Here is a 123,498-nt window from a genome sequence, read left to right on the forward strand (position 1 = left end):
GCTTCTTACATATAAGGTCCCAGGTTCATTCCCTGGCCCCTGGTACCTCAAACACACACAAATACACATTATATATAATAAATCATATATATATATATAGTACGTTACACACACACACATAAACACACATTTACCTTTGACTCTAATGTCAGCAAGATAAAAAAAAGGTACTTTTTAAAAGGGTTTTAGGAAGCAGCTGGGTGCCTGCTTCCCACTTGGGAGGTCCCGGGTTTGACCCCTGGTGCCTCTTTAAAAACAAAAATGAAAAAACCAACTCAGGGGAGCTGATGTGGCTCAGTGGTTGAGCGCCAGCTTTCCACATACTAGGTCCTGGGCTCAATCCTGGACGCTGGTACCCCCAAAAAAGGCTTTTAGAATTTACCTTAATCCAAAATTAATATACATAACCTGGCCATGATGATGTGATACTGCCTTTCCTACTAAAAATCTTTAGTAAGAATGAATATATCTTTGGGTGATAACCAAAATTTATCAGATGGAAAGTTTAAGACTTGAAGACAAGTAAGTCATTTAGAGAGTCAAGATATCTGAAAATAGAACAATCATTTCCCACTCAGTTCAACCCTTAATATCAGATTTTCCATTTCTAAATTAGGGCAGAAAAATGGAGTTAACTTGAACTCTTTCATCCAAGCTTTTCCTTTATTTTTCTTTATTAAGTGGCATGACATTCATTCCCAAGCTCAAAATCTTGGCCATTTTTTCTCTCCCCATCAAGTCTTACGCCATGTCAATTCTAGCTTTATAATGTGTTTTCATAGCTCTCCCTTCATTTTTCAATTCCCATAACATTACTTAGTTCAAGTTCTCCACGCCTTCGGGCTTTATTAAACTTTATCACTATTTTTTTAGTTTTGCTTCAAGGTACAGTGGTAGGTAATGTGGGAAGGGCTAGGAAAAAGGAAGCAAACATTTATAGAGTGCCAACTATGTGCCAAACAAGATAATATATTATTATTCTTTAAGTCTTTTACTCTGCAAGGAATTTGAAGAAATTAAAAGAACTTGCTACATGTGTTGAGAAAGTCAGACCTTAAGCTTTGGTTTATCTTGACTCTCCATTTTATATATATAGCTATTCTATATATTGGGGATGACAAAACAGGTAAATCAGACAATTCTGGATATTAAGGAATTTACAATTTTGTCAAAATGTATGCAAAGAACTATGATGCAAGGCAAAAAAGTGTTAGAAGGCACAGGAACGTATAATGTCTTTCTGCTGAGGTCCTGGGAAAGCTTTGTGGGGAACTGAGCTTGAATTGACTCTTCAAAGACAGGAAAGTTTAAAGAAAAAGAGGTTGAAGAGGTATTTGAGAAAAGAAAGACCATGAGAAAAGGTATCACTGCTTTATATAAAACACAATGTGCAGGAGGGCAGTGAAAAACAGTTCTAGAAAGGTGGAATGGTGCCAAATCATAATGGGCTTTTTAGGGTATTTGGATTTAATTGTGCAGACACTAGGGAAGAAAAGACTCAAAATAGAGACAGCAGTTAGAAGGCTGTTGCAGGCAAGTGATTACAGGGCTGCACTGGAAGAGCTGCAGTGGTTACAAAAGGAAGGGAAAATTTTGAGAGAAAATGTAAAGGTAGAATCAAAGGAATTGTGGTGGGTGGGGAGATAACAGGCAGAGGGAAGGAAGGACGAGCACAGATAATTCTAAGGCTTTGACCCTGAGTGAGCTGCTACCAATGTTCTTATTCTCCAGGAGGGAAGTGGAAAGTGGAGAAGCACAGCACTAGAAAAGATGCTGACTTATTCTGGAGTAAAACCAGATTCTGTCAAATTCATAATCTTTCCTATCTGTCCGTTTATCCCTCATACCTCCTTGTGTGCAACTTCTGAGAAACTGGATTGAAATAACTTGCAAATGTTCTATGTACCTTAAAATTTCTTAAAAATTAAAATAGTTGGGCATTTGAATTAACTGCATTTGTATCCAACTTCAGTGAACATGGTGGGCAACAGGTACCAGGGGAGATAAGCGAGAGGGTCTGGTAGGGACTTCTAGGTGTTTGTGGAAATCTTCCTCCACTGACGCTCTATTCCATCTGCATAACGGACACGATTCGCTCTTTACAGAGGCTGTAGCATTCTACAGTATGAAGAACACAGATTGTGATTACTGTGAAATTCTTACTTCCCTGACCCACACACTATTTCTGTTCTTAGCATTTTATTTAGCATTAACTTTTGTTGTTGTTGGCGTTATGGTATTGATTTCTATTACCTTTTATTTTAATTGTTAAGTAAAAATCCTGGAGGTAGCATTTCTTTCCCCATGCTAGTTATCTTCTCCCATCTAGTATTTAGGTAACTGATTTCATTTTCTATGTGCCAGAAACTTTATACTTCATCTTGTTACAGCTTTAGGTCACCATTTGGATACATGAGGATCTTTTAAAATTCATACTTTAAATCTTAACATTTGCTACTGCTCCCACACATATTTTTTATATGCATTAAGTCTATGTCTTCATCTGTGTCACTGGTGAAAACTTAGAGCAGGACATGGGCATGATAATAAGTACCTGTGACATGCTAGCAGAACCCACCCTTTCCCTGTATCTGGGACTGATCTCTTCATTAGCGTTCTGTGGCTGCGATTATCCTTCTGGGTCAGATTATCCAAATTTATTTGTACCACATCCAAGTCACATTTTTCCATTTTGTTGCTATTTGAAAGACTAAGATCCTCCCCCCGACTGTAGCCATCTTTTCTACAGAACTGCTTCTTGGTCTCAATGGCTTTGGCTGAAGTGTTCTACAGGCAAAGACAAGTGAACTTCTGTACCCACGAGGTCTAACCTAAAGGCCAATCACAAAAAATGACTTTCAGATTTCAGGGTTTATCTTAAAAACTCACCAACTTCTTGAACTCTCGTCTAAAAACATCCATCTTATATAAAAATGCCTTAATGTTTGAATAAAACTGTCCCAGAAAGATGTGCCATTTAAGCTTCAAGTACATCCTGGCACACTGCTTAATACCTCAAAATCTCCTGGGAACCAGACACGAATTAGAGAAGTGTCCACAACACTTGTCTCATCTGTCGGCAGACTTTTCGTCAGAGAAAATGAGGCACAGCATGACTTCTGCTTTTAGGAAGTCCATACTTTTATAAATGTTCATTCCAAAGTATCACATTCACAATCCACCCATGAACTATCTGTTCTGTAACAAACATCATTCTCTTTACTATGTACCAGGTATTGTTTTAAGCACTTAAAAATGGTAGCGCACTTTATCCTCCTAACACTTTGAGGTCCTATTATTATCCATGTTTTATAGAAAATGAAGGCATCCAAGTTAAAAAACATATCCATGGTTGCACTTTGTAATTGGTAGAGGCCATCTGACTCCAAAAACAGTGTCATTAACCATTATGCCAGGCTGCCTTTCTAACTGACGTAGAACTTTTTGGTCTACATTCTGGAATCTATTTTTCCTCTTTTTGAAAACTGAAACTTTTCTTACCTCTAGGCTTTATGTATCTCTCCATTAAGAAAATGAAAAGCAAACCACAGACTGGGAAAAAATATTGGCATCTTACTTATCTGACAAAGGGCTTATATCTAGGACATAATAAGAACTCTTATGTCTTATGACTCAGTAATAAGCTATCCAATTTTAAATGACCTTAAGATGTGAACAGACACTTCAGAAAAATATATGCAGGGCCAAAAAGCACATGAAAAGATGCTTGACATCATTAGCCATTAAGCCAGCAGGAATTAAAACTACAATAAGATACCTCCACACCCTCATTAGAATGGCTGAAAGGAAAAGGGCTGAAAAGTCAAGTGTTGATGAGGATGTGGGGCAACTGGAATTCCCATACAACCATTTACAAAAGTTTGACAATATCTTAAAAGTTGACATACCATATGACCTAACCATTGTATGCCTATGTATTTGCCCAAGAGAAATGAAAATGTATGTCCACACAAAGATTTACTCATGAATTTTCATGGCTTTATTTGTAATAGCCCAAAACGGAAACAACCCAAATATGGTTATTATCCATACAATGGAATTACTTAAGGAAAAAAAAAAGATGGACAGGTGAACCTCAAAATCATCATGCTGAGATAAAGAAGCCAGATATAAGATTACTATATGATTATTCATTTAAAAAATCTAGAAATGCAAACTAATTGATGGTGGCAAAATGCAGATCAGTGTTTGCTTAGGGATGGGGTAGAGGGAGGAATGGATTTTAAAGAGGGCATGAGGAAACTTTTGGGGCTGATTGAAATATCTGGCATTTTCCTTGTGATGGGTGGTTTCATGGGAATATATATGCATCAAAAACTCATACTGTATACTTTATTGCAGTTTACCATAAGCATCAAGTTTCATGGTTTATCTTAAAAGCTCATGAACTTCTTGAACTCTCTCTAGTCAAGTGTACTAGAGGAGCTTAAAGACCTATAATGAATTTTTTGTTAAACCAGTATTTCTATCTTCATTTGCCAAACTGGATTTTTTAATGTTTGCTTTGTTTCCAGAAAGATCATCCACCTAACAAGGTCAAGAAGACATCTCTGCAGAACTACCAATTGTCATGTTATTTACCTCACTGTTCCTTGGAGGCAGACAGAACTAGGAACTTTTGGGTCAATTTTACCATGCATTAGTTCTTTAACCCTGACCAAGTTTCCCAACCTGTGCTTTAGTACCTGCATCTCTAAAATAGGGATACAGATAACATACACCCTGAAGAGTTGTTGAGGGGTTTAAAGAAATTCATATATAAAAAGTGCTTAAGAGTACTAGCATCCTAGCGGGTGAGCTGTTTTCATTGTCATTCAGGATCTCATCTATTTAACTGTCACAGTGAGATGTTCTCCCAACTATTACATTAGTAACTAGAGAAAGTAAAAAAAATAAAGGTTATATGTAAACAGGACAGGAATGCCTGCCAGGAATACCTAATTATTTGTATTTCAAGCTAATTCATGTTTTAGAAGGACTGTTTTCATTAAAGTTGAACTTGATCCATGTCTCTTCTGATCTAGTTTTGAACCAACTTTTTGAAGATTTCAGTTTATATCCTGTGTTAATGTCAGATTTGATATACTTTAATACCCTCAAAGAATATGGGGTACCAAGCAGGAACACCCTAGGAACACCTATTTTAAGGCTGGTATTAGGTTGCAAGCAGGAAATGTAATTTATTTTGTGACTGAAACTCACTTGGAGTATTTATTTTAGATGAACCTAAATTTTTTGAAAAATATTTGGCAAAATTATGAAAACTTGATATTCCAATTTGTACTTCACATACACTACGAGGCTAATTATAGTTGAACACCAAAAAATGCCATTTACTTGCTCATTTACTTCTAGGAAAGTTAAGAGATCCTGGTGGAAAGAGAATACAGAATCTTTCATTTTGGAAAACTGAAACTATGCAGGTAAAGCTATTTAATAGCTGTACAAGCTTTGGCCTTCTTCACCCAGTAAGTAAAAATATGTAAAGCCATGGTGAAAAGCCATTGTGTTAATGTAATAAAAACACTGCAAATAAACTATTGTGTTACAATATTAAAGTGTCTGAAGAGCTTACTAATCATAATAAAATACTAAGAACTGTGCTACTCTTCATAATTTTAGATGTTCGAGATCCTTTTAGAAACTGCAAAACCAGAATTTAGCTTTTGTTGTACGAAATGTATTTGAGAAGTCTCAGGTTTGATGAATAAATCAAATGAATTTAAGTGAAAAATTTAATAGGCTTTATTAAATGTTTGCTAAAGGTCTTTAATCTTTGAAGAAAAATCATTTGAGCAAAATCAAAATGTTAATTTGGTTATGCTTTAGTGTATGTAGTTCAGTTTTCTTTCCCCCCAATTAATACTAGAACCATACAAATTAAGGAGATGGTCCTAATAATTTTTCTCCAATTTTTTTCTAATATTTTTCAACCTAATTTGCTAAGAAGTGCTGAGACATTTGCATTTTAATTACTCTAAACATGCTCTTTAGTTTTCAGTGTATTTTGTTAAAGTTATCCACAGGTATTTTACACGATTGTATATTGACCTTATATTTTGTGATCTTGCTAAATTCACTAATTATTACAGTAGCCTTTTTCTAGATTCCTTGAGAGTTTTATAAATATAGTTGATCATATCACCTACAAATAAAAACTGTTTTATTTCTTCCTTTTTAATTTGTAAACCTTTTATTTATTTTTCATGCCTAACAGTGTTAGTAATGATCTTCAGTTCAATGTGGAAAAGAAGGAGTGAGAACAGACATCCTTGGTTTGGTCCTGTTCTTAATATGTTTTGTAATCTTTTAATATCATAATCTTAGTAAAGATTATGAAGGGCCCAGCACTAAATTATAGGAGACCAGGTAACTGATTATGCCCTTTGCCAAAGCATCTTGTTTTTACTTTTTACTCCTGAAGGTCAAACCTTATTTAATGTCTTTTCAGAGATTTTAATTGTGCTAGAAAATGCAGCCTAGATACTGTCAGCATCATGGATACACTTAGCTATAAATGCTAGTTATTAACCTTGCCTTTTCAGGAAAAGAGATTCGTATCTGACTTATGAATTTGGTATTCTACCTATTTTGCACTAATACAACAAACACAAAAATGACTAACATGGGGAGCAGATGCTCAAGATGTTGGGTGCCTGACTCCCACATGGGCGATCCTAGGTTTGAGTCCCAGTGTCTCCCACAGACAACCAGACAGTAAGTGGACACAACAAGCAGAGATAATGAGCAGCCACAACAAGCAGAGAGATGAGGGAGCCCATCTGGGGCAGGGGCATTTAAAAAAATGACTAATGGTTAACCAGGTCATATTTCCAATGACAAAATACGAATAAGTCAACAAATCCTTAATTGTAAATATTAGTTACATGATTAATATTAAATTTTTGTCTTTATTTAACTGTCTTTGAATGTCAATAATCCTAAGTACTTCATGGGAAAGCAGTTCAGGATCATGCTTATGAAGTTAGGTAATAGATTCCTGTGTAAATCGATTAATTTTACTTGGACCCAAGGCATACATCTTGCATCAGAAAGCCATCAAATGCATACCACTCCTTCCCACGGGTTAGTAAATGTGTATGTGTCTGTAAGAAAAAAAATCAAGTGCTTATGCCCTGACATGTGATGAATACAGTACAGGCAAGTTTAAGTTAGTCATCGGAACAGGCTTAGTATTTTCACATGCTGACACCTAGTAAAGGTAGCAGACCTGAAACTATCACTCATGTCTCTCCAGGCACCCTTCTCCTCCCCAACCAGTCTTCCCAGCCGCAGTGTGCTTAGCTGTGCTCGAACAAATAAAATGTCATGGGCAGGGGACAGATTCCCATACTTAAAATCGCATTTCTCCCCAACCAATCTTTTTTATTCTTCTTCTAATTTCACTACCAAGTACTGGGGGACTTTAAAAAGGGCCTGTGCCTAATTCATCTATCTATCCTCAGTACTGTACCTGGTACATAGCAGGTGCTCACTAAATTTAAGAGGGCTACTAGCTAGGTTTTCTCACTGTCCATTTAACTTGAATCTCTGCTTAATATCATGGAAACAAAGGGAGGCATTTTTAGGCAATTATTATGTAAATGGATTAATGATTCAATAAGCCAGAAAGGTCCTTTACTCTAAAACTTGAGTCCATTTCATTTTTTTTTCCCTTAAAGGAGGTAAACAAGTTTTAGTTTGTTGCTGTTTTATTTTTACTATGATTACTCAAGAGTGTCATTATTTGGTGAAAATTCATTGACAGGAAAGCCAAATATGTGAGAAACTCCACTGGATGAATTACTATGTGTCCTGGAAAATCTTAAAACATCCTGACCATAAATTTTAAGCATGCAGATTTCTTTTTGTATGCTTAGAAATTTAGCATTTCTTTGGGTTTATGTGACTGAGTTTAATTCTTCAGTTTCCTATTTGTAATCTTTCAATTTCTATTTCTTCCCTGCTTGCGAATTTCCAATCTGTACCAACATTTGTTCATTACCAAACCCTATAGAGATCCTCCTGTTACTGCTTACAGGTAAAAATGGATCAGCAGATGCCCTTCAAATCACTTTTAATGGAGCTATCAGGATCTTCAAATTGTGAGTAGAATTGTAGTAACTGGAACCATGATAACTTTCTGATAACTTCTGGGTAACTCTAACAAGGTCTTAAAGGAAAAGATACTGGCAAAATATCAAGAAACATTCTTCTCTTCATGTTTATCCACTTTATTTAGGGCTCTAATAAATATCTCAACTAAAAATATACTGAGTCTTAAGTGTGTTAAGCATTGTAATATATGAAATATTTGTTAGGTGAGTAGTTAAATGAACAGTTAACGAAGGATCTGAAAGTGACAAGAGGTAATTTTTTAGGTAACTATTCCCATTTTGTTTTTCAAATCCTAGTGAAGTCTCAACCTTAACACAGATTTCATTACTCTTGGAAAGCCATCTGATGGCCTTATAGGTCAAAGTTTCTCATGTTTTATGAACTGCTGTTCTAATACACACCCACGCCGTGGAAAGAACATGAATTATGAACTGTGAAGTCACAGTTCAATTTTATAGCTGTAAGGGATCTCAGAATTTGGACAGTTCTGGGCTTCTCAACCTACTGTTGACATTGTGGGGTGGATAATTCTCTGCTGTAGCTGTCTTATGCACTGTAGGATCTTTGTAGCACCTGTGCCCTCTACCAGCTTGATGCCAGTACCAACTCCCAACCCCAGTGGTGACAGCCAAAAATGTCTCCAGACATTGCCAAATTTCCCGGGAGGAGGAGGACAAAAATCACCCCTCTCCCCATGGGCTAGTCCATTTCTCCCAGCCCACAGACAAAACCCAAGTTCACAAAGTTTGGAGAAACCAGCACCAGAAACTCTACTGGCCAGACTCCTTTCTCCAGTATTCTTCACTTGACCACTCTGAAGAGGCATAGAAAGGTTACTGCTAACACTGTGTGAACTAAAATCTTTTAGTCTTTAATAACTGACATATTCAAAGACCCTGCAAAAACAAAACAAAAACAAAACCCCAGTTTGGCATAAAGCGGTTTTCCATGAGAAGCTGTTTCCAAATCTTCCTGTGATCTGGCCATGGGAGCCAAACTGAATTGAAGTCTTGTGCTGGTGACAGGCAGGAAGTTTGGTATAAAACAAAAAATACAGAAGATTTTATTTTTTATTTCAAAATCACGATAGGTTCCCGTCACCTTGAGACTTAATAGAACACCTTGTTGCCTTGAATTTTTAACTTTCATTTTCAGTGAGTGGCATTTATAGAAAGTGCTTATAAAAATATTTCTAAGAGATTTCTAATTGCTTTGCTTTTCCTCCAAAGTGAAAGGTGTAAAAGTTTATGGACTAGCACACAAGAATACAACATACCCTACAATAGGGTGGGAACGAAATTATTTTATGGGGCTACTCTATTTCTGGGTGTTCCTCCAGGAAAAAAGAACCTAAAGTTTTCTACAGTATTCTGGCTTCCGACATCTTTCACTCTGGCAACAAGCAACGAAAGGCACAGAGCAAATACTAAGATCTGCCATGGGATCAAGAGCCAACATCCCGCCCTTCCCTAGACCGCTTTAATGCCTCACGCAGCCAGGGGACGGTTGGCAGGGATTCTGGGAGAGCTCCACTCGCTCTCGGGTTGAGATGGTCAAGAAACAGGCTGTGTCGGGGGCAATGTGTTGTTGGTGGACATACATGAAAACTCAGGCGCCATCAGGATGCGCCCGTACCGAGCTTGTCTTTCCCGGGCCGTATCCTCAAAAGGCCACGGGAAACTCTCCCAAGTGATTTCCCCAAGCCTCCGGCCCTTCCCTCTCCCCGGGGGTCCCTGCGACTTTCGAGCGCTCGGGCCGCTGCTGGCACCCCCCGAACTCCGCCTCTGCTGAAGCGGCCTTCCGTGACGTCTCCGCTTTCCTGGATGTCCCGCGGCCCTTCGCTCCCCTTACCTCTGCGCCCCCCATCTTGAGTTCCTCCAGCGACCACCCTCCCCTGCCTCGACAGGCAGACGCGCAGCCTGCTCCGGCCGCTCCGCCCGGCCCCGCAAACCCCAGCTTCCCTGCTGCGCCGGGGCGCCCCCGGGCCCTCCACTCTCCCGGACCGGGCCGGGCAGGGGAGCCGAGGCCTGCCGCCACGTCCGGGTCGGCCGTGGCGCACGCTCGGGCTCGGGGCGCGGCCGGTGGGCCGCGGGGTCGAGGGGCTCAAGGCCGGGCCGCCCCCGCCGCTGGGGCGGGAACTCACCTTCTCCGAGGCAGGGGCGGGCGTCTACAAACTACCGTCCCCCCTCCCCGCCAACACCGCCGGCCGGGACACGAGCCGGGGTGGAGGTGGCGGAGAGGCAGAGACAACTGCTGCCGCCGCCGCCGCCTCCGCCGCCGAGCAGGCGGGGCGGGACGAGGAGGCGGAGACCCGGCTTCCTGAGGGGAAGTCGCCGCCGCCGCCGCCCGCGGGTGACTGGACGGCGCCGGCACCATGGCGGCAAAGCGCGCCAGTGCGCGTGCGCGGGCCGCCGCTCGGCCGTGGCGCCCGCTGGCCCCGCCCTCCCTATCGCCCCGCCCCTCACTCGGTCGCCCCGCCCCTCGCCGCGTCCCCCCGGACGCCGCGTCGCCCCGCCTCCCGCTGGAGCGTTGCACGTGGGGTCGCGCGCGGGACCCGCTCAGGAAAGCGGAGTCCGGAAGTCGCCGGAGCCCACCTCGGAAACACGCTCAGGGAGGCGCATCCTCGGCCTTGTCTGCCTGTCCTTACGTTAGGGGCTTTAATACACAGGGTAGATTAAGCATAAATTGTTGGTCGTGATGTCATCACTGATGCATAAATGATCGATTTATCTCACAAACACCCCTTCTCCCCACACACATAACTATGTATGTTTAAATATCCTTACCTTCCATCTACCTCCTCTCCCAAAGAAGCCACTTGGGCTCAGCATCTCCTTCGTCTTTTTTTTGCTTAACTGTACCACATACATGCACGGCTAAAGATGCCATCGTCTAGGGCTTGTTTGCCTCACTCATTCTGAGATCACCTACGCTGTTGTATTTAGCCTTTTATTCATTTTAGATGATCTACGGTGTTGTATTTAGCCATTTATTCATTTTCACTGCTGTACTGCGTTCTGCCCATCTTCCTGTTGATGGGCATGTCTTCTGGTGGACTGTGTGTGAGTTTCTCGTGGGTATCCTTTCCTGTCTCACTGCCTCCGCTTTATTTCAGGTCCTCGTCATCTTTTGCTAGGGCTGTGGCAATAGCTGCCTGACTGATCTGCCTTCCTCCGCCTTCAGCTGCTCCAGTCCACTGCTGCAAGCCGGTGCTATCCTGTTCCTGACTCACCCTTGCTGGGAAGAGTGAGCCCATGTGTGACCTGGCTTCTGCCCACCTCCCTGATTCCATCATCTCCCATTGTTCTCACCTTCTCACGTGGATTTCACCTTACGTTTCAGCAGCGTTAAATCTTCAGTGATTCCTGGAAATACCAAGATATCGCGTCACTCACCTGATTGTCCGCGCTGTTCCCTGTTCTTGGGAAGCTCTCTCCCTTAATTTTCGAATGAACTCCTCTTCCCCTCAGAGCTAAATACCATCCTGAATTCAGCATTCCTCCCATGCATTTCTTTATACTTTTACTACGTATCCTCTGTAAAATGAAATATTTCTTTGCATGATTTAAAACTTCACATAAATTTTATACATACTATTTTCCTCCACAATTTGCTTTTTTCACTCACAATTATTTTTTTAGATTAACCTATGCTGTGAGATTCTAATTCATTCACTTTCACAGCTCTACAGTATTCCATTGTACAAATAAACCATGAGCTTCTGTTCTCCATAGACCTTGAACTTATTTTCCATTTTTGCCCTTACAGTGATGCTTTAGTGTTCTTGCACAGTCTCCTGACACACACATAGGAGAGTTATTCCAGGGTTTACACTTAGGAGATGCTGCTGCAATTTTTTTTTTTTTTAAGTTTTATTGAAAGGAAGTGGATGTGGCTCCAGCAGTTAGGCACCTGCCTACCACATGGGAGGTCTTGGGTTCGGTTTTGGTACCTCCTAAAGAAGATGAGCAAGACAGCGAGCTGATGCAATGGGCTGGAGTGGCAAGGTGATGCAACCAGATGACACAATGAGGAGACACGACAAGCAGGGAGCAGATGTGGCTCGAGTGACTGGGCACCTCCCTCTCCCATGCAAGGTCCTGTGTTCGGTTCCCTGTGCCTCCTAAAAAAAGATGAGCTGACAGCTAGTGCAAACAGTGATGGGGGATGGGAGAAATAATCTTTTTAAAAAAGTTTTATTGAAGTATAGCATTCATACATGAACATATATAAACAAGCATTTAGTAAAAGTTGTGAACTTACAAAACAAACGTGCGTAACATACAGGGCTCCCCTACATCACCCACCATCACCACCTTGAATTGCTGCGGAAAATTTGTTACAAATGAAGCATCATCAAAATATTAGTAACTATAGCCCATATCTTATATTTGGAGTATTTTCCCCCAATCCACCTGATTACTAGCACCCTGTGTTAGTCCTATATATTTGTTAGGATTCATGAGACAGTGTTCTCATATTTGTTCTGTTGACCACAGTCCTTTACCTGGGAGATTATGACTTGAAGAATTAGTGAAACAACCAGGAAAATCAGAAATAAGCAGAAAGCTAAGCACAGTCTGGAGTGCTGATGCATAACTTAGTGGTAAAAACTGAACGCAGATGAGTGTGAAAGAAGATGCAGGAGGAAGCCAATCTCAGAACCAACTTCGAGTGCGCTTTTCCAAGAGGAGGCCGGCATCCTGAATTGCACAGTAGCTGAATTGCAGCTACTTCCCTAAAAGTGTGGCCACAGGTGGCACAGCCCGGAGATGGAGAGTTTTGGACTACACTGCCATTCCCCGTCTCCACTCAGCACAGATGCTGCTGCTTTTTAACAAGGAGGCCTTGGGCCAAGTTCTTCGTCTTTGACATGGCGGCGACACCCACCTGAAAGGGTGTTGTGAACACATGGGGGGTAGGGTAGGCAAAGCACAAGCTCAAGCATTCAGACGGTTGCTGCTCTCAGAGTCGCATTCAAATGTACGCGAAGCATGGGGACATAAAAGGCGGTGGCCTGGCGCCAGGCTGGCAAAGAGTGTAATACACGCGCCGTGGCCGTGCCTGCAGGGCCCGGGGCCCCGCGGTCACCTGCATGACCACGCAATTCCTCGTCCTTCACTCGCGCCGCGTCCTTGGGCCTGAAATGGTCTCTCCAGGTGTCTCTCTTCCTTCCTACCTGCCCTTGCCTGCCACTTCTCTGAAGCCTCCCCCTGATTCCTCAGGCCACCCTCGTGCCCTTTCCTTTCTGACTCCTGTATCTCTCTCACCAGGCTTCCCCCTTTCCTCCATAATCCCCTTCCCATGCCCTTCTCTGGAAGACATGACCCGTATTTATTCGTCTTTGCCTCTGGGGCACTGAGCCTCGTAACTGAAGCACACACGCAGGCGACTGAGTGAACGTAGGGATTCTTGGGAGGAAAGCAGTTTGCAGCTAAGGATTTCTTGGGGCGAGAGGGAGAAAAGGGAAGCAAGCACTCCACTTTGGTAAGAACATAAGAACCAGAGAACGTGAAGTTTTGGCACTGATGTAATTGTGCGAGATATAATGGGCTGTTAAGGGGAGACACTGCTGGGTGGGAATGTGAGTCCTGGGTTAAGGCACGTGGACTTGCCCTTCGATTGGCCTCCCTCCCAGTGCTTACGAAATGCAGGAACGAACCCGTAAGTGAATGCACTTGAAAAAACTTACTTAACATTAAGTCACTATTTATCTAAAGCAGAACTTGGCAAACTGTAAAAGGCCAAATAGGGAATATTTTCGTTCTGCGGACCATATGGTCTCTGTCACAAAATTGAGCTCGACTGCTGTTTTGTGAAGGCAGCTCTAGGAAATATCTAAGCAAATGAGCATGGCTGTTTTCTTGTAAAATATTTTTTATCGTCACTGAAATTTGAATTTCATAAATTTTCACAAGCCACATAATGTTATTCTTCTTTTGATTTTTTCCCCCCAGTCATTAAAAAAGGTAAAAACCATTTGTAATTAATGGGCCTGGAGGAAACTTGCTGCTCCCCTGGGTTAAAGGAACGTTAGCTCCACATACAAAGGAGGTCTAAACCCGGGATAAAGAGTTGTTCTTTCACTGAAGGAGCCTGAGACAAGATCGAAAACGCTGCAGCTCCCCGATTTGCCACTAGATGGTGGCTCAGGAAGGGACCACTCCACAGCGACGCTGACTGATGCTTTTCCAGGCGCGGTTGCATTAAGCAGGTGCGTAAACTTGCCCATTGATCCCAAACTTACCGAAGCATTACTGTGGCTTGATGTACGTCTCCACCCTCACACTTCCTTGTGTGTGCATTCCCTGCCTTGCAAAGTCACACCCAAGCGAGGTGAACGCAGTCACGCTCTCAGGGACCTGAGGTCCCTTGGGCAAAGGCTCAGGACGGTCACGTGAATTTGGGCTATGGTTAAAAGGTTTGGGGCTGCCGCATGGCATCTGGGAACACGTTCTACCCAAGATTACGGTTAACAAGTGGTGCTCTTCCTTATGGGAAGAGAGCTGGTGAGGTCCACGTCTCCTCTTGGGCTGTACAGCGCACTAATAACTCTCCCCAACAGCCCTCTCTCCTGGTCTCTGCTCAGATTCTTCTACTTCTAGGCTGGGACCGGGGACCCAGGATGACGCTGTTGTCGTATGTCCTGCCCAGGTGACTCGCACCTTCTATCGGGTGTGGGAGTGTAGTGGTTGGCGCTCTTGGCACGCGTGTACGTGAGAGTGTGGTGGGCACTCGGCTGAGTGCAGGTAGATGGAGCGGTAGCCTGCGCGTCTTGTTCCATGGTGGTCATTCCTGTATCCCCTTGTGGGGAGTCTCCCAGCTCAGGCCTCTCTCCTGGATCCAGGATCTTTTTTTTTTTTTTGAGCTGTCTCGTTTCTCTCTCTTTCTCACCACCTTCTTTTATCCAGACATGGAAAAGAAGGGGCCTGAAGCCTATTAAAATCTTTAAAAATGGAAAAAACTCCCATCTTCTTGAAGGGAAAGAGGGCTCACGTACAGAACATGATTCTGAGGGTCTCTAGAGCACACCTGTGATTTTTAGCTCTGCACCACACTGTCACACACCGAGGTCCATCCCGGCCCCTAGAATGAGCTCTCAGGGGACACGGAAAGTATCTGCTCCCCCTTCCATACTTCAGCTATTTGAAGAAAGCTCTCATGTTCTTCCTGAATCTTCTCTGGGCTAAACGTCTCCAGCAGGTCAGTAAGAAATCCTTTTGGAACTCTAGATGTACTTTTCCAGATGACCAACATCAGTAGTTCTCGCTGGAGGCAGTTCTGACACACAGAGGGCATTTTAGAAATGTGGGGAAGGGAACTTTCAGTTGTCACCATGATTGTGGGGTGCTACTGGCATATTGAAGGCAAACCCAGGGCCACAGGGAAAGGGTTTGGGTGCCAGTGAAAAAAACCAGGGGTATCTAGCAAGGACAGATGGGCAAAAATCCTTCATACAGGATTCATATTGATACGTCACACAGTAGGGACCTGTGCCCCCTGTCCCACCGCAAGCCAGGTAACCTGACCCCCTGTCTCACTGGCCCCCCGGAGACACTAGATGTCCTGGGAGGCAAGGGAGAGTCTTATACGATGAAGACTCTGTCCATTCCACACGGCCTTGAATATCCAGATGCACATTTCATAGGTGAAAAATCCATTTATCATTATTTGAATCTACAACTATTTTACATGTGCTGGTAGAGTCACTTTTTTTTTTAAAGGAGCTTGAACCAGGGACCTTGTACATGGGAAGCAGGTACTCAACCACTGAGCTACACCTGCTCGCCATAAAACTTCTGAAAAGTTTTAATATACCCTGAATTTTCCAGGAATGGAACTTGTTAATTGAAGGAAGATTATACTCCCTCTTGTTCAGAACTCAGCTAGGAGTTGTTCTTAGTCTCAGAAAATCATGTCACTGAAAACAGTGCCCCTTGTAGTGTTTGTGTTCCCCAAATCATGTTTTAGAATTTTTAGCTCTCATTATCACAGTGATTCTAATTAGACATGCACACATCCAACTACTTTATCATGTCTTGTAGTGCATATGCATATTGAGTAATTCACTTATTTAATTTATAATGAATATGTATTATTTTATTATAAGTTAACTTTCATTTTATTTCTCCCTTATTAGGTTAGACTGATGTTTTATTTTCCTGGTTTGCTCAAGCAAATATGCCAGCCCATTGTTTATGCCAGCAAGAGGCTGGCGTAAACAAGGAAATTTAATGATTCAAAGTTTGGGGGCTGAAGGAAAGTTCAAATCAAGGTGCCCTCGAAGCGATGCTTTCTTCCTGAAGACTGGCCTTGCGGGCTGGCTGCTGGCCACCCTTATCCTTGACTCCCTGTCACAGGAGGATGCACATGGCGACTTCTCCATTCTCTCTGGTCTCTGTTGAACTTCAGCTTTCTACTTCCTGTGGCCTTTTCTCTCTGTCTTTCTGAATTGCATTCCACTTGTAAGGGAATTAAGACCCATTCTGATTAAGGTGGGTCACACCTTTACTGAAGTAGCCCCACCCAAAGGTCCAGCTTACAGTGGGTTCACACCCACAGGAAGGGCGTGAGTTTAAGAGCAGGTCTTTCTGGAGTACATAGAGTTCCAAACCCACCACCACTAGCAATCGATTCTTTTTAGTTATGTGAACTCGTAAGTTATATTATATATGGATTTCTTTTTTATTTTTATGTATGGATTTCATTTCATAGTGGCTAAAGGAATGTTATATAATATTTGCTGTAATGAGGGACTAAGTACAGTATTTTACGTGTCAGTCTCATATTGTTGCTGTAATAAATTACCATAAACTTAAGGGCTTAAGACAACATAAACTTATTATCTTGCAATTCTGGAGGCCTGAGTCTGAACTGAGTTTCGCTGGTGTTGGCAGGACCGCGCTCCTCTGGAGGCTGTAAGGGAGAAGCCATTCCCTTGCTTTTCCAGCTTCCGGGAGCCACCTGCGTCTCTTGGCTCATGGCCACTTCCTCCATCTTCAAAACCAGTGATGGAGCATTTTCAGTTCTGTCTGACTCTGGCCCTTAGCTTCCATCCTCCCCTCTCCAGCCCTGATCCTCCTACCTTCCTCTTCTAAGGCCCCTTGTGGTTACCTTGGGCCCACCCGGGGTCGTCGGCTGTGGTCTCACCATCTTGAGACCCTCAGTGCAATCCCAGCGGCAGATTTCCACGTAAGTCTCAGGTTCCAGGGACCCGGACGTGGGCATCTTTGGGGGGCGTCATTCAGCCGACCACACTTGAATAATGTAATAACCATTGTTCTGATAAGCTTGAGACCCACAGATATACCTGAAGCGTCGGGCTTGACGCTCCCTGCCTCTTTCTGGTCTCAGGGCAGAGATCTCCTCCTTGACCACGGCTTGGGCGTAACCTGTTCCAGGGGCAGAGAACAACCTGCTCCCTGCGCGGCTGAGCCGCTGGCACCCGAGAGAAGCTTTTGGATGTTAAAAAGGCCACGAGTTGCTGTGCAAAGTGCTTTCATTTTGATGCTAACCTGGATTTAAGAACTCCTTTTTAATCTTTCTTGTTTTCCTAGGAAACGTATGATTTCGAGAGCACCCAAATTTAAATATCTTTTTAAATTTTGTTACACTCTTCGAGATACATCGGAGGCCACTGGATGATTCCCCAGCTCTGGTGGCTAAGCAGTTGGACCTAAAAATTGGGGAATAAATTCTGATGAGGGATTTTTGATATGTGTCTAAGAGTAAAAGGAGTTATTGGAAATGCAATTTGGTTGAAATAACATTAGAACCTCTGGTACATCTTGATAGGGTGTGTGGGAATAAAGTGGCAGAATAAAATAAAATAAAGTATCTATTTAATGAGCTCTATGTTAAATGCCAACCCCTGAACTATGTCTTACTCAGCTTATATCACTTAATACAGTCCAGTGGGGTTGAAATTATTGTCCTTGTTTTTTCAAGGTCATGTTAGCAGGCTCAGAATTCCATCCAGATCTTTCTAATCCAGAAGTCAGTGTTTGTAAACTACTTACACCAACAGAGATTCAGGACACCGAAGTCCTCCCTAAATCAATGTATCCCAGAAACTAAAAATATTATGTAGTTGGAAGATAAGGCACGGCTCCAGACCTGCAAGTATCTTTCCACCTCAGTGAGAGCTGCTTGGTGGTCGAAAGAGTGGTGGTTAGTTCAATGGGAATTTTATAATCATCCCTCCATTGTCCTTAGCCCTGGGAAAGGAGGACAGAGCTCATTGGTGTTTTCCTAGTAGCCGAGACTCGTGTAAGGGACGTTTTATAGATGGGAAGAGGGGTTTTATTTTCCATGTCTGCCGCTTTCTGTCCGCTACCTGAGTTATCAGAGATGTGGGGAATAGGGAACTCCCAGACCTCCCTGCCCTATGGTTGCCCAGGTGGGGTAGAAGCACGATGCCCCTCGGAGCCTAAGGAGTACTGTCACACATATGCCAAAGGAGTCAGTTCAGCATCTGCTGCTTCCTGCAAATAGTCCATCCACAGGGGAGGACGTGGGGAGACAAAGGACCCAGGATCCCTTGAGATAGTCCAAGCCTGACAGCTGAAGCGTGCCAGAGCAGCCAGTATCACCTTGCCTCTTCTCAAGAGCCATTTCAACTGTCTGCTTTTGATCGACACCAGCATCTGGCAGCTAAAAATACCCTGGTGACCATGTGTTCCCTGTCCGCTGCAGCAGGGCAGGGCTGAAGCCCAAGGCTGAGCTATATCCAGATGGCTTCTTCTTGCAAAGGAACGATTCCGACGTTTTCAGGTCCAATCCCAGACCCTTCCAGACCATGCCCTTTTCTGCTCTGAGAGCTCGGCTGGGCGATAACCCAAGACCCTTCCCAGATGACGGTCCTCTTGCCTGTCCCATCCCGCCGCTAGGGAAAGTGGCGGGGAGGGGGAGATGAGAGCCCCGGCCAGAGGGGGGCAGGGGAGGGGAGGTGGCCTGTCCATTTATAGTCTTGCTCTTTGGGAGGCCGAAGGTGCTGAAATAGCAGTGGTGACAGGAGCCCGGGCTCAGTGTTGAATATCTGCCGAGCTGACCCGAAAGGCTCTGAGATGACGGTCGGGAGAATGGAGAACGTGCAGGTTTTCACCGCGGAGGGCAAAGGCCGGGGGCTGAAGGCGGCCAAGGAGTTCTGGGCTGCGGACGGCATCTTTGCCGAAAGGGCCTACTCCGCAGTGGTTTTCGACAGGTAAGGAACGCCGTCGCCTCTCCCGTGGGGGTGGCTGGTGCCAAACTCTAGAACACCCGCTTTCAAAATCAAGGAAGGGACTGATGGATTTAGACCAAATGGGACTTCTGACGGCCAGCTCTTCCCTCAGGGGCACCGCCAGCGTGGGTCTCCGTGGCTCCCAGGCGGCCGGGTGGAAAGGTCAGCGGCTTTCGGTGCCATTCTCACACCACGGTGGACTGGGCTGGGTGGCATGCCGTGTGGTGAGGGCAGAGAGGGGGTGGGAAGGCGGGCGTGAGGCTGGGAAATGTCCTCTTCCCGAAGGCCCACGTTTTGGCCTCTTGGATGTAATACATATATTAGAGGATCATGTAATTGCTGAGACCTTAAACAATTAATTGTAGTTACACAAATAAACCAGCAATCTATTTGCCTTTGAAAAATTGGAATATCATTTCTTTACCTCCTCCTTTCCTCTTCCCCAATTCCAGTTCTCTCCTGTCTTTCCTCAGAGGCAACTCTTGTTATGATTGTAATGTTTCCTTCTAGAATGTTCTTAGACTGGTATCCATACAGCTGCACTTATCAAAACGTACAGCTGTAGTGTGTGGGTGTGTTTTACAGAGATGGTATCATACTTCTGGTGTCGCCCTACAACTTGCGCTTTGCTTGTAAAATGTGTTTGGTATCTATCCTCACGGGAACTTTCAACTACACCTCGGTCTTTCCATGCTGATCCATATACTACATGGATTGCCAATTTTAACTTCTGCAAATATTTCATTCTATGAATACATGAAATTTTATGTATCAGTGTCCCTATGGAGAGACATTTGGTGGTTTCCAAGTTTTCTTAAAACAAGCAATATTACAATGAAAATCTTTGACTGTGTCTCCTCAGTTGTCCTCCAGCATACGTGGCTAGAAGAGGAATTGCTAGGCCATTGGTGTGATCGACTCTCCAGTATGGCTCCGTTAAATTGACATTCCCACCAGGAACGTAGGAGAGTTCCCCTTTCCCTGCAATCCAGTCCCCACTTGATGGCCCAACTTTTAGATCTGCGCTAAATCATTGTTGTTGCTTTTTAAACTTACGTGATGATTCAATTACAATGACAATGTTTTCTGAGCCCCAATTTGGGGTGACTTGGGTGACATTTATGAGGGCTGAATCTAGGGTGAGCCCTTGGTTCCCTGCACTGACTCTTCTGCAAATGGGCCCTGCTTTGTAGACTACTTGATTAGCACCACATCCTCTTTTCTCCCTGCCTGCTGGGAGACCCTTCAAGGCATTGAACTGGGGTATGAGGCTCACCACCTGAGGATTCAGGTCAGCTGTGGAGACAGTAGAGCTCTTTGCAGGGGCCATGGAGGAGGCTTGCTTCATTTTATTCATTTACTTGTGTGTGTGCTGGGGTGAGTGTGGTTAGGGAATCAGGTGGCTGAGACCTCAGACATAAAAGCTAGCAACACGGCGTCCGTGGTCACAGCTCCTGCTGCTGTCACCGAGTGGCAGCCTGGCCTTGGAAAGAGCAACTCTGTTGAGAGTCTCCAATTCTCCCTAAGCCAATTTATCAAACCAGTTTCACTTTCAAGAATGTTTGGTGTTCGAAAAGTTTTCCTTCCATTAGAAGAGTACAAAGTTCTTGTATTAGAAAATGTACCAAGAAAATCATGGAAAGAGAGCTACTCTTAATGTTGTGTGCTTCTGTATTAGTCAGGGTTCTCTCTAGGGAAACAGAATCAACAGGGGATATCTGTAAATAGTATGAGATTGTATAAAATTCTCTCACGTGACCATGGGATGCTCAAGTCCAGACTCCACAGGCGGGCTGCCAACCAGGGCTCCCATGAAAGTCCAGTGAAGGTCCTGGATGAGTTTCCGGGAGAAGTTGGCTGTCCGAAGACGAGCTGGGAAATTCTCTCTGAATGCTGAAATCACTTCCCCTTTTAAGGAATTCAACTGACTGGCTAAAATGTCACTCATTGCTGATGGCAATCTCCCTGGTTGATTGTAGATGCAATCAGTCATCTATGCAGTAAACTCACTGGTGACTAAAGTCCATAAACGTCCTTGTATTGCGATTAGTCCAGTGCTTGCTTGAGCAAACAACTGGGCACAATGACCTGGCTGAGTAGACACATTAACCTAACCATCACAGTTTCCTTCCAGCCTGTTTTAAAACGTAGGTTTCAATTGTTTGTACTACACAGTTGGGATCTTATTACACGAACTTACCATGTTTTTTCATGTAATAATTTAGGTATCTTCTTTGCCACCATATACTCTTCATGACACAGTGTTTAATGGCTGTATGCTCTTCTATCATTCCCTATGATGGACATTAAGACTGTTGACATGTTCTTGTTATTATAAAAAATTCATATTCATTTGAAATAACAACTACAAAAATAACTTTAGTGTCCATTGCAGATTCCTATGCTATTGAAAATATTATATTACTATTATAATAGTAATAAAAATGAGGATGGTTTGGGTAAATGATCTTTAAAATGACTGAAAAAAATCCCAGAGATACTTTTTATTTTTATTTTATTTTATTCCTCCCCCCAGCCCCCATTGTCTGTTGTTTGTTCTCACTGTCTGCTCTCTGGTCTGTTCGTTGTGTGCTCTCTGTTTCTGCTCATCATCTTTTTTAGGAGAAACCGGGAACTGAACCTGGGACCTCCCACGTGATTTAACCCCACTTGCCACTGCCCAGATGGGGCGGCTGCTGGTATTTGGGCACACCTGAAACAGCCCGGGGGGCATTGGACAAAGCTTTGTCCCTCCTGTCCTTGCCCCCATTTTAGGCTCCTGATGAGGCTCAGCTCCTGTAGATGAGAAACCGGACCGGCTGCTCGGGCTGAGTTACTCACAAAAGTTTATTCAGTCACTTGATAAAAATGGTACCTTCTGGCAGAACAGGTGTAGCTCGGTGGTTAAGCACCTGATTTGCATGTACAAGATCCTGGGTTCAATACCAGGAAGTTTCTCCAAAAAAAAAGAGGTGGTACCTCCTGATCCGGCTTATTCCAAGCCAGGCCTTCTACCCTACCTCTCCAAGCATGAAGAAAGAGTTTTTATTTTATTTTTAAAATTTTAATTGAGCACAGCATTAACTGAGAATTAATTCTTTCAAACAATATGTTATATATAAAAATTAGGAAGCAGTACAATAAATGAAACCACATCCAACTTAACGAGAACATTCTGATAGGCTGTGTCTTCCCTAACTTTCCTTAACCTGTCCCTTGCCTGCACCAAAGGAAACCATTATCCTGAGTTTTGTGGGCTTAATTCTCCTGCCTTTTTAATAATAATTTTTATCACATATGCATATATTCTTAAACAATATATAATTTTAGGTTTCATTTTTTGTTTTTTGAGCTTTTAAGCAAAGGTGTAGTAGTACATGTGATTTTATGACCCTTGTTTCTTTCACTCAAGTGTTTTATTCATCCTAATGGTTTTTAAAAAAAATGTTTTCCCTTTTTTTAACTTTATTTTGCACAATTTAATAACTGAAAATATAAATAATAATTAAAAAATAAAAAGCAAATACAGTTAAATAAAAAACATTTCTCAATTAAATGTACTGGATACGTATAATTTTTTTTCTGAATCATACAATATGTTACTCAATATATTTGGTTCCTAGTAACACAATCATACAGTATTTGTCCTTTCGTGTCGGACTTGCTTCACTCAACATAACGTCCTCCAGGTTCATCCATGTTGTCATATGCTTTACGACTTCATTTCTTCTTACCACTGTGTAATATTCCACTGTGTGTATATACACCACAATTTGCTTATCCATTCTTCGGTTGATGGACACTTGGGTTGTTTCCAACTTTTGGCAATCGTGAATAACACTACGATGAACATTGGTATACAGATGTCTGTTTGTATCACTCTCAGTTCTTCTGAGTATATACCCAGTAGCAGTATTGCAGAGTCACATGGCAAGTCTATATTCAACTTCTTTAGGAACTGCCAAACAGTCTTCCACAGTGGTTGTGCCATTCTGCATTCCCACCAACAGTGAATTAGTGTTCCTATCTCTCCACATCCTCTCCAACACTTGTAGTTCCGTCTTTTTAATAGTGGCCATTCTGATAGGTGTGAAATGATCTCTCAATGTAGTTTTGATTTGCATTTCCCTAATCATTAGTGATGTTGAGCATTTTTTTCATGTGTTTTTTTGCCATTGGTATTCCTTCTTTGGACAAATGTCTATTCAAGTTTTTTGCCCATTTTTAAATTGGGTTGTTTGTGTTTTTATTGTTGAGTTGTAACATCTCTTTGTATATCCTGGATATTAAACCCTTATCAGACATGTGATTTCCAAATATTTTTTCATGTAGATTTGGCCAATTTTTCACCCTTTTGACAAAGTCCTGTGAGGTGCAAAAGTGTTTAATTTTGAGGAGGTCCCACTTATCTATTTTCTCTTTTGTTGCATGTGCTTTGGGTATTAAGGTCCAAGAAACCACCATCTACCACAAGGTCTTTAAGATGTTTCCCTACATTTTCTTCTTGTAATTTTATGGTCCTGGCTTTTATATTTAGGTCTTTGATCCGTTTTGAGTTGATTCTTGTATAGGGAGTGAAATATGGGTCCCTCTTTCATTCTTTTAGTTACAGATATCCAGTTGTCCCAGCACCATTTGTTGAAGAGACTGTTAAGTTCTATTAACATAGACTTGGTAGGTTTGTAAAAAACTAGCTGACTGTAGACTGTATAGGTGAGGGTTTATTTCTTGACTCTCAATTCATTCCACTGATCAATATGTCTGTCTTTATGCCAGTACCATGCTGTTTTGACCACTGTAGCTTTGTAATATGTTTCAAGTTCAGGGAGTGAAAATCTTCCCATGCTGCTCTACGTTTTTAGAATGCTTTTGGCTATTTGAGTGCACTTTCCCTTCCAGATGAATTTAGTAATTGCCTTTTCTAATTCTGTTGAAAATTTTTTTTCACTTCAAAAATTTTTTTGGAAATATATCACTCATACTTAAACATACATAAACAATAAATGTATAATAGTTGTGAACTTACAAAACAAACATACACAATATCAAATAAACATATATAACTTCTCACCCTACCACCAACAGCCTGTATTGTTTTTAAACCTTTTTAACAAATGATTAAAGAGCATTGTCAAAATATTACTACTAACCAAAGTATTTTCCCCCAACCAACCTTATTATTATTATCTTTGTATCATTTATATACGAACATACATAAACAATTAAGTGTATAGTAGAAGTTGTGAACTTACAAAGCAAACATGCATGACATCATAATTCTGTTGTAATTTTGATTGGTATTGCATTGAATCTATAAATCAGTTTGGGGAGGACATCCCACTGGTTTTATGTAACTAGTAAAATGCAGAAGTTCTGTGTGTGTTTGTACCACAATTTATTTTTCCACTATCCATCTAATGGCTGCTATGAACATTTTTGTTCCTATCTCTGGTTCTAGAATGTATGTTAGGGGTGGAATTACTGGGTCATAGTGCATATGATATTCAGTTTTAAAACGTAATACCCAATGATACCTTTGCTAAAACAGGCTTAGTTTAGTACACACAGCAAAGTCTAGGCCTTTACATTATAGTCATTAGTTTGGTTAGCATTTTTTTAACTGGTTGAAAAAACAAATGGTCTGCATAAAATAAAAAAGCAAGACTGAACCTGGGAAAATCCTTTCAGGCCTAGCAAACACAGTCCTCCTTCCTCCTAAACTCCAACTTGCCTCCGCATCCTTTCTGGCAGTGGGCTCCAGCAACGGCTCCCCAGCAGGCAGAAGAGGCTTTTGAAATGAAATACTTTTGCCATCCCTCTTAGATTTCCTGGTTGGGTGCTGGAAGGGGTGAAGTGAAGCAGGTGGGGTGAGATCAGTTGATTTTGAAAGCGGACGAGACACCGGGGGGACGGTGAATTGTCAGAAGTTGTCCTCTGTCCCTCTTCCTGTCCACTCTGTGGGCTTCTGCCCCCGTTTCTTGGGGGATAGTGAATGGGAGTTCTGCCATAGCTTTGCCTGGGTGATCCTGCTTGCTTCTGATTAAGGTGGAACTAATTTGGGAATTCATGATTCTGTTTTGTTCAGGTTTTGTTTTTCTTTTTACACTAATTTTACAAAAACAAAGTGCGAGGGCTTTGTAGGTACCAATTTGAGGCTGGGTCCCAGCTCTGCCACCTACTGGCCAGTTGATCAATCCGCGACGTTTAAATTCTTCGTCTATAAAATCTCTTTTTCTAAGGTCTCCAGTAGTAAGGATCAAGACCCACCCTGATTCAGTTTGGCCACACCTAAACCAATAGTGTAGTAGTCAGGCAAAGTGGTGCTGATGCAAATACCAGAAATCAGTTGGTTTTTATAAAGGGTATTTATTTGGGATAGATGCTTACAGTTAGCAGGCCGTTAAGCATAAATTACTTTCTTCACCAAAGTCGATTACCACGTGTTGGAGCAAGATGGCTGCCGACGCCTGCCAGGCTTCCTTGGTTCCTCTTTTCTGGGCTCATTTCTCTCTGGACTCAGCTCCTCTGTTTTTTCTACAAGCCCAGCTGTAGACTACTAGACAAACAGCTTGTTTCTCTTCCTGGGGCCTTCTCTCTTTCCTCACAACCAAGCTCCTCTGTGTGCTTACTTCCCAGGGCTCCAGCTCAAAACTCTAGCATCAAAACTCCAACTCTGTCCTTTGCCATGTCTTTTATCTGGGAGTCCCCACCCACCAAGGGGTGGCAGCTCAGTGCTTTACTGATGTGACCCAATCAAAGCCCTAATCATAATTTAATCATGACCAGGTACAGAGCAGTTTGTAAATATAATCCATTATCTATTTTTGGAATTCATGAACCATAACAAACTGCTACAAATAGGACAATCTTTAGCAGCTCCTATTTACAAAGGGGTTCACGCCCATAGGAATATGGATTAAGATGAAGAACATGTCATTTATTGGGGTGCAGGATTCCATCTACCACAATTGGTCATGAATATTTCTTCTTTTGTGACTTGTCTATTTTCTACTCATGCCCTCATTTTATAAGTATACAGATAGCTTATTTATTATCATTCCTTACTGTCCATTAGTGTGGTATCTTTTATCTTATTTTTAAAACTATTCATTTTTCTTATCTTCTGGGTAACTTTTTAAATGATGACTAAACTTTACTTTAAGCTTCTTTTTTTAGTTCCTTTTTATTCTAATTGCTAATTGTCATTGTTGTTTCCCATTTTCCGTTTGTGGCTGTTTTAGTTCATTTTATGTTAAACAGAATGAATAGATAAATAGTTTATCCTTAAGAGTGACTCATTCCTTCAGCAAGGAGATTTGATCTTTATTGTTTTTTTTTTTAAACTCTCAGGAAGAACCTTAATTTTTTAATTTATTTTTAAAAAAGATTTATTTATTTATTTATTTATTTATTTATTTCTCTCCCCTTCCCCCCCACCCCCCTGCCCTGGTGTCTGTTCTCTGTGTCTATTTGTTGTGTCCTCCTCTTTGTCCACCTCTGTTGTCAGTGGCACGGGAATCTGTGTTTCTTTTTCTGTTGCATCATCTTGTTGTGTCAGCTCTCCGTGTGAGTGGTGCCATTCTTGGGCAGGCTGCACTTTCGCACTGGGCGGCTCTCCTTATGGGGCGCACTCCTTGTGCGTGGGGCTCCCCTACGCGGGGGACACCCCTGCATGGCACGGCACTCCTTGCACGCATCAGCACTGCACATGGGCCAGCTCCGCACGGGTCAAGGAGGCCCGGGGTTTGAACCGTGCACCTTCCATGTGGTAGACGGACGCCCTAACCACTGGGCCAAGTCCATTTCCCTCTTTATCTTTTTGATAGTTGGTCTTAGAAGGGCTCTTCCAGCCCCCTGAAGTAGAACCTCAATCTCTTTTACACGCTGAATCTATCAGTTGGATAACCCAGTTGAACCACAGACTAAAATTCATGGAACACAATATGAATACAATTGCATCATCACCATCATCACTGACATCCTCATCTTCTTAAAACAATCTCCACATCTAATGGAATGGATCCAGAAGAATTGACTGGATGAAGGATTTGAACCATGTAATACAGAAATGTTGGAGAACCTCTTCTAAGAGCCAGCTACAAAAAATGAACTGTGACTTGGTAGAAAGTGGGTTCTGATTTTTTTTTTTTAGAAAGGTTAGAACCAGTTACCTTGAACAGAAGTTAGAGTTATATTTCAGGTCAAAATAGGGAGAAAAAAGTCCTTCAAGTCAGAGCTCAAGCCACTTAAAATTCCCAAAGAACATGGAACCCTTATGTTGAGAGTTATCACCTCACAATATGTCAACAAATATTTTCTACTTGCCACATTTGAATGGACTTTCATAATTTTGCTTCTGAAATTGTTACTGATTTCGATTTTGCAGTTTTAAAAAAAAATTTTCTGGGACCATCAGGCCCCCAACTTTTTCTTGAGCCACCTAGAAGCTTCTAAGTCCTCAACACTGAGCCTCTGCCTGTCTGAACTATCGGAAATGGAAAGGGCTACTGCCAAGACTGGGCATTTCCTGGTGACAGCCCACAAGGGATGCTGGTCATGAGTTGGGCAACGGAAGGGGAACCAGGTCCTGTGAACCAGAAGCTTTCCTCCAGTCTGAGATTCCATGTGTTACATGATTTCTTCAGTACATGCAAAGGACTCCAGTGCAGTGAGGGGGGAGTGCAGGGCTCATGCTAGGACGGAGTTTGTTCTGACTGTTATTTTATTTTTGCATCAAATACAAGAAAAGGCACAAGAATGCCGGTTATGGAAAGTTCTAGAAACCAAAAGACTATTCAAATCATTCCATGTTACCAGTCTCAGATGTCATGAATTTCAGGTTTATTTTCTAGGATTTCCTAACCTACATCCATGGACCCTTAGCCAAAGACACTTAAAGTCTGAGTGTCAAAGTTATGTAGATGTGCCTGCATCCCTTCTATTTCTGGGGAGAAGATGCACAGCTTTCATCACTTTCAAAAAGGTTCCCAGCTAAGAAGAAGGCTGAGGCCCATTCAGTTTATTCATCCTTCTCTTACAGATGGGGAAACCAAGGCTTAGTCAGGTGACAAGGGCCCTCCCCGGATCATACAGGAATGAGTCAAGAACAGGACTGGTGCCTTGTTCAGTCATCAGCTCTCACTGCTCCTACACACCAGTTCTTATCAGCCAATTAATAATATTTATTCTTAATAAGAGAAACGACACCCAGCCACCAATTTCAGAAGAATCAAAGGCTGCTTTTGGGCTCTGAAAATGATTAAATCTAGAAACTCACTGGTAAGAAACAGATGTATGCAGGTAATTAAAAAGGAAAAAAGAGTACGTATCATAATAAACCAACGTATTAGTTTGCTATTGCTGCTGTAACAAATTACCACAAATCTGGTGAGTTAACACTATGCAAATTTATTCTTGCAGTTCTGGAGGTTGGTGTCTAAAATGGGTCCCCATGGCTGCATTTCCTTCCTTTTCTAGAGGCTGAGTGCATTTCTTGGCTCGCAGCCATCTTCAAAGGTGGCAGTGTGGCATCTTCTCCCCCTCTGACCTCTTGCCTCTGTTTTATAAGGACCCTGGATTACATCAGCTCCACCCAGGCAACCCAGGGTAATCTCCCCATCTCAGGGTCCTTCCTTATATCTGCAAAGTCCCTTTGCCATGTAAGGTAATATATTCACAGGTTCCAGGATTAGAACGTGGACATTTCTGTAGGGCCATTATTCAGCCTACCACAAACAAGCAGATGAATTTGCTAGATTAATCCAATTCATCACAAAAGATTTTTAAGAATCATAAAGGATATTGATTTTTTAAAAATGATTAAATAATACTTTAACCACTTCTTGAATGGTTCTGTTTTAAGGAGTTAGAAGTGCCTAGGAGATTATGTAAATGTGTATGTGCCTAGGGAAAAAGAGAGGAGCATGAGAAAAAGTTGAGTACTTTTAAATAAATTACTGTCAGCTAGTTTTTTTTTGGTAATCAATCCAGTTACGAGCTTCTTCCTGGCCAGCAGAGACAGCTGGGTTTAGCCTCCGTAATTCTATGTGGGCCCTTGGGAGTGCCAGGATTAGCCATGGCGTTCACACAAGCACACATGTGGCCTTTTATCTGACAACAGTTGGTGGGTGCCAGGTGGGGACAGACGATGCTATAAATGGAAGCCCGGTAAGAAAGAGATTAGAGAAATTCCTGAACCATCAGTTCTCAAAATGAATAAGTAAGGGTGGTGAAAGGATTCAAGTTACAGGCTTAAACACTGATGCTTGGTGTTGAGGGTAACCACTGAAGGTGTGGAATTATGTTTTTAATTTGGCACTTTCAGCTGCAGAGTCAAAACATGTTGATATTTCATGTGGCCAGCTATGAGCTGTATTGCTAATTTTTACTTAATAATCCTTAAATTCAGAAGCTGGGAATAATTGTCTTTACACACAGGTTCAGACATTGTAGACGTAGATCAGATGAAAAGCCAAGTTGTCCCTGTAAGGGCGCCATCTCCACTCGTCTGCTTCTTTGGGTGTGTTTTGGGCGTGAAAGGAGGAGTGGGGTCATAGCTAGAGCTTGGGGAATGTGAACAAATCCGAGTGGGGTGTGTGAAACTCACTCGCCTTGACAGCTGTGGTAGAGAAAAGCTTGCAGCTTTAATACAAGGGATGTTAGAAATAAAGAAGCAACCTACTGCCCCAGCACCATCTAACTTCATATACCAACGTTTATACGTGGGGACCGTGGACACTGCCATACTCGTGGATGCTAGGGTCCATTTAAAAGTGATATTAAGTAGACGCCATGGAAAAACAAAATGAGTGACCAGCTCCGATCAAGTCACTCCTCTCTGCAAAAGTCTTTGTGACTCCCCTTTTCCTGCAGAATAAGGACTGCCTGCTGCTGTGGTTGTCTTTCCAACATTGTTTCCAATACGGTACATCCCGTTTCCTGTACATGCCTGCACGCGGCCACATGGAAGCCTCTGGCCTATGCCAGCGAGGCTGCCGGGAGACGCTGCCTGCTGTGGGAAACGCACCCGCCCATCTGCGGAGGATCAGAACGATGCCTCCGAGCCTCCTAGGGAACTCCACACATTTCCCCCTCACCTGGGGGGAAGTAAGGTCTCCCTTCCGTCAACCCTACAGCAGGTTCTCATCTGTGCCATATATGTGTTTATATCCCAGGCCAATCTGGGTACTGTTTGAAGCCAAGATCTGCCTCTTGATTACCTTCAAAGTCCTCTTTTACTTAGGTCCATGCCTGGTGTATAAAAGATGCCCAATCAATGCTTGTAAAAGAAAGGAGGGAAGGAAGGATGGAAGGAGAGAAGGAATTTAAAATATTGTGAGGTTCTCCAGGTATGTGAAGGTGGGTGTATTCGTCAGGGCTCTCTAGGGAAACAGGATCAAGAGGGGATATCTGTCAATAGTGTGAGATTTTATAAGCCTCTCACGTGACTGTGGGGATGCACAAGTCCAGGTTCCGCAGGCAGGCTGCAAAGCAGGGCTCTGATGAAAGTCCAGTGAAGGTCCTGGATGAGTTTCCAAGGGATGTTGGGTGTCCAAGGATGGGCTGGGAAATTCTCTCTGAATGCTGGAATCACTTCCCCTTTTAAGGCATTCAGCTGGTTAGATAAAATGTCACTCCTTGCTGATGGCCATCTCCCAGGTTGATGTAGACTGTAATCAGCCATCTATGCAGTAAACTCACTGATGACTAAAGCCCATAAATGTCCTTGCATTACAGTTAGCCCAGTGCTTGCTTGATAAAAAACTGGGCACAATTACCTGGCCGAGTTGACACATTAGCCTAACCATCACAGTGGGGATGTGATTTAAGACACCCCTCAACTTTTTAGGGGTGACCACCTGGCAGACTAAGTTTTTAAAGCAGCCTGACAAGCCAGCCCTGTCAGCTCAGGCCTCCCTGCCTGTGTGTTTGGAGGGCTCGTCCACCATGCAGCCACATTCTCTCTGCGTTGATCTGTCCAGTCACTGATCATTTCCATAAAAGGAGCTGAGCAGCAGGTGCCATTCCAGAGTCCTCTTGACGCTGACAGGTGACATAACCCAGGGCAGGGTGGTAGAGCAGAGGGAACGGGGCACCCTCACGTCTGCGGGTGCACTTGTGGCTGCATCTGTCCTCTGCTAGATATTGTTCTAGGAATAATACCCCTGTGTGGATAATAATAACCACTGCTCTAAAGGGTTGATGTGAAGACTTAAAAAATTTCTAAACCCCTCTCTGGACATGATGAGGGACTGTGTAAGTGCAAGTTGATATCCTCTTGTCTGGACGGAAAAACTGCCACTCAGGAGAAATGAGACTTGCTGAGGGTCCCAGCTTAAGCCCGGCTGGGACGAGCACTCTTTCCTCTGGAATGCAAAAAATGGCTTTAGAAAGTCATGACTTTCGGTCACTCTTCCCTCCTGGAGGAAGTAAGGGGACATATTTCTGGGTGGCTTCCTCTCTGGCACCTGCCTGAGGATTAGTGACCGCTGGAGGAGAGCAGAACCCACAGAGTGCCCGCCCAGGCTCCTCGGGTGTGGACGGGCTGGGTGCGCCCTGCTGGCATCTCCTGAGCACCCAGCCTCTGCCAGGCTCCACGCCCCTGCACTGCAGAAGCTCATTTCGCCCTCGGAGGCACTCCAAGAGTGGTGGGATGGCATTCTTCTTCTGGCTTGAAGGTTTGTTGTTGTTGTTTTTTCATAGTAGGTTTAGTTTTATTGTAATAAGACTGGTATGTTAGGGGAAAACTATAATCAGTTTCCATGAGACGTGTTATAGAGACAGCAGATGAAATACAGCAAGATTTCAAATACACCCTGGCTTGAAGTTTTTTAAATAATAAGTATGTTTCACTAAAATATCTAGGTGCTAGATTTCAAATACACCCTGGCTTGAAGTTTTTAAAATAATAAGTATGTTTCACTAAAATATCTAGGAAACCAAAAACTCAGAGAGGTTAGGGGCTTGCTGCAAGGACGCACCTAGTGGATGCTGGAGTCAGGAGTTTAACCCTGCTCTGTCCGTCTGCAAGAATGAAAGTTGATAATGCCCAGCCTGCCACCCGTGAGGGAGCTGGAGGCCCAGAGCCACAGGTGGTTGTTTTTTTTACCTTCCTCATCCTACCTGCCTGAGACTTCCCTAGCATACCCCAAGATGGAGCAGGAGGCAGGTTTTCTCTCATTTCTAGATTCTTGCAACTCAGTGTTGCAATATCAGCCTCACTTGAGCGCTTGTTAGAAATGCAGCGTCTCCGGCCCCGCACCAGGCCTCCTGAATCGGTCCGTGCATTTTGACAAGGTCTCCAGAGGTACCTCTGTACACTCTAACATGAGAAGCCCTTCTCTGCATCATCATACCCACCCACCCCCTTCCTCCCAGGGTCAGCCTCGTGGCGAAACTTAAAAGGTGGGTGAGGAGATGCAGAGGAGGGTCAACCTCACCCCAGGACACCTAAATTAGAAGACGTCCCGGGGAGCAGATGTGGCTTGATACCCAGGGCCTCCTGGCCCATGTGGCGAGCTGGCCCACGCGCACTGCTGCCGTGTGCAAGGGGTGCTGCCCCGCACAGGGGTGCACCCATGTAGGAGAGCCCCTCGTGCAAGCAGTGGCCCCCCATGCAGGGAGAACCACCCTGCGCAGGAGTGCAGCCCACTCAGGAGTGGTGCTGCCCACACGGAGAGCTGCCACAACAAGATGACGCAACAACCACGAAAAAGAGACACAGAGAAGAGACAATATGAGAGGCAATGAACTAGGGAGCTGAGGTGATGCAAGAGAACGAACACCTCTCTCCCACTCCAGAAAGTCCCAGGATGGGTTCCCGGAGCCGCCGAATGAGAATGCAGGCAGACAGAGAAGAACAACACACAGCGAATGGACACAGAGAGCAGACAACTGCGGGGGGAGGTTGGGGTAGGAGGAGGAGAAATTTTAAAAAAGAACAACACATCTCACAGTGCTCCCAGGGTTTTAAAGCTTGACTCTAGTCTCTAGCAAAATTGTAGAGTGGAATATGAACAAGCTTGGGAAACTGGAGAAAATAGTTTGGTGGTTAAACATTTGGAACCCACCATGAGCTTACTATGGGGAAAAAGTCATCCCACACTGAACACGGTTTCTCGTTATGAAGAGTCACTGACATCTTATTGTTGCAAAGCGATTGCAAAGAACCTGAAGAGGTAGTGAGACAGCGAGACCTTGGTGGAAGGAGAGTTGAACTGGTGCAAGGCCTGGCTAGAGATCATTCAGCTTGGGGCGAAGCCTGTGTTGCTACACCGGGGACTCTGTCTCCAGCCTTTTCCTGGTCAGTGGTTACCCGTGAAGATGGGGCGTTCCCGCCGGACTTCATGCTTAGGGCTGTAGCGCAGCTACAGTTCACGGCAGATAGATTACTACACAGGCGGGCCCTGGTGGAGATTATTAAGTCGCTTGATTGGTGCTTGGAGGGGAGCACCAGGGCAGATATATTCTTTCCCTGTGAGCCAGGCCAGGAAAGCTCTCCCGGTGAGAATCCCAGGCAGGGGTGTGCCAAGAGCAGGGCAAGCCATCCAACACGGGTACAAGCAATAAGGGGGTAGGAGAACATTGCCTATGCTGAATTTAAAAACAGGAACAAAGTCTACTAAAAGCCCATTTGTTTTTATTATCACCAGCCATTCTAAACAATGTCAGGGATAAAATATTGTCCCCAGGAAAAAAAAAAAAGACCTATGTCCATCCAAGTTATAAACAATGGCTGTTGAGTAAACTTCAAATCAGCACACCTAAAAAATACTCATCCTTAAATGCTGTATTCTGTGAGCAAGTTAATTCGGACTCTCTCCCTTGCGCAGTCAGTGCCTAATAAATGTGGATACAGCTACACAGGTTTTGGTTTTTTTCAGGTACCGGGGCCAGGGATTGAATCCAGAACCTTGCATGTGGGAAGCCAGTGCTCAACCACTGAGCCACACTGGCTCTCTACATGTTTGTCCTGAGAGAGAGTTCTTAAGGGCCAGAATTGTTGAGGCTCTGTTGGCCTCAGTTCATTTCTCCATTCCCAGGGACTCTCCATATTGCTGCATTTTAAATACATTAGAAACACCTAGTGCTTCTAAGATGAAGAAGCAGAGCTGCGGTGCGCCAAGTGACCATTCAGAGTGTAATTTGTATTTAACAACTGAAGCCATGAATACAGAGGACTGTGAGCATTTTTTGTCTGGTGGACACACATTTCAGTATGAGGATATGAATAACATGTGAAGCTATAGTAGAATAGTCTGAAAATAGAAATTTAGGTGTAAAATATTAGAGCAGTCCCTGGGTGGAGTTTGTTCCCTGATGAGTGTCCTGGTGAAGTTAAAATGACCACACGCTGGTGCATGCTCCCAACTCTCTCCAGACCATTTTTCTGGCCCCCTCCCTTTCTTTCCTGCCCTGGCTGGTGTTTTGATGTGGGTTCTGTACTCCACAGGCAGGTGTCCTTTTCTCCTTTTCCTATACAACTGCAGACAGGAGCTCAGATTTGCAGGTGAGTCGAAGCTTAGATATAAACAATGGCAGACGACAATTCAAAAACAATGTATCCTGATGATTTGGAATGCCGCCTTGAAAGTCACAAGAAAGGACAAAGGTGAAGGACCCATTCATGTTAAAAAATTCAGCCAGGAGGACGCTTTTGGGGGTGATGGATATTTTCCTGTTTACATTATGGTGATTGTTTTGTGGGCATACACATAATGGCAGAACTTATCAAGCTGTACACTTTAAGTATTGCGGTTTACTTCATGTCGATTATGCCTCAGTGAAGCTGTTTAAAAATTCAATGCCATGTGGACAAACTGAGGGACTTTCTGACTTGGCTGCAGTGTCTTTGAGAAAGATGAAGAGGTTTTAGAGAACATATTTGCAACTGAGCTTCAATTTAATGAGAGTTTTTCACTAAAGAAACTGGTGTATACGCCATGTCCAGGTTAGGAAGTCTGGACTATTATCCTCCATTCTGAGCACTGTAATTTCAAAGTGCCGCCACCCAAAGCCCCTCCCTGGAGTCGCCTGGAGACAGATGGGAGCCTCCTCGGGCTCTAGTTGACTTGGCTTCTTCAGCAACTCATTCCCTGCTAATGAGCTTCAAATTCCTGCCAGAGAACTGGGATGCTGCCTTAAGACCCGTGTGAGACATACGTAGCTCACTGTGTCCAGGGGTCTGGATTCCACTCCAAGGTTGGGGCTCCTGTGAGCCCCCCTGTGTTCTCTCCTGCAAGGACACCCATGACGAATGCCCTTCTCAAGCAGGGTCCAGGAAAGATGGGCTGCGTGGCCTGTGCAGCTCAAAGTATGCTGGCTGCACCCCCTCCTCCCACTAAAAGCCTAAGGGGATGCAGGGGAGTGAGAGGGACTTCATTGTGGGGGTACCCTGACTCTGCTGCATTTATAAATGAACATCAGCCTTGCCCACCCTCGAGCCCTTTTTGATTATAAGCACGTTACCAGCGACACACCTCACAGAGGATGGGGGTCACAGCAGTTGCCGTGACACGGAGGCTGAGCCCAGGCCTGAGCTCAGAGCAGCGGTGTCCCCCACGTGGCTCTGCACGGGTCTCTCTCTTTTTGGGGGCGAAGGCTCCAGAGATTGAACCCAGGGCCTTGTACCTGGGAAGCAGGTGCTCAACCACTGAGCTGCGCCCCTGCCCTGCAGCTCGTCTCTCTTCATGTCGTCCTGGGCCCGCCAGGCCTGGCCTTGGGCTGCTCCTGGAGCCAGATGCTCTGGCGCTGGCGCCGGCTCTCGCTTGGTTGTCCTCTGATGCCCACTTTCATTTGGCTGCAGGGTCCTGCCGTAGGCCCACCAGAGGGCCACCAAAGGGTGTGAGCGCTCTGGAAACCACGTGGTACGAGGAAGTGTTGAAGGCGCAGCAAGTGTGCAACTTGGAGAAGGCAGATGAAGGGCAAGTGTGGCAGGGGTCTTCAGATTCTCAGAGTCCTGCCCTGACAGGCTCGTCCCATTGGGCAAGGAGGAAGAGGGCCAAGTTAGGATGAAAAGGTGTGTTTCCATGGAGGTAAATTCAAGTTCAACTCAAGGAGATACTTTTTCAATAATTAGGGCTGGCCAGCATGAAATAACTGTTCTTAGAAGCAGTGAATTCCTTTTTTGCTGCAGGAATAAGAAAATTCATGGCCAGGGATTATAGAAATAGAGACACACAAGGGGTTTCTGTAGTTGGCGTTCTATCGAAGGTTCTTCCTTCAGGCTTTAGAATTCTGTGATTCTGAAAGCCCCTGTTTTCTTATGCTTTGGAGATCCCTGTTCAGTTTGAACTTCCCTGCACATCCCTGCACTTATTTCCATCATTTCTTTGCCTCAGGGGCCAGGACAGTTCCTTCCCTGCAGGGTAGGGATATGCCCTTGGGGTCTGGAGATAATGAGCATCGCACCAAGTTTTCACTCCCTCCGGGTGTCAAGTTCTGTCTTGAAATCAACTTCCTGCACACTGGCTTATATCCTTTCTTGTCTGAACGGCAGGTTTAAAGGGGGGGCACTCAGCTTTCTAATGGAGACCAGAAGCATGGCTTTGTCTAGCTGGGCTAAGGTAGCTCATCACCCTACGTCTCTCTCCATCACTCATTTAATGGGCATGGGGATTTTCACCCTCTTTAGAGTTGGAAAACTGTGCCATATAACATCAACAACAGTAGTCAGGTGCAAAGCACACAGAGCTGTGCCGTTCGTGATGTGTAGACCTCATTTAGTGGGCAATATTATCGCATCTCATTTCCCATCATATTTCAGAGTTGTGATCTTTAAAATTTTTTCAGAAAAGAGACATTCTGTTTCAACAAAGAGAAGAACAACTCACCTGAAACGCCCCCTCCCACAACACAGTGCCAATGACCTGTGCCTTTGGGAACCGTTCCTTTGGCCTAGAAGACATTCTGAGTCTTCTCCAATAAATTCCGGGGAGAGCTTGTGTGCCTCTATCAAGTCGTTCATCACACTCATTGGGACTGCAAACGTAATTGTTTTCCTGGTTACTTGTGGTATCTCCAGTGCCTAAAAAACACTAGGGAATGAGTTAACACTTGTTGAATTAACTAGAAGGGCACACATGCAGAGCTCAAAAGTGTTTCCCACACTGAGGTCACTTAAAAGTGTCTCCTAAAAGAATAGTTACTATTGGAGGGGACCTTTGGACGCCCAAGCACCTTGATTTGCAAAGGCGGGGATCTGAAGCTTAGAAAGACAAGCGCCGCCCCCCCAAGTTCGTACTTGAACCCGACGGCCAGCGCAGCGCCCTTCGCCCCGCGACCTCCCCACCCCATCCTGTTCTCTCCCTCCACCTGCAGCCTCGTCAACTTCGTGTGCCACACCTGCTTCAAGAGGCAGGAGAAGCTCCATCGCTGCGGGCAGTGCAAGTTTGCCCATTACTGTGACCGCACCTGCCAGAAGGACGCCTGGCTCAACCACAAGCACGAGTGCTCGGCCATCAAGAGACACGGGAAGGTGCCCAATGAGAACGTCAGGTCAGCATGGGGCCCTCGGGGGTGCTGCTGTGGAATCCCAGGTGCTGGGGTGGGGAAGGCAGCAGTGGAGGCCTGCCCGGGGCCAAGGAAGCTGGGCCGTGGGCTGAGAGCAAATCAGGACGCCTCAGCGAACGAGCTCACCTAAGCGGGAGAACAAACTGCAGTCCCTGGCCTGGACCTGGCCGACAGTGGCTGCCCCAGGTCTGGCTGCCCAATGTTTAATTTTTTAAAAAATGGAGCCAATGTTTAAAATGGAGGGAAATCTCACAGTTTAAAAAATCAAGGTTCGTGGCTTCCCTGAAAAAGAATTCAGAAGATTTGTCAAAAGGGGCCAGCACTCTAGAGCATCTGCCTCTTCGGTGTGACCCCCTGGACATGCTTTGTACCTGGAAGGCATTTGATTTTGCAACAACTAGTGGCCCCTCTGGCACCATGGCAGAAACCTCAGGGCCAACGACCTGGGGAGCCCCATTTTAAGAGTTCCCAAGTTCTGAAAGTTCTGCCTGCACAGGGACTGGGTGGGGACTCACCGGCTTTGCTTCTTACGCCAGCGAGGGAGATGGGGCTGGTGGCGCTGGGAGCATCCGCACTGTGTGTCATATGTGTGACATTGAAACGCAGGATGGAATCGTCAGTTCGGGCTGTGAAATGAAACGGCTCGGTCAGCCTCCCCGGCCTCCTTCCTTCCACCATTGATATCCCACCTATTCTTCAAGGTCCACGGTCATGGGCACGTCCTGTGCCAGGGAGCTAACCATCTCGATCCGGACCGTGTCTTCTGGTCCTGCAGTGGAATCCGCCACCCAGGAGCCTCTGCTCTGCCCGTCCCAGCCGTTTCCCAAGTAGCTGGAGACAGCAGATCTGCTCTCCACCCCGCACCGGGTCTCTTCCCATCGCTGCCCTGCATTTCCTTGGTTCCAGGCACCCAGAAGAACTCTCGGGCCCAAAGGAGGGCCCGTGCTTGCCAAGGGCAGGGGTCTCTCCCCAGGACTGCCCGCTGCCCAAGGCTGACAGCAAGCTGCCCTCCTGCCGTCAGGGTGGAGCACACCCCTCGGCCGCAGGTTCAAATCCCTCCACTCACCGGGGCCCCTACCAGCCCCTGCCCCGCCCCCCAGCTTCGGTCAGGCAGGCCCCTCTCTGCCTCCTGCACACGTCACGCCCGCGCCTGCCCCGGGGCCTCTGCTCGCGCTGGTTCCCCCACGATTTCCTTCTCCACCCTCTCTCTCCCAATCATAAAGAACACGAGTCACGCCACGCTTTAAGTGGGCAGCCATCCCTCACGTTGTCTGGAGGAAAGCACGGCAGGGGGGATTGTCCCCACTCTACTGGCCACCACGTAGGTTCAGGAGGGTTGAGTGATGTGCCCGGGGTCAGCCAGTAATTACTGGAAACAGACTCCTCAGGTCCTCAGACTCCTTCCGCAGTGCTCGTCCTGTGAATCACCCTCTCAGGAGAGCCCCAGCCTGCTGCACTGCACCTCACCCCAGACCCGTCCACATCTCCGAGACCCCAGCCAACCCGCTGTCGTCATTTGCTCCCCGCCCTGGCTCCCTGGGCGCCAGCCGCCCTGGCCGTCTTGCCGTTTCTCCACTGTGCCGAGCTCAGTCCTCTTCCAGGCCCTGTGCACGGGCTGCTCTCCTCTGAAGGGCTCTTAGCCGTCCTCACAGAGCCTGCGCCTTCTGTTTGCTCCAGTTTCAGTTCAAAGCTTCCTCCTCCGAGAAGCCTTCCCTGACCAGCCTCACTTCCCCTCTCTGGCCTTCATTGTACTCTCTAATCTCTGGATTTGTTTGTTTTATTTTATTTTTATTTGGATTTAAAGGGTCGTCTTAGAAGCCTACTACCCTACTTTATTTTCCGCCCAGCGCCTCACAGTTCACATCTTTCGGTTATGGTTTACGAGGTCTGTCTCCCCAGCAGCCTGGTTGGAAACGCTCCTGGGTGGGCCTGGCACGAGCCCGCTGCTCGGGGGAGCCTGCCTCGTGGACGGGTGACGTGAGGCCTGCCCTGCTGCCCTCCGCAGGCTGGCCGCCCGCATCCTGTGGCGGGTGGAGAGAGAGGGCACCGGGCTGACGGAGGGCTGCCTGGTCTCCGTGGACGACCTGCAGAACCACGTGGACCACTTCGGGGAGGAGGAGCGCAAGGAGCTGCGGCTGGACGTGGACGCGCTCCTGGCCTTCTGGCCGCCCGACAGCCAGCAGTTCAGCGTGCAGTACATCTCGCACATCTTCGGAGTGGTACGGCCCCCGCTGCCTCCCCGCCCGTCTCCCTCGCCATCTGCCTCCTGTCCTCATCCTCTGAGAAGGGAGGACGGCGGGAGGAAGCCCCATCTGCCCTGGTCGGTGCCTTCTTTTTCCGTAAAGAGCCCAGGCAGCTAGGAACTCCGAAGTCTGCCCTGTATTTTCCAGATGTAAAAGAAATACCTGCTAGCTCCAGCCTCTAAAATAAATCCAGAAATTAGAGAGTATGAGTGCTCATAAAGGGGCCGGCAGAGGGGGCTGGAGGGGAGGGGAGACGGTTGGGATTGCTCATCTGAGTTTCCAGATGCTGCCAGCGAGAGCGGGGAGGGGGCCAGAGAAGGCTGGAGGCCAACAGGGGAGCACGCTGACCCCATTCCCTGTCCTTCTGGACTTTCTTACCTCGAGGTCACTCCTGCCTTAGCTAACATTGGCACCTCACACACAAACTTTTTTTTTAAATAGAGATATAGACCAATGGAATCGAAGCAGAGTTCAGAAATAGACCCACACATCTATAGCCAAGGGATACTCCATCCCCCACCTCTGAGATGGCTTCCTTGTCTGTTTGCTTGTTATCTGCTTGTTTGTTCTTTAAGAGGCACTGGGAACCAAACCCAAGACCTCCCAGGAGGGAGGCGGGTGCTTAACTGCTTGAGCCACATGTGCTCCCTGCCCATTTGCTTTTGCTTGTTGTCTGCTCATTGTCCGCTTGCTGTTTGTCTTCTTTAGGAGGCACTGGGAACTGAACCGAAGATCTCCCATGTGGGAGGCTGGCACTCAACTGCTTGAGCCACATCTGTTCCCCTCACACACAAGGCCTCGGCCTTGGGCCTCGGGGGTGGAGGCCTTCCATCTGGTAGCCCAGGCCCCTTCCGTGGTGCAGGGGAGGGGTCCAAGGGAGGGAGCTTGTAACAGTAGCGGCATAATTGCAGCCAACCTCTTTCAATTCTTCACCCCAGGCCAGTGCATCCCATGCATGACTTCATGAAATCTTTACAACATCAAGGCAAGGCCCATGCTTTTAATATTCCTATGTCAGAGAAGAGGGACCTGAGACCCAGAGAGGTTGCATGACCTCCCAAGACCTTGGCTGTGTCCAAGGAAGGACTAAACCAGTCTATCTGGTACCAGAGCCTCTATTCTTAACAGTTCTGCTCCATGGCCAGGGGTGAATCGGTGTGATGGTCGACCCTGGGAGGGTGTGAGGCCAACCCTGGGTCAGTATGATGGCCAAACATGGGTGGGTGTGATGGCTGACCCTGGTGAGGGGTGTGATGCCCAGTCCTGGGTGGGTGTGATGGCCAGACCTGGGTGGGTGTGATGCCCAGTCCTGGGTGGGTGTGATGGCCAGACCTGGGTGGGTGTGATGCCCAGTCCTGGGTGGGTGTGATGGCCAGACCTGGGTGGGTGTGATGCCCAGTCCTGGGTAGGTGTGATGGCTGGTCCTGATGGCCAGTCCTGGGCGGGTGTGATGCCCAGTCCTGGGTAGGTGTGATGGCCAGTCCCGATGGCCAGCCCTGGGTTGGGATGATGGACAACCCTGGACATCCTTCAGCAGTCTGGGGACTGGACTCACAGGGTCACACAGTCACCAAAACTTCGAGCTGGAAGGATCCTTGAGATCATCTAGTCCAACGTGCCCACTGGGGCTCAGGGAAGAAAGCAATTTACCCAAGGTACCACAGCTTCTTAGTGGTTCCGTCAGACTTAAAGTCATGTGCTTGCTCACCATCCAAAGATAATGAACGGAGAAGGTGTCACTCCTCCAATTTCTATAATAGATAGCCATTTAAGTACATAAATGCATGTACGAGCTTATATTATGTCTATTATGTATGTATCTATGTGTACATAACTATAAAGCAGACATATTCCAGGTTGTATTTATTCTTATGTATCATTTTAGTTTCCCTGTTGTTAAAGCAAGTACGATGCAATGGGTTGGCTTAAACAACGGGAATTTATTGGCTCGCCGTTTTGAAGCTAGAAGTCCATATCGAGGTGGCCTCAAGGGGACGCTGTCCTCCTGGGGACGGTCACGCCGGGGCTGGCTGCCAGTGTTCCTTGCACCTTGGCTCCCCTGCCACATGGTGAAGCACATGGCGGCCTCTCCCGCCCTTCTGCTTCCATTGACTTTCAGCTCTGGCCGCTCCCTCTGGTTTTCGTATCTGCCTTTCACCCCGCTTGGACCGGACTTCAGTAATCTAAGCCCAGCCTGATTCATTTGGGTTACTCTGTAACCGAAGTAACATCTTGAAGAGATCTTATTCCCAATAGGTTCCCACCTACAGAAATGGATTAAATTTAAGAACCTGTTTTTCTGGGGTGCTTTGCTCCAAACCAACACATGCATATTTCATAACTCCGAGAGCAGAGAATTGGAGTCAGTTCCAACCTGGCTCCTAATATTATTATTTTTAAGGATTTATTTATTTACCCCCACCCCCCACCCCAGTGTTTGTGATCGCTGTCTGCTCTGTGTCCATTCGCTGTGTGCTCACCTTTTCTTTAGGAGGCACCAGGAACTGAACCTGGGACCTCTGATGTGGGAGAGAGGCGTTCAGTTGCTTGAGCCACCTCAGTTCCCTGCTTTTATTGTGCCTCTCATTGTCCTTCCTCTTTGTGTCTTCTTGTTGCATCAGCTCGCTGTCTTGCTCGTCTTCTCCAGAAGGCACCAGGAACCGAATCAGGGACCTCCCATGTGGGAGGCAGGAGCTCAATCACCCGAGCCACATCCGCTTCCCTACTCTTATTCTTAAGGAAAAGAAAAATCACTTGAGGGCCACATAAGGATTATTCCAACTTGATTTGCCTTATGGTTTAGAGATAAATGCTTAGGGTTGTACTCACCAGATTTTAAAACTGCGACGAGGGAGTGGGCAACTACCCAGCAGACACAAAATGCTCCAAAAGACAGGTCAGTTTTATTTTTTGAGCAGCCCCAGGAGTTGAGGATGGCGAGCCAAAGGAAGCAGAGCACAGAGAGGCAGGCAGCTCACACAAAGCAAGACGGAGCAGGGCACAGACAGGAAACCCAAGGTGGACACCCAGATGCGGAGACGCAGATGTGGACAGAGGGAGAGACTTCCCAGAACCAACATCCCTGTCCGGGGCCTCTAGAATGCACTGCCAGGAAACTGCCAAGTGGCGTTGCAGTTTTGCAAACATGGGACTCTCCTGTGCTACTCAATCTTGTGGTCACTTGGAATCCTGCAGAGGCCAGGAGACTAGCTGTCTTGCTTTCAGAGTCTCTAGGCATCTCCAGGGCGATATGCTGAACACAGAGCCTAGTGTTCGGTTCCTGGTCTGTGCCTCCTAGCTGACTCTTCTCTCTTCTCCCCTGCGTAGATTAACTGCAACGGCTTCACACTCAGCGACCAGAGGGGCCTGCAGGCGGTGGGCGTCGGCATCTTCCCCAACCTGGGGCTGGTGAACCACGACTGCTGGCCCAACTGCACCGTCATATTTAACAACGGCAAGTGAGTATGCCTCTCCCCGGCGCGGGGCGGGACGGGGAGGCCTGGTGGTGTTTCCTCCATGTGCCCAAAACCAAAGGCAAATCGTTGAACCGGAACCAGCCAGGATTTCAAACAGGCGGCAGGGAGGAATTCCATGTTAGAAAGGGAGCGAGGAGGATGTTGACAAATTCCACATGGTTCACTCCTGAGTCTTGGCCTGGCTCTTGAGGCTGCCCAAACCTGTGAAAGGAACCTCGAACTCCTATTTTAAAAACGTGACGCCTCCGGTTACCTACAGGCTGCATCAGAGCAGCTGGACGAGAAGGGGCTTGGTAGGAGTCAGGAGACGCTCAAAGGGGTTTACCCTTTAGAAAATTGAGTAAAGGGCCCTTTGCAGGGGTGTGGGCAGAGCGACCGACAAGGCGGCCAGTGCTTCCCTCCAGGACGCCTGTTGGTGGGACAACAGTAACATCCCGTTGCTCTGTGGCCCTCTGCCGTGTGTCAGGGCGGTCTCATTACCAAGTTACACGCGGAGACCCTGAGGCCAGGGAAGTGGGGAAACCTGCCCAGGACCCTGGAAGCCACAACCGCTCCCTCGGAATCCAGCGCTCTCGCCTCCCCACCAGCGGCATGGCGTCACGTGACACGGGGCTGGGGCGACGGTGGCTGTGAGGGCCCAAGCTTCGTTTGCGTAACCCAGAAGGCCGTGCGCCTGCCCCGCGTCCTCGGCCGCCGGTAATGGTTCTGTCTGCATGTCTGTTTTGTCTTTCAGTCACGAGGCAGTGAAATCCATGTTTCACACCCAGATGAGGTGGGTCAGCCTTCCGGTCAGCCCCGTCCTCTGACCCATCTCCCTCACTTGCCTGCTCTGCTGCCCACGCCCCGTCCTCAGGCTCCTTGGCTGCCGTCTGTCCGTCCTTCCGAGCTCCGGAGTCTTGTTTTTGCTGAATGGTGTATTTTTAATGCATTAAAGGGAATCATTTTGCTCCTCACCCTACCTGCCCTACTTTTGCTCTCCTTTGCTTCCTTTCTCTCCCGTTTTCCGCTCCTCACGGCTCTCTTGCCTCGAAGCATGATGGTCCCTTGGAGTCCACAGTGTCGTAGCAGGAACCCGTGCCACCCCTCCACCTGCTTTCCCACGACCCGGAGTGCTGACATCACTGACCCACTAAAGGACTGTGTGTTTGCTCATAACCCCACCCGCTCGGCGTGGCTGCGTTCTGAAAAGAACGCCGAGAGCCGTGACGTTTTTGGATCACTGTTTCTTCATAGCACCCGGTTTACTGCTTCTGGCCAACTGTGAATTAGTGGTATCTGCTTCGGTTTTCCCTTTTGACTTTTCTTAATGACAACCACAGGGCTCCGGGTGGGACTTTTTCTCAGGCTGGGCTTGGAAGCCCTTGAAACGGTCTTTGGATTTAAGATAAAACGCTGCGGGGGCGTCTGGGCCTTGGCAATGCAGGGGGAGGGGGAGGGGGTGCATCTGAGTTTGTGCTGGCATGCGTTGCACGTGATTCTGGACGATTCCCATCATGTCCTGGGCTTGGGTTCCACATCTGAGCGTGAAGGTAGGATGAGAGCCTCCCTAGCGACCTTGTTAGTTTGAAATCTCTGTGGCTCTGGGCTCTGTTGCTAGTCTCTGTTAAAAACAACAACAGCAGCAGCAGCAGCTTGAATAAGCTTGCCCACTGTGGCTTAATTAGCCCAATTATAGAACTGCAGAGGTTCGAGATGGAAGGAGCCCAGGGTCTATGGGAATCGATTGTCCAAGATCTGGAGCTGGTTAGAGGGATGGCCAGGGCTGAAGTCCTGCTCCGACTCCCGCTACAGTGGTCCAAGGTGGTCGCCATCCATCCCTCTCCCTAATTCGAGGCCAGGTGAAATCGACTGTACGTGCAGCCATTATTTCCATAGTTAAGTGATTTTAAATGAGTTTGGCTTTAAAATCCTCTAACACCATTGAAATAATGTTCATGAGACACTGCAAGAATTTGAGACACTGTGAGACGTGGCAAGATACGATGCAAAGCAAAGCTAGTGGAGATTCTAACCCAGGAGGCCCTGGGGTCAGTGAGGAATTAGGTATGTCACCACGGTGAGCTGGCGAGGGCAGGCTTGCTTCCTGAGCCCTCCAGGGCCTAATGCCAGAGAGCTACGTCCAACCCTGACCCAGGGGTACTCGAAGGGAACTATTTAGGACACTCAAGGAGTCCTGAAAAGAAAAGACCAGTTGGTCTCATTTCCCACACACTGCAGAACCGGAGGCAGACTGAAAGCAATCGGGCTAGGGCAGCCTGGGGAAGCGTGGATGACACGTGAATTCTAGTCTTGGCTCTGTTGCTCCAGCATGTGGGACCTCGGGGAAGTTCCTTCCCCTGTGTGGGCATCAGTGTCCTCATTCGTGAAATGGGGAGGTTGGACCCCTGCGGCTCAGACTTACTGGGATTCAAAGCAGAGTGGTGGGTAGAATCACCACAGCCCTCCATGCTGTGTGACATTTCATCACTTCAGTAACAGCTATGCCAAAAATTGAGGTGGGAAAGAAAGGAAAGAAGGAAGAAAGTGGGTGTGAGTGGGCAGTTGTGTTTTGCCAGGCCCTATATGACTTGTTTGTACAGTTGTTTGTATACTATATATATGATCCCATTTTGAGGGCATGGCAGTGAACCCAGCCACTTTGGGGGAAAGTGTTCTGAGATCCCTGGACATGAGTATCACTGGCATTCAGCAGCTGCTCGCTTGGTTGTCACCTGAGGGCACGTGGAAACTGCTGCCTTTGCCTGGGACCCCTGTGGCCCTGGAACCTTGCCCTGCCTTTCCAACGGTGTCTAACTCAGTCTTCCTGGGAGGTAGATGTGACCACTGCAGATGCTCTCCCCAGCCTGCTGCATCCTGCCACTCACTACCTGGGTGATGGTTTCCCACTGGGCATCGAGGCTTCTGGATTCCAGAGAGATATAGCACCATGGCTTAGGATCAAGTTAAGAGCCCACCACTGGTTTTCTGTGGCTGTCTGGGCTTGTGGGTGGAAGTTGCAAGGCCAAGAGTCCCAGGGGGTAGTCTCCACTTGTTTGGCTTAGCTTGATGTTGGTACTGCAATGGTTTTGTCTTCAGTACGTTTTATGTCATGACAGGGCAAGGTGGGTGGTGCTGGAGGTAATGGGAGGGTCAGGTCTCGGCAGGAAGGGAACTGAAATACCGTCTGCTCTTGGTAGTCACCTTCAACCAGCATCTAAGCCATAAAAGCGAGCCATGCAGCAGGCTAACAGAGCCAGCCTTTGATTGTCTGCCTTCAGTTACCTCCAGTGAGCCCGAGTCTCACCTAAAGTAGACCTGGACCTTTGGACTGAAAGTTAAGGTGAGAGAGGGCTAAGAAAGGTAAGGTGAAAGTTAGACCTAGAATGGGCCAACTGAATGTGTGGGTTCCTGAAAGAGTGGTCCCAAACTAGCCAGAAATGATGTTTGGATCTTCTCGTTCGGAGTTTTCTACTTATTATTTCTCCCAATATTTGTTACCATAGTTAAACGTACAGGGTAATTGCAGTCATGGAAGATGTGTGCCATTTTATGACCAAGCCACCCCTTCCACCAGAGTCTGTCTGACCTGATTTCAGAGAGAGGAATTGAACGGCGTTTTCTCAACGTGCTAGTGGAAGCCCTTGCTTTGGGAGGGCACGAATCCTGCTTTCTTAGGCCTGGACCTGACTTACTCTTCCTTTTACTCTGTTCCAGAATTGAGCTCCGGGCCCTGGGTAAGATTGCAGAGGGAGAGGAGCTGACAGTGTCCTACATCGACTTCCTCAATGTCAGCGAAGAACGCAAGAAGCAGCTGAAGAGGCAGTACTACTTTGACTGCACGTGTGAGCACTGCCAGAAAGGGCTGAAGGACGACCTCTTCCTGGGGGTGAAGGACAACCCGAAGGTACGCACAGAGCCCCTGCTTACCTGGCTTTCTGCGCCGTCCTCCCTAGCAGCACGTCCAGGGGGTTCCCAGCGAATCAGTCCACCCTGTCCATTCGTGTCCCAGAGGTCATCCACAGCCCTTGGGAGGTGGCACGGTAAGTCGCTCCATTCCCTCAGCTGTGAAGTAGGAATTAGGCAGCACTGCCAAGTGCGGTATTAGACGAGGTGTACGTGTAAAGTGCCTGGTGTGTACTCTAGCACTACACTAGTCTCTACTGGTGTAGCACAGGCACTTAGCAAATTTCAGTTCCTCTCCTTTCCCCTTCACTGGTTAAGTAATGCTGAGAACTTCAGAAAACCAAGGTGGCAAAGGAATTTGTTGTCTGGTTCTTACAAAGATATTCCTGGCCCCACAGAGATGGGCATTATGGAGACCTTTCCATGTACTTGGTTGTTTTGATGGTTAGTAGGTGACATGGCCTTTGCTCCTGTCCCTTCACTTCAGGTGTCCTGTTCCCAGCTGGAGACGAAACGCCTACGTCTTCCAGCCCAAATTACAGAGAGGGCATCTCTACTGATATTAAAGGTTTAGGCTCTCTGCTTGAACCTGCTTGAATTCAAAGCAATCAATTTCTGTTCTTTTTAAAAATATATATATATCAGATTAGGGTTCTCTATTAAAATCACTCAAATAATCACTCAAAATACCTCAAAATAAAAATAACTCAATCGAAACAATCAAGCATATCTTTTTTTGGAGAGGGGGAGGTGCCGGGGAATGAACCCAGGACCTCATACACTGGAGCTACATCTGCTCCCAATCATATCTTTTGAAAAGCAAATGCATCCAAAGATATGAAAAAGGCTGTTCTAATTTTGCCCAAAACCTTAAAGGTCTGTGCTTGCCAAATCTCTTCCTTTTAGGCCTCAGTCTCCTTCTTTGTAAAACAGCGAGTCAGACTGACTTACTAATAGTTCTTTAAGGAGCACCATCTATGACATCACTGCAGTTGCTTTCCTTTCTTTTCCATATAATGCTTTACCCCAGCTGAAATAAACCCCTTTTGTAGGCCAGCCTTCCTGACTCATCCCCAGACCTTCCTTTGGCATAAAAATCTTTCCTGATTCCTTGATACATGTAAATATAAACATAGATAAAAATAAAAAATATGTTAGACATGAAAAAATAATGTCAAAAATAAATTTCCCTCAATCGTGGCTTTGGAGCCCCCCTTTCTAGGCTGCTTAGGTTTTCCTTCTCTCTCTCCAGCCTTCACTTGTAGTTTTCATAATAGGAACGTGCCAGTTTTTCAGGTTAGGGAACCGACATCTTCTTCTCTCTGCCTTCTCCTCTTGTTCTTTCCCTTCCCCTTTTGCTCCTCCCCTCTTGTTCCTCCCTCCTCCCTTTTTTAAAGATTTATTTTATTTACGTATCCCCCCTGGTTGTTTGTGCTTGCTGTCTGCTTTCTTGTCCATTTGTTGTTCGGTCTTCATTCATTGTGTGCTGTGTCTGCTCATCTTCTCTGTATGAGGTACTGGGAACCGAACTGGGACCTCCCAAGTGGGACAGAGGTGCTCAAGTCCTTGAGCTACCTCACTCCCTGCTTTGTTGTGTCTCTCATTGTGTTTCCTTGTTGTGGCTCCTCATCATGTCAGCTTTTTTTTTATGTGCTGGATATGTACAAAAATTTTTTTTGAAATATACAATATGTTACACAATTTATTTGGCTCATAGTAACGCAATCATAAGTATTTATCCCTTTGTGTCTGGCTTGCTTTCCTCCTCTCCTCATCCACTGGCTCCTCCCCTTCTCCTCTGGCCCCTCCCTCTTCCTCTGGCTCTTCCTTCTCTTCCCTCCTCTTCTCCCCCTTCAGCCTCTGTCTCTTCCCCCACCCTCTCCTCTCTGGCCTCTTCCTTGCTGTTTCAGTTTTATTTATTTTGAGGCTCCTGGAAAGGGGGAGTGCTGCGACCAGCTCAGCAATAGATTTGCTCGAAGGGAAGGCGATGCAGAACTTAAACAAAGGACAGAGAGAAAGACAAGAGAGGAGATAAAGATGGGACCAGGGGACTCACAGCTTCTGGAACTGAGAGCCTCGACCCTAATTTCCAAATCACATTTATTTAGGAACTAACAAGCAGCTGTTTGCTCTCTGAACTGCAACATCATCTACAATAATAGGGAACAACTGCACCATCTACAATAAGGAACAACTACAACATCTATAATAGAATAGGTGCAACATTTATAATAAGGAATAGATCATACAAAGTTCAAATGCAATTTAAGTTATTTTCCCACAGGGGAGCTTCTTGCTTAGGAATTCCTCAAATCCTCTCTGTGGATCAGAAGATCTTCTTACCTTTACTCTGAAAAGTGGAACCAAGTGGAACAGCCCATTTTCTTTCTCAGAAAAGGGGCCTGTTTCGCTTTATCTACACGTACTTGTTAATTAACAAACTTCAACCAGCTTATTTTTGGAAACTTGGCCGCTGCCTCTTTTTTAAAAAATTATTCACATCCAGAGCTTAAAGTGACATTGTTCATTGCAACATCAAATTGAGCAAGATTTTTATTAACATGTAACCCCTTGGCACTCTCTGACTCTACTGTGCATGCTACTTATTACTCCAGAAGAGTCATTAAGAATTTTAAGTTTCGAAGATCATAAGACTTACAGTCGATGAGAGATTAGTAATCATAAACTAGGTGTGATTTCATGAGCCACTACTTGGGCAAGAAGCCTTGGATGAAACCAACCATGTAGGATTGATGGAATGGGAGTGCATCTCTGGACCACCCATGGCAGAATGCTGCTCAGTCCAGCAAGACGTGGACCATTCTCCCTAATGCATTGGATTCAAGTGGACTTAGGAGAGCATACAGCGCTCTGGGGCAGGAAGGCAGTGGTCCAGGCCACACACTGCACAGTAGCCTGGCAGGGAGGCAGCCAGAAATCACCTCTCCATCAAAGTGGTGTATGACTTAACATCAAAGCAAAAGTTAACTCAAGAGTGAGGCAATGCATTTGGAAAAAGACCTTGACCAAAAGGGGGAAACATTAAATACAAAGAGTTTTTGTGGCTAAGATATTTCAGAGAGAGTCAGGAAGTCATTTCAGAGATTACACTTATGCACATCTTGTCAAAACCTATAAAACTGCACAGTGCAAAGTGTAAACCAGAATATAAACTATAGACCTTGGTTAGTAGCAATGATTCAGTATTCGTTCATCAATTATACAATTGTACCACACTAATGAAAGGTATTATTAATAGGGGAAAATGTGTAAGGGGGAGAGAGTGAGTTAAATGGGAATCCCTTTACTTTCAATGTAGCTTATGTGTAATCAAAAACGTCTCTAAAAATAAAGTTTTTTTTTTTCAAGAGTGAGTCAAGCAGAAGCCAGAAGCACTGATGGCTGCATCATTTGTTGGGGTCAGACCACAGGACAAGTATGGGTAGACATGCAATTGAAATCTGGGAAGACCCAGAGATGGAAGGATATGGAAACAAGGGTAGTCAAATTGTAGGTATACTCAAGGACTCTGCGGAAGCCAAAGTGGAGGGGGTGTGGGGGGCAGGAGAAGAGCACAAGCAGTGCCCCTTCCTCAGCACATGCTGGCCCTGAAGCAAGCTCACAGATGGGCACCCGTTGCAGATCTGGCCGAGGACAGCTGGGGGACCAGGGGAGACCCTGATCTCCTCCTTTAAAGGTGGATTTATTTCTATGGAACGAATGTCTATCCTTCTGTTACTTTTTTGGTAGTTTAGCGAGGATGGCCTCACAAATCTATGTGTGCAGCAAATCTAAGGGAGCTGTTTGTTTTTTTTTTAAAGATTTATTTATTTCTCTCCCCTTCCCCTCTCCCTCCCCCCCGCCTCTCCCCCCCCCCCCACCTGTCTGCTCTCTTGTGTCCATTCTGTATGTGTTCTGTGTCTGCTTGCATTCTTGGTGGTACCAGGAATCTGTGTCTCTTTTTGTTGTATCATCTTGCTGCATCAGCTCTCCGTGTGTACGGCACCACTCCTGGGTGGGCTGCACTTTGTTTTCGCGGGGCAGCCCCTTGCAGGGTGCACTCCTTGCATGGGGCTCCCCTACACACGGGACAACCCTGTGTGGCATGGCACTCCTTACACGGGGCAGCACTGCGTGTGGGCCAGCTCACCACATGGGCTAGGAGGCCCTGGGTTTGAACCCTGGACCTCCTATATGGTAGGTGGATGCTCTATCAGTTGAGCCACATCTGCTTCCCTGAAGGGAGATGTTGAGCCCAGCTCCTTACAGAGAAAAAAAATGGGACAACCAGAGAACTGGTTAAATTAATTACTCTACCATCTTACAGTGGAAAACTATATACTTTTTAAAAATAGTGATGTTGATGTTTTTATAATGGTATGAGAAAATGTCTACAAATATTAAAGAACAAGTTATAGACAGAAATATGTATTCTAGTTAGAAAAGAATGTTTTATCCTATTGACATACACACACAGATGTGTGTACATGTACAGGTCTGAAATTCAGCCAGTACACACTCGTTGTTGATGGCCAGCATCTGTTCTATTGGCCAATGCCTGTCTTGTACCAGTTATTAAAGATTCTAAATATTATCCTTGTAAATGTACACTGGAAAGTGTTCACCAAATACTAGTTGTGATCGTTTTGGGGTGGGTTCTGGTAATTTCTCTTTAGATTTCATATTGTTTTAATTGTTTTAGATCTTGAATATGTCAAGTTTTATGGTCAGATAAGTAGTAGTTATTTTCATTTTGGAAAAAAGTTATATCAAACTTTTAAGCAAAAAAGTATCAAAAAAGAGCTGTTGACAAGAATAAGCACAGCTAGCAAACTTATTCTTTTGATTTTGGGAAACTTGGCACTGTTTCTTAAAAATTATGATGGCACCAAGAAAACTGGCTTCTTTTTTTTTTTTAAAGATTTATTTATTTATTTATTTCTCTCCCTCCCCCCCGACCCCAGTTGTCTGTTCTCTGTGTCTATTTGCTGTGTTGTCTTCTTTGTCCGCTTCTGTTGTTGTCAGTGGCACGGGAATCTGTGTTTCTTTTCGTTGCGTCATCTTGTTGTGTCAGCTCTCCATGTGTGCGGCACCATTCCTGGGCAGGCTGCACTTTCTTTCGCACTAGACGGCTCTCCTTACAGGGTGACCTCCTTGTGCGTGGGGCTCACCTATGCGGGGGACACCCCTGTGTGGCAGGGCACTCCTTGCGCGCATCAGCACTGCACATGGGCCAGCTCCACACGGGTCAAGGAGGCCCGGGGTGTGAACCGTGGACCTCCCATGTGGTAGGCGGACACCCTAACCACTGGACCAAGTCCGCCACCCGAAAACTGGCTTCTTATTTACAGTACTTCCTCACTATAAACATCATGTCTTCTTTTTTTGTTTTTATAAGATCACTGGATAGCTTTGGCAAATGCAGTCTAGATTTTCACAGAGACATTGGCAAGTTCTCTCATAATTTCCTTTTGAACAAGACAAGGAAATATGGGCTGGATTCTAAAATCCTTGGAATGACCAAAACCACGAGTCCTCTTTAGTCAACTCCAATTGCAAACTGGAATAAGATTTGGGGGTCAAGCCCTAGGCCTTTGGAATGGGGGTTGAATTGAGGCAAAGGGTAACAGATCAGAATTCAAAATGCCAGAGAAAACATAACAGGGATCCAGGTCGGGTTCTGCACTGGGATCCAAAGTCCCAGAAAGGAGCACAGGGTGGAAAAGATGGACTAGCAGCAAGGTTCTGGGGCTTGGTCGATAGGAAGTGGAAACTAAGTCAGATGGTTGATGAGGGAGCTGGAAACCTATAGGAATCTCGAGCAGCCTGTGCAGAAACGAGGCACTCACCTTAAGGAGGACATTGCCCTTCACACGCTGACGTTCAAGGAGGGAGGCTCTTCAGAACTGGAGGGGTTGCTTCATGAGGGGGTCCTCAACTCACTGCCCCCTGTCTTTTCCCAGCCCTCTCAGGACGTGGTGAAGGAGATGATTCAGTTCTCCAAAGAGACCCTGGAAAAGATTGACAAGGCTCGCTTGGAGGGTTTGTACCATGAGGTAAGAATTCACTTTTTATAGGGGATGGGCTGCAGAGGAGGGTGTAGATGGTCTCTAGCAAGGAAGGGCAACGGGCGATGATGGGGAAGCTACCAGACACAGCAGACTCTGTGTCTGGACGATGGTCGTTGGTCAAGACCATGCCTCTTCTTGCCTTAAACCTTTAGCGCCTCTTGGAGATGTGTTCTTAGTGACCATTCAACCACTAAACCTGGGTCAGAGGAAAGCAAAGGCAGCCAGGCAAATGGCTCTGGGGGATGCTGGCATCAGAGATGTTGGGAATGGAGGTGGCAGTGAGACAGGCTGGTTTCTCGCTTCCCGTAATTGAATGCCTGTCCTTGCTGGAGTGTCCAGGCTCTATCAAGCGAGCCTACAACCCTGGTATTCTTAAAGCACAGAGGTTCTCAACTCTGGCTGTACCCTAGAATCACCTTTGGAAATTCCTGGTGCCCAGGCCATGATCCAGAACAATTGCACCAGAATCTCTGGGATTAGGGGACCCAGGGATCAGTATTTTTAAAGCTCTCAGGTGATTTCAGTGTACAGGCAAAGTTGAGACCCACTGCCAAACACTTGACTTGCAGACCAGTTGGGTAGCTTTTTGGAAACACGAGTGTCTGTGTCTCACTCCCCTAAGATTTGATTCATGCAATAATAGGACATGAGACTATGGAACAGTATTTTTTTTACATGCTCTGTAATCACCTGGGTTTGGATGCTGCTAGGGAGTGGCAATGTGGGAGACTAATTTCTGCTCATTTCATCTATTTTTCTTTCCCCTTGTTGCTCCTCTTTTACTTACTCGTTGCACCTTTTTGAGCCCTGACTGGGGTGACTAACACAAGAACCCCAACTTCTTGCCTCCCAGGAGCTCCATCCAATGGGAGAGGCAGTCACGTGAACAAAGTGGCATCGAATAACATGGAAAGTCCAGGTCAGAGGCACGAGTTAGGAGCTACAGAAAGCAGTAGGGCTCTGCTGGCTCCACGTCCCTGGATTTCCCCCTTCTCTTCACCTCTTTCTCTTCTCCATTCAAACTAACCTCTCATCGGGGTGAATGCAGGGTCAGATAATGTGCCCTGGGTTCTGTAGGGTTTCCTTCGGGGTGAATTATTGCCGGCCCCCCTTTGCCATGTCCCCACCCTGTTGCCTCATGGGCCTCTGGTAAAGTCTCAGGGCAGTATTAGTTTTCACTCATATTAAAAGATTAGGTGGCATTTTGTTCTTTAGAGTAGCAGGGGAAGAAGAGCAGTGTCTAGAGACCATCTCCGCAGGGTGCACCCTGAGCCTGTGAGTCCATCTGAAAGCCTGGCTGGCTGGCCGGGCTCAGGCCCATCTTATTTCTCACCGGGGCCAATGCAGCAGCCTCCCAGGCAGCCCCTTTGTGCCGACCCATTGCCTAAATCTCCAGCAGAACACGACTGTCCAAGCTCGCCATGCGCGGGGACCACCAAGGGGCTCCTGCAAACACCCGAGGTCTGGGGTCCCCCCCCCGGTCCTTGTTTCCATGGCTCTGGGGTAGGGCCGAGGCATCAGTGCTTATGCAAAGTGCCCTAGATGATTCCAGAGCGCAGGCTGGGTGGTGGATCACTCCTATCGTCATTAGAACACACGGTAGAGCTCGACTCCTTGGCTCGCATCCTTCCTCCACAGCTCGCTACTTCCTGTGCATCAGCTTCTCATCCGGAAAAATGGAGATATTGTTAGTACCAACCTCAGTGAAGTGTGGTGAGAACAAATTTATACACAGCTGATTCTTATTCTTTGCTGTAGTTATATTCTATAAGGTCTCTGCTAACACCAAATTAGCAAATACTGGACCACTGTTCCTAGGGGAAGTACAGGGAGGTTCCTACAAGCCACTGGTTACAACATCTGTCAACCGATCAGCACATAACCTTGTTTTCCATGTATTTTTATTTAAAGACACCTTATTCAGTATATCCCAGCCAACAGCACTGCAACTCCTGCCTGAACAAAGCTTACCTAACGTGTATTTTCTTCACATTCTTTTTGTGCTTAGGAATGCTAGCCAGCATTTCAGCACTATGTTTGGGGGTCATTTCAAATAGTGAAATCACCAAAAAAAAAAAAAAGATTTGGCATGAGAAACACTGCAAAAAGGATACTTGTTTACAGTATGAGAGCTGAAACAAGAAAGCAGAGCATTGGCTCATTTGGCTTCAGCTGGGAATGTGCTCATTCAGCAACTCACATTTATTGCCACTCTGTGCAAGTTTGCAAATGACTGTGAAAGCTCTGGGAGTATTGATTTTTGGGGTTATAGATAAATTATAACAAGTAGGCAAATTTGCAGACATGGAATCTGCAAAAAATGAGGATTGAGTCTACATGGCTTTCCTGGCTTCCTGCTACCTACTGAATTATATGAAAGCTTTTCATTCTGCCATATCAGCTGTACCTTTCCCACTTTTACCATTCACATCCCTGCATCTTAGGGACATTTTGTTTTTCAGATCACATACCTGGGCTTTCCCATTTCTGACAGCAATTTCCCTGCTGTTAAAAGAATGAGCATTAAATATCCTCATGATAGTCCAATAAGCAATTTAAGTGTATGCTCTGGGGCTGTGCTCATGGACACTCTCTGTGTCTCACTCCAGGTTGTGAAATTATGCAGGGAGTGCCTGCAGAAGCAGGAGCCAGTGTTTGCTGACACCAACCTATACCTGCTGCGGATACTGAGCATCGTTTCGGAGGTCCTTTCCTACCTCCAGGCCTTCGAGGAGGCCGCCGACTACGCCAGGAGGATGGTGGATGGCTACATGTAGGTGACACGCTCCTGGGCCTCAAGCATCCCATGGAGGCGTGTCTATTCCAGCGTGGCCATAGATGGCACATGTGTCGGCACCTCTCCCCCCTGCACCCATGGCAGGCATCAGTAGTCGATCATGGTTCTCTTTATGACTGAGCCTTTAGACCATTCTCTGAACAGAAATGGCCAAATGATCAGAGTTGGTACTCCAAATGAAACTCTTTGCCATCTCTGGTATTCTCCACGTCCCCTAGCCTATCGATCACTTGTGTAGCATCTTTTGCTTTTCATTTCCTTAAGGCTAAGTTCAGCTTGATTTTAAGTGTTTGGAAAAGGCTTTCCTCCTTAACAATCAACACAGGCAATCCCTTCATTTTCTAAATACTGTCTAAAGAAGTAGAGATCTCTTTTATTTTTTGAAATGCAACTCTTTTGCCTTCCCTCTGCCAGTCTTCTGTCTTGCTTCTGTGCCTACACTGCTATGTGAGTTTGTATTTCTGGACACAAAGAGGTTTGTTCACATTACTCATAAACAAAATGAGGGTAAATTGTACTGTATGCTCAAAGAAGGTCCTGCCAAGAGGATGTAGGGGTGAAAATAGAATTCTTTCCTGGGAAGGATGTTTAAGAGAGTTTCCCCTGAACTTCCTCTGCATCCTGTGCTGGAGTTGAGCATACAGCTCTGGCACTGTGTGGAGGACTGGGCCTGCTGGCCCAGCTCAGCGGCCCAGGCCAGGGCTCACTCTCATGGCCCTGCTGCGCGGGATGTTCAGTCCACAGCTCTGCAGCTAGCGGTAGGATGTGGGTGCCTGACAGGCTGGTGGGAAGTGGGCTTAGTCAGCGAGGGCCCTTTGTAAACTGTCTGGTGCTGAGCAGCCATCAGGACAGTGGGATTACGTGTTATGGTGTTTTTTTGCTGCCCCCCCTACAGGAAGCTCTACCACCCCAACAATGCGCAGCTTGGCATGGCCGTGATGCGGGCAGGGCTGACCAACTGGCACGCTGGCCACATTGAGGTGGGGCACGGGATGATCTGCAAAGCCTACGCCATTCTCCTGGTGACACACGGAGCCTCCCACCCGATCACCAAAGACCTGGAGGCAAGTGGGATCTTGGGTCTGGGCTCCCTGACCTGGTCTGAGCTCTCTGAAGAGGAGGTAGACTCTGCTTTAGGAAAGCCCGTCGATGGCTAGCCAGATGAGAGCGAAACGTAGAAATGCCCTCTCCCTTTGGTTTGTGTATGAGGAAACTGAGCCCAGGGAAGGGGGAAATTTGTCCATCATCACGTAAGAAGTTGATGGCAGTGCTGAGACTCGAGCCCTGAGTCTGCTGTACCAGGAAGCCGCAGGCCTGGACCGAGCAGACCCAAACCTGACGATGTGTGCCCATGTGTGCAGCCATTGGCAAGATAAAGCATTCTGTGCTGCGGAAGGGAGAGCTTGGGAACAGAGGCTCTGGAGTCACACAGCCCGGATGGAATTCCACCCGTACCGTTTTCTGTGTGCCTTTGGATTCCAGTCTCCTCATCCACCAAATGGGGGGGAATGATTGTTCTTAATCCATAGGGTTGTGGTGCAGGTCCAGTGAGTTAGTATCGCAAAGCACTTGGGACACAGCCCGACAAATGGTATGTTTTCAATTACCATGGGTTTCTTCTGTGCTCCCAAGGGCTGGTTTATTTGAGAGTGACAGGGCTGTTCTCAGTCTGTGCAGTGTAAAAAAAAGATAGACTTTGGCATCAGAAAATATGCTGTCGAATCTTGGCTCCACCATTTGGGATTAGTTGGACCTCATATCTGTCCTTTCACTTCTCCGGTCCCCAGGTTCCCTATCTAGAGACTGGAAATAATGTACTAGCCCTTCAAGATTGTCGTGAGGGGCAGCAAAGTGGAGAAGCCCGACTTCGTGCACGAAGTTTGTCAAAGGCGGAGGCTCTCTCTGCCTCGTTCACTGCTATATCCCCAGCCCCTTGAGCGGCGCCCGGCCCCTGATAGATATTTGTTAAATGGGTGATGGGAGGATGCATCTTTGTACTTTCATCTTTACAACACTCTGTCAGGTACAAAGAATCTCACCCATTTTGTGGATGAGGAAACTGAGGGTTGAAGTGATTGTCATTTGCCCAAGGTCCCATGACCGGTAAGTGAGGGAGCAGGGGTTCAAATCCAGGTCGCTGCGGCCTGATTCCTGAGAACACATCTTCCCTCAGTCCCTGAAGCTTCTCTCTCAGGAGTCAGGAGGTCCCGATGGATGAGTGTGTGGGGGCGTGGACGAGGGGCGTGGACGAGGGGCGGGTCCGTCTTGGTGGCTGGGGTCATTCACCCCGCTGCCTGCCAGGTGGGTCGGTGGCCCCGTGTTCTGCGAGCGAGCGTGTCACCACGGCTTCTCTGTGTCTGTCCCACAGGCCATGCGGGTGCAGACAGAGATGGAGCTGCGCATGTTCCGCCAGAACGAGTTCATGTACCACAAGATGCGCGAGGCCGCCCTGAGCAGCCAGCCCGTGCGGGTCATGGCCGAGCCTAGCAAAGAGCCAGCCCCAGCCCTGTTCCACAAGAAGCAGTGAGGACCTGCCAGGGGAGGGGGTGGCGGGTGGGGGGCAACAAGTCTGGGGACAGGGAGAGATGCGAGGGCGGAGAGGAAGTCAGTGAGGATGTCGGGGCAACGCTCAACTGGTTGCTCTGGGATTTAGGACCCCGTGTTTCCCAGTGTCACAGTTCAATTCGACTCAGTTTAATTCAGCTTAACACAGCCCAGCCCATCCTGTGAATGACTGGGTGCTAGGCCCTGGGGATAAAGGAGCTCCAAATGTAACTGAGAGGCAAAATGCAATGAACACTTGAAGCACAGTGTCGTAAAGGTAGTCGTCAACCCCGTGGAGAGAGGTGGTAGGAAGGAGGCCTGCGTCTGGGGGCGGGTTTGTAGAGAAGGTGAGGCCAGCTGAAGGTGGCACACTGGAGTCCAGGTGACCGCTCACCCACCCCGCTCCGGCCTTCCCACTGTGCCTTCCCCTCGCCCTTGCCTGTCTCGTCTGGGGTCTGGAACACTCGGCTCCGGCTACCTGGGATGGGCTCGGGCCGGTTTCCTCAGGTTAGTGTGTGATTATGAAGAAGGGGCCGTGTTTGGGCCATTTAGAATGACGCATATGCAGAAACAGATGGGGGCTTTGCCCAAGTTTAAAGTCTGGGATCCAAGTAAAATTCTAGAACTATTTCTAGAACAAGAGACAATTTTTCTGGCCATTGCCTCATTGAATTAAGAAGACTTTGCAGGGTGAAACTGAGAGAGAAACTTGGTAACTTGCCTTCTGGATGATCATGGGTCCAGCAGAGCCAGCCTTCGGGGATTTTATTTAGTCATGTATACCAGGACGGTCTTTGCCAACTTAGCCTTGATCATTGGCCTCCCAAGAGGCTTTGCTCAGCGCTGGGTGATCATTACTTCCTTGGCTTGGTTTCTTTGGCTGTCTGTCTCTGAGAGCTTCTGCTGTTCTCACCAGAAAGGGCCCTCTAATTAGGCCCCTGTACACGTGGGTCAGGTTCTCTTCAGAGACATGGACTAATTCATCCTCATCTCTGAGGTTGCTGTGGTTTCCACACAAGAAGTGCGGGTCTTGGGAACCAACCAGTCCAGTTGACCAGTTTGTCCTGATATCTTCTGAAACCCCAGCCTTCTCACCAATGTGCTGGGGGACATTGGAACAAAGTCCTCCATTTGGGGGTACCATAAAGCCTTCTGCACCTGGCCACATGGCTGTACGTAAAACCTACCAGGCTCCATGCTTGCTATCTCTGCCTAAAAGCCACCTAGAATATTAACTCTTCCATCCCACCCTTTCCTCCCCAGAGTGACCCACCGCCTCCCAGAAACCTGTCCAGTGGCTGACAACTCTGCAGATGATGTGCCAGCTCTTTGCAGGCACTTGTACCTGACATGTGCCTCTTCTTTGAGAATACCCCGTTCCTCTGAAGTTTTCATGGGCAGACTGACAGTTCTTTCAAGCCTGGAAGGCTTAGAGATAGCTCTGGCATTCTTCCAGGGGCGCAACTGGCACTTCCGAAAGATGGCTCTTGTCATCATAAAAAGCCTCTCCCCCAAACCCTCTTCTCTTCTTGGTCACTGAAGTCTGCCAGCCCCTTGGTTATTCCCCCTACTCACAGTCTTTTTCAAATTTGGTAGCTTCAATACCCATCTATACAATTCCTCTAACCCCTTGCTTCCACATTCTTGCTTCACAATTCTGGGTGCCTTTCCCTTTCCTCCGTGTCCATAACACGCTCTCCCAGCCACACCCTGGACATGGTCATCACCATACTTTCTCCTTTTCTGATGTCTTAAGTGTGTCCTACTTTCTGACCATTGTCTCCTACCTGTTGACCTCTTTCCCTCTTTCCTTCACCAAAAATTACTCTGTGACCTCATGTATCCCTCTAGTGCCTTCCCTTCCTTTCAGGTAAGTCAGTTTTTCTCTTTACCCTTTCTTACTCTCAATGCTCCCTCCTCCTTGCCCATTCTCCCCTCCTAGTGGGTAGAGTCCAGGTCCTGGATTGACTCAGCTGTCTGGGTTTTCCTCTTCTGCAGCTGGAGGTGTTGCACACAGCAGGAAAACAGCACCTCTCTGAGCACAGGTACCTCTACAAACTCTTCTCCACTTTCAGCTGGACTCTTGGTGCCACCCAGAAACACTTCTGTGTGCCCCTTTCTCCCAATAGCTAATGCAGTCACTTACTACTGTCCTTGAGTTATCTGATTTCAGCAGAACCTCATCTTCTATGCCATGGAGAAGATAGAGGTTGAAGGATGGAATGCCCTCAATTTCTCTTCTCACATTCACACACATACATGCCTATGTCTTTGCTCATCCTTCCTCCCTTCTCTCTAGGACCCTGGCCACCCTCCAAAGCTCCCCCCCCCACCTGTGCTCTGGACCCCTTCCCTTCCTGTGTCCTTGGGACCTTGCTCCACCTATTATTCCTTCTCCGCCCTGGATCCTTGACATTTCTCCATCCACTGACTTTTTCAACAGTCAATAAACATGCTGGGGACTCAGATCTTAATCTTCACCACCATGTAGTTTGTGTTTTTAAATTAATTTATTGAAGTGTATCACTCATACATAAACATACATAAACAATAAGTGTGTAATAATAGTTGTGAACTTACAAAACAAACATATATAACATCATCCAGGACTCTCATAATTCACCCTACCACCAATAACTTGCATTGTTGTTAAACCTTTTTAACTAATGATTAAAGAGCATTGTCAAAATATTACTACCAACCAAAGTATTTTCCCCCAACCAGCCCTATTATTATCATCTTTATATCATTTATATATATGAACATATATAAACAACTAAGTGTATAGTAAAAGTTGTGAACTTACAAACAAACATGGCATAACATCATAGGGGTCCCATACATCAACCCTCTACCAACACCTTGAAGTGTTGTGAGTTGTTTGTTACAAATTATGAAAGAATATTGTCAAAATCTTACTACTAACCATAGTCCTTATGTTACATTTGGTGTATTTTCCCCCAACCCACCCTATTATTAATTTTTAAATATATTTTTTATGACAGAAGTTGTAAACTTATAAAACAATCATGCACATGTTCAGAATTCCCAAACCACACCCCTCCATCAACACGCTACACTGTGGTGGAACATTTGCTACAGATAATATCATCTGATTGTTACCATGTCCATAGAGTACATTTGGCTCACATTTTCCATACTGCCTCATTATCAACACAGTACATCTTTCACATAGATGCAAGAATATTATATTATTTCTGCTAGCCACAGTCCATAGGTCACTCCAGCTATATTTTTCCCATGCTTCTCCACATTCCCATCACCCTGCAGTAGTGATGTACATTTGCTCTAGCAAACAAAGGACACCCTTTCATCTGTATCATCCACCATAGTTTTCATCCATCTCTTGGTTTACTGTGCTTTTCAGTTCCTTGGTTATTCTCTAGCATTCTGTCAATTGGCATTTACGTATCTAGACTACCATTTTCAGCCACATCTCCCCTTATAAACTAGCTGTTACTATTTGTTAATATCCACTCTATACATTTCCACACCTTTACAGTAAAGCTAATTAAAACTTCTACATACATTAAACATGAGTAGTCCATCTCAGTCCTCATCTTATCTCCTTTAAGAATCCACCACCTACCATTAGGCCCTGAAGATATTTTCCTACAATGTCTTCTAGAAGTTTTATGGTTCTTGCTTTTATTTTTAGTTTTTTTATCCATTTTGAGTGAGTTTTTGGATGAGGTGTGAGATAGGGGTCCTCTTTCCTTCTTTTGGCTATGGATATCCAGTTCTTTCAGCACCATTTGTTGAATGGACTCTTCTGTCCGAGCTGCATGAGTCTGACAGGCTAGTCAAAAACCACTTGACCATATCTGTGAGGGTCTGTTTCTGAACCATAAACTTGGTTCCATTGGTCAGTGTGTCTGATTTTAGGCCAGTGCACCACATGTAGTTTCTAAGTTTGCCTCTCGTAGTTACTTTCTGCCGTTGTTCACTTCCCATCTTTCCTGAACCCACTGTGGACTCGCTTCCGCTCTACTCAGCCTCTGCAGTGGCTCTGACTGATGTCGCCTCTGGACCACGTCAATTCACAGTCCTGGTCCTCGTTCCGGTGACCCCACTTGCCTGTGGTAACCTCTGATGTGGTTCAGTCTCCCTCGCTGGCTGTTTGCCAACCTGCCCTGGCTAGCTGGCGTTTCCTGGAGTTCTCATCTCACTCTGCACACACTCCCTGGGTGAGCGCGGCAGGGCCCTCTGTTTAATGACTGCCTTGATGCTGATGACTCTCAGATCTGTATCCCCTGACCTTGCTCTTGACCTCCAACCCCACGTGCTCTTTCTTTGCAACCACATCATACTCAGTGTGTCCAAAATGAAACTTTCTTTCCTTTCTCCCCTTCCCCGTATGGATTCCTCCTTAGCACACCACCCAAGAACACCAGGATGTGAGACCCGACTCCCCTGCTCCAGCCAGTTCCCAGCCCCTGCCGCCTCCTCGACTTGAGGCCAACCCGCTCGCTCACCGTCCCCCCTGAGCCACAGCCACCAGCGCCGCTCTTGGAAATTTCAAACGTTCTGCCTAAAATGCCTGAAAACTGACCGATTTCTCTTCTTTCAACACTTGTTTGGGAGTCACCTCTTCTGGGAAGCTCTCCCTGAATTGCTCAGGCTCAGCTGGCTGCCCTGTCAGCATCTCTCAGATCACCTTGAGTTCCCCCGTCACGACGCTCTTCACAGCATTATAATTGCCTTTTGCTTGTTTAGTTCAGTTTTGTGTTTTGTTCGTGATTGCCTCTTTTTAAAAGTTTTGTTTGTTTTTTGTAATTGCCTTTTTACTTGTCTGCTTCCTCCACCAGACTTTGGGCTCCTGGAGGTCAGAAGCTGTGTGACCTGCTGTTTGTCTTTCTTTCCCGGAGCTTGGCACAGGTCCTGGCACATAGTGGGCGCTCAGTAAATGTATGTTAAATGAATGAATAGCAAAAAGGCATGAAGATGTGTGTTCGGAGGCTTTGCTACAGAAGTCAGCAAAGCCCATTAACCTTCCTGTGTTTCCAAGCGAATAGGCTTGGTTTCCATCTTTCTGACAATCTTCATAGAGCAATGTCATCTAAGTTTCTATCTGTGTTGTCCCCTAGCCACATGCGACTATTGAGTCCTTGAAATGTGGAGAGCCTGACTGAGGGACTGAATTTTTAATTTTATTAAAATCCAATTCATTTAAATTTGAATAGCCACGTGAGGCTGACGGCTACTGCATTGGATGGTGCAGTTTTAGAGAAACACTAAAACGTGGTGTTTTAAGAGCACAGATGCTGAGCCACAGTGTTGCGCTCATGTCCCAGCTCTCTTAATATTAGCTGTGTAACTTTAGACTGTTTATTTCCCCCATGCCTTAGTTTCCTCATTTCTACCTACCGCATAGGGTGCTGTGAGGATTATATTTCTTAAACAAAGTCCTTAGAACAGTGCCTGGTCCATTGTAAGTGCTCCATGAGTGATAATTACTATTTTTTAGCATTCCAACTACACTTCTGCTGGAGTGCCCCTTCTTCCCATTAGAAGGTGAGGCTGAAGGTGGGAGCAAGCAATGTGGTGTGCTGAGCCAGCTCCTTTCAGCTCACTGGAGCCGACTGTGCGCATCTCTCTCCAGCTCCGTGCTTGTCAACGTGACACCCACAGCTTGAACGAGGGCATGGGGGGAATATTTATACCACAGTAGTTGGCCTAATTTTAGAAGCACACATTTAATTCATAGTGTTTTCAATCTAAAACAATGGTATTTTCCTACATCAGAGCAGCAGAAAGGATAATTAGATAGACCACTAAAAAAAGAAATCTTTACCCAAACTGGGGTGAAATCTGCATCCTGAGCTCTCTAACCTGAACTATCAAACAAGCCGAACATCTCTGATCACCACGCTTCAGCCTCAGTCACCTGCCTGCTGCTCCCCAGTGTGTTGATATCGAAGGCCAGACAGAGCTATTGCTGGGATGACTCACCCAGAGCGTATTCCTCCAGAGGACACAGAAGGAAAATAATGCCCTTGGGGCACGTAATAGAGGGAGCAGTATTTCTGAGCACGGCTTCTGGACCAAGGGGTGCACCATTGCATGAGGTCTGGCTTCCTCCCGGGAGGCTTCCTGGGCCCCTCCTGGCCCAGCCGTACCCAGGCTAGAACACGCAGCACCCCTCCCAGTCCCACCAGGGCCTCTTGGATAGCATGGCTCTCTAACTCTCATGGACCCGGTCCTCATTTACCAGCCTTGCCCTCCCCAGGCCACGCCACCTGGTCTGAGGACAGTCTGGTCCAAGCACAGAGCTATAGTTCCCTGGATGTCGTTAGGAGTTGTGTGTGTTAGCTTCCTAGTGTTGTAACAAATGACCATGAACTTCTGACTTAAAAGCACACAGGCGTATGATCTTATAGTTTTAGAGGTCAGAAGTCCAAGAAGGGCCTATCCAGGCTATGACCAAGGTGCCAGCACAGCTGTGTTCCTTCTGGAGCCTTCCAGGAGAATGTGTTTCCTTGCCTTCCCAGCTTCTAGAGACTTCTGGAATGCCCACTTTCTTGGTTTATGGTCCCAGCCAGTGATCACAGCATCCTGGCCTCTGCTTCTGTCACCACATCTCCTTCTCTGACCTTCTCGCCTTCCCCTTTCCCTCATAAGGACCCTTGGGATTCCACTGGACCCACCCAGATTGTCCAGGCTAATCTTCCCATCTCTAGGTCCTTAACCTCCTCACGTTGACGGTCTCTTTTGCCAGGTGAGGTCACGTATTCACAGGTTCTGGGAGTGGCCTTCTTGGGGGCACCACTCAGCACGCTGTAGTAGTCTTGCCATCAATCTTCAGACCTGCTGGGCAGCTGCAGAACACCTGGGATGTGGATCCTGGCCTCCAGGCTCCAGAAGGATGACTCCTCTTTCCATAGCTCATTGGCATACATGTCCAAGGAGCCTTTCTTCCCTTCCTCATTGGTCAAGATGGGTTTTTAAGTCCTCACTTGCTCAGACTTTTTGTCAGAGCCTTTGCCTCTGCTTGCCTCCCACTCATCCATTCTGGGCAGGTGTGCTGTGTGTGAAATCCCTTTACAGAGCTGGGGCCATGCAGGGAACAACACAAAAGCAGCAGCCAGAACTCCAGATATGCGGCAGGTGCCTTTTCAGTGGCACTTTTATTTTTCCTTTTGAAGGATGATTATTTGCACCTTTTTCACCACCTGACTCCTTAGAGTAGGTTTCTTGAGGGGAAGGACTTGCCTTCCTCATCACAGTAGGTGTTCAGGCACTTTGGACTCAACACGTGTATAACTGAATTCAACATTTCCTTCCGGACCTGTGCTTTCCATCTCATCATCCGCAGAGCTGTCCGGGACCTGGGGCATTTCTTAGATGCCTCCTCTCCTTCATCTCCATTAGGGGCTTCTGTGTCGTGTCCTTTCAGCCCAGACTCTTCCCCAGTCTGGTAGTATACCAACCCTCTCTCTATCGACACTCCTCTGCACCCTTTCCTAGCAACATCCTGAGACAGCTGCTCAGGACAGTTGGCACAGGAGCCAGCCTCAGCCAAGCGCGGGCAGCATTTCCTGAGACATGGGGATGGCCCGCAAGCCAGGCGCGTGTCAGTCGATGTTGAACGGCAAGGTTTGGAGCCTTGATCTGTAGCATTGGCCGAGCAGGAAAGCAGAGGTAAGCCTTTCTGTGTACAGAGCAGGGCAGAGAGGGGTGGAGAAGGGAAGTGGGGTGGGTGAATGGAGGAAAACCAGCCCAGTGGGGACTCCTTTAGTTGCAAGTGAAGGAAACCTGCCTGGACTGCCTAAGGCCTAATAAAAAGGGGTGGGTCATGTAACTGGTGTCAGTAGTCCCACTGTGGCCAATGTCATGCTACCAAGCTGGCACCCCTGGGTGCTGACTTGGGAGCTGGTACCAGCCGAGCCCAGCACACCACTGCATGGCACCTGTGATGGTTTGAAGCTGGATGGACCCCAAAAATTATGTTCTTAAAGATGGCTCATTCCTGTGGGTGTGAACCTGCTATGGGTAGGACCTTTGATTAGGTTACTTCAATTAAGGGCTTTTTAATCAGGCTACTTCAGTAGGGCGTGGCCCAGGGTGGGTCTTCATCCTCTCACTGGAGTCCTTTATGAATGGATGGATTCAGACAAAGAGAGAGAGAACCGGAGGTAGCCAGAAGCCCAGAAGAGAAAGCAGAGACCAGCAGATGCTGCCAGGTACCTTGCCATGTCACAGAGGAGTCCAGGATCGCTGGCAGCCAGTCTTCAGGGAGAAGCCATCACCTGGAGTGCCTTGACTGGACATTGTCGTGGCCTTAGAACTGTGAGCTTGTCAGCTGACAAGTCCCACTGTAAAAGCCAAACCATTTCTGGTATATTGCAGACCCAAGCCAGCCGTCCCTACTCTTGCGCGGAATTCAACCTCTCAGTGTGTGTCTCCAGAGGTGCTGTCAATCAGACTCTGCCATTTTTTTTTCTCTATTTATTTTTCTAATGTTACATTTAAAAAAATGAGGTCCCCATGTACCCTCCACCCCCCTCACCCCACTCCTCCCACATCAACCACCTCTTTCATCATCGTGGGGCAGTCATTGCATTTGGTGAATACATTTTGGAGCTCTGCTGCCCTGCATGGATAATGGTTTACATTGTAGAGGCCTGGGAGAAGAAAGCTGACATTGGGCGGGAAAGGAAGTTGATAAGGACGGAGAGAAGTGCTAATGGCACTTTTGTAAGGCCTTGGATCTGCCTCTCTTTCCGGTTCCCAGAGACCACCCCACTTTTATTTTTGACCTAAGGCAGTGAGTAGGTTTCTTTCCACCACAAGTCCCCATTGTGCTAGTTTATCTCCTTTTGCCCACCCCCTGCATCTCTTCTCCAACCTTCTCTGCCTTTCTCTGTGCCCAGAAAGGCTGGCTGACTTCTGCTTTCCTGTGCAGGCAACTGGAGGCACCCAGGAGACTGGAGGGTGGGCGGATGGAGAGGCAGGGTGTTAGTTGCCATTCTCGCTCCCTGCCTGACCAGGCTGCAGGTCCTGCTGGGTGACCGTCCCATGCCCCACGGCCCCAGCTCCTGCCGAGCTCCAGTCTGCCGTCTCCCAAGCTGCCCCTTCAGACTCATGCTTACTGTAGTTGCTACCCGCTGGGCGTCTTGCATACCTTGTTCCCTCCCTGCAGCCTCACTTTGCAAATACCACTTTCATTAAGTTCTCATCAGGTGTTCCTTGTTTCCTGCTGATACACCCCTGGCTAAGACATCTTTGTAGTGCACTTTCCACATCTAGTCGCTGGACCCCACTGGTGTTAATTCCTAAATGTTCTGGAATCTTTCTGCTCTCCTTCCTCACAGGCACTGCCTTGGTTCAGGCCCCTACAAGTCTTGCCTGGACCATTGCCACAGCTTCTTAATAGTCTCTCTGCATCCACTTCGCTGACCCTTCTCATCATCCTCCACATTGTGGCTGGAATAATTTTCTACACGCCTGTTACTGTCACACTGCTGTGGTAGCTGAGAACCCTTCAGCGATCCCCTGCTGTGCCCATGACCAAGTCCAGCTCCTTACCAGAGTGAAAGGACAGTCAGCATAGAGGCTGTGTCCCTCTTAGTCCTCTCTGGCCAAGCCCTCATCTACGTCTCGTGTCCTGGCCATGAGTGCCCTTGGGTGCTTTGAGAGTCAGCTGGTATGTCATTCCTCTGAGCCCTTTTCCTCGGCCACGTGGCTGCCCAGGCGACAAGCGGGCAGGGCCCGGAGCCAGTACATACCCATGGGTCTCTGCACCCATCGCGCCACTGTTGTTGTGGATTATGGGGTGGTCTCCCCCCGGCAGTGAGTCTCCGAAGGACCGATGTTAGCACTGCTCACCCTGGACTGTGTGGAGAAGATATATTTAGTTCCTTGTCCTCATGGTTTTCTCACAAGAAATACTAGAAAATCCTGGGAGGGACAAAGTGGTCTCTAGCATATGTGGAAAAAGTGTTCTGGGGATTGAGTAAGGACTAGGTTAAACTGAAAACAAAAAAGAAAAACAAAAACATTTTCTTTACCCAAAACACTTTACTACCTTAACAGCAGTCCATCTGAAAACAAAACTAACCACTGGAAATATTTACCTTGCAGGGGTAGACACGCAAACTGGCGGGCACAAATCAGCAGACGCGTAGGGGATGTGCCCCCTCTGGTGGTGGGAGACCCACAGGACCGGCCGAGAGGAGGCGGGAGGGAGACTGGGCCACCGTAAAAACAGCTGATACATCAACGGCTGGTTGTTCTGTTTCTTCAGGCCCAAAGTTCTCTGGGCACCTGTACAAAATCCAAATCCACAGCTAAAATTGATTCTCCTTTTCAGGCAAAAACACACAAACAACCCCCTTCAAAACTCCGAGTTGTTCCCAAGGGGAGAGCCTGTCAGGAGGAGACTTTGAGAATTTTGTCTGATACCTGAGGCTTTGCTGAGGAAAAGACCTTGTCCCTCTGCTACTTTCCTCTGCCTGCGGCTGGAGAGTCAGAGGACCTCGTTTCCACTGTTAGCCAGCTAGGCAGCCCCAAGCACACCTCTCTTCCTCTCTGCACCTGCTCAGGTCAGTTTCTGTAAACCTCACAGAGCTTCAGCTGAGGGGAGCTGAAAGCCAGACCTAATTGAAGCTCCCTGATGATTCTGAGAGTAGAAACAATGAGACGTTTCATTTGGACGTGGCATGTATTTCATGGACTCCTCATAATAGCCACGGGAGAAGGTATTGCCCATTTTACAGACGAGAAAACTCAGGTCCAAAATCATGGATTAGTTCATTAGAATCATGCCTTTAAGCCCCATATTTTTTTTTAAGTCATCTGCTTTAAGAATTCTTCATCAAAACAATAAGTTCTACACATTTAGTTTCTTGCAAAAGATTCAAAAATATGAATAAAGCAAAAAGCTTCTCTTGACCACTCACCCAACTCCTGTTCCCACGTCACAGGTAACGGCTGTCATCTGGTATTCCAGGCAGCTAGAACGTTTTCCCTCTACATATGTGTGTGTGTGTACTCCCCTATGTTTCCATACATATATGTGTACATAAACATAATTTTGTTTTATATTTTAACTGCGTTGATAATGACATTATACTATAGTGCTATTCTGAAACTTGCCTTTTTTATTTTAAAGAAAGCTTTGTTCAAGAGATAGTTCTGTGTCAGTATGTATAGATCCACTTCATTCATTGAGTCTACCTTCGTTTATTTCAGAGTATAACTGTACCACAGTTTAACTCTTTTTGACTGATGGGCATTTGTTTCCAGGTTTTTGGCTAGTACTCGCTTTATATTCTTCTTTGTGCCTGTGTTTAAACAGTTCCCTAGTGGGTAGCAGTGGCATTGCTAGGTGTAAGGAAATTCACACTGAAAATATTAATGGATCCTGCCAAACCATGCTCCAGGGACTAAACCAGGTTACAATTCCACCACCGATGGGAGAACCATTCTCTTACATCCTTCCAAGCACCTGAAGTTATCAATCTTAGAAAATCTCACTAGTTTGATTTTTAAAATGTTGTCTCATCTCCCATGCCTCCTCCCCTAGTGGTCTGAGGCACATTTCATAACTGCCCATTAATATCCTCCATCCACCTTTTCCTCAACTCATTGGTCTTATTGATTAAGGGGAGGTCTTTATAGGTTTTCTATTAACTCCTTAGATGTAAGCCACAAACTATTTTTTCTTACATTGTTGCTACTTTTCACTGTGTGAGTGCTCTTTTCTATATAAGTCTTAAACATATCGAGGTGCTCAAATTTATTAATCTTTTCCTTCATGGTTTTTGCATCTTGCTTTGGTCTTCTTTATTTCAAGTTATTTACCTACTGTCACATCTATTTCTAATACTTTGTTTAGCTCTTTAGTTCATCCGGATTTATTTTTTTGTGAATGGTATATTGTAGTAGCTTCTTGTTTTCTTTGTTTCTCTGAACTCTGCTTTTCCTGAAGCAGTGAAGTGCTGTTTTGAAATCTGCCTTAGGTTCCCTGCTCATGGTCCCCCTGCAAGTTTCTGCTCCAGGTGGGGGAAAGAGAAGCAAACAGATGGAAAAAACCATTTTACAAGGGAAGAACTTTATTCCAAAAGACTGGTGCAGATCAAATACCAGAGGGAGGGAAAGGGTACTTGCAAATGAGCAATTTGGGGAACCTTCTTTAGGAGGTGGCACTTACATTATGAGGGAAACAGGAGATGGAATGAGTGCAGTGTGTATTGCAGGAACAAATATGAGGCTCGATACGATGGGAAAGAAGGTTTGGGACAGGCTGTGATAGAGCGGATGCGGCCACCTCCAGCTGGCGGGCTTGTTGCTTGTTTTTTACAGTGTGCAAACTAAGAATGATTTTTATATTTTTAAGTGGTTGGAGAAAAAAAAGAAGGAGAAGAGTAGTACTTGTGACATGTGAAAATTATATGAAACTCACATTTCAGTGCCGAAAAATAAAGGTTTATTGCAACACCTCCCTGCCCATTGGTTTGCGTATCGTCTGTGGCTGCTTTTGTGCTATCACGGCAGAGTTGACTAGTGAGATAGAGACCGTATGGCTCACAAGCCTGAAAATATTTACTCTCTGGCTTTTTCTAGAATTGTGGCCACCCCCTGACCTAACGGTTTAGGAGTTTGACTCTTGCTTGCTAAGTAGTGGACGGGGAAGCCTTCGGATCAGTGCTTTGTTGAAGGAAGGTGATTTTGTGTGGGGAGGAGGAGGTTTGCAGGGAAGAAGCAGAGGAGCCAGGAGAGGCTGTCGGCGGCCTCTGAAACAACCCGAGGAGCAGATAAGGGGGCTTCCACTCTGGAAGTGGGAAGACAGGAGATGGGAACATGAACGGCTGCCGCTCACCAGGGTATCTTAGTGGAGAGCCTTCCATGGGCTGGGCGCAGGTCTGGGAGCTGAAGGCAATTACGAAGGTAGACATTCCAGAGTGAGGCAGCTTCCGGGTGGGCTTGAGTACCAGACAGAACCTGGCGCCGAGCTCTGCCTCTGCCCCTTCGCGGAGGGCACTCCCAACCCAGCTTCCCCGTCCGCTTCTGGCACGTCCCTCTGACCTCCCTGCTCCGCCCTCCCCGTGGAAGGAAAGACTGCTCCTTCGGAGGGTCAGCCCTGGGCATTTTTGTGCATGTAGATGGTGGGGGGAGCCCCTGGGCATCGCTCTGCCTCCCCTGCTGGGGGTGCCCACCGCCCCTGCCCGCTCTCTCTGCTCCAGCTCCTTGCCCGAGCAGGCTGGGAGGGCACTTTGCAGGACTGCTCTCTAGAGGCACGGTCCTCACAGAGACCCCTGAGTGGGTGGCCCTGGGGTCAGCACTGGGGTGAGAATCGCCCTTCAGACCTGGCCCCTTAGGACGGAACGTGTTGGCTTTCACGGTCAGGTGGGCAGTGCTCACCGACTCCAGCAGCGTCATCAGGGGACAGCGCCAGAAGAAGAGGCAGTGTCTTAAAACAAAGTTCACTTTATTACACTGATTTTACACAGTACAAGAATGTGAGGTGAGGACTCATCTAAATTTTCTTGCTGATTCTCTTGAAGACAATGTCCCCCAGCGTCAGAGTCTGAAAAGCAAAAAAGAAACCATGAAATGCTCATCTGACGTTGAATTACAGAAAGCTAATTAAGCCCAAAAAATAGCTCCAAATCTGCCAGCCTATGGCACGACTCAAAGAGTGCTCCATTTTCAATATAACCAGAGGAAGAGTTGGCAACTTTTTCTAAAATCCCATATCAAGGCTTTGTCACGTCCTCTCAGGTGGCAACTGTCCTGCGTTTTACGGAATTCCTTTCCTTTCTGCATCAATGGCTATTGTAGCATCCACACCAGTCCTGTCCAATCTAATTGCTCAGACTTTCACTGAGCACCTACTGTGTGCCAGGTAAGTGTTGAGTGTCAGGGATCCATGTGCATGGAAACATCTAGGCGTGCAAGCCAGGACGTAGCCCGCACCGCAGAATTCTCAGGGACTCAGTCCAAAGGTCACTGGGTCCGGTTCCCTCCGTCCCCTGCCCGTTCTCTTGAAAGAGGTTTCTGCAGTGCTGTGGTACGCGTCTGCGTGGAAAAGGAGCCCCTTTGCTTCAGCAGCCATGGCATGGGGTGGAAGGATCTGGGTTGGAGCCCTGATTCGTCCACTCATTAGCTGGGTGACCTGAGACCCATCAACTTGTCTATAAAGCCCTTCATGGTGCCTCCCTACCCGGGAGCCAGGAGGATGAGGCGAAGGGGAGCTCAGCACAGGAGGTGGCCAGCACTGAGCTCAGGGCAGGCTTTTCCCCCACGCCTGCCGTGCCTCCTGCTCAGGTCCTGGGGTGCCGGTGGGGTGTGTGTATCGTGCTTGGCTTCCTTTTCCCACTGGAATAGGGTAATAACAGATCCCCTGGGCAGTGCCTGCCTCCTGCCACCCCCTAGAGCACAATCAGGGAGCAAGGACAAGCTGAGACAGAAACACTGGACCCGGGAACAGGCCGTGGCGGCAGCCTCCAAGGATGACCGAGCCCTGGACTGTGCCCGACTCGCCTCTGCCTTTACAGGAATATGAGTCTCCTTGAAAAAGCCAAATGGGCAAAGGAGCTCTCAAGCATCAGGTGCTGCAGCTTCACCCCGTGTGGGGGCTGCGTCCTTGGGAAAGGTGCTGCGTGAACCGCGCAGGCCCACGGAGGGCTCAGGCGCTACCTGCTGAATGCATGGTCTTCCGTGACCGGTCTAGTGGCTACATCCCAGCCGAGCCCGAGAGGCGGGCCGTGCTGGTGGCTCTGCTTGACCCTGTGCTCCTCCTTCCAGGGACCTCTCCCGTTCCACATGGGTGATGGTGAGGAAGGGGGCGAGGAGATGGGGAGAGAAGGAAGGAGGAGGTAGGGGTGGGCTGACCCCGGACAGGGAAATGGAGGCGGGTGGGCAGTCTGCAGGGACCGAGGAGAGGGGGGGGGGAGCGCCGGGTTGGGCCACCACTAGCACATGGGGTGCCTTTGGTGAGTTAGAAAAGGGCACCTCTCCTCAAGACACTTGACTTCTATCTGTTAGAAAACGGTCCGAGTCTGTGGGTCTTGTTGAAACACGCCGCCTCACTGGCACCTGCTGCAGAACTGGCTAAGTCTACAAATCTACGCTTCCTATATGTGAGTGGCTCCCCAGGGAGGCACAGCGTACACCTGGGTGAGGCAATGCTGGGAGACAGACCACTGCAGAGGAGCCCTGGCTCTGCCGTCCCCTGGACGTTGGTGGCCTCAGTTTCTCCATTTGTAAAACTCAAGGCTGTTGGGAAGATGGGAAAGAATGTGTGTGAACTGCCTGCTGCAGGGTGAGTTCTCTGGAAATGGCAGCAGAGACTGACCAGAGGAAAGGTGGGGTAGGGTGGGGCTGCTCCACTCCCCCCTCCTCCCCCTCCTCCCCCTCCTCCTCCCTCCTTCCCCCTCCTCCCCCTCCTCCTCCCTCCTTTCCCCTCCTCTCCCCTCCTGCTCCGGGAGCACCCGCTCCGAGCGCCCACTTACGCTGCTGATGGTGTCACCGTTGAATTCCATCACAGAGGAGACGCCTTTGAAAGTTGTCACCAGCTTATTGTCACCTTCCATCCGAACCACCGCCTGCAGGGCACAGAGGCTTCGGCCTGTGAGGCGGCTTCCGGCAGTGGATGAGCCCCCCACCCCCAGGGGTCTCTGCTTACAGCAGCGAGAATGCCCATCCTCTTCCCCAGCCCACCACTTCCCTTGCTCTAAACAGAAGGGAGGTGCATTTGAGAATTAAAGAAAACACCAGGGCTGCTTCTGTCAGAATTTTTCTTTATGGCACTATGATCTAGAAATAGTATGCATCAGCATCCTCAGTGGTCCCAAATACAATACAATCAAGCAAAATCTCAATTCTCCAAGCCAATGGAGGAAGGTCGTGGTAAAAGTGAAAACACCCAGCAATCAAGAGAGCACATGTTTTGCTCTGGCATCTGCTATTTCCTGCAGACCATTTACCATAACTCTTGTGATCTCCTTCCCAAGCCTTACACATCCAGAAAGAGGTAACAGGAATGCAGCAGGGAGCTGAAGACACTGGCCGAGATTAAAAGGTGCCTTCAAAGCAGACATCTGGGAGAGGGCTGTGATAAGCCCGGTGGTGTCCTGCCTCTCACCGTGATCCCATCTAGGTGGGGCATCAAGAGTTTCCCTTGAGAAACATCACAGATTTCCTGACCTATGACGTGACACCTGGAGAGGTGGAAACTGAGTTCAGAAGAGGTAAAAAGACAGCTGTGTCGAGGCCATATGTGGAGGTTTGAAGCTGTACATACCCCAGAAAATGTTAAAGCTAATCCAATCCTGTGGATATAAATCTATTGTGGGTAGGACATTTTGGATTAGATTACTTCAGTTAAGGGCCTTTTGATTAGGTTACTTCAGTTAGGTGTGGCCCGGGTGGGCCTTCTCCTCTTACTGGAGACCTTTATAAGAGAATGAAATTCAGGGAGAGAAGAGAGAAAACCACAGGAGCCAGAGACTGAGCAACAAAGCCTGGAAGAGAAGGCAGAGCCCGGCAGCCGCCGCGTGCCTGGCCGTGGGACAGGGGATTCCAGGGTTGCTGGGCTTTGGGGAGAAGAGCACTGCCCGGTGATGCCTTGACTTGGACATTTTCATGGCTTCAGAACTGCAAGCTTGTAAGTTCGTAAATCTCCACTGTCAGCGCCAACCCATTTCCTGTATACTGCTTTTGGCGGCCCAGCAGACTAAGCCACCACGGAACAGAGCCACGTGGGGGGAGGCCCGCCGGCAGCTCAGCGTGTCAGCTAGGCCGGGGAGCGCTTGGTCTCTGCGAGGCGGAAAGAGAGGCCCGGCTCCTGGTCTCACGCACGCCCACCCCAGCTGTCGCTGCACCTGCAGCCGCCCGCTGCCTTCAGGCTGGAGGGGGCTGTCCCCAATCACAGGCGAGGTGGCTGAGGCCGGGGGTGGTGACCAGGCAGTGGGTGGTCTGCACTTCCCAGAACCTCCTCCAGGAACTCTCCCCCTCAGTGGGGCCCAGTTTACTCAGGCCTCAGGGGAGGCTCAGGGCTCGTTAGGTTTCATCGCTGACCGCCACGTGGCCCACTGCTGGACCTGCTTCGAGGGCTTTGAGGTGGGGAGGCCAGGGCCGGGAGAACCGAGGCCCAGGCTGCTCCTCAGTGCCCGACTCCCTCATATCTACATGGAGCGCTCGAACGCTCGGGCCAGGGAGTGCCCTGGACAGTGTCCGGGAGGCACGAGTCGCTTCAGATCTCCTCTCCTGAGTATTATCTTTGTCTCTGCTTCTCACCTCAGAGTGGGCCCAGTGCAGGATCTATGAGGTTGTCATTTTGAGGTCTGATCCTTGAGGAAGAAAGACTGGAAAGTTCTAGAAAGTTCTAGAAAGCAGAAGGTGGCTTGCTTTGAGGTTTGAGCCTTGAGAAAGGGAGTCTGGAAAGTTCTAGAAAGTCCTAGACAGCAGAAGGTGGCTCATACCTTGACCTTCTCCCCGGTTATGGTCTCCAGCTCGCACTCCTCCCCCAGGGTGAACTCGTTGTGGATCACTCTGGGGCCAGTGGTGATGGTGATCTTGAAGTGCTTCCCTTCCTGCACGACCTCCGAGATGCCCTTGATGTCCTTGCCCTTCTCGATGAGGTCGTCGGGCAGGCCTGGCGGGAGCACTCGAGGTTTAGATGTGGGCAGTGGGGGAGCGCGAGACGCGCGTGGCACGCAGCGGGGAGGGCACGGAGAGCGCGTGGCTGTCTCCGCGTCACGTGGGCTCTGGCCTCTGGAAGGAGAGGCCGTGGCCCAGCCGCGCCTGCCCGCTGCCTTGCCGGCTAATTTACAGAAAGGGCGCTCCTCCAGCCTGAGCCTCCTTTGTCCCGGTCCTCCCTTGTTCCTTTCCCTGCCTCTTCCTCCTCTAGCGCCACTGGCTCTTTTCTCTTACCATGAGCACTGCACCCGCTGTACCTGGGTGACCGTGTAGCTGACCCTCAAGCCAGGCCACGCTTCCAGAAGGGGCAGCTAGTGGCGATTACGCTGGGACAACGTGCGCGCCACCCGCCCGGCCCTGGGGAAGCCCCTGCTGTCAGGCTCCTGAGGACACCGCACCCGCTGCCTCGCCTGGGGCCCTGGGGCGCGCGTCACCGTGCCCAGCGCCCGTGCAGGCTGCTGCGTGACCGAGGCTCGTGGCACCACAGGTGCTGGCAGGGGGAGTGGGCGGCACTCCCCCCGAGGATGCGAGGTGGGATGGCAGAGGGAAGAGCACGCTCCGGGAAGGACCGTGGTCGGCCTCTCTTTGTCCTCGCTGCCTTCCCCCGCACCCCGACTCCCTCTCAGCACCGTCCCTCGTGTGGACAGTTCCCCCAAAGCTGCAGGTCCCTCCCCCGACTGCCTAGCGGGCACCTGCTCACCTGTCTCACCTGTCCAGGTGCACTTGCCCTGTCCCCGCGCCTTCCCTCCTGCCCTGACTGCCCTGCTGGGAGCGCTGCAGCCTTTCATTCAGGGTTCTGGGGGAGGGGGGGGCACATGGGTTAGAGTGGGGTCTTTGCTTTAGAGCACCTGCTTCAGATCCCAGCTCAGACACCTCCTCCCTGAATGACCTTGGTCAGGATCGCTCACACTTTCTAGGCTCGGGTGCCTCAGCTGCAAAATGCAGAAACGATGGTGCCCAGCTCAGAGTTTTCAGACGAGGATGACAAGACATATGGCACACCAAGGGCTCAGTGCTCAGGACATGGCCTGGGGTACCTTATTATACCTATTTTTCTTCTTTCTCTCTCATAAAACTGTGACCTCCTTAGAAATGTGGGTCACTGATGTCTATTTCCCGGCTGCCTATCCAGCTCTGTACTCAGCACGTGGTTTGCCTTCAATCAATGTTCATTAGCAGGATGAGTGGGTGAATGGATGGATGGGTGGATGGATGGATGGGTGGGTGGATGGGTGGATGGGTGGATGACGGGTGGATAGATGATGGATGGGTGGATGAATGGATGGGTGAGTGGATGGGTGGATGGGTGGGTGAATGGATGGATGGGTGCATGGATGGATGGGTGGATGGGTGGGTGGGTGGATGGGTGCATGGGTGCATGGATGAATGGGTGGATGGATGGGTGGGTGGATGGGTGGGTGAGTGGATGGATGGGTGCATGGATGGATGGGTGGATGGGTGCATGGGTGGATGGGTGGGTGAATGGATGGATGGGTGCATGGATGGATGGGTGGATGGGTGGGTGGGTGGATGGGTGCGTGGGTGCATGGATGGATGGGTGGATAGATGGGTGGGTGGATGGGTGGGTGAGTGGATGGATGGGTGCATGGATGGATGGGTGGATGGGTGGGTGGGTGGATGGGTGGATGGATGGATAAGGTCACACAGTGAGGTAGCAACAGACGTGGGGCTTGAATCCAGCTCAGACCCCTGTTCAGTGCTCTTCCTACTGGCCTGTGGGATGCCTTGTCCACAAGGGATCCCAAAAGGCTCCCCTGGTCTGGGTGGGAGCTGAGCCTCTCCTCCATCCCACCTCACGACCCCAAATAGCCACTAACGGCAGGACTGCGACCTCGCCGCCATGCCCCTCAGCCTTGGGGTCCAGTCTGGCACTCACCAATCGCCTTCATGAAGGGTTCAAAGTTTTCCTGGCTCTGCAGTTGGTACTTGCCGGAGAAGTTCATGGTGGCAAGGAGGCACGGTCTGCACCGGACGCACAGTGGCTGTTGGCTCTGCTGGTCGGGCTGCCGGCGAGCGCTGTCTTATAAGGGGCTCCTTCCCCTTGAATCTAGGCCACAGGTCAGCAGCTGTAGGTGCCTTTACAGCCAGGCTCAAACATTAACTCCTGAGAGCAATGGTCAACGATAAAAAACAGGATGGGCCCAGGGCAGAGTGTTCCAACTCAGCAAACACCAACATGTGTCAATCCAGCGCAGAGCCCTGTGGCCCCGCTGCCCTTGGAGTGAGGCCGCGTGTGTGTGTGCGTGTGTGTGTGTGCGCGCACACGATCCACAGAAGGACGCGAAGCATCCCTTCCACCTCCACACCCCACCTTGCTCCACATCACATAGCCGCACCAGCTCCTCCGCCCTTATCGCCAGGCACACTTAATTTTTACAGCGTTGGCATCTAGCCTTGTGTCGTTTTACATTCTGGGGACTCCTCCTCCGTGACTACAGGTTCTTCCATTGTCCAAACGAGTCTCCGTTTTGAACTGTTCAAGCAGGAAGCTCTCAAGGGCAGTTGTAAACCACTTAAACCAGGAGTGTGGGTGGAGATGCATTTCCTTAGTAGCAGAGACAAAGTAGGGGAAAGAGAGAGAGAGGGAGGGAGAGAAGGAAGGAGGGAAGGAGGGAGGGAGGGAAGGAGGGAGGGAGGGAAGGAAGGAGGAGGGGAGGAGGGAGGAGGGGAGGAGGGAGGACTTGCTGGCTTGCAGCCCCCAGCCTGGAGCGGAGGGCCGAGAACTGGAGGTTGTAGCGGGGACGCATGGCCCGTGGACCCCCACGCTCCCCTCCACTGGATGGACACTGGCCTTGAGAGATGGCAGAGCAGGTTCGCGAGACCAGGACCGTGCTTGCTGGTCACGAAGCCCAGAGAGACCCTCCCCCAGGCCCCCACCTCCTGCCTCTGAAGCAGCCCCGCGTCCCCCACCTGCCTCTCTCTCTCCTGTCCTCACTCGCTGCCTGCAGCCTTGGGCCCCCGCCTCCTCTGCTGTGTGGCTAGAGTTGTTCTAAGACAGAGCCGGGGGCGGGCCCCTCCTCCCCGAGCGTTTCCACCGCTGTGAGACCCCAGTCCCTCGACCGCCTGTGTCCTGGCCAGGGTCACCACCCCCCAAGAGCACCCAGCTCTTCTCAGCACGGCTCCGAGTTTTGGCTTGGACAATGGCATCGCCGTTGCCTGAACTTTCAGCAGGACGGCCAGTCCCTCAGAGCCTTCACAGCCCGCTCCAGCCTACCTCTCCACCCCCGCTCCCAGGCCTGCTCTCCCCCCCGCCGGCCTCCCCAAAGCGCCGAGGCGTTCCCTCTGTGTTTCTTGCACGCCTCGTCCTCTGCCTCTCTCTGCTTTCTCCACCTGCTCAGTGCCGGCTCCCCTGCGAATTCTCTGCTGACTCCCTCAGAGAAAGGCGGTCACTGTGTCCCCTGGGCTTGGAGAGCACTTTGCAAATGCGTATATCCTAACCCCTCCTGGGCTAATGCCTCCATGGTTTCTCTTTCATGGTGCTGCTTCCTTGGTCTTCCCAATGCCCGACATATTGGGAGCTCAGTCAAGGAGGGCTCAGCAAATAAAAGCCATCAAAAGACAATGGGGGGATGCGGATGTGGCTCAAGCAGTTGGGCACTCACCTACCACATGGGAGGTCCTGGGTTCAGTTCCTGGTGTCTCCTAAAGAAGATGAGCAAGACCGCAAGCTGACCAACAGGCTGGCACAACTGACATGACAAGATAACACAATGAAGAGACAACAAAGAAACACAATGAGGGACTCAACAAGCAGGGAGCAGATCTGGCTCAAGTGATTGGGCGCCTTGCTCCCACATGGGAGGTCCTGGGTTTGGTTCCCAGTGCCTCCTAAAAAGAAGGTGAGCAGACACAGAAAGCAGACAGTGAGCGCAAACAACAAGGGTTGGGGCGCGGGGATAAATAAATGAAATAAATCTTAAAAAAAAAAAAAGACAATGAAGCCAGAGGATTATGGAGTTCAGGGGTTAGAACACAGGCCCAGATCACTGAACCATTGAGGTTACTGTGTGTGTGACCCTATCTATTGGGTTGTGGCTTGCTGGGAGTCCAGCATGAGAGGGTGAGGACAGAGCTGGAGGGGGTGACCCCATCCCAGGAGCCAGCCCCTCTCTTGCCCCCCGTTCTTTGTTTTTCCGCCGCTCCCTTCCCCTGCCCTTGTGGGCTGGACAGAGCCCTACCCCACCCACAGCCCCATCTGCTCCCGTCTGCGCCGCAGTCTCCAGCATGCCTCGGCCATCCGCCGGACCGGCGGCCCCCCTCCCAAGCACCCAGCTCGGGGGGTGCTGCCCTAGGAACCCCGCCATCTCAGGGTGAGTTTGCCTGCCAAGGGACATCCATGCCGCAGGAAGACAAGCACCAGGGGCCCAGGACAAAAGCCCCCCACGGCAGCTCTCCCTTATCCCCACCACCGCACGCACAGAATCTCTGGAATTTAGAGACGTTGATTTAGCAAAGCACCCTAAAGTCCTCTCATCCACCCATGTGCACAGCACCAGAAGCCCTTCTCCAGCACCCTGACGGGTGGCATTGGAACACGTCCCGCGACAGGAAGATCACTACCTTCCGAGCGGCGGGGGCAGAGAGCGCTGGCTGCGGGCGTGTGGCCGCGCAGGTTCTCCACCAGCGAAGCCCTTCCCGGCGGCGCAGAGCTGTGCCCGCCCTGCTCGGCTCCCTCCCAGGCTGTGGGCACGGCCGCTGGCAAAGCCGCGCGGGCTGTGTGAGCCAAGCCCTCAAGCCCCCACAGCCACACGGATGCCCCAGCACCAGGCAGGGACCAGCCAGAGCGCTGGAGGCAGCACCGGCCTCCGCCGCCTGCCTCCCTCCTGGCCGCGGGCCTGGCGAACGTCTCTCCACCGGGCCTCGTGGGGCCGGGGGCCACTGCAGAGCTCCGGGTGGGACGGTGACTTTTCATTCTTGGATGTGTAAGGAAGTGGAAAGTCCATTATCTTAAGAACTGGCACCAGAACTGCTCTCGGAGAGGAAAGGGTGTGTGTGTGTGTGTGTGTGTTTATGTGTGTGTGTGTGTGTGTGTGCTTATGAGCAAGCTCGAGTGAGCCAGCTGCTAGGAAGGGGGAGGAGGGTGAGACCCGAGACCTGTGTGTCCACAGAGCCCAGCTGGCCAGGGGGAGGGCACGGTGCCGACCAGGGGAGGCCGCTGGCTCCTTCCCCTCTTGTCCCTGCACGGGGAGGAGAAGAAAGAGAAGGAGGCAGGGAGGGCCCGGGAGAGGGTGAGGGGTGATGGGTCACAGAGACGCCCCGTGGCAGCGAGGCGGGGACTCGGGAAGGCCAGGGCTGAGCTGGACGCCGCTTGTCCGCGCGAGGTAAATCCCTACCCGTCTCTCTTAAATCCCCTCCCCAACTGCCTCAGATGCCTCAGTCAAATATAAACACGAAGCAACAAACCTGCAGGTGGAAAACAATAAAGGGCTGGCTTTTATCTTTGGATGCATGGGATGGAGCCCCGACAGCACGCCCGGGAAGTCTATGGGGCTGCGTTTCCCTCCAGGGCCCCTGAAATCTTCGGGAGGGCTTTGGGGGAATTGCAGCTCATTTTATCCGGAGACCAGATTATCCCGTGAGCCCAGATGGCATCTGGCTTACACAGGCCACCTACGGCCTGGGCTGGTGGATGGCGCCACCTGTCCAGTGACCGTGCAGGGGTAGAACCCAGGGATAAATTCAGGTCCGTCTTACCCCGCAGCTGCCTAAGGAACTCGTCAAACACCCTTCCAGGAGTGCGCCTCGCTGGGAGGCTGAGGAGCTCTGCAGTCCGAAACCATGAAACGATCGCCAAGGCCAGTGGCGCTAGTGCCACCTCCCACGCCGCCGCCGCCCCCGGCCTTTGGGTGCGCAGTCTGGGAGGACCTAGTGGCAGGGCCCTGGGTACCCCTGGGCTCATGCTCTCTGCTGCACCCGGCAGCCCTGCTCAGATGAAAGGAGTACCCGCAGATCCCTCCCACGGCCAGGCCCGCTTCCCTGGGTCACAGGTTCCAGGTGACACGGGGCACCTCAGGCCGGCCGGCGTGGTCCCAGGCCCTCAGGGGGCCCGGCTCAGTACACCTGCTCTGGAGCCTGAGGAAGCAGGAGCGGGGAGCGGGGTCCCTGTGGCCCTGGAGGACCGGGACGGCCGCGGGGAGGCCCCTGCTCTGGGGCTGGGGAAGGGCCTGGCGCGCCACAGCGGCGCAGCGGCTCAGCCCGGCAGATGGACAGCCCACCAGGCGGACAGCGGGTAGACCGCCTGGACGGGCACGCGGTGACGTTCCCTCTGTCCCCAGGGCCAAGATACTGCAATGCTTGGGCGACCTGGAGTGACCGCTTCTGGGTCGGATTTTTTTTTTTCTTGTTGCAGCTACAGAGATTAGTGGCCATTTCAAAAATCAGTCCTTGTGAGTACTTTTCCACGGAATTAGCAGAGGGTAAGGACATCTTCCACCCACGAGCTCAGCAAATACAGGAAGAGATAAGTTCAGCTGCAATGACAAAGTTCAAGTGGCTTTCCAGGGCTCTGATTGTGAGCAGCCCGAAGCCCCTTGGCGGGCCACAAAAGACGTCTCTCTTCTTGCACTTCCTGCTTACTGAGTGCCTGGAGGTGTGGGGGGCGCCCTGCTCGGGGGCCAGGCTTGGACTGGCCTTCTTTTTTAAATATTTATTATTATGTTATTTATTTATTTATACCCCCCCCACCACCCCCATGGCTTGCTTGCTGTCTGCTCTCTGTGTCCATTTGCTGGTGTTCTGTGTCTTCTTGTCTCCCTTTGTTGCGTCACCTTTCTGCGCCAGCTCTCTGCAGGCGCGGGCGAGCCTGCCTTCACAAGGCGGCCCCAGGACACGAACCCAGGGCCTCCCATATGGTAGGCGGGAGCCCAATCCATTGAGTCACAGCTGCCTCCTGGCATTTATTTTGCTTAGGAACCTCTACCCTTGGACCTGATCCAAGGACGACTCTGGTGCCAGCCTGCCCATTTTGTGCATGTCTGGGATGAGGCATGTCCTGCTGAGTCTGTTCTTCCTGACAGCAGCAGGCACGCGGAAAGGAAGGCTTGAGCTTGGGTCCACCTCTACTGTACCCTGGATGTGTGATCTTAGCAAGTCACCGGCCGTGCTGGGTCTCTGCTCCCTTATCGTTTAGTGGCCATCGAATTTCTGTCTGGGGAGAGCTGTGCGCAATCCCTCACGAACGTGACCCTGCCGTCAGAGGGACCAGAGCTCTGTGCATTCCCTTCTGTCAGCTGTCCTGGAGTATCATTGGTCTAGGACAAGTTTCCATCCCACCGAGATGGCTCCCTGGTCGGTTTGCTTGTTGGTTGTGCTTGTTGGTTGTGCTTGTTGTTGTTGCTCATTGTCTGTTTCTTCTTTAGGAGACACTGGGAACTGAACCTGGGACCTCCCATATGGGAAGCAGGCACTCAACTGCTTAAGCCACATCCACTTCCTGTTCAGTTTTTGTTTTTTTTTGCTTGTTGTCTGCTCAGTGTTTGCTTGTTGCTTGTTTGCTTGTTGTTTTTGCTAAATGTCTTTCTGCTGTTTGTTTGTCTTCTTTAGGAGGCACTGGCAACCAGACCAGGGACCTCCCATGTGGGAGGCGGGCGCCACATCTGCTCCCCCAGGACCGATTCGATTTCCAGATTTACCTCTGGCTTGGGTTTAGGCTTCCTCCCATTTCCCTGGGCCGGGGGGTAGACTTATTCTGGTCCCCGTGTGCTGGCGGCGCAGCCGTCCTCCCAAGCGTCCCAGGCCCTACTTCGAGGATTCAGTTTTGCTCCACAGCAGCATGAAACGCCAGCTCCTGGCCATTGGGTCTGCTTCTGGGTCTGCAGCCACCTCTGGGTGCCAAGGCCTCAGCTCACCTCTTACTGCTCCCGCTTTCACTTCCCTCTGTAGTTTTAGCAACTGGGAATGTTTCTTCCCATCTTATGACCTCAGCTACATATTTGAGAAACCGTTCTGATTTAACTTCCACATCCAGCTGTGCTTTGGGAAGAGTTTGCACCCATTCAGTCTGCTGCGTCTCCTGTGCTGGAAGTCATGTGTTTTCACTGTTTGCCGTTTTAAACCTTTTTTGGTAAGGTTTCAGGATGTGCAAACTTCAATAAAAAGTCTTAAGAGCATTCCTACGCTTTGTTTTCCACAGGCCTAGTCTCTCTCTCCAATCCTACTGCAAGCTCCTTCGAGTGCCCTATACCATCTGTACAGTACCTGGAACCAGGCCTGCCTCCAAGAACCACTCCAGAACTGGGGGATTTTCCGAAGCCTGCCTGCTCTAGAACCCGTGGTGGGGCACAACGACGCGGGGGCGAAACAAAAATTGCAGGTGGTGGTTTGCATTGCAAAAGGAACCACACAGACTACAGGAGAGTGTATTCAATGAAGGAAATTTCACTTCACACAATACTGTTTTAGAAATACACTTGTATAAAGTGAGAGCGTTCTATGATTTCCTTTAGAGCCCAGAGATTTCTATACTGGAGCACAGCAAAGGGGAAGAGGGTGTGGATTATGTGGCCAGACATGGAGATCATTTGCATGCTGATGTAATCAAGAAAAAACACACAAAACTTATCTGCAAGGTAGGTCCATATGGCTCCTACTTTGGCTGTAAAAGCTAATACTGTTTGTTTATCATGTGTCCCTGTGACCCTTGCCCTGAGGGTTGAAAGCTAGTGTCAGGCTGGCACTTCAAAGAGAAATCTCTTCCGAGCAACTCCTGACCGCTCCTGCAGCCCTGCCTTCTCTCTGCTGCAGAGCCCTGCGCCATCCACCCTGCTGAGACACGGTGGCTGTACCGCCGGCACTCCTCAGGCTCAGCTCCACCGGCCCTGGAGGTCTCCCGAGCCTCTTCCTTCTCCGCATCCTTAGACCAAATCCCCAAGAGCAATCTATATTTTATTCCACTAAATCTGTCGCATTTAAAGTGATAAAAGAATAACTTCTATTAATTCAACACTAAGTGCTTTCTCTATACTCTCTCACTTAGTTCTCAAAATACTCTAAGAGAATTGTTATCATGCCCATTTTTCAGATGTGAAAACTAAGGCACAAATAGGAAATTGCTAAATAGGGACATGAGTCCAGTCTGTGGGAATTTCACAGCTCATGTTAATTTATATTATTTCTGTACTATAACTTCTAAAACAATAACTTGGTTACTCTCCTGAAAATTCTTCTAAAACAGAGCTGAGCATTATGCTTTTCATAGAGTATGTGCCTAGAAAATGTTCAGAGGACAATAGTCAGCTGCTGTTGACCTCTTGAGCCATTCATTGTTGGGTTACTTTTGGCCCAGAAATGCCCTATTAATCTAGACCAAATAACCTAACAGCCCAGGTGCATCAAGAGGAGTTCCAAAGAAATTAAAGCCCCCAAGGTGGCTGCAGTAAGGTGCAGTATTAAGCATATTTTGCTGACTTCTCAGTCTTCAAAGCCAAGAGCTGTGGCTCTTGCGATACCAGACTTGACTGGCATATCCTATCTGAGCCACACCTGGCAAACATTCACCTTGTGCTCTTATGAACACATGTATCATTCTGTTCCCTGCCGGATTGCCTTTCTCAAGCCCAGATCCCACAGAAGCCACAAGGCATCCAATGATTCAACCACTGCTCAGTTGTGCAACCAACAAGCAGACACCGATCTACTGTGTGAAACTTGTGTTGGAGCTATTTTTTTTAAGCAGGTACCAGGGATTGAATCCAGGACCTTGTACGTGGGAAGCAGGTGCTCAGCCACTGAGCTACATCCAGTCCCTTGGGGCTAGGTTTTTTGTTTGTTTGTTTGTTTTTATAAAGGTTGTTTATCTGGGGTAGGAGCTTACAGATACCAGGCCATAAAGCATAAGTTACTTCCTTCCAAAGTCTATTTTCTCGTGTTGGAGCAAGATGGCTGCCGACGTCTGCGAGGGTTCAGGCTTCCTGGGTTCCTCTGGGCTCAGCTCCTCTGTTTTCTCCACAAGGTCAGCTGTAGACTATGAGGCTCTCTAGGCTTTGCCTCTCTCCCCAAAGTCAGCTGTAGACTATCAGGTGAACGGCTCTGTCTCTCTCCCTGGGGCTCCAGCTTCCGCGTCAAACTCCCACATCAAAACTCTTGAATTTTTTTACTCTTTAGTGGTGGCTCTCCATCTGTCTTTCCCAAAATACTCTTCTCCAGGGTTTTGTCTTTGGCTTTCTTCTCTCTCTGGGCCATGGAGGACAGGTTCAGGTTTGTGAAATCCTGTGAGTGGAACATAAAATACGGTGTGCCTCTGTCTTAGAGAGGATCCATGATTTCCTTCATGTGATTCTTGAAGACATCTTAGAAATTAATTCCTCATCAGTACCGATAGGGATCAGAACGCCCACCCTGTGTGGGCTAGTTTTCTCACGTGAACTCATCTCCTCCCCTCGTTTTAATTTCCTATCTAAAAGTGAAAGAACCCTTTATCTTTCTTTTTCAACTCAAACCTTCCTCCTAAGCTCCATTTGACTATACAGCCAAGTGGGTACTAAACGTGCAGGCAACTCAAATCCACTTTTTTGGGGTTACTTTTTAACCTGTGAAGGACTCACTGTCTAGGAGGAAGCAGGAAGGGGAGTAAAGATGCCTGGGGAGTTGAAGTAAGACTTCAAAATGTAAGGAATGTATTTGAATTAAGAGAGGGAAGGACATTTCTTGCCGGGGAAGGAGTCAAGTCACTTTCATGAGGGGAGAATAGAGCAAGCAAGGGAATGAACAAAACATGCTTTTGCTGGGGAAGGGCCCTTGGTTCTACAGGGAAGGAGAGGGAAGAGGAGAGGAAGAATCTAGGTAGGGAGCTGGAGAGCGGAGCTGGAGAGGGAGGCCACAGCTGGGCGGAGAAGGTGACATGGGCTTGTACACCCTGGACTCGGTTCCTGGTGTGCTACATAGCAACACAGGAGATGACTTTAGGCAGTGTATGGGTGGACACTTTTAATCTTAATAATTACGTATTTAGTCTAATACATATTCGAAACTTGTCATACTAACTTATGATTTCATAGATATTATTACTTTGGAGAAGGTCAAGGTTTTGATTTAAAAATTTTTAAAATTCAATTAAAAAATTTAAATTGGAATTCAATTAATTTAATTTCATAATCAATGTTATGAATTACTCAGTGAACACAAGATAACTACAATAAGAATAAATCTGTTTTAGTGGTTATACTTCCCTTGTTTTTTTTCTCAATTTTTAAAAAATGTTACATTCAAAAAAAAGAAGAGGTGCCCATATACCCCCCACCCTCCTCGACCCACTCCTCCCACATCAACGACCTCTTTCATCATTGGGGCACATTCATTGCATTTGGTGAATACATTTTGGAGCACTGCTGCACCGCATGGATAATGGTTTTTCTTTGTAGTTTACACTCTCCCCCAGTCCACCCAGGGGACCATGGCAGACGTGCAATGTCCAGCATCTGTCCCTGCAGTACCACCCAGGACAACTCCAAGTCCTGAAAATGCCCCACATCATATCTCTTCTTCCCTCTCCCTACCCTCAGCAGCTACTGTGGCCACTTTCTCCACATTAATGCTACAATTTCTTTCATTACCAATCACAATAGTTCCATAGTAGAATATCAGTTAAGCCCACTCTATTCCTGCATCCTATGGACCCTGGGATGGTGATGTCCACTCCACCTCTATATCGAGAGGGGGCTTAGATTCCATATGGATGATGGATGCAATTCTCCTGCAACTTCCCTTATTTTTGTTCATTCCTCAATCTTGAGGGATTTGGGATGATGTCCACTCTGCTTCAGGCTTTGAAGAGATAGAGATATTATTGGGTAGAGGAATGTAATTATTTTGCTTGCCGTTGAAGATATTTCTTGCTTTTGGGATGGGGCTGGTCCATCATCATCGTTTTGTTGTTGTTCAGCCCCCAGAACTGGATTGTAGTAGTTGGCTGCACCTCTGTTGGGTTTCAGGGATCAGCTGGCATAGGAACACATGGCTTTCAGTCTCTGAGAAACACATTTAACAAGAAAATTGAAAATTATAGGTTCAAATAAAAGAAGTAGAAGAATCATGATGAAGGGATCTATAAATGAGTATAACCATGTTATACTGGGGAAATAGCTTTTCCTATACTTCCAGATAGAGCCCACTGAAGGGGTATTGATTTCATGAGGCTGTGTGGCTTACCTGTGGAGTCTGGATGTCTCTGGGGCCCTCAGGAGCACTTTTGTTTGAGGTTTTGTTTACTGTGGCAGGTCATGAAATCTAGCTGAAACCTGCATAACAGTAATGTCCAGAATGACTTCCTTATTCACTTTGAACTCTTTTAGCCATAAAAACGCTATTTTATTTAATATTTCTCCCTTTTGATCACAGTCTTTCTTCAGATGCATCACTGACTATTACTTAGTAAGAATCCTTCAGTGCCAGGGAGGCTCATTCTTGGGAGTCATGTCCCACATAGGGCAGGGTAGGGAGGGAAAGTAGTGAGTTTATCTGCAGAGTTTGGCTTAGAGAAAGATCATACTTGAGTAATAAGGAGGTTTACAGAATGTAACTATTAGGCATTAATTATAATTAGGCTTAGTTTAATTATTAGAGGAATAAAGTTCATAGGTGCAAGCATTAAGATTGAAGGCTTGGCTTATTAGCCTGTCTTCCTTTGTTAGCCAAGGCTAATATATTCCAGAGCTTTTGGCCATCTTATCTGAGAAAGGAGCAGGACTTCCCCAGGAGGGGAAGTTTAATAATTTTTTTAGCTACTGTGAGGACCTCTATCTCTGGAACACATGTCAATGGCAACAAGGACACATTTCTATCCCATAGAAGTATGTAGTTATATAATGTTCAAGATGTTCAAAAGGCCCTGTCTGTTAAGACACCTGACCATGTTCCACCTTTACCTTCTTACCAAGGTTATGTTAATTGACAGAACACAATTTATATACTTGCTGTAGCAGTTTGATGTAGTTATGAATTCCAAAAATCGACTTTGGATTATGTTTGTAAACTGGTCTGCCTGAAGTTTCACATTTACTTGATTAAATTATGACTAGGGCTTTGATTGGGCTATGTCAGTAGGGCATTGAAAGATATGGCAAAAGAAGAGAGTTGGAGCTCTGATGTTAGAGTTTTGATGTTGGAGTTTTGTTGTTGGAGTTTTGATTCTGGGGTCTTGAGCTGGAGCCCTGGGAAGTAAGCAGACAGAGGAGCTTGGTTGTGAGGAAAGAGAAGTAAGCCCTGGGAAGAGAGGAACCCAGGAAACCTGAACCCTGGCATGCTGTGGCAGCCATCTTGTTCCAACATGTGGCAAAAGACTTTGGTGAGGGAAGTAACTTATGCTTTACGGCCTGGTAACTGTAAGCTTCTACCCCAAATAAATACCCTTTATAAAAACCAACCAATTTTTGGTATTTTCCATCAGCACCCCTTGACTGACTAATGCAGAATTTCATACCAAGAAGTGGAGAAGTGCTTTTGCAATTACCAAAAATGCTGGAGCAGTTTTATAAAAGGGTAAGGGGTATTTTTTGGAGGGATTGTGAAATGATTGGTGGAAAAGGCCTAGATCACTTTGAAGAGACTGTTGATAGCAATACGGATGCTAAAGAGACTTTTTATGATGACTTAGGAGTAAATGATGGAAGTATTACTGGAAACTGGAGGAAAGGTAATCCATTTTTTAAAGTTGCATAGAACTTAGCAAGATTAACTCCTGATGTTTTATGGAAGACAGAATTTGAAAATGGCAAGCTTGGGCATTTAGCTGAAGAACTTTCCAAAGTAAACTCAGAGAATGTGGCTTGACTTCTCCTTGCAGTTTATAGTAAAATGCTAGATAAGAGAGATAAGCTGAGGACTGAAATACTGGGCCAAAGAAAACAGAAACTGATTCTGGAAATTCTTAGCCTCTGAAAATCAAGCTCCAAGATGATAGTGCCCCATTTGAGGACTTAACTAAATTTGCTAACTTGTAAATCAGGATTGAAGATGCTGTTATCTCGGAAAGACTTGTGGAAAGTCTTACTGTCTGATGGCTTGGACCCCTGCCTCTTGCATGCTAAACCAACAAGATTTTTTGAGAGAGCCGTATGAACAAAACCACTGCCAGCTTGGACTGAAAGGGACATGGAAAGGAAAGACTGAAGGAGAAACAGCTTTAAGAGGAAAGTCATGGAAGCTGAGATCTGGAATTAAGACATCACCTTGGGCCAAGAGTGGAACCCCACCCATGTGTACAGAGAGGGTGAGTTTGCCCCAGCAGTTGAAGAGGGTGGATGTTCCCATGGAAGTTCAGAAAGAGTTATGCCACCCCAGGGTACAGAGAGGGTGGAGCCATTCTCCAAGGATTAGGGCAGTTAAGGTCACCACTCCACAGGTCTGAGAGGGGTGGACCTGTCCCCCAAGGATTAGGAAAGGCCAGGTGGTCAACTCATTGCTCTGAGAGGGTTGAGCCTGTATGCCAAAGGTTAAGGGAGGCTGTTGCCTTCACTTCACTGTACTAGGGCTTTAAGACTCTAACCCAAAGATTGGTAAAGTGTGGCAATCACCCCACTGCTCTCAGAGGGTGAGGTCTAGAGCTTGGTGGACACCCAGATGCTTGAAGAGGGTGGAACCAAGAAAATGGCCGTTGGGCAAGCCTCTGGAAAGGTGAGTTCTCATGAGGCCCCAAAGAGAAGAAACCATCCTCTTAAGAATGACTCTCAAATTTTGAAATTGAATGGACGATGCCCTGTAGGTTTACTAAACTGTAGAGTACCCATAACTCATGTTTCCCTCCCAATTTCTCCTTGTAATGTGTTTATCCTTTGTCCATTTGTGTATCGAAAGCAGATAAATTGTTTTTGTAAATTTCAGAGGTCTGTAACAGACAGGAATTTGCCCCACGACAAACTGTATTTCTTTAAATTGATTATCATATGATTTAGTACTTGCATTGTTACTGATTTAAGTTTTTTTAAAAAAATATTGTAATGTCTTTTTGGAATTCAGAGGGTGGAGTGTAGCAGTTTGATACAGTTATGAATTCCAAAAATAGATATTGGATTATGTTTGTAAACTGGTCTGTCTCAAGTTTCACATTTATTTAATTAAATTATGATTAGGGCTTTGATTGGGCTATGTCAGTAGGGCTTTGAGTCCCCACCCCTTGGTGGGTGAGGACTCAGAGGTAAAAGACATGGCTAAAGAAAAGAGCTGGAGTTTTGTTGTTGGAGTCCTGATGCTGGAGTCTTGAGCTGGAGCCCTGAGAAGTAAGGACACAGAGGAGCTTGGTTGTGAGGAAAGAGAAGCAAACCCTGGAAGGGAGGAACCCAGGAAGCCTGAACCCTGGGAGACATCAGCAGCCATCTTGCTCCACCACGTGGCAAAAGACTTTGGTGAGGGAAGTAACTTATGCTTTATGGCCTGGTAATCATAAGCTTCAGCCCCAAATAAATACCCAATAAATAAAAGCCAACAGATTTTTGGTATTTTGCATCAGCACCCCTTTGGCTGATTAATACACTTGCCTTGCTTCTTATGTAAAGTTCTTCTTTCTTATTTATTTTTTTCTGAAGATGAAATTTTGACTTACAGCTGACTGCATGTACTTTCAGAGGGTCAAGTTTTTTTGGTTTATTTTTTAAGGAGTAACTTAGAGAAAAAATAGTATATAACTAATAGTATGGGAGGATATCAACCAGTAAGGAAAACAGAGAAATTAACTTGCATTTCAACTAAGGGAATATAATACAGGGGTTTGGTTACAACATGTTGGAAGAGTTGGCAGAGCAAAGGAAGTGGGGGATTCAGAACTGCAGATGCCCCAGGGGTCTACACCTGCTTTTGAACTGTTGGGGGTAGTTGGTGTCTTCAGTTTTGGACCCAGTGAGTGATGCCACCTTGTCCAGGTCTTGAACTTTTGAAAGGTGCTGCCCCTGCCCACATGACTGGAATTTCGAATCACTCCTTTCCTGCCGCCACCACAGCAACTGCTGGGAACTTCCTGCAACGGCTGCAGGAAGATGTTTTCTTACTGCCATCTTCCAGTATCCTACTGGTTTGATTATGCCATAACTAGATCCAAACAAAGGCAGCTGATACAAGAGTCTGGAAAACGTAGTTTGTCGATGCTAAGCCCAAACAATACAGAGCAGAGTGGTGAAGTGAGGATGATGTAAATAAGGGGCTCAAGGAGACAGGAAGATAGGTCAAAGATAAAATAGTGATGCTGATACATGAATGAGGCAATTTTGGGTATTGCTCTTCTAGGTGACGGGAAGTCAGCAAAATTTCTCCAGCAGAGGAGTGACAGGGCCACTTTGGTGAATTTGGAAGATTCTCTTGGGGCACAGGAAGGATGGGCTGAGTGGATCTGGCATAGAGAAACAGGTGAGGAAACTCCTGCAAAAAGTCTGGCAAGAGAGGCTGAGGGCCTGAAACTGGAAGTAGCAGGGAGAATATGAAATGGAGAGATATTCTGTCATTGTAACTGGAGCATTTGGGGAGTCCTCAAATGTGGGCCTGAGAGAACAGGAGGAACTGAAGGTGAGGCTGGAAGCCCAATTTGGATTGCCAGAGTGTGTTAGTTGGGATACTCTAGGGAAACAGAACTGACAGTGTGTGTGTGTGTATATATATATATATATATATATATATATATATATATAGTGATATTCTTATAGGAATTTTCTCACACAATTGTGGGGATGGGCAAGGTCAAATTCTCTAGGGCAGCCCACAAGCTGGGAACTCAAATGAAGGTTTTCAATGAGTTTCCCAGGAGAAGCTGGCTGAAGTAGAGATGGAAAGTCTCCCCTCCGACTGCTGAAATCATCACTTCTACTTCTAAGGCCTTCAACTGATTGGATGAAACCTCTCTCCGTGCCGAAGGCAATCTCCTCAGCTGATTGTCGACGTCATCAGCCATAGATGCAATCAACTGACTGACGATTTAAGTCCACCAAATGCCTCACAATGACAATCAGGCCAGTGCTTGCTTGACCAAACAACTGGGCACCATCATCTGGCCAAGCTGACACATGAACTTAATCATCACACATGAAGAGATTGGTGCCATCCACTGAGGCTGGCAATGTAGGGAGGGGAGAGGTGTCACCCTTCTCTTCTCCTGCTTAGCCAGCCAGAAGTATTTTCTTCTCTCTCCTTCCTCCCCTGATCCAATATCTAGGCCACTCTTACTCTTTGCTCCACTCCTCCTTGCATTCTCACCTGGGTCTGTGTCTTCTTTCCCCTGAAATGCTAAGGTGCTTGATGGAGGACCCAGGGGTCATCTTTGTCTCCCCGACCAGAATCTCCAGGTTCCTGACTCATCAGTGTGCCCAACTCATGTGTGATGAAGGAAGGAATGAATGATAATGCAGTCCTGGCTTTTTGCCCTCGCCCTTACAAGTGCTATGCTCCTTCTTCCTCCCCTGCTTTCTTCATCCTAGTATAGTGTGAGTACAATGTCAGATGTCCATGATGTAATTAAAATCCTAAAGACAAAACCCAGCATCCATTAAAATAGCTCAATAAAAGTAGCTAAAGCCCAGATGAAAGTTGTTTAGCAGAATTTATTCAGACTGCCACATGACCGGACCTGGTTCTAGGCCCTTCCCACCTGATGGGATTCCCCGATTTCTAAAGCAAAGGGCAACAGAAACGGAAGTAACCTAACCAAAGGCCCTACTTAACGATAGATTTACACCCAGAGGAATGGTTAGCTTTATTTTCTTAATAAAATAAAAAGGTAATAAAAGCCAGTTATAGAAAAATACATAGAAGAATTTCAATTGCGGTAAAACCCCCAGTAACGAAGACTGTGTATGCGCAGGGACACCCCCCCGATGTGGGGCCCCTGCAAGCTGTTAGCACTAGTACCTCTGAGGAGAGTGGTGGGAAGGAAGGCAAAACGGAAAAGTACTTTTTGCTTGATTTTTGCTCCGTTTACTTTCACAATGTACTCATCTATTTCTTGTATAACTGATTCTTTAAAAGGAGACGGTCATCGCGCTGTGAGAAGTTCTCAGCTGAGCCCCCTCCCTGGCCGGGCAGGCTCCTGGCTCCCCTCTGTGGAACGGCTGTTGCCTCTCTTGTCCCGTCCAGATCCAGACAGCGGCTGGTCACTTTGTGGGGCTCCCAGCGGCTACTGCTGCAGGGTCATCACCATCCATCCCGCGGGTGCATGGCTGTTATAGCTGCATGTTCAGCTGATATATACTGAATGCCTGTGCAACCAGCACATGGGATGAATGACCGCCTTTACCCCACTTTATAACCCATTTGAGAAGGGAGACCTCTGAAGCACAGGGAGGCAAAAGAGCCCACCCAAGTTCCCCCAGGTGAGAAACAGAGGAGCTCGGGTTAAACCCAGGGCGTCCATTCCAGGACTCAGCCCGCCCAGTCTCGGGGAAGCAAGCTTAGAAGCCAGGCTCCTTCAGATCTCCCAAGTGGCTCAGTGGTCCATGGGCGTAGCGGGACGACCCACACTTAGCGAATTCAAGGAAGCGGGCATGGAAACCCGCAGGGCAGGGGGGTACATTATCACCACTGCTCTGACCTTTGTAAATACTGGGCTTAGGAGCGATTCCGCTTAGGTGGAATTGCTGCAGCTCCCTCCTCAGGTGCTTCCCCATAAATGTGCAGACCCTCCAAGCACTCAGGACTGCCTCCTGGTAAATGATACCTCACCAGGGCTGCTGTACAGGTTTCCAGCCTGTCAAGTCGCAGAGTGGTAGGACTCAAAATGGAAGCCTGAGCCATTCTGCGGTATTGCCAGTGGGCACATAGACAACCCAAGGCTCCATTTGGTCTCAGGCTTAAGAGAAAATCTTGGGAACTCCCTGACACAGTATCTTTTCCTTTGTCCCTCAAGCTCAGGTTGAATTATTAAATTTTTACATATTGTGGACATTTGAGTAAGAAGTACAATCCTCCCAAAACACAAAAAGCAAAATTTTTACTGTTTACTTTCAGTCAACTGCCCTATGATTAGAAGGATTTCAACTTTTAAGAAAAAATGAATCATAATATTAAGTGAAGGGTACATTAATAAAACTGGTCTGGGGTTTGGAATGATATTTCTATTTCTGTTTTTCTGTTTTCTTTTTCTCTTTTACGTGTAGGTTTCCTGAGGACAAAGATTATGTTTTGATTGTCTAACTGGAGCTTAGCAAAGTGCAGAGTGGAAGCCCCTCGGAATGTGTGTGTTGAGTGGCTAGATGAGTGGGAAGAAGGAAACAAATGCCACCGTTTTCCCAGTTCCTGGGGTAGGGTGAAGATGAGTGATTAAATCTCCGAGAGGAAGGGCCTGGAGGTGGCTTAACGACATCCTCATAAGCCTCTCACAGACACGCTAAACCCCGGTGCCCTCGGAAACCAGCCTGAGAGAACACAGATCCCACGCTGCACGCAGGGCTCGGAAGACACACACTCGGCACTGCAGGTGGGCGCAGAGAGCGACCACCCATTGCCCCTGACGGGGACGTGTGGGCGTGGGGTGGTAATGCGTTGTTAGTCCCGTGCCCAGCTCTGGACCCAATTTCTCCCTTAGCCCAGGCTTCTGACAACATGGCTAGATTTCAACCAAATATTCTTCAGCTGAACTGCTCCCTTGTCACGTGGGAGACCAGAGAATGCCGGTCTTCTTTGGTCGTCTTTGCTGAAATAGCGCTGATGGCAGTTTCCTAGGTCAGTGCGAAGGTCTCAAGGGAAAGCGGAGGATTAGCCCTGATAAGATAGAGCCTAACCGTCCTTCACCAAGGCGTGCAGGCTGGTGGGACCAGACACGTGTCTCGGGCCATTCAGTTGACCCCTTTCCAAGTAGGCCACTGTGAGCGCACTCTCCTCCCTGGTGTGGGGTGATATTTTTTATTACCGTTGGGAAACCAATTAAAAAAGCCTCCGAGCTCCCTAAGCGTGGAAGGAAATGATAAGCTTTCTCCTGCACGGCGCTCTCCAGGTCAGGGGGTTCGCCAGTTCCCACCGCCCTGCTGGGCAGACGTGGCTCGTACTATGACTCCCCATCCTACCCAACAGGAAACGAAGCTCAGAGAGGGAAAGCATCTTGCCCGAGGCCTCAGAGCTAGGAGCAGGGAATGCAGGTCTTCTGAGAGACCCTAGAACTGTCTCCACGGTGCCAGAGGTAACTCCTTTCACATCTTCATTCTTGATGCAAACCAAGGCTGGTATCTGAACCCAGAGGGAAAACTCAGGATTTGGACATTTCTCCGTTTCTTTCATCACCTACAAGTTTGGCTACTAGAGCAGAAGCCAGAGAACGCAGGGCTGTGTACATGGCAGGTGCTAAGAGAACTATGGAATGAATGAACGGCGTTTTGGTATCGCCTGAGAAGACCGCCGCTGCAGCTCACCCCAGCCCAGGCCGAGCCTTGTGGGTAGCAGTCTCCTTTGCTGTCAGGGTCCAGGGCACCCCAGGCACCATCTCTCGTCCTGGTCACTGACGTAGCTGGTGCCCTCGGGAGCTGGGCCTGACCCCTGCTTGGCTCCTCAGTCCTGAGGCTCTAAGGCAGCAAGTGCGTTTTAGCCTCGGGCTCTGCTTCCGCACACAAGCAGCACAAGGCGCTGCCCGATTTCCAGGGCAGGCCGTCCCTGCCTCTGAAGCTCAAGAACGCGCCTCAGGGCCGAGTGATGGCTGCCACGGAACCGTAGAAAGAAGCCTGAATCCTCTGTATTAAAAGAAGAAGGTGGGGAGCACGTGTAGCTCAGTGGTTGAGTGCCTGCTTCTCGTGTACGAGGTCCTGGGGTCAATCCCTAGAACCTCTTGAAAAAGAGAGAGAGAGAAAGGAAACGCGATGGAATGTTACCAACACGCTTGTGTTCTTTGTTGGTGAAGCACGGCCCGTGACGTTCCTGGGGAGCTCCGCTGAGGTCGAGAGGGTTGTGCACGCCACCCCAAGTGTGCCGGGGTCTCTCCAGGGCGCTCTCCCCGCCTTCCCCAGCCCTTTTGGAAAGCTCCCGGGATGTGACTTGTCTTTTCGTTCTCTTAACAGTGTCTTTTGCAGACCAGAAGTTTTTTTTATTTTAATGAAGTCCAGCTCACTAATTTTTTTCATGGATCATGCCTTTAATGTCGTATTGACAAAGCCATCACCAAACCCAAGATCACCTAGATTTTCTCCTATGTTATCTTCCGGAAGTTTTATAGTTTTGTGTTTAAGTCTATGATGCATTCTGAATAAATTTTTGTAAAAGGTGTAAGAGCAATGAGATCAGTGTCTAGATTTTTTTTCTTTTTCATGTGTATTGTGGTGGTTTGGAAGTGTATGTACCCCAGAAAAACATGCTCTTTCTCTTTTTTTTTTCATATAACAAACTTTATTTTTGAAGAGGTTTTAGATTACAGAAAAGTTACATACAAAGTATAAAGGGGGGAAGCAGACGTGGCCCAATGGATAGGGCGCCTACCACATGGGAGGTCTGCGGTTCAAACCCCGGGCCTCCTTGACCCGTGTGGAGCTGGCCCATGCGCAGTGCTGATGCGCGCAAGGAGTGCCCTGCCACGCAGGGGTGTCCCCCGCGTAGGGGAGCCCCACGCGCAAGGAGTGCGCCCGTAAGGAGAGCCGCCAAGCGCGAAAGAAAGTGCAGCCTGCCCAGGAATGGTGCCGCACACATGGAGAGATGACACAACAAGAAGAAACAAAAAGAAATAGATTCCCGTGCTGCTGATAACAACAGAAGGGACAAAGAAGAACACACAGGAAATGGACACAGAGAACAGACAACTGGGGCGGGGCAGAGTGGAGGGAAGGGGAGAGAAATAAATAAATAAATAAATCTTTTAAAAAATAAAAGAAAGTATAAGGGATTCCCATGTACCTCTCCCCCTCCCCCTCCCCCAACTTCCCCTATTAATAACATCTTACAATAGTGTGGTACATTTGTTACAATTGATGAATAAATATTGACGCATGGCTACTAACCAAGGCCTATAATATACATTGTGGTTTATAATTAATTCCAATGTCCTAGAAATGCCCTTTGTTCCACCTATTATTCTCTCTGCCTCCCCTCAGAACCTTTGATAACCACTATCTTTATAACAGTGAAAAATCTGCTCTTAAATCAAATCCATTCCTGTGGGCATGAACATTGTAAGTAGGACTTTCGGGTGCGGTTACTTCATTTAAGGCATGGCGCAACTCAGTCGGGATGGGTCTTGGTCCTAGTACTGGAGTCCTTTCTGAAATTCAGACAGACAGATGGAAGCCACAGAGGGAGCTGCCAGAAGCTGGGTGTCAGTGGAATCCAGAAGAGACGGGAGAGACGTGGGGACACCACCACGTGCCTTGCCACATGACAAGCCAAGAATGCAGGATAGTGTGAGCCATTCCCAGAACTGCAGTCTTTGGGAAGAAAGCATTACCTTTATGATACCTTGATATGGACTTTTTTTTTTAGTCTCAAAACCATAAGCAAATAAATTCCCATGATTTAACCCAACCTGTTTTATGGTATTTGCTTGAGCAGTCAAGGAAACTAAAACATGGACATCCACGTTCAGCTGTTTTTAGTTTTAGCCTGTCTTGTAGGTGTGTGGTAGTATCTCATAGTGGTTTTAATTTACATTTCCCTAATGACTAATGATGCTCAACATTTTTCATGTGCTTATTTGCCATCTATAGTAGGCATAATAAGGTTTTCCCCACCAAAATAGCCATATCGTAATCTCTAGAACCCATGAATATGTTATGATACATGGCAGGGGGCGTTAAATTTGCTAATCAGTAGATAGATGGGAAGATTATCCTAGATTACCCAGATGGACCCAAAGGAGTCACAAGGGTCTTTATAAGTGAAAGAGGGAGGCAGAGGAGTCTGTATCAGGCTGGTATAATATGAGAAAGACTCAAATGGCCATTGTGGGCTTCAAACACGGAAGGCGGCCATGAGCCAATGAATGTGGGCAGCCTCTAGAGCTGGAAAACAAATACTCTGTAGCCATCAGAAAGGAATGCAGCCCTGCTGATATTTCAGTTTTAGCTCAATTAGACTCATTTTGGATTTCTGCCTTCCTGAACTGTTGTATAATAAATTCATATTGTTTTAAAACATTAGGTTTGTAATAACTTATTACAGTGAAAATATAAAATGAATAAACTACCTGTACATCTTTTTTGGTTGACATGACCTAATCTTTCGTCCATTTTAAAAATTAGGTTGTTTATTTTTGTTATTGAGTCATCAGAGTTCTTTACACAGGCCTACCTTGTCTTATTGCACTTCACTTTATAGCACCTTGCAGATATTGTGTTTTTTAACAAATTGAAGGCTTGTGACAACCTTGTATCAAATATTGGTGCTATTTTTCCAACAGCATAAACTCACTTCATGTCCCTGTCCCATTTTGGAAATTCTTGCAATATTTCAAACTTTTGCATTATTACCATATCTGTTATGGTGATCTGTGATCTTCTATGTTATCATGATTGTTTTGGGGTGCCATGAACTATGTCCGTATAAGATGGTGAACTCAATCGATAAATGCCATGTGTGCTCCAGCTGTCCTACCAAACTGCTGCAATCTCTCTCTCCCCCTCTCCTCAGGTGTCCTTATTCCCTGAGAAACAACAATATTGCAATTAGGCCAATTAACAGCCCTACAAAGGTCTCTAAGTGTTCAAGTGAAAGGAAGAGTTGCACATCTCCCACTTTAAACTGAAAGCTACATGTGATTAAGTTTAGAGAGGAAGGCATGTTGAAAACTGAGATAGGCTGATAGCCAGGCCTCTTGGGCCAAACAGTTGGCCACATTATGAATGCAAAGGAAAAGTTCTTGAAGGAAATGAAAAGTGCTACTCCAGTGAACACAGGAATGATAAGGAAGTGAAACAGCCTAATTGCTGGTATGGAGAAAGTTTTATGGTCTGGATAGAAGATCAAAACACCCATAACGTTCCTTAAGCCAAAACCTAATATAGAGCAAGACTTGAACTCTCCTCAATTCTATAAAGGCTGAGAGAGGTGATGTAGCTGCAGAAGAAAAGTCTGAAACTAGGAGAAGCTGGGGTAAGGGAAAAAGCTGTCTCTGTAATACAACAATACAAGGAGAAGGAGCAAGTGCTGATGTAGAAGTTGCAAGTTATACAGAAGATTTAGCTATGATCATTGAAGAAGGTGGCTACACTAACTAGCAGGTTTTCAATGTAGATGAAAATCTATTGGAAAAAGATGCTATCTAGGACTTCCCCAGCTAGAGAGGAGAAATCAACGCCTGGCTTCAAAACTTTAAAGGACAGGCTGACTCTCTTGTTAGGGGTTAATGCAGCTGGTGACTTTAAGTTGAAGCCAGTGCTCATTTACCATTCCAGAAAGTCCTAGGGCCTTTAAGAATTTATGTTAAATCTACTCCACCTGCGCTCTATAAGTGTAACAACAAAACCTGGGTAACCACATCTCTTTACAGTACTGTGTATTGAATGCTTTAAGCTCACAGTTGAGACCTCCTGCTCAGACAAGAAAAGATGCCTTTCAAAATATTACTGCTTGTTGACAAAGCACCAGATCACCCGAGAGCTCTGATGGAGATGTACAATGAGATAAATGTTGTTTTCATGTCTGCTAACACAACATCCATTTTGCAGCCCGTGGATCAAGGGGTGATTTCTATCTTCAGGTCCTATTTTTTAAGAAATACATTTTGTTTTGTAATGCAATGGATCTGGGAAAAAGAAATTGAAAGCTTTCTGGAAAGTATTCACCATTCTAAATGCTATTCAGAGCATTTGTGATTCACAGGAGGAGGTCAAATATCAACACTCACAGGAGTCTGGAAGAAGTTGATTCCAACCCACCTGAATAACTTCAAAATTTTTGAAGAGTTTGATTAGAATTGGAGTTAAGCCTTTCTGGAATATTTGGTAGAATTTCGCTATGAAGCTATCTTGTACTGGGCTTTCCTTTTTTGGGAGGTTTTTAATAGCCAGTGATTGGTTTGTTGAGATCTTCTATTTATTCTTGAATCAATGTAGGTATTGTGTTTTGTCTATTACATCTAGTTTATCTAATTTATTGGCATACAGTTGTTCATAGTATACACTTTATTTCAGCAGGATTGGTAGTAATTTCCCCCTTTTCATTTCTGATTTTCATTATTTGTATCTTCTCTCTCTTTTTCTTTGTCAGTGTAGCTAAAAGTTTGCTGATTTTATTGATCTTTTCAAAGAACCAATTTTTGGTCTTGTTGATTCTCTATATTTTTGCTGTTGTTGTAATTTCTATTTCATTTATCTCTGCTCTACTCTTTGTTACCTCCTTCCTTCGACTTGTGCTCTTCTTTTTCTAGTTCTTCCAGGTTTGAAGTTAGGTCTCTCACTTGAAGTCTTTCTTATTTTGTAATGTAAACATTTAGAGCTATTAATTTCCCTCTCAGCACTGCCTTTGCTACATCCCATTAGTTTTGGTATGCTGTGCTTTTATTTCCATTTACTTCTAGATATTTCCTAATTATATGTATGGTTTCCTATTTACCCATTGTTTGTTTAAGAGTATGCTGTTTAATTTCCATGTATGTGGAATTTTCCCTTTCTCCCTCTGCTACTGATTTCTAGCCCATTCCATTGTGGTCAGAGAATATACATTGTATGATTTAAATATTTTTGAATTTATTGGGATTTGTTTTGTGACCCAACCTATGGTCTATCCTGGAGAATGATCCACATGCTCTCAAGAAAAATGTGTAGGCGGCGGACTTGGCCCAGTGGTTAGGGCATCCGTCTACCACATGGGAGGTCCACAGTTCAAACCCCGGACCTCCTTGACCCGTGTGGAGCTGGCCCATGCACAGTGCTGATGTCACAAGGAGTGCCGTGCTGTGCAGGGATGTCCCCCGTGTAGGGGAGCCCCATGCGCAAGGATTGTGGGCCATAAGGAGAGCCGCCCAGCATGAGAGAAAGTGCAGCCTGCCCAGGAATGGTGCCGCACATACGGAGAGTTGACACAACAAGATGATGCAACAAAAAGAAACACACATTCCTGATGCTGCTGAGAACAACAGAAGTGGACAAAGAAGACGCAGCAAATAGACACAAAAGAGCAGACAACTGGGGTGGGTGAGGGGGAGGGAAGATAAATAAATAAATAAATCTTTAAAAAAAAGAATGTGTATTCTGTTTTCATTGGTTGCAATATTTTATATATTATCTGTTAGGTCTAGTTGGTTTAGTGCATCATTCAAGTCCTGTACATCCTTATTGCTCTTCTGACTAGATGTTTTATCTATTATTGAGAGTGGTGGGTTAACATCTCCTATTATTAATGTAGAACCATCAATTTTTTGTTTAAATCTGTAATTGTTTTATATATTTTGGAGCTCTATTGTTAGGTGCATATATATTTATAATTGTTACATCTTCCTGTTGAATTGTCCCCTTTATCAGTATATAATGACCATCTTTGCCCCTCATAACTGTTTTTGACTTAAAGTCTATTTTATCTGATGTTAGTATAGCCATCTCAGTTCTCTTTTGACTACTACCTGCATGGTATATGTTTTTCCATCATTTCACCCTCAACCTACCTGTATCTTTGACTTTAGGGTGAGTCTCTTGCAGACACCATATACTTGGGTCTTGCTTATTTTATCCATTCTACCAATCTCTGCCTTTTGACTGAAGAGTTTAATCCATTTACATTTAAAGTCACTACAATAATACAGGGTTTTGTTCTGTATTTTGCTAATATATAGCCTTTTAAAGTCTTATACCTTTTATGTTTCTCACTTCTATTAAAGTATACTTTTATATTTATTTGCTTTCTTGTGTTGTACCATCTGTTTTTCTTTTGGTTATGATGGGTTAAAATTTAGCATTCTAAATATATAAGAATCATCTTTAGCTTGATACTTCAACAGTACACACATATGCTTTCCTATACCTTTCTGTCCTCTAGGTACTTTTTGTACTTGTTGTCACTTATATCATTGTAGAGTGTATATACTAAAACATAGATTTATCACTACTTTTATGTATTTGCATTTTAACAGGAACTAAGAAGAGGAGTTACATACCAAACAATACAATACAATAATACTGGAATTTTTAATTAGCCAAATGGTTACCATTTCCACAGATCTTTATTTCTTTATGCTGTTTTGAACCACTGTCTAATATCTTTTCCTTTTAGTCTAAAGAACTACATTTAGCATTGATTATAGGGCAGATTAAGTGGTGATAAACACCTTTAACTTTTGTTTATCTGGGAATGTCTTAACTTCTCCCCTTTTTGAAATTAAGTCTCACCAGATATAAAGTTCCTGGCTGGCAGTTCTTTTCCTTCAGCACTTTATTTTAATACACTGCCTTCTTGCCTCCGTGGTTTCTGATGAGAAATCAGGACTCAATCTATTTTCAACTCCCTTGTATGTTACATGTTGCTTTTCTCTTGCATCTTTCAGAACTCTCCCCTTGTGCTTTGCATTTGATAGTGTAACCAGTACATGAAATGGTGTGTTTTTCTTCATGCTGATGTTTGGTGTTCTCTGAGCTTTTTGGACGTGGACATTCACTTTCTTTGCTAAATTTGGGATGTTCTCTGTCACGATCTCCTTGACTATTTCTTCTGTCCTTTTCTCTCTGATGTCCTTCTGGGACTCTCATAATGCATAAACTGGTGTGCTTGATGGTGTCCCATAGCTGTCTTACGCTGTTGTCACTTTTTTTTTTTTGAGGCCCCAGAGCCAGAGGTCAAACCCAGGGCCTCACATGTGGGAACCTGGGACCTTGCCTGGGGAAAGCTGGGGCCTCATATGTGGGAAGCTGGCCCTAGACCACTGAGCATCCCAGCTTCCCCAAGTTTGGCCTTTTCGTTTGTTTGTTTGCTGTTTGTGTTTTTTAGGAGGCACCAGGGACTGAACCCAGGACCGCCAATGTGGGAAGCCAGTGCCCAACCACCTGAGCCACATCCACTCCCCTCTTGTTTTACCTTTAATATCTCTTCTTTCTTTCTGCTTCTCAGCCTGACTCATTTCAAGTGTCTTGTTTTCAAGTTCACTGATTCTTTCTTCTGCCAGTTCCAATCTGCTTTTGAACCCTCCAGGGCATTTTTTCATTTCCATTAATGTGGTATTCGACTCCAGTAGTTCCGTTTTGTTCCTTTTTAAAATTTCTATCTCTTTAGAAAGACTCTCATATTGTTCATTCATTGTTTTCTGATTTCCTTTAGTTCTTTCTCTGTTCTCTCCTTCTGCTTACAGGAGATTGTCCCCTCTGCTTCTGAGAGGACAGACCTCCCTTTCCTGGGTGTTTGAAGCCAGCAGCCTTTGCCCCCAGACTGTATTTTTGGTTTTTGACAGTCCTTTCATTGTCTCATGCTGCTGCTTTTGCTTAGAGGGCAAATTCTAGGAGGAAGGTCACCTCAGGGAGGACTTTCTCAAGGTGCTCTTTCCCAGCCAAAATAGGGCCAGGGACCAGACTGGCCTCAATGTACCCTGGGGAACAGATCAGGAAGGGCACCGGAGCTTCCCTGGCAGCTCCCCAGAGCTGAGCTTTCTGTCCTGCCCAGCCACTGCAGCCCTTCAACTGACGCCTTCCACAGCCCTGGGAAGCACTGCGTCTTTCAACCTCCGCGGACTCTGCCCTTGTTCTGGAAGGGTTGGCACAGTGGCTGCTGCCACCGTGGTCTGGGGCAGTTTGCAACAATAGCTGCCCTCAGAGCCAGGACCCAGTGATCCAGATTCGCTCACCGGAGGCTATCAGCAGTGGTCAGCTGTGCCCACCCCTGTTCTTGGGGAAGAGGATTTTTATGTCCTTTTGTTTCTGGACACGTTACTGGACCCCATTGTGGGCTAATGTGAGAGTGGGGGATGGACACCGGGAGCCATCGCACGGAGAAAGCAATACACAGTTCTTTATCATAATTTATCAGCCTCTTCCTCTTGCTCTTCCCTGTGTGCTCTGCAGTGTTCACCTGGCCTCTGGTGTTTCAAAATGATTGTTTCAGACAGTTTCTGCCTGTTTAATAGCCTAATCTTGAAGGCTGAATAGGAGGTCAACAATCTGACCAAAGGGAAAGAGCACCGTAGGCTAAAGGAAAAGCATATGCAGAGAGGTGTGAGAGCAAAGAGTCAGGTGTGACTGGAGCAGTTAGCGTTTGAGGGAATGATGGGAGTGGTAGGAAATGAGGATGGAAAAGTAGACTTGGGCTGGGTCACGAAGCATTTGGAGACAGACACTTTGACTTCTGCACTGAAGAGCGTCTCCTTTCTGAGTCAAGTAGAGGTCGATCTGAGTTATTTCTCTCTAGATCTGGGACCTAAAAGTCTGGGGGTGGTGTATATTGTCTATTCCCATTGTTTTATGGCTCACAGGGTCAGTCAGATGAAGTGATAAAAGCAACCTGGTGGAATCAGAGGACCTGGGCAGGAGCAGGGAAGAGGGGTCTTAGCAATCCTGCTTTCTAAGCCCAGTGGTCTCCAGTTTTTGGATTCCATAGAACACTGAAACTTTCAATAGAATTTGGGTTACAAAGATGCTAAAATAGAACAGTAATAACAAGTACCATAGACTATCAAATCATACCAAAATTAAAGGCAATTTTAATACAAAACAAAACAAAAGAAAGCAGGAAGGCATCATCTCAGAAGAGTTGGCAACCTTATTCTAATATGCATATAACCCAGTCACACCATAATAATGGATTTTGAGGATGGAAATGAGATGAGGAGGACAGGAGGCAGAGAGGGATTGGGCAGGTCCCTCACAACCATCACCCTTCCTTTCCCCTTTGGGGAGACAGCCCCACCCTCCTGGCTGGGAGGGTGATGGACTCTGTCTGGAGCTCTGTTCCAGCACACGTGTCCAAAGGTGTGGTTCACTGCTTCTGTGGCCCTAGCTTGCCCTTCCTATCTAAGAACTTGGCCCTGTGACCATTGACCGCCTGGCCACGAGCCACAGATTCTGTTAATCTGTTGAGGAGGCAGTGGGAACCAGCGGCTCCTTTGATTAGGCCTAGACTGATCTGAACTCAGCGCTCAACCCAGAGCCTTCTGATAGCCCCAGATAACAGACAGAGCTATGCCGTGGCTCCCATCTGGATGAAACGTCTTCTCAAGCTTGACAAACGTGCAGCATGGAATGCTCCTGCCCTTTCCCAGAGAATCTGAGCTCTCCCAGCCCTCTGTTTTCCCATTTGTGAGCCCATGCACAGGACAAGGAATCAGCTCCATGGTCATCATCATTTTTTCTAGGATGAGAAGAAGAATGGTGGAGCTGAGACCACTTCTCCAAGTCAATACGTTTATATTTCACAATCCTCACTTTCTGATTAAGTGCAGCTCTTTTGAGATGTGGTGTTTTCTCACTGCCTTGGATGTTCTTGGTCCCTAGTACCTGGGAGGTTTAGCCGCCTCTCTCTTGGTGAAGGTGGGGGCGTTTCTATCCTGTTTGTATCTGCTAAGTTGGCGACAGGTCTCCCTGATAGAACTTCATCCCGGTAGAAGACTGGATGAGGTGCCCACTCAGTTTGCCAAGAGGCCACCCACGGGTTAGGTTCTAAAGCCACTGACCGATTGAGCCCAGTCCCCTCCACAGCCAGCCTGCCCACAGCATCCAGAATCTAAATTGACCTTGAATGTCAGAGGAAAAGATGTGTTCTTCAAGAACATTTATTCCAAGAAATTGTAACCAAGGATTTCTGGGACCTGAGGGGTCCAGGAGCCCCCTGAAATTGCATGTAAAGTATCAGATTGCATTTTTCTAGTAGCACTGTCATCAGATTCTCAACCTTAACCTCCCAAGAAACCTAGTGCAGTCCCCTTGTTAACTCTTGAAACAGAGAAGTGAAGTGATTCACTCAAAGTCACACAGCTAGGAAGGAGTGGCACTGAAACAGAGCTTGGGAGATCTACCACTGCTTGGAATCAGGAGTAGTGTTCCCCAAAAGTGTCCCACCACCTCTTGTATCAGGTGTTTTGGTTTCCTAAGCTGCTTAAGAAAATACCACGCCAACGGCTCGGCTTAACCAATGGGAATTTATGGGCTCACAGTTTTGAGGCCAGGAAAATGATCGAATCAAGATGCTGCTTTCTCCCCAAAGGCTGCGGCGCTCTGGGGCTGCTGCTGGGCTCCTGGGCTCCTGTGTCCCATGTCGAGGCCCGTGGCCGCATCTCCTGGGCTCTTCCTGCTCTTCTGGGCTCCGTTTCACCTTCTTTCTTCCTACGGCTCTCTCTCTGCCTGTCTCCATCTCTCTCTCTCTGTGTCTGAATTTCATTCTCTTATAAAGGACTCCAGGAATACGATGAAGACCCATCTGATGGGGCTGGGCCACACCATAACTGAAGTGGCCTCATCAAAAGGTCCTACTTACAGGGGGTCCACACCCGCCAGAGTGGGCTAAGTTGAAGAACATGTTTTTCTGAGGCCCATACAGCTTCAAGCCAGCGCACGGGTCAGACACTAGGACATCTGGGCCATCGCAGACCTGCCAAGTCAGTCTCAGCAGTGAGGAGACTCCCCAGGGGATTGTCGGGCATACTAAAGTTTGAGAATCTGGATCCTTCCAGAATTAAGAAAACACACAGGTAAAGGGATAAGACTCTTGCAACCCCTTACAACCCTTTTCGCTATTTTTTTCTGGTACTTATCTCCATATTTCTAAATAACACGTTTTTATGACCTCCCCTTCTTTCACCCTCTTCCTTCTCTTCATTCCCTTTTTAGCTTTAGATATTATTAATTGATTTATTATCATGGATAAGAAATATTTAGTAGATTTTGGGTGCCTAGGTGGGCTCAACTCTGCTGTCTCCTGGTATCCAGGAAAGTTCCTGAGACACAACTGATGTACCCTACCTCATTGCCACAGAAGGTCCAACCTCTCCCCCCGAATGGGGTGGGAGTGCTTCTAGAGAGCTGCCTTCCACGGCTGCCCTGAGCCCAAAAGAAACCAAAGAATCCCTCACAAACCATGTCTATAGGAACGCGGGGGGAAGGGAAGGAAGCTTTGCATGCTTCTGACTGCCAAGGCCAACCTGCTACCCCTCTGCTGACCTTTACCTGTGCTCTAAGATCCAGTTCCTTCCCCTGCCTGCACTCTTTTCACTCTATAGCACTTTTGCAATTCATGAAACACTGATGAAGAAGTTTATAATTTTGAATCTATTTTTTTCACTTGTGTTCACTTAAAAAAAAAAGCTCATTCCTCTACGGAGGCTCTTGATTGTGATACCTTCTGCCTCCCTGACTTGACTCTAAGTGTCCGGCTGGGACCATCATACTCAGCTTTGAGCCTCCATCCCAGCACAGGCTCTGCATCTATCAACAGCAAAGCCTTCCTGAGTGTGACGGAGCTGGGCTCAGATGTGACCTTTCTACACACGCCTCTTCGGTCACTTTTACTGAACCTGTGGTTGGCGCTGGGGTTGGTGTATGCTCAGGAGACTTGAATCTCTGGACTGTCCATGTACCAGATAGGCCCTGAGGCATAGCAGAGTTGCAACACCTACTCTCCAGTTCATTGGACTCACCCAGGACAACTAACAAGGAGGTGAGGATGGAAACCACGACACCAAGAACCGAGAGAGTCTACAACAGTAAGCGGGAGAGTCCCATCCATCAACCATGTGGGACTGAATTCCCCCCCAAGTGGAGATGGAGTGGGCATCACCATCTCAGAATCCTCAGGTTCGAGAAATAAAATATGGACTAGAGTGGACTTACTGGTATTCTTCTGTAGACTTACTGTGATTCTAGCAATGGAAGAAATTATGTCATTCATGTGGAGACAGTAGCCACTGTAGGTGCTGAAGTCAGGGAAAGGGACAAAGAAGTGTAGTCTGGGGGCAGTGTCAGGACTCTGAGGTGTCCTGAGAGACACTGTAATGGCAGATACAGGCCATTGTATACCTGCCATAACCTACAGAATTGAGTGGGAAAGAGTGTGAACTACAGTGTGAACTATAATCCGTGATCGGTGGCAATGCTCCAAGATGTGCTCATCAACTGCAGTGACTGCGCCACACTAATGAAGGATGCTGCCGTGGGGAGGGGTGGAAGGTATGGGGACGGGGGCATATGGGAATCCTTTATAGACTTTTATGTAACATTTTATGTAATCTAAGTATCTTTAAAAAATAAATTTAAAATATATTTTTTTAAAAAAGACTCCAGTAACAGGATTGAGCCCCATCCTGGCGGAGGTGGGCACGCCTTACCTGAAGCGGCCTCATCAAAGCTCCTACGACACGGGGCGCACACCCGCAGGAATGGGTTAGCCTCAAGAACACGTTTTTCTGGGGTCCAGTGCTCCAAACTATCCCTCAGACTGAGAAAAAACATCCAGCATGACGTCATCGATGTGCGTACACACCTGGCACTTGGCCAGCAGGGAGGGGGTCACAGTAACAGCAAAGATAATCCACGGCAAAATTCCAGTTTTATTGCTGGTGCGTTTTTACGCAGCAATTTCCAAACTACAACGAAGCAAATACTAGTGTTCCCTTGCTTTTCAAATCCCCTTGGGCCCAAGAATAATACATATCCCATATATAAGCGAATGAATTAAGGTACTTTTAATTTTTTAATTTTTGAGAAGTCTCTTGCCACCCCAGGGAAACCTCAAGGGCCAACCAGAACCTGAACCGGGACGGACTGCAGGAAGCACCTGCTGGTGACGCCACCTGGCGGCGCCAACGGAACTGACCGAAGGAGGAGCCAGAAAGTTCCCTCAGGGCGGCAGTGCCAGGAGAGAGGGCTGCCCGGCGCCGGGTAACGGCCAGTTTTCTGCCTGGTGCACGTGGGGGACAAGAAGCCCTCCTCAGGCCCACGTGGCTGCACACCCGAGGTGCTGAGGCTGAACCCGAGGCCGCCACCTCCTCCGGGAAGCCTTCCCGAGCCCGCCGCCACAGGCCCTCCGCTGGGCGCGGGCCGCCGCTGGCCTGGGCTTGCTTCCTGCACTGCCCTTCTCCGTTGTGCTCTGTATGTCTTTCTGTCCTCCTGGACTAGCTGCTTCCTACTTGATGCCTTCCTTCTGTGTCTAGAGCCCGGCCCAGTGCCTGGTTTTGTCAAAGTGACGGGACGGTGACGAGCCGCCCGGAGCCCCCCTCGTGAGCAGGGCGCTTGGGCCCGCGGCCGGGAGCTGCTGGAAGCCGTCCATCGCGGCCTCCTCTGGGGCTTGATTCAGCTGAGGAAACTGCCTGAGCTCACACCTCCCCGGCAGCCAGAGGTCAAGGCGCGGGGCGCAAAGGCCAGGCCTCGCCCCCTCTGGAGACATCCCTGCAGGGCCGCCTGGCCGGGGAGCTTCCTGGGGGCCGCTGAGGCCCCGGCCGGACCCCCGTCTCGGCTCAGCTTGTCCCCCCACCCAGCCCTGCTGTGCTCCTCTCCCTCCGGCAGGTTTGGGTCCCATGCACCGGCTCCTGAACATCTGCTCGCTCATCTGCTTCCTGGGGAGCCCGGTCTGCGACAGCCGTACTTGCCCGTCAGGCCGGAGCCCCCAGTTGGTAGGGGATACACCCCCCAGGGGGCCCCAAGTGCTAGCCAAGGCCGTAGTATGATTCTCATGCTGTAAATCGGAGATCTCGTCCCACCAGCCGGGGAGGACGTTTCACACACACAGCCACAGGCTGCAGGTTTCCCTACCCCAAAGGGGGGCAGTTACCTGGATGATTTAGCCCCCCTCTTACAAACTGTGCAGAGTCCCCGGATGCCCCATCCTGAAGTTTGCAGCTGTTTGGTGTGCCACGTGGTTTAAGGACAGAATATAAGTTTCTTGGGGGGGGGCAGGGAGGGCAGAGAGGGTGTCTCTTTTGTTCACGGCTGTGGTCCCGGAGCTTAGCTCAAGGCCTGGAACCTGGAAGGGGATCAGTAAACGAATGAACGGTAGAGTTTGACTTTCAGCATAGCTTGTGAGGGAGTGCCCCACCCTCTGCGACTTTGCCTAAAACAAAATCCCCCATCTTACCCGTCCATCCATTCTTTCAACAAATATCCATATGCCAACACTGAGGATACAGCAGGACAAAGGAAAGATAAAGCTAACCTACAACTGCACTAATGAAGAATACTAATTTAGAGAAAAGAATGTGGCTCAAGTGATTGGGCCTGCCTACCACACGGGAGATCCGTGATTTGGTCTCTGGTGCCTCCTAAAGAAGACAGAGAGCTGGTGTGATGGGCAGGTGTGGCAAGCTGACACAACAAGAGACAGAAGAGGAAAAACATAATGAGAGGCACAACAAAGCAGGGAACAGCGGTGGCTTAAGAGATCAGGTGCCTCTCTCCCACATCGGAGGTCCCGGGTTTGGTTCCTGGTGCCTCCTAAAGAAACAAAAGAAGACAAACAGACACAGCAAGTGCAAACCACAAGGGGGTGGGGACAGATAAAAACATAAAATAAATCTTTAAAAATATATACTAACTTTAAAAAACCTGAAGAGAAAAAACCACTACCTCATGGACTTCCATTCCCTTGGAGAGCAGGCATTAAACAAACCAATACGCCATGTAATGTCAAGCAGTGAAGACGTGTGCTGCAGCAGAGGGGGTGAGGAGGCTATTTTTGACAGGGTGCTCAGGAAAGTCCTTGTGGGGAGGGGGCTGGGAGCTCTGAGTAGAGGTCTGGGGGGGAGAGGTGGGGTCTGGGAACACCCCGGGCTTGCGACAGACGCTTCTGCTGGGCTACGCGGAGCAAAGATGCCGAGGGCTGAGTGGGTCTGAGGTTCAAACACGACCAGGCTCCGTTCTAGTCTGTGGCCAATGCAAAGCACCAGAAAGGGTGCTGGTTTTTTCAAAGTGGAGACTTCTCGGGGTAGAAGCTTACAGCTCTGGGGCTGCAGAGATGCCCAGATCGGTGCGCCATCGGAGCTGCTTTCCCTCCAAGGCGGCGGCTGGGCAGACGCTGGGCCCCGCCACGTGGTGAGGCAGGGTGGCGGCTCCCCGCGGCGCCTCTGCCTTCTCCAGGCCGCGCTGAGGGCTCCGCTCGGGTGACGCAGCACCTGGCAGGCTGGTGGCGTCGGCTTGGAGCTGCTCCGCGGGCCTCCTTCACACCCACGTGCTCTGCACATTTAGGGGTCCCGCAGCCTCCTGCCCTGGGCCCTCCCGCCACCTCTCGGGGATCCTTCGTCTTTCTGTGGCTGCAGGTGATCCTCTCACAGGGAAGGAACTGTGACCGTCTTTCTCTGTCCTCAGGTTTTATAAGCCCCCAGCAGGAAGGCGGGGCGCCAGCCTGGGTCCCGCCTCACCGGCAGTCCAATCGCAGTTGCTAAAGCAATCTAATCAAGCCATCTAATTAAAAGGTCCCTCAGCGGAGTCCGATGCAATCAACGGGCCCCATACCCACTACAAACGGCCTCACGTCCCAGTCCCCAGAGACGAGACGCTGGCACCGGGGCACCTGGAGGCCGAGCGGGGCCAGGCCCCACCCAGGGAGGTGGGCCTCTGAGGGGAAGCCTCTGAAATAGCTGCAAATGGGACATTAATTGCATTCACTCTGAGGCCACACTCTGCCCTGGGCCAGCGCTTCCCCCTCCCAGCCTAAGTCCTAGCACAAATTCCATCCAGCGGCACCGTCGACGTGGCGGGACGGGGGTTCTCAGGGAGCTCAGATGCAGGCCATCTCCCACCAAGCGCCCGAAGCTAACCCAGAGCCCAAAGTAAAACCCCCCTTCCCGTACCAATTAAAACAAGAAGTCAGCGTTCAAGAGGCTTCTCCTCACGCTTCCTCACTCTGCTCTGACACGGACCTGGAGGTGTTGCTTCTTTAATAGGTGTCACCTGCACTGTGTCCAGGTGGAATGGGTACAGGTCACGCAGTGGCTCCAGAAGTAAAGGGTGCCTGTTCCCCAAAGACACGCCAGGCCAACAGGGTCGCTGAGATTCTCGTAGCCCCAGCCCCGCCGCCACACCACTCGTAGCCAGATGCGGTCCTCGCAGCGATGCTGTCCCAGGAACGAGAGCAGCACCTATCCTTCCCTTGCCCCTCCCTCGGCAACACATATGCATTGAGGTCAGTCTAGGCACTGCCCTAGAAGCTGCGCCCACAGAGAGCAACGAGCAAGTCCAGGCGCATTTCCCCGTCGCTGCGGGCAGCCGAAGGAAAGAGCAGGTGCAGAGAGCAAGCGCAGACACAATCTTGGTTTCCTTCTGACAGGAATGCTGATGAGTCCCCGACAGGAGTTTGGAGTCCATAATCCAAGTTCTCAATCTCTTTCACCACTAAAAGTTAATTGTGACATTTTCCCTCCCATTCAGTGGTGGCTTTTCGCTTGTGCATATTGTTTTTTCTTTTAGAGTGTGACATTTGAAATAGCCTGGCCTTATAAAATATATAGGCTTGCCATAGCAGTACCTCATGTCTCCTTTTACCCTCCTTGTGTCCATCCCAAGAAAGTAAAGCTCTTAGTGTCCCTTTGCTCTGGGTGCCTCCCACACCTTCCATTCCCCTACCTGAGGCTGAACTGGGCTTAAGTTCTTTCCAGTAACACATCCTGTAGCAGTTTAACATTGGTTATGAATTCCAAAGTTGGATATTGGGTTATGTTTGTAAACTGGTCTGTTCCTCTGGGCATATTAGATTATATTGGATTCAGAGGTTTCACTTTTATTTGGTTAAATAATGATTGAGGCTTTGATTGGGCCACATCAGTAGGACATGGAGTTCCTGCCCACCAAGGGGGCGGGGGCTCACAGAGAAACCACACTGAGGAGAAGGGAGTTGTTTGACGTTTTGAGCTGGAACCTGGGAGGTAAATGCATGGCAGAGAGCAGAGCAGCTAAGCCTGGAGAGAATGGAGCCCCAGGGAGAGAGCTAGAGCCATTTGCCTGAGAGTGTACAGCTGGCCTTGTGGAGAAAGCAGAGCAGCTGAGCGCTGAGAGGAATGAGCCCCGGAAAGAGAGGAGCCCAGGAAGCCTGAGCCCTCGCAGACGTCGGCAGCCATCTTGCTCCAAATAGACTTTGGTGAGGGAAGTAACTTACGCTTTATGGCCTGGTATCTGTAAGCTCCTACCCCAAACAAATACCCTTCATAAAAGCCAACAGATTTCTGGTATTTGCATCAGCACCCCTTGGCTGACTAACACACTCCTCTTATCCCCTCTTTTGAGCAGGGATCCCAAACCCTCCCTCACGTACCCTTCTCCTCCCCGTCCTGCACATCAGCACCCCCAGTAAGACGCTCGGTATTTTTAGCTCTTGCTAGGGGTGCTGCCTCTCTGGAGCTGTACTTTCAGGCGAGGGTGTCCCTCTGTCCCCATCTGCAGGACCCCTCCAACTTGTGATGCAGCTGTGGTGTGTGCAAGGCCTGCCCAGAGGCCCCGCACGTCTTCTGCTGTGTCTCCGTCCCCCAAGCCCTCAGCATCTTGTCCCCCGTCTGTGGCAGAGGGAACACCCCTACGCAGCAGCAGAAGGGCGTCTCTTCTGCTGCTTTCAGGCAAGCTCTGCCGAGGGTTGTAGTCTTATATGGCACTTCCCTCTGCCTTTTGTCCTGTGTGGCTAGCTTCCTTTTCTGGGCCCCAGAGCCTGCCTTCCTCCCACAGGGCTTCTCCTCTCCCCGGCTGGTGTCTTCCAGACTCCATCCTGTGGAGCCTCCCATTGTGAGAGACGCAGTGTCAACGAGTCCCCAAAGTGTTCAAGGAGATGTGGCTCCCCTTTGCCTCTCTGGCTAGTAACTCTACCTTGGAGGGAGCTTCCAGAGCTGGAGGCTGGCAAACTTTCTCTGTAAAGGGCTGGATAATAAATATTTTAGGCTTTGTGGACCGTACTCAGCTCTGCTGCTATTGTGCAAAGGCAGCCTCAGGCATCCCTCAAATGCCTGGCAAGGCTGGGTTCCCCTCAAACCTTATTTACACACAGCCGGCTGGATTTGGCCCCCACGCCATAGTTGGCTGCTCCCTCTTCTAAATAGTCAGCGCCTGCTTCTGGCCTGGGCTTGGTCCATGGCTGTGCTGCCTGGCTCACATTTCCTTCACCATCCAACCGAGTCTGGGCCCCAGCGTGTCCCACTCCTTTGCTTCCACCTGGCCCATCCTGTACCTGCCTCGACTCGAAGCTCACCTAAAGCTTTCCATTCACCTGAAATTATCAGGTCTAGGCTGACCTTGCCTTTTTTGTCAAATCTGTTGAAAACCACATGCACCCACACACAGGGCACTACTGGTTAATAAAGGGAGGCTAACTGATGGTTCTTCTCCTGTCTCAGGGGGGTAAGGAGCTGGGGGTCTGCAGGAAGAGGAGGAGCCAGGCAGAGAGAGGGGCAAGGATCCCGCGCGGTCAGTCTCCGCCTCCAACTTCCTTGAACGAATCTTCTTGAGCGCGCACTATGCGACAGGCCCTGTTCTGGGCAGTGGGGAGAAGCCAGTGCGTGCGACAGGACAGCACCCTGCTCTCCGGGCAGCTTACCCGAGGAGGAGGAGAAACCAGGGCTTACCTGCAGTGTCTGCTAGTGAAGAGTCTGTGTAGAAGAACAACGCGGAGGAGACAGGGTGAGCGCAGAGGGCTACGTTAGACCTGGTGGCAGGGAGGCCCCTTCTAATCAGGGAACCCCGGGGGGACCTGACAGTGCCGAGAGGGAGGCTCTCTAGAAGAGCATTCGTGACAGAGGGAAAGTGGGCGCAAAGTCTGGGAGGAACAACTGGGCGCCAGCACGGCTGGAGCAGACAGCTCAGAGATGGCGTTAGATTTGAACAGTCCTGGATTTCTTACTGCCTGTGAGATAAGAAAGCGCTCCAAAAGCCTATCCGCTGTTGCTCTGGTTATTTCCTAAGCTTGGAATCCAGGCCCATTGTCACCATCGGTGCAAGCTGGGTACTTAGGAACTCGTGTTTCACTAGCACCTGCACGAGCTTCCGCGTTAGGAATTTTTAGGAGTCTGAACAAAGAGCATTTGTGAACATTATACTGAAAACTTCATATTGTGTCATCAGTCTTCTTTGCCATCCATGGGGGAGAAGCGTGGTTAGCTGGCTAACCTTCTGTACCATTCCCCAAGCTCGTTTTATTTCTCTAGCCGCCATTCGATCTTTTTACTCAAGGCAACTTGTGAGCTCGTTGCTCTTGCGGAGTTTTACTGTTATTATTTATGATGATCATCAAATGCAAAACCTTTCTCAATGTGTCCACGGACCACCTGACTCAGAATCACCTGGGGGACTTGTTAAAAATAAAGATTCCTGGGTCCTTTCCATAGAACTTCTGAATCAGAATCTTTGAAATTGAGCCCAGGAATCAGAATTTTAAACAACCTTCCTGGATACCTGCTACTCAAAGTGTGGTCTCTAGGCCAGCACCATTGGTCTCACCCGGGATTTTTTAGATAAGCAGAGCCTCAGCCTAACCCAGATCGACTGACTCAGAATCCACATTTAGCCAGAGCCCAGGTGGCACTCTTGGATACTGAAGTTTGAGAAGCAGAGGCCTAGACGCTTTTTATACATCTTGGAGCATGAGAACCATCTAATGCCATCAAAAGGTGAGGGTAAGCATTCTTACAAGGGGGTCTACACCCTGATTGGGACCACAGGAAATGGCTGCTGGGTTAACACAGAGGAAAAAGGAAGTTATTCAGCTGGCAGGTTTTCTTTCTAGGTCAGAGACCTCTTTGATCTACACTGGTTTTCTGGTTCCCAATGTGTCCAATTGGAAAAGCATTTTCCCGGGAAGTGGACATGGCTCAAGTAATTGGGACATGGCTCAAGTAATTGGGCTCTCACCTAACGCAGAGGAGGTCCCTAGTTCAGTTCCTGGCATCTCCTAAAAAGACGGCAAACTGACTCAACAAGATGACACAACAAGAGACACAAGAAGAAAAACATAATGGGAGACACAACAAAGCAGGAGCAGAGGTTCCTAGTGCCTCCTAAAGAGGACGGGCAGGATGGTGAGCTGGCGCGACCAGATTATGCAACAAGAGACACAAGAGGAAAAACTTAACAAGAGACACAACAAAGCAGGGAACAGAGTGGCTTAAGTGATTAGGTGCCTCCTTCTCACATTGGAGGTCCCAGGTTTGGTTCCATGCCTCCTAAAGAAACAAAAGATGATGAACAGACACAGCAAGTGCAAAACAGCAAAGGAGTGGGGAGAGATAAAACAAATCCTTAAAAAAAGGAAAGAAGATCATTTTCCCATTCCAAAGTTTGAAACTTCCTTGACCGCTATTTTCCAAGGATGCCTGTCATGACAGCCTCCAATTGCAGAGTCTCAGATTGCTATAAAATCAGCATTTGCAGGCCGGCTCTGTCCTGAGCAGCCAGTAATATTCAATGGAGTTTAAGCAAGTCAATTTTGTGTTTTCTGGGCACTTCATTTATTCACTCAACGAGTATGTACTGAGTGTTGTGTCACTTTCCAGGGGCTGGGAAGAGATTGATGAGCAATGGAGGTCTTGTTCCCACAGGGCTTCCAGCAGAATGAGGAGGGAGGAAGACAGCAACAAGCGCATGACCCTAAGAGAAACGTGTATGAAGACAATAAAACAGGGTGATGTGACAGTGACAGGGACGGGGTGTGTGACAGCTTGAGATTATTTGTGAATCTCAAAAAGAGAAAGATTACGTTTGTAAACTAATCTCTTGATCTGGGTGTGATACCCTGTGATGGCATTAGATTCAGCTGAGGGCCTTTTATTACATTACCTGTTAAAATTAGGGCTCTGGGGAAGCAGATGTGGCTCAACTGATAGAGCATCCACCTACCATATGGGAGGCCCAGGGTTCTATACCCAGGGCCTCCTGGCCCCTGTGATGAGCTGGCCCACGTGCAGTGCTGCCGCACGCAAGGAGTGCCATGCCACGCAGGGGTGTCCCCCATGTAGGGGAGGCCCACAGGCAAGGAGTGCGCCCCGCAAGGAGAGCCACCCTGCACAAAAAAAGCGCAGCCGGACCAGGAGTGGAGTGGCACCACACACACGGAGAGCTGACGCAGCAAGATGACGCAACAAAAAGAGACATTGATTCCCAGTGCCACCTGACAAGAATGTGAGAGGACACAGAAGAATACACAGTGAATGGACACAGAGAGCAGACAACGGGGGGAAGGGGAGAGAAATTAAGAAAAAAAAAAGATTAGGGTTTTCATTCGACCTCGTCAGGAACGTGTGACTCAGGTGGAGTTCCCACTCCCTTGGCGGGCTAAGAGGAACAGACTCTCACTCAAGAACACACGTGGAAAGAGAGTGAGCGAGCTGCTGTTTTTTATCCTGGGGAGAGATGAGCCACTTGCCGGATAGTTTGCAGCTGACCTTGGGAAGAGAGCAGGACAGCTGAGAAGGCCTGGAAAGAAACCAGTGCTGTGCCGGGAGAGAGGAAGCCCTGGGAGACGAGCCGGTGCCAGGCTGCAGCTGAGAGGGAGGAAGCCCACAGGGGAAGGCCGAGCCCCCCAGAGGTCAGCCGCCGTCTCACTTCAACACGCGGCAACTGACCTTGGTGAGAAAGCAGCCTTGAGCTGGGCTCTTCAGGGCCCTGTAACTGTAAGCTTTTACCCCAAATAAATGCCCTTTATAAAAGCCCACAGAGTTCCGGTACTTTGGCTCGGCACCTCTTTGGTGGACTAAAACCGGTGGGTAGGCTCTTAAGGTGCGCAGGGAAGGCCATTCTGAAGTAACAATAGCTGGAGTCGCACTCCTATGAAAACAAGGGCCGGGGGCTGTGGGTGCAGTGGTGAGCTGGGCAAGGTTTTGCACCCAAGCAGCTGACATTGCACTGTGGGGGGGGGGTGGAGTGGGGTGCACAATAAACAGGACAAAAAATAAGCAAGAGAACTTCAGATTCTGTTACGTGGTAGAAAGAAATTAAGAAGGGCAATTTAATAGAGAGACACAGGGAAGGGGGGTGGTCAGGGGAGGGTCTGAAGGTGACATTAGCTCAGATGCTCCAGTTGTGAGAAAGAGCCAATCATGGGAGAGGCTGGGGAACAGCATTCTGTCAGAGGGAAGAGCAATGCTCAGAGATATGTAACAACTTGGCTTGTTCTAGAAAGGAAGAAAGCCAAGTGCTGCTCAGTCTTCACAGTGGATGAGGGTTGGAGTGTTTCAAGGTGAGGTTGGAGAACTCGTTCAGGGCCACATGGGCTCTGAGTTCAAACAGCAGTGAGAACTGCTGCAGATTTAACCACTGGTGTGGTGTCACCAGGTCTGCTGCAGGAGAATGGACTGTGGGGTGGAAGGGTGGAGGCAGTGGGAAGTGGCCCAAGATATATGGTGGAGCTTCTGACAGACTGAATATGGGAGGATAAGGAAAAGGAGACTCAAGAAAGACTACTCTGGAGAATGGGAGACTGCGTGAGTGGTGGTGCTGCGTACTGGGTGAGGGAAGAGTAGGGGGAGAATGAAGAGTTCTGTCCAGGGCGTGTTATGCTGAAGACGACAAGTCCCTTTCTTTTCATTCTCTGGTTTTGTAATGATCAAGCTTGTCCCCCTTACCCCCCCTCCTTTTTTTTTCCCCCATCTCTTTGGTCCTTTCTGTCAGTTTATGTTAGGAGAAATGTAGCATTTAGGATACTGTTCGGCTCCTAGCAAGAGAAAATCTGAAAAACTAAGGTTTATATCAGTGAGTTCGGGCTGGTTCAACTCAAGGAAGGTTCTTCTAAAATCCTGGTGTCCCATCCTTAGTTTGTGGCTTTCTACCTTACAGTACACAGTGGCTCCTGCACTTCCAGGTGCTGGGAGAAAATCCTGGTTTTGCATGACCCGGACTCTGAGCAAAGGGTATGGCCTTGGCAACTGGAGAAAGTGTCTCTCTAAAGAGGAAAAGACATGACTGAGAAACCGGCACAGTCCTTCAACCAACGCCTCTTACAGACACACACTCCACTCACATGGTATAAGATCAGCACCTGAAGTAAGAACTTGAACCCTTCCAAATGTATCCTGCAGATTTCTCAAAAGTTATTGAATAAAACCAGATGAGAAAGTTAAAAGGTGTCTTTGATCCATATCAATTATGCAAGCTTCAATGCAATTCCAAAGAAATTCAGCAATGGAAGCATGCATTTGGAACGGTGGTAAAAGGTGTATAACTGACATGCATGAGCGCGTTCAGGGATGGAAGAGAATGTCTTTTTTTCTTTTCTTTTCTTTTCAGTAGTACTGGGGATTGAATCCAGGACCTCATACATGGGAAGCAGGCATTCAACAACTGAGCTACAGCCGCTCCCCAATGAGTTCATTTTTTCGTTTTTTTTTTAATCTGTAATTTTAATATGCTTTTAAAAATTACAGGTTATAGAAAAACATACAAATACAGAAGTAAATTAGGAGATGATTATTCACATTGTCCAGGGATTCTCCATAACATTCCTTTACATACTGAACGACTCCACCAGGACTGCTAACTTGGGATTGATTTAAAGGCAGCTTCGCAGGGACACGTTTCCTGCGTACAGTGAGGTAACTTATACATCCACCTCCACTCCAATCCAGCCTGTTTCCATTCCCAGGGCAGGGACTAAACGGCCGGTGTTGAGGGCGGCAACCTTGACCCCTCCCCACCTTTCTCAGGAGCCGAGCCTTTCAGGGATCCAAACACAGAGAAGGGCTCCCTGGGCACAAAGCTCCTTCTCAAACCGGGGACTTGGCCGGAGACCAGGGGAACGTGAGCGGGGGAGCTGTGTGAGACGTGGAGGCACTGGCCACGGAAGTGGCCACGCTCAACGGCTTCGGGTAGAACCGTTTCTTCTCTGCACACCTCACGTGGTGACCAACGCCCTTCCGCGCCCCTGGCGCTGATAACCATCCACGGCGGAGGGAGCCGAATGCGAGCGTGCAAACTACGTGAAGACTGGGGAACCTTCCCGCCCCCAACTGGTGCTGAGTAATAGTAACTGCTAAATCACCTTTCCCCCACATAGCCAAAAAAAAAAAAAAAAAAAAAAAGGAGGGGGGACGGGGTGTTAGGAGACCTGAGTTCCGTATTTCCAAAGTCAAGGTGGCGGCACAGTGGAGAACCAAAAACCCTGGCGCGGTGGTCTCCGGGTGCCCAGGGCGCACCGCGGGAGGCGGCAGCTTCACCTCTGAAACCAGCCGGCCAGGTTGGGGATGCTCTTGGGCTGGTCGCCCGCCCTCTGCACGACCTGGCAGACCCGGCACCAGGGCTCGTCCCAGAAGCTCGTGACGTGCACGGCGAAGCTGCGGCGCCAGCTGAAGTAGCGCAGGTAGGCGGCGGGGTGGCGGTCCAGGAAGAGCAGGTGCGCGGCCAGGGCGGCGGCGGTGGGGAAGTCGTTCACGTGGATGAAGGCGCCGCGCGGCACGAAGCGCTCGTAGTTGGCGCGCTCGGGGCCCAGCACCACGGGCACGGCGCCGGCCAGCAGCGCGTTGCGCCAGAGCTTCTCGGTGATGTAGTCCGGGTGCCGCGAGTTCTCCAGGGCCAGGTAGAACTTGTAGCGCGCCACCGTGCGCACGAGCGCGCCGCGCAGCGGGCGGCCCCGCGGGGCGCCGCCGAACACGTCCACGGGCAGGTGCTGGCTCAGCTCGCGGAAGAAGGCGACCCGCTCCTGGTCCTCGCTCCAGTTGCTCACCACCCAGGCCACCAGGCCCCGTTTCTGCGCCAGCGGCGGCGCGGGGCCCGGCGGCGCGTCGCGGGGGTGGCGGCGCGGGTACAGGTAGCCGTAGGGCACGAAGACGTCCGAGTCGGCGCGGTAGGACAGCGTCCAGTTGAAGAGGCCGCCCGCCAGCCGCCGCAGCCCCGCGGTGTGCGTCGGCGACTCGAAGTTCATCCACACCCAGCGCTGGCCCGGGGGCCGGGCGCCCGCCTCGCCTGCCCCCCGCCGCCCCGGCTCCCCGGCCGCGCGCGCCGGGGCCCCCCAGGGCGGCGGCCAGTCGGGGGGCGCCCGGGCCAGCTCGTGGTGGTGGAAGAGCACGGCCCGCGCCTCGCCGTAGGCCGCGCGCTCGGTGAGCAGGCGGCAGCCGCGCACGGCGCAGGCGCGGGACCCCGGCCCGGCCCCGGCCACCGCCGCCCCCCGCAGCCGGCCCCGGGGCCCGCGGCCCAGCCCGCCGAAGGGCGCCCACCACAGCAGCACGCCCACCGCGCCGCGCGCCTCCGGGCCGGGGGCCGGCTCCCGGCGCCCCCAGCACGCGTAGGCGGCCAGCGCCGCGCACAGCCCCGCGCCCAGCGCCCACGCGCGCCCCGGCCGCCCCCCGCACCGCCCCGCGCCCGGGGCATTGACGCCCGCGCTCATGTCGCCGGCGGCCGCGAGGCCTGAGGGTTCCGCGTCCTTTTCAGCGGGCCCTGGGCTTGAACCGGAAGCTCCTGCGTGCGAGGCAGGCGCTCAGCCCTGAGCGACTTCCGCTTCCCGGTCGTCCTTCCCGAGCTTTTATAAATCAGCTCTCAAAGTGTTTCTTTGCGAGTTAGGCCACGTGGGGATCAAGTCTTTCTCTGACTGTTCTGTTCTCTCAGCTTTACTCTTCCTGGCAACCTCTTCAAGCTCTGAAATCCTTCCTTCACATGCCCTGACTTCTAGCCAATCAGTTTTAAAAGAAGGGAAAAAATTTTTTTGAGGGACTGGGACAGGGATTGAACCCAGGACTTCTTATGTGAGAAGCGGGCCCTCGGCCACTGAGCCACGCTGGTTTGCTTGAGTTCATCTTTCGTTTATTTCGTTTCGTTGTGGTTTCGTTTTCAGGAGGCACTGGAACCCAACTGGACCCTTCCATGTGGGAAGCAGGCACTCAACTGCTTGAGCCACATCTGCTGCCCCTACCCTAAGTTTGTTTTTTTTTTTTTTGAGGTATAATGCCCAAACCATAAAACCCACCATTTTATATATTTTTTTATCATTTATTTGTTTATTCTCCCTCCCCCTGCTGTTTTTGCTGTTTATGTCCATTCACTATGTGATATTGGTATCTATTACTCTTTTTTTGCCTTGTCTTCTCTCCTTGTTTTTTCTCCTCTAGGATTCACTGGGATTCAATCCTGGGGACCTCTTACGTGGAGAGAGGTTCCCTGTCACCTGCGCCGCCTCAGTTCCTGGTCTCTGCTGAGCTTCACCTTGACTCTCCCCTTTGTCTCTCTTTTGTTGTGTCGTCACCTTGCTGTGCAACTCGGCG

General features: G+C 48.2%; 3 protein-coding genes across 4 annotated transcripts; 1 reads left to right on the top strand and 2 right to left on the bottom strand.

The window, feature by feature from the left end:
* Positions 1 to 19,130: 19,130 nt before the first annotated feature.
* On the top strand, positions 19,131 to 71,347 carry SMYD1 (SET and MYND domain containing 1). 2 transcript variants are annotated; one of them, XM_004472293.4, is made up of 10 exons: positions 19,131 to 19,342; positions 37,679 to 37,855; positions 39,876 to 40,089; positions 43,441 to 43,571; positions 44,323 to 44,361; positions 47,283 to 47,472; positions 53,435 to 53,527; positions 56,152 to 56,315; positions 57,235 to 57,403; positions 58,708 to 71,347. In XM_004472293.4, the coding sequence occupies exons 1-10, from the start codon at positions 19,206 to 19,208 to the stop codon at positions 58,864 to 58,866; spliced, it is 1,473 nt and encodes a 490-aa protein (XP_004472350.2). In that variant the 5' UTR covers positions 19,131 to 19,205; the 3' UTR covers positions 58,867 to 71,347. The 2 variants fall into 2 exon arrangements, with proteins under 2 accessions (XP_004472350.2, XP_004472351.2); XM_004472294.4 differs by lacking the exon at positions 44,323 to 44,361.
* A 972-nt stretch (positions 71,348 to 72,319) lies between these two features.
* Positions 72,320 to 78,635, bottom strand: FABP1 (fatty acid binding protein 1). The gene is made up of 4 exons (XM_004472292.5): positions 78,448 to 78,635; positions 76,334 to 76,506; positions 74,363 to 74,455; positions 72,320 to 72,435 (listed from the first exon to the last, which is right to left on the bottom strand). The coding sequence occupies exons 1-4, from the start codon at positions 78,512 to 78,514 to the stop codon at positions 72,385 to 72,387; spliced, it is 384 nt and encodes a 127-aa protein (XP_004472349.1). The 5' UTR covers positions 78,515 to 78,635; the 3' UTR covers positions 72,320 to 72,384.
* A 42,822-nt stretch (positions 78,636 to 121,457) lies between these two features.
* Positions 121,458 to 122,627, bottom strand: LOC131273770 (alpha-(1,3)-fucosyltransferase 4-like). Its single transcript, XM_058277971.1, has one exon. It carries the CDS (start codon positions 122,625 to 122,627, stop codon positions 121,458 to 121,460), a length of 1,170 nt encoding a protein of 389 aa, XP_058133954.1.
* Positions 122,628 to 123,498: the final 871 nt, after the last annotated feature.

This window comes from Dasypus novemcinctus, chromosome 17 (genome assembly GCF_030445035.2).
Source record: "Dasypus novemcinctus isolate mDasNov1 chromosome 17, mDasNov1.1.hap2, whole genome shotgun sequence".
Classification (NCBI taxonomy): Eukaryota; Metazoa; Chordata; class Mammalia; order Cingulata; family Dasypodidae; genus Dasypus; species Dasypus novemcinctus.

Coding starts and splice junctions, on each gene's coding strand:
- SMYD1 (XM_004472293.4), top strand. CDS start 19,206: ATGACGGTCGGGAGAATGGAGAACGTGCAGGTTTTCACCGCGGAGGGC. Junction 19,343..37,678: donor TCCGCAGTGGTTTTCGACAG/GTAAGGAACGCC, acceptor CTCCACCTGCAG/CCTCGTCAACTTCGTGTGCC. Junction 57,404..58,707: donor CGATCACCAAAGACCTGGAG/GCAAGTGGGATC, acceptor TCTGTCCCACAG/GCCATGCGGGTGCAGACAGA.
- LOC131273770 (XM_058277971.1), bottom strand. CDS start 122,627: ATGAGCGCGGGCGTCAATGCCCCGGGCGCGGGGCGGTGCGGGGGGCGG.
- FABP1 (XM_004472292.5), bottom strand. CDS start 78,514: ATGAACTTCTCCGGCAAGTACCAACTGCAGAGCCAGGAAAACTTTGAA. Junction 74,456..76,333: donor TAACCGGGGAGAAGGTCAAG/GTATGAGCCACC, acceptor TGTGCCCTGCAG/GCGGTGGTTCGGATGGAAGG. Junction 72,436..74,362: donor ACGGTGACACCATCAGCAGC/GTAAGTGGGCGC, acceptor TTTGCTTTTCAG/ACTCTGACGCTGGGGGACAT.